This window comes from Strongylocentrotus purpuratus, unplaced genomic scaffold (genome assembly GCF_000002235.5).
Source record: "Strongylocentrotus purpuratus isolate Spur 01 unplaced genomic scaffold, Spur_5.0 spur5_scaffold_1, whole genome shotgun sequence".
Taxonomy (NCBI): Eukaryota; Metazoa; Echinodermata; class Echinoidea; order Camarodonta; family Strongylocentrotidae; genus Strongylocentrotus; species Strongylocentrotus purpuratus.
The window spans coordinates 30,368,975-30,475,100 of record NW_022145594.1 but is presented as its reverse complement, the minus strand read 5'-3'; the positions used below and the strand labels follow the sequence as shown (position 1 = coordinate 30,475,100).

Genomic DNA, 106,126 nt, shown 5'->3' with positions numbered 1-106,126 from the left:
GACAAAATTTATCAAAGCCACTGTCCAATATTGGTCGGGTGCGCGAAAGTGTGATTTTGGACCACTTTTGAGTTTTGTTTACATGCCTCTCCGTGCAGGGGTATGGGAGCCGTTTAAGGCTCTCTCGAATAATATCATTAAAAAAACATTTCGAGAGAGCCCTTAAGGCTATACATGTACATCATGTACTAGCTATGACGCTAGCTGCCCGCGCAACACACGTCGCTAGACTAGCTAGCTTGAAATGTTTTCAACATCAACCATACTTGGGAGTAAAACATGACAAAACAAATGAATAAAGTAAATTTTGCATAGTATCAGTAAGACTTTAATTTCTGATTTTATTGCTCTTAAGTCTTAAGAGATTTAGACTTAACTAAAAATTAGGTATGATGCACATGAATTTCAATTGTTTCAGGCTCTCGGCGTGGTAGCTGTGCCAGACTCGACGGCTTTAGCAAGCAAGCACGAGCTATGTGTATATTAATTATTAGACTTGGGGTGGATGCAACGATAAGGACTAGGCATACGTCAGAAAATAAAGGATGACCAACATGATTTATTGATTAATTTACTGAGGTCAGGGTACCATACAGTTGTCAAGAGTGACAATCATAACCATACGTTCAAACAGAACAGATGCTAGATGACAGCTAGGCATGCATGCATATTAAATACCGTTAACAAGATCCCAACGAGGCGTTGTGGCGCGATAACGTGCATCTGTGCAGTGTAATCAAGCTATTAAACAATGGACCCCAAAAACTGATTCAGCCGAGAATGCAGGTTCAAAACCCACGTCTTTTGGATGGTGACATTAAAGGTCGGTCCCCAGACGTAAATAATAATATCTGATTGATACATGTCTGTAATATCCGAATTACACATAGGCCTACACACACCGGCGCCAGCCAGACTGCTGCGCAATCGTGTCGCTCGCACGGCCCGGTACCGACTGCATTGCCACCCACCCAAACCTCAGTTGTGTAGATTGTCGATATGAGACACGTTACATAGACTTACGTGGCGTGGCAAAGTCAATCATCTTTTCACAATTTTACTCATTCAAAGTCACATAATTAATGCTGTCAATTTATTTCACTACATGTATCAACATATTACATAAATACTAGTTCTACGTTACGGTTATCGAATACATACCTAGTTACAAAATCAGGTTTGAACTTGAATTGTTGAAGTTGAATTATCCTCTCAGTTTCGCACTGCATGCATTCAGCGTTGGGTTCGCCTTGAAGAAACATGTACACATGTATGGCGCAATAACATGTTAAGTGCAGTACATATACAGTACATGCAAGTCACATGGAGACTGGACTAAAAGTTGGGGACATTATTATGTGTACGTCCAAATTGCTCTGCGCTGGAGAACGGAGTACAGTCTTACTGTGACATCACGTTAGCCTAGAAGATTCGGGGACTTTCCCCGATCGGCTGGTCATTGACGGGTGGGGTAAAAAAATTATGAAAATGCTGTAAACTCAGCAAGCAAACAGTTTGGCTGTAAGAAGTCATCTAATCGTTTATGGGGGGGGGGGGGTGTTGTGTTGATGCGCATGCATTAATACAATTCAGTATAAACACATTTTTGTAAGGGCATAATATTTATAAGGGCACTAGCGCATCGCCATGGTTTCGAACCCGGGTCGCCGGATTACGAGACCACTGCTTTACCAAGGCTGAGCTTTCCCTCTAAACTTATCCATACTGCAAATTATTTAGGCATGCTGTCTTACAATACGAGCCGGGCGGTGGCAAAACCTTTTTTCGGGGCTATATTTTTATATTTGTTGTTGAAATAAATCTTTATTCAGATAAAATCACGGATAACATCGTAGTACATAAATATTCATAACAAAGCACTTATTTAATCACATGTTTAAATGAGGTCAAATCAAATTATATATCTCTATTTATTTGATAGCAGATTGTAAATCAGTAATTGTCTTCTCAGTAATATTCAAATCAGTTGTCTTAGTTTTATTTTCCTCTACTTCTATTTTGTATTTCAACATAAACAAAAAATATTTGCTTATTATTCTCGTCACTACATTTGTATTAAATTGATTTCCAACACTCGTTTTATAGATTGTAATAAAGCATAATGAAGTATTAAATCAATCAACATTTTCTTTTGCGTCATGAAAACCATATACAACACAAATGGGTGAGAATTAAAAAAATTAACAGAAGGAGTTACATAATAATATTTCAATAACGTTCCAAATTCGGTAAATATCTTGATGTTCGCATTAAAAAAATACATGTATTATAGTACCAGGTTTTCTACAGTAATAACACAAATCGTTTTCTTTGATTTTCCATTTGAATAAATTAACAGGTGTTGGTAAAATATTATACATAAATTTAAAGTTGAATTGTATCAAATAATTATCACGAGCATATTTCAATTTAAATAACCATAAAGAATCCCACTTAATAGAAAAATTTGTCTGTAAGATTTTGTTCCAGAAGTCTACCGCCCTAGATGGTTTTTGGATTAATTTTATGAGTTCCGTTTATATTATTTTCACAGTAATAGAGTGTATTGATAATTCAAAACTATTCAAATTCAAATTAGAGTATATCACTGATTTACGTTTGTAATCGTTAAAATCATAATACTTGTTCTCCATATTTTATGATTCGCCTCCATCTTTGTTGTATTGCGGTTCTTATTTTGGCATATTCACTCAACCATCTACCATCATAATAGATAAGTTTATCTTTCAATTCTTTGACTGTCAAAAATCTATTTCCTATCACTATATCCCCTAAAAATAAGTTACCCGATTTTATCCAATTTGTATACAACAATGCTTTTCCTTTAAATTTGATATCACAATTTAACCAAATCATTTATTTTGTAACACTTCCATGGGTGTGGTGTATATCTTTTACATAATTAACTCGCTTTACAGTAAACCATGTACAAAGTAAGGTATTTTCCCTCTATAAGAAGTCACATATTTTGGTAAACATTTACAATTCATAATGATATCAATCCCTCCCAATTTTTCAATCCAATACTCAAAAAAATTATCCATCCCCTTTCTTTTCTTGGCGTTCTTTAAAACTTAGGAAGCTAAACAACCATTTTATTCGTAACGACATAAATTGTGTACACATGTCAACCATATTCATGCCTCCATTTTGAAGAGTATTTATCATGTTTTCCTTTTTCACTTTTGCTCTATTACCCCATACAAAATTATAAAACAACTTTGCATACGCTTTTATCCATTCCATATGGCACGATAAAACTTGAGCTGTATAAATCAATTTTGAAATAACAAGGCTTTTTAAGATAATTACTTTCCCTTAAAATGTCAAGTTCCTCCGTTTCCAAAAATGTAAAAGTTGTTGTATTTTAATGAATCTTTCTTGAGACCAATTCATATTCATACTCAAAGATTTATTCTTACTGAAGTATATACCCAGAGATTTAACAAAAGTATCACACCAACTTATATTCTTTATTGTCTCTGAAGGAGAAGTTTTGCCCAACCATATAGCTCTAGTTTTATTCGTATTTAAATGTATTCCCGATACCCTTTCAAAATTTTCATTCACTTTTATTACCTTCCTTCCAGATTTAACGTCTTGTACAAAAATTGTCATATCATCAGCCAGTTGAGCTACCTTAATTTCTGTTTTGTGTCTTCCGATAGTAATACCTTTAATATTTACATTCTGTCTTATTCTGTTGCTTAAAACTTCGATACTCAGGATAAAAAGTAGGGCAGACAGGGGACAACCTTGCCTTATGCCTCTAGATGGTTTAATATTGCCAGTAAACCATCCATTTACTGTAACTGATACGCTTGGATTTGAATATAACAATTCAATCCATTGCCGAAAGGATTGCCTGAAACCATATAACTGCAAACACTTGTATATCCATTCCAACGAGTCGAAAGCTTTTCTAAAATCTGTAAAAATAATTGCCCCATCTTTAGCCGTTAAATGATGGTAGTCAACCACGTCTTGAACTAGTCTAGCATTATAAATACCGCTTTTACCCTTTAAATAGCCTACTTGATCTTCATTAATAATATCTGCTAACACATTTCGTAATCTTTTGGTCAAAACCATCGCTAATATCTTGTAGTCTATATTTAAAAGAGTTATTGGTCTCCAATTTTCAAGTTCCTGTTTATCTCCATCACCTTTAAATAATAAAGTAATAACGCCTTTCCTTTTGAATAACTTAAATTTCCTTTCTGAAAAGCCTCGTTCAAACTATGAAGAACCATATCATTTACTTGTGACCAAAATTCTTTATAAAATTCTGTTATCGCTTCAGTAATCTCTTTCATTGTAACGAGCCCTTCGCATGCATCTGCTTCGTGTCTATTTAGACGTGGTATTTCTACTTCTGTCATGTATGAATCTATTAATTCGTCATTACACTCATTTGGCCTATAGAGTCTTGAGTAAAACTTCTCAATAAATTTTAAGATTTTGTCCTTGTCGTACTCCAACTTTCCCCCAATCCTTAAACAAGAGTTGGATCGTTTTGCACCGTTTCTTGTTTCTAAACCTAAAAAATATTTGGAATTACTTTCCCCTTCTTCAAACAGAGTTACCCTTGTTCTAACTCTAGCACCATCACATAAATATTTGTAATATGCATTTAACTCCATTTTTACACTAGTCAACTCTTCTTCTTGTTCTTTTCTTCCGTTGCATACTTGATCGTGCAATCATTCAACTAACTCAAATAAAACTTTCCTTTCATTTAATTTTTTTTTTTTTGCAAACATAATAGTATAATCACGAATCTTTGATTTACACATGTCCCACACAAACTGCGAACTAGTGTCAGACTCTGTCCCATGTTCAAAAGTCACATTCCGGATAACATTTCTAACACCCATTTTATATTCCTCATTCTTTAACAAGGAGTTGTTTTCGAGGGGGGGGGGGGGGGGGGTGGGGGGGGTTAAATTTGAAGATCACGCCGAAAATTTCGCAACCACTCAGCCAGCCGCTGAATAAGCGGCGGGGGGGGGGGGGGGGGGGGGTTAAGAGGACATTTTGTTTGTGTGTGTCTCAAAAATTAAAAATTTGGCCGATCGATATTTCGTTTCGTTGGGGGGGGGGGGGGGTAATGTCAATTTTTGGGGTCACTCATTACCACAATTTTTGTTATTTTTTGTTATTTGTTATTTTTAAAAATTCCAAAGGGGGGGGGAATAAGTCCAAAATACACACATTAAAAAAGTTAAAGGGGGGGGGGGTCACCCCCCCCCCGGTCGTACGCGCCTGTATCAAACAACGCATCGTTAACACAATTAAAGTCACCACCAATAATCAATGCATAGGAATCTAATTTGTCAACATTTCTTATACATCTAGATAGACGTTCATAGAACGCATCTTTGTTCTTTTTTTCAGTTGGTGCATAGACATTAATCAACAAAAAAATTCTCTCTCCTGCTTCTATTTCAACCACTATAACTCTACCGTCACTTGATAGGTGAATTAATCTGGTATGAAATGACACGTTCTTCTTTATGAGGATTACAGCACCCCTGCTATGCTTCGTCCCAAACGAGTGAAAAGTTTTGCCTCCCCATTCTTTATCAATTTTTTTTTGTATTTCTTTTGTCAAAAATGTTTCCTGTAATAAAATTACATTTGACTTTTGTCTAACAAGAAATTGAAACAACATATTTCTTTTTTTGCTTATTTCTTAGCCCTCTCACATTCAGAGAAAAGAGATTTAAACAATTGACACCTTGAGTTTGATCATTGATATAATATCCCAAAGTTGTTATAATTGATTGTAACCTTCGTTTCTTCGATTTTCTATCGTGTCTTTCTTTGTCTTTTCTTGTTGTAACTCTTGACTTTCGCTTTTCTTCTCATGAGTATTATAGTTACCTGAACTATTTTTTGTTTGAACCCTTTCTTCTCCTTTTTCTTTCTTGTCGATATTTTTGTTTCTTATCTTTGTCGCTCTCGGCATTTTCTGATCGGTGGTCCCCCTGGAAAAAAAAACGTGTAAAAACACATTAATTTTACCTATTTTCGGAGATGCCCCCCCCCCCCCTGGCGCTCAAGGGGGGGGGGGGGGGTGCGATTTTTCAAATTTCGAGGACCAAAAAAATAGTGCTTACTATGTGCTCACGAGTTTACAATTCGATTAGACTACTTTCTTGAGAAAGTACTTTTTGTGTAATGCGCATGATGTTCAACACCTTTTGGGTTAATAAAATAGTACTCCTTATGTTACTGTTGTTGATGTCGAGGGTTGTTTGATATACTATGTTTTTTTCTTCCTTTACTCCTTCTACTACAAGGACCCCAACGCGGACGATTTGGGCATGCGCTAGCTATACTCTCTATATATTATATACCTTACGCTCTACTGTATATCACAGAAATGGGAACATCCTAATTGTTTCCTGTCTCAATCGAGAATATTCTAGTATATCGGAAGTGACGTGTTTACAATGAAAACAGCACACGGTTGGAAATCCGCTCAAACGAACAATGATATATCGGGATGAATTCAATCATAGACCAATATACAGTCAGTCTACTTTACACAACAATATTACTACATGTAGTTTAGCCAAAAGGGGAAGTGATGATATAGGCATATTCAGCTCGTTATATCAATGCAATTGTACATGCTGTTAATTTTGTGAGTAATTTTCAGACGCAGAACACATTGGTTACACATGAGGACTATACTTTTCTACGATTGACAGTACGTCGATGTGTTAGTTCATAACGTCATACACAAGAAGGGCTACAGCCAAATAGATGACGCACGTTTTGCAAATTAGACAAATCGTCGCTTCCGACGCTTCGTCAAAGTTTACTTCAAGCTTCGACTATCAAACTGTTCAGAACAAACGATTCTGCAAATTATCACGAAGTAGAAATATATCGGGGTATTTAGCCCATACATCACTTCCAAATTGATTGCGGTAGGTAGCGCTTATTTTGGACATCCTCAAAGTTGATATTTTAGGAACCAGATAGCTCGAGATAAAATAAAATACAATGGCTTCAGGAAAATCACCAGTGATCGGGATTGATTTGGGGACAACATGTTCCTGTGTAGGAGTCTTCCAGAATGGGACGGTGGAGATCATTCCCAATGACTATGGAAACCGGACCACACCCAGTTGCGTTGCTTTCACAGACAGGGAGATACTGATTGGAGAGGAGGCCAAGAATCAGATGTCAAAGTAAGTGGTTTGAGATTTAGTGCACGTTTGATCCTTGATCCACCCATGAGGAGGGGGAGGGGGTAATATCCTCACTAACGAACTTACAGAAAATTCCATGAACATTTCGCTCATGCTTTGAAGTTAGGAATTCAGTTGATATAGGAAAAGGACCGAAGAGCAATTGTGACAGGAGCACGAGTCGTAAATCCGTCAGTCACTATCTATTTTGAGCACTTTCCATATTGATATTTCGCCCCTTCCCCTCAATCATCCTGGATCTGCCCCTGTAATACAGTAGTAAACCTAACCTCAAACAAACTGCTATCCAAGCCCTGCCTATAAATCTTGGGCAAAGCAGAGCCCAGATAATTGTTGCCAGAGCAAATGCCGTAGCACCCCTAAATTGCAAAAGAAGCACATTGTTTTCCAAACTACAAAAATTGTGATATGCCCAAAGTAATACCAGAACATGGTATGGTGGCCTAGCTGCCTATGTGATAGGTAATTCTATTTTCCTGTTTCTGTATCTGTTCAGGAATCCCAAGAATACAATCTTCGATGCCAAGCGTCTGATTGGGCGACAATTCAATGACGAGGTTGTACAGTCAGGCATGAAACACTGGCCCTTCACCGTCATCAACACTGACGGCAAGCCGATGCTGCAGGTAGAGCACATTGGTGTAACCAAGACACTGTCTCCAGAAGAGGTCAGCTCCATGGTTCTGACGAAGCTGAAGGAGACAGCAGAAGCCTACATTGGCGAGAAGGTCACCGATACCGTCATCACTGTTCCTACTTACTTCAACGATGCCCAGCGACAGGCGACCAAGGAGGCAGGGGTGATCGCTGGCCTTAACGTCCTCAGGATCATCAACGAGCCCACCGCTGCCGCCCTCGCCTACGGTCTCGATGAGAAGTCTGACGGCCGTGAACTGCATGTTCTTGTTTTCGATCTCGATAGAAGTGAATTCGACGTCTCACTCCTTGTCATTGAAGATGGGATATTCGAGGTACTGACGACGGCTGGAGACGCACATTTCGGCGGAGAGGACTTCGATAGCAGACTCGTCAACCATCTCGTTGAGGAATTCAAGAGCAGGAACAAGATAGACTTGATGACTAACTGCAAAGCACTACACCACCTTCGTAAAGCAGTGGAACGTGCATCAAGCAGCACTCATTGCTGTATCGAAGTTGACTCTCTTTTCGAAGGCCTTGACTTCTACACTAGCATTAGCAGAACAAAATTCGATGAGCTGTGTTCAGATCTCTTTGAAAAGTGTTTGCAGCCGGTCCAAAGAGTAATGCTGAATGCCAAGATCGATAAGAAGAGGATAGATACAGTAATCCTTGTTGGCGGATCGACACGGATCCCGAAGATCCAGAAGCTTCTTCAAGAATTCCTGGACGGAAAGGAATTCAACATGTCCATAAACCCTGAAGAAGTTGTAGCCCACGGAGCCGCATTGCACGCAGTTACTGTGTCCGAGATACAAGTTTTTGCCTGTTTCCATGTTGCTCCTCTGTCTCTTGGTATCGAGACAGCGGCTGGTTCGATGACAAGTATCATTGATAGGAACACCATGGTGCCAACCAGAGTATCCCAGAGATTCACTACCTACTCGGACAACCAACTAGGCGTCTCTATACAGGTGTTTGAAGGAGAGCGGGCTATGGTCAAGGACAACAATCGCCTCGGCCAGTTTGAGTTGTCCGGGATACCACCTGCTCCTCATGGCGTCCCCAAGATCGAAGTCACTTTCGACATTAACGCCAATGACATATTGACCGTCACTGCTAAGGATTTGATCACGGGCTGCAGCAATGGAATCACCATCTCCAATGATAAGAGACTGTCCAAAGACGACATCGAACGCATGATGAAGGATGCTGAACGATTCCAAGCCGAGGATGATGCCCAGCGCGAAGGCATCGCCGCCAAGAATTTTCTAGAGGTTGACACCCTCAACCTCAATACCGCCGTCAGTGACTCCTCTACAGAGAAATGGCTGGGCTCTGATACATTGTGTGAAAGCCCCTCTTAATACAGATTAGGATAAAGGAAAATCACGATTTATACTAAGTATTTAACTTGTAAATAGAAACTGACTCTTATCGTTTATTGTTCGTAAATATCCCTGTTACAGTGACTATAATTATCTTTGCTATAATTATTCATATTTAGTAACAAGGTAAAAAGAAATCAGTATCAATAATTGGTATAATAGGCATAAAGATGACAAGAACATCTTCATCGTGTATGTTACACTGATATTTAACAAAAACGACAAGAAACAAAGCAATTTACCTCCCAAAACTGTCTACTAGCGTGTATGTTTCCTTGATCCTCTATTTATAATCTTTTTGACTATTGTATAATGGAAATGAATATTCTCACTTAAGTCGTAAAAGACCACTCCAGTGGCGCCCCCCCCCCCCCTATTGGCGGCGCAAAAAAAGGGAGGAAAAGAGGAAGAAAAGAAGAGAAAAAAGGAAAGGAGAAGAGAAGAAAAAAAGGAGAAGAGAAAAGAAAGGAGAAGAGAAGAGAAAGGAGAAGAGAAAAGAAAAGAGAAGAGAAAAGAAAGAAGAGAAAAGAAACAGAAGAGAAAGAGAAAAAGGAGAAAAGAAAATGAAGAAAGCCTTTTTTTAAACGTTAAAAACAGCCCCTGTGTTACAAAGGTCATTACTCTAGTCTTTAGTGAGAAATTTGAAAAGGGCACAATATTTTGGATAATACTCAACAGTCAAATTTTAAATTAACGATAGGGCCGCTTCACAACTCTTATTTTGCCCTTCATTTGGATTCAGCTCATACCAACTCGCTTGGGCTTGTATTTGAACTCATGTTGGTAGTAATCATGGACTGGGGCAGCAATCCTTGGCCCGATAGGGAGACATGTCCCCATGGGTGTCGATCCTTACGTAATACCTATTGTTCAGGGGGGATGAATGAATAGATCACCCCCCCCCCTGAACAATAGGTATCAATGACAGATCGACACCCATGCATGTCCCCCAGGAAATTTAGAAATATAAATAAAGCGGAAAGAACGTACATATTGTCCTTATAGGGATTTTCTAGAATGCATAATTTCAACATTGCAAAATCTCGCTTGGTCGCTACGCCCCGGCCCTCGCCCGATAACACAAAACTATGATATGACGCTATCACAATGATTGTTTAATTTCCCCTTAAAGCAGGCGCGTAGACAGGGGCGGTAGGGGCAGTAAGAGGACAGGACGAAAAAGGAGCAGACAAAGAAACATTTTTTAAAATTCTGACAAGTCGAGAACGGTACAACGAATCGTCTTCTTTCTCTAATAATTTAATGAAATGTCAAGCGCGGGAGGTGGAGGATTGAATTCACACAAGGATTAAGAGTCGTGAATGGTACCGTACAACGAATCGTCTTCTTTCTCTAATAATTTAAGTAAACGTCAAAGCTTCCGCGCTTCGCGCGGGAGGGGGAGGGGGACTCAATTCAGACAAGGATAAAGATTCGAGAACGGTACAACGAATCGTCTTCTCTCTCGAATAATTTAATGAAACGTTAAGCTTTCACGCAAAGCGCTGGAGGGGGCAACTGAATTCAGACAAGGATTTAGAGTCGAGAATGGAACAACGAATCATCTTCTTTCTATAATAATTTGTATTAAACTATGAACTATTAAGAGTCGAGAATGAAACAACGAATCATCTTCTTTCTCTAGGAATTTCATTAAACTATGAATGGGTCAAAGCTTCCGCGCTTCGCGCGGGAGGGGGAAACTGAATTCAGACAAGAAATAAGAGTCGAGAATGGTACAACAAATCGTCTTCTTTCTCGAATAATTAATGAAAGATCAAAGGGAGGACGAACTGAATTCAGACAAGGATTAAGAGTCGAAAATGGTACAACGAATCGTCTTCTCTCTCGAATAATTTAATGAAACGTTAAGCTTCCACGCAAAGCGCGGGAGGGGGGCAACTGAATTCAGACAAGGATTTAGAGTCGAGAATGGAACAACGAATCATCTTCTTTCTATAATAATTGTATTAAACTATGAACGGTCAAAGCTTCCGTGCTTCGCGAATTCAGACAAGGATTAAGAGTCGAAAATGGTACATCGAATCCTCTTCTTTCTCTTATAATTTCATGAAACATCAAGGCTTCTGCGCTTCGCGCGTAATGGGGGGGGGGGCAGCAAGCTGTCCGAATATGAATTTTTGATATCTTTTCTCGTTTATTTTGGTGATAAATAACACTTTCACAAAATACATATTATGCTCAAATTTTTGCTCGCTCGCTTCGCTCACTAGCCGAATTGTGAAACCAGAAAATTACTTTTTTCGGGCAAGAGGCTATAGCCCCCCCCCCCCCCCCGACGAAAATGTCAAAAATTGTACCGGTATAATAATAATAATAATGGCTACTTGTATAGCGCTTCTAATATGTCCTTGTCAGTATTGGTATGTTGAGTTGAAAAAAATTGTCTGCGCAGTTTTCAAATTTCCGCCACCCCCCCCCCCCCCCCCCCCCCTATTGGAAAATCCTGGATCCGCGCCTGCCACTTTCGGTTCTTTAGTTGAGGGAATTCTACTTTTTCCCCAATTAAGTTTCAAGCTCTTTACTTATAGGCTCTGAAAATTGATGGTTAGAGCAATAATTATAGTGATGATAATGATAAAAATAGTACTAGTAATATTAACTTTCTGGATTGATGAAGTAACAGCCATAAGTCAAGTCAAGTTTGGATCTTGCAAATACAAGAGGCCTATAATTATGTGGGTATTAAGCAAACAGTTCTGCCGATATGGCTTTTTTTTTTTGGACTGTAAATATAATATAGTTGGGAAAGTAGGGTTGCGCTGCCTACCAGTGTATTCTTTTTTCATCCTCACTATTTATGAAAGGCATAAAAGATACTACAAGTAAGTATCACCAGAATGCATGTTAAAACATTCTTAAACATGCCTTTAAGGAAATATTTTGCTCGTCACATCAACCAGCAGAAAAAAGACGTACTGAATTGTATTCCTGCTAAAAGTATAGACTTAGGAACAATTTTATTAACCATTTTAAGATTCATTTTCATCTCTTCCATTTTCAAGATAACATAACAAGATATAATAACATGACAAAGTAGCACAACATTACATAACAATCACAATCATAAATAGGAGTTGATAGATTTTTAAGAAATAAAAAGAAAGGGGAAAACATCTTCTCTGCTACCCACGTCCCCCCCCCCCCTGCCATCTTCCCGCTATAAATGAACATGTACTGTGAGAACCAGTGACGTAGCGCGGGCTCAGTCTTGGGGGGGGGGGGGTAACAGTCTTTAGTCTACTAGATCAGTGTTTTTTAAACAATTTGTTTGTCACGGCACCCTTTTAAAAATTAAAAATAGCCATTCGCCACCCCAATCCCAATCCATCACAAAACGCTCCTTTTACATTTCTCTGGCACTCGTCATTTGCCATATGCACACAAACGGGCATATATGATTCTAAATTTTGGGTGCGAGCGAGCAGAAAGAAAAGATAATTTTAAAAATGGCAAATAATTAATTTGTAATCAACAAACTAGATAATAGACATATGATAATGTATGCGTGCACCTCGCCGAGGAATGTACACAAACTCATATATTCGGTCCCCTCGATACATGAATATTAGGATATTCGGCCATCTCATTGCCCATAATAATGCTGGTGCTAATGTCGGCAAGCGAGTAAAGCGAATGAGCGTGGGAAACATATTAAAAATATAAGATATATTTGGGTACCTTGCTGTCAAATAGAAGGACGTTCGAGCCCCTCGGTGCCCACATGTCGAGATGTTTAGGCACGTGGCTGCCTTAAATCATCCTGTTTCTAAACTTTGCGAGCGAGCGAAGGGAGTCAGGAAGAAAGACGCTTTACAATCTTCAAAATGCTACTTCCAAGTGAATTACAAACTGTAGATGTTTCTAATATTCGGGTTTCATGAAATCGACGTTATTCCATCAACATTTATCAAAAAATATATAACAACATTTATCTAGTGGCACCCCTAGCGGCACCCTGGTTAAAATACGCCGTACTTGATTGTTAACATTTTGAGGGGGCAGATTGACCAGTCCGGGAGGGAATATATTCCTTGCCCCTTTAGAGCGGGAAAATGTTGCATTTTGAGGTGAAACGGAAGTTCATACTTTCTTTGTCTCTTTTCCTGTGTGTCTTCTATCTTTCACACCAATCTCCATCAATGATACAGATCTGAATATTCAAAAGCATTTTCGATAATTTGACCAGAAATTGGTAATACCAGCGAGATGTAAGTTTTTACAGATAAACCTACCTTAAAAAAAAAAAATCCTTATATATATATATATATCATTCACCAATGCCAGCACTATAACACAAAAAATGAACTCGTGCAAAGAGTTCAATGAGAACCCCTATAGGGGTAGCCTACTCTAAATGAATAATAGAGATACCCTCCAAAAAAGGAGGGAAACATGTTGTCACTGACTGAAGAAGCAGGGAACGGGGACATTTCCACCACATAATTCCTATTTAATTAACAACGTAATTATACCATTCCAATTTACAACATGATGAAGAATATAATAACAAGAAAAGATTGCACATAAAAACTTGCAGTCCAGATGTGAAGAATAGGATTAAGATTGTGACCAACGACCATAACTCGCAGACACTCGATTACAACAAATATGTCTTTGATCTCAGCTACTCAACTCATTTTTAGCTATAACCGCATATTGGCATGGCGAATTCAGCCATATGTCACAAAAACAGAAAATATCCAAGGTTTTAATAGAAAGGAGGAAGTAATAATACATCAGTTGAAACTAGGGAAGTGCAAATTAAATTATCATCAGCACATTAGTAATCAACATGAAGATGGACTATGCATCCATTGTATGGTTCAGAAACTGTAGAGCATTTTTTACTACAATGCAAGAAATATAAAGTTTAACATATGTGTATTTTACTTTCTTTCTTCAATTACTTGATGGTCGTATATACAATTTCCACCCCACTGCGCCATGAGTGTCATTTTTGACAGACATGGCGCATTATAAATGTTCACTATTATTAGTTATTATTATAAAAGAGAAAGAAGGATAATGCAAAGACGATTGAAAATGTAATACGTAAGATTTAGTAAAATTATTAGGGAATTTATCGGATTTTAGAGTCCTCTTAGATTATATTAAAGCTACAAACAGATTTTAAATGTTTGTATAGATCTAGTGCGTTTTCCTCTGTGAGTATGATTATGATTGAAATGTTTGAATATCATCAGTATTAAAATCATAAGGATGACATCCTTATGATTAAAATACACGATTAATGGTGAAGGGAAATTAAATATAATTAATCTTTCACAGTAGCACTTCGCTGAGACTGGTGAGAAAGACAGAGCCCCATCAGTAAAAGTGAGCCATAAGATCCAGTTCGACAAGATGAACATGCACCAAAGAAGGAACGCCGTAGCGCAGATAATCTCTCAAGATTGAAGAGCGCCGTCTAAACGCCAACAACAACAACAACCATACGATTTTAGGGGATTCCCTATGAGGTCATTATAAGAGCGCGCGCGCCCGCCCGCACGATATAGGGCGTGGCCGTGGCCATCATAGACAAGAATCCGGGCTAACTCGGCCCACGGGACTACTCGGCCCAGCTGGAAAAACTGGGCCGAGATGTCCCGACCTGATTAATCGATCGAGAGATACCAATGTGTATATGTTTGTGCTCTTTGTGACTTAATAATGCCCTTTCCAACCTAAATCTTTAATGGAATTGTGTTAAATGATACTAATGAAGACAATCTATGACTTATCTTTAGGTAAAATGACAAAAAAATGACATTTCGGACAATTTACTCACAGCTCGCAATCCGCATTGCCGCACGTACATTAAATGTGCGTTGTATCTACTCGGACCACTGAAATTCGAGCAGTGTTTTTGTCGGTAAATCACTGCAAAAATATCATTTTTATCTCGTATGAAGGTCTATTTTTTATTCCTGACACAGAATTCATTATTGAGAAGTCGAATATAGTACATTTTAGACGAGATGGTTGATGTTTGTTCACATTCTTTCGTCCTGGCCGTAAATTAGCAGACTACTGCCTAGTGCTACCGCAGCAGCTCAGCTCAGTGTGCAGCTAGCCGTATAGCGCCGCCCGCCGCCGGGGTCGGCGGGGGAATTCACTGACTCGTGCCGGGCTGCTGCACTGCATTGCATGATTGTACTGCCCAATTTGATCGAGTGATGTGAGTATAACTAATCAAACTAGATCTATATCTACTGTATTATCATTATTCATTCCGAGTAGAATATCCAATTTGATTTAGTGAGTAAACTAGACCTAGATCTATATCTACTGTAGCTACATCATTATCATATTCTAGATTAGTCATTCAGAGTAGAATATCCGATTAATGAAGGAATGGAATTTTTCTTTTTTCATAATCAGATAATCATATTTTACTCCTAAAAGTTAGAGACTTGATAAATAGCTAGATCTAACGTAAGGGCCTGGCCTAGTACTCTAAGCAGATTCTTCAGTGAGCTGAAGAATCGCCTTCTTATTTTTTTGGAGGGGGCTGCTTCAAAAAAATTCAACGAAAGAAGGTATTGGCTTCAAGTTTTTTGTATAAATAATGCAGCCCGCACCACCCCCCCCCCAAACAAACCAAAAAAATCTCCTTTTTGTTCCCTCTTTCTGGGAATCAAAGAGATATACACAAAGCAAAGCAATTAAGACATGATATTGCAATGACGTGCCGGTGCATGGAGGGGCAGGGGCAGAGGCCGCCCTCCCGGGGGTGGGGGGGGGGGGGGGCACAGTGCCCCCCACTTTTTCAGATACCCCAAAAGTGCCCCTTTTTACATAGAAAAAGTGCCCCTTTTCCTTTGACAAGTGCCCCTATTACTTAGTAAAAGTGCCCCTTCCCCCTTTTCACCTCTGACGAGTGCCCTTTTTTATTTTTGACACGTGCCCCTTTTCCTTCGGCATGTTCCCATTTTCGTTTGCAATAAGTGTCCATTTTCCATTCTCATAAATCTTGAAATAATCTCGAATAAGTGCCATTTTTTCCTCATTTTTATTTAATTTTAACTTTTTTAATTTATTTAGGTTTTTTTTTGCCTTATGAAATAACACGTACCAATTCCACAACACAAGGAATGGTGTGGCGCGTCATCTGTACTGGTTTCTGCATGTTACAATTTTTTTTGGGGGGGCTGGGGGTTAACAGATTTATAACTGATATCTGTGTACCTGTATAAATATGTATACTATAAATAAATAATAAATAAAAAAACTAAATTGCATTACCACAACGTGGCATAAAATTAATACACGATTACACCTGCTTATCAATTGTTATTTTGAGTCAGCTTGACGTCATATTGTTGGAATTTGTATCTTGGAGTCATAAACAAATAATGTTTATTGCTATTATGTGTGTTTTTCAAACATGTCCTCATTTTTATTTAATTGTTTTAACTTTATTTATTTAGATTTTTTTTGCCTTGTAAATTGCATATGAAATAATACGTACCAATACCACAACACAAGGAATGGTGTGGCGTGTCATCTGCATGTTAGGTTGTTATGTTGTTTTTTTTTTTGGGGGGGGGGGGGGGCTGGGGGTTAACAAATTTATATCTCATCTTGTGTACCTGTAAATATATACATACTATAAATAAATAATGAATACAAAAATAAAATTGCATTTCCACAACGTGGCATAATACATAATGGAGACAATGTTGATGATGTAAGGGATGGAGATGATGAGAGGGATTGGTGAGGGATGGAGATGATGAGAGGAATGGAGACGATATTGATAATGAAAGGGATGGAGACAATGTGAGGGATGGAGGTGATGAGAGGGATGGAGACAATGTGAGGGATGGAGATGATGAGAGGGATGGAGACGATGTGAGGGATGGAGAATTGGAGATGATGAGAGGGATGGAGACAATTTTGATGATGTAAGGAATGAAGACGATATTGATGATTAGAGGGATGGAGACGTCTCCATCCCTCCCGTCTCCATCCCTCTCATCGTCTCCATCCCTCTCACCATCTATTCACCATCTCCATCCCTCCCATCATCTTCATCCCTCACACTGTCTCCATCCCTCACACCGTCTCCATCCCTCACACCGTCTCCATCCCTCTCACCATCTCCATCCCTCTCACCATCTCCATCTCTCTCACCATGTCCATCCCTCTCATTGTCTCCTTCCCTCTCATCATCTCTATCCCTCACACCGTCTCCATCCCTCTCATCATCTCCATCCCTGAGTCATCTTCATTCCTCACACCATCTCCATCCCTCACCAATCCCTGTCATCAACAGCGTCTTCATCCCTTACATCATCAACATTGTCTCCTTCCCTCTCATCGTCTCCATCCCTCTCATCATCTCCATCCCTCACATTGTCTCTTTCCCTCTCATCATCTCCATTCCTCTCATGTCCATCCCTCTCATCATGTCCATCCCTCTCACCATCTCCATCCCTCTCATCATCTTCATCCCTCTCATCATCTCCATCCCTCTCATCATCTCCATCCCTCTCATTATCTCCATCCCTCTCACCATCTCCATCCCTCTCATCATCTCCATCCCTCTCATCATCTTCATCCCTCTCATCATCTCCATCCCTCTCATTATCTCCATCCCTCTCACCATCTCCATCCCTCTCACCATCTCCATCCCTCTCATCATCTTCATCCCTCTCATCATCTTCATCCCTCTCATCATCTCCATCCCTCTCATCATCTCCATCCCTCTCATTATCTCCATCCCTCTCACCATCTCCATCCCTCTCATCATCTCCATCCCTCTCACCATCTCCATCCCTCTCACCATCTCCATCTCTCTCACCATGTCCATCCCTCTCATTGTCTCCTTCCCTCTCATCATCTCCATCCCTCTCATCATCTCCATCCCTCTCATCATCTTCATCCCTCTCATCATCTCCATCCCTCTCATCATCTCCATCCCTCTCATTATCTCCATCCCTCTCACCATCTCCATCCCTCTCATCATCTCCATCCCTCTCATCATCTTCATCCCTCTCATCATCTCCATCCCTCTCATTATCTCCATCCCTCTCACCATCTCCATCCCTCTCACCATCTCCATCCCTCTCATCATCTTCATCCCTCTCATCATCTTCATCCCTCTCATCATCTCCATCCCTCTCATCATCTCCATCCCTCTCATTATCTCCATCCCTCTCACCATCTCCATCCCTCTCATCATCTCCATCCCTCACACCGTCTCCATCCCTCTCATCATCTCCATCCCTCTCATCATCTCCACCCCATGTCATGTAAATTGAAATTTAATTATGAAATTTAATTCTTTGAATGGAATATCATTTTAATTTGATTCAATTTAGGTTTTATTATTTTTGTATGTTCTTTTTGGTTACTAAATAGTAATCAATTATACTGCTTTATTGCTGATTTTTTTTTTTTTTTTTTTTTTTTTTTTTTTGGGGGGGGGGAGTGGAAATTCGTTTTGACCACCGCCCCCCCCCCCACACACACACACACTTTTTCGTTGGGAGGAGGGCGAGTCCCCTGCCCCCACTTCTGATCGCAAGAATGGCTGGATTTCTGAAAAAGGGGCACCTACAAAGGGACACATCAACAATAATAAAAACCATTTTTAGATATTTGTATAAAGGCCTACGCCTTCGTCAAGATTGTGAATACCATACCACGAATGACATCAATATTTGTTCATTTCTTTACGTGGAACAACATTATTGTTTAAGCAACATACTTCGCGATTTGGTGTGATGGACTGAATATCGATTTTCGAGCAAGCGAGCTAAAAGTGTAAGGTCCCATTTGAAAAATTACATGATAAATATTAAAGACAATTTAATGAAGAAAGACTGAAAAGTTCTTTTATGTAATTATGAGTAACATTAAATTTAAAACATCTGAGAAAGAAAAGTAGGCACTTATCAGAAGGGAAAAGGACATGTACAAAATGATAAGGAGGCACTTTAGGGGAACCTGAAAAAGTGGAGGCACAGTGCCCCCCCCCCCCCCCCTCTAACCAAGAATGCCGCCTCTGACTGTGGGCAAAAGTGCGAAACTAACCCAGAAAATCTAGAAATAAACCAAATTTCAATTTTATTTCCCGGGTCAACTGCCCCCTTCCCCATCAGTACGCCAGTGCTTCCAGTAGGCCTATCCTTCCATGAATTCCTACTATTATAAATTATCAGAAGGGAAAAGGACATGTACAAAGGATAAGGGGGCACTTTAGGGGAACCTGGAAAAGTGGGGGCACAGTGTCCCCCCCCCCAACCAAGAATGCCGCCTCTGACAATACTAACCCAGAAAATCTAGAAATAAACCACATTCCAATTTTATTTCGCGGGTCAACTGCCCACCCCACCCCCCCCCCCCCCCCTATCAGTACGCCAGTGCTTCCAGTATCCTCTAGATCAAAAGTATATTTGTTACAAGGGAAATCAACTTTATTCTTTGTAATGACCGTGTTTATAAAAGCACGAAAATCATGAAAAATGACAATTTCATTTCAATATATATTATTGTTACAAGGGAAATCAACTTTATTCTTTGTAATGACTGTGTTTATAAAAGCACGAAAATCATGAAAAATTACAATTTCATTTCATTTTAGATCTAGAAATCCTGCATGATGGGAAAAAGTGTGGCGAGTTGTCCGAAAAGGCTGTGGCGAGTTGTTCAGGGTATTGTGGCGAGTTGTCTGGACCCCGATTCGTTGTACCGTTCTCGACTCTTTATCCTTATCTGAATTCAGTTCCGTCCCCCCTTCCCACGCGGAAGCTTTAATGTTTCATTAATTAATTAGAGAAAGAAGACGATTCGTTGTAGCGTTCTCGACTCTTAATCCTTTTTCTTCCTACGTCCTCTTCCTTTTTCTTTATTTTTTTTTTGGGGGGGGGCGACCGCCCCCACTGCCCCCCCCCCTCCCTGGCTACGCGCCTGCCCCTCCAAAATAAAAAAAAGAAGGCGATTCTTCAGCTCACTTCTCTTACAGTACTAGGCTAGGCCCTTACGAGAGATCTAGCTATTTATCAAGTCTTTAACTTTTAGGAGTAAAATATGATTATCTGATTATGAAAAAGAAAAATTCCATTCCTTCATTAATCGAATATTCTACTCTGAATGACTAATCTAGTATATGATAATGAAGTAGCTACAGTAGATATAGATCTAGGTCTAGTTTACTCACTAAATCAAATTGGATATTCTACTCGGAATGAATAATGATAATACAGTAGATATAGATCTAGTTTGATTAGTTATACTCACACATCACTCGATCAAATTGGGCAGTACAATCATGCAATGCAGTGCAGCAGCCCGGCACGAGTCAGTGAATTCCCCCGCCGACCCGGCCGGCGGCGCTGTACGGCTAGCTGCACACTGAGCTGAGCTGCTGCGGTAGCACTAGGCAGTAGTCTGCTAATTTACGGCCAGGACGAAAGAATGTGAACAAACATCAACCATCTCGTCTAAAATGTACTATATTCGACTTCTCAATAATGAAATCTGTGTCAGGAATAAAAAATAGACCTTCATACGAGATAAAAATGATATTTTTGCAGTGATTTACCGACAAAAACACTGCTCGAATTTCAGTGGTCCGAGTAGATACAACGCACATTTAATGTACGTGCGGCAATGCGGATTGCGAGCTGTGAGTAAATTGTCCGAAATGTCATTTTTTTTTGTCATTTTACCTAAAGATAAGTTATAGATTGTCTTCATTGGTATCATTTAACACAATTCCATTAAAGATTTAGGTTGGAAAGGGCATTATTAAGTCACAAAGAGCACAAACATATACACATTGGTATCTCTCGATCGATTAATCAGGTCGGGACATCTCGGCCCAGTTTTTCCAGCTGGGCCGAGTAGTCCCGTGGGCCGAGTTAGCCCGACTCCATAGAGAATACAGCAGTGGCATTACGGTGCGTAACGATCCCGATGTCGCAGTTATTGCGTCGTATTTTCAGCTAATTTCTAACTATTGACGTAGAATCTTGATTTTCATCATCCAAGCTGTTAATGCTGTAGTGTAGACAGAAATGACACTTTCGTGAAAAGGAAACCACCATTCGCTCCGATCCAATCCGCACAGTACAGTTTCCTTCTTCCCACTGCACGGCCACCATGCCACTCCACAGACGCTACCTAGTAGTAGACAGCAATAACCATCTGATTTGGGTCATTTCTTTAATAAAACTGACATTTGTTGTCATTCCCCAATACAGATGGCAACCCAGAGATCTCGTACCGTGGGGGTAGCTATAGCCAACAATGGCAGCTTTTTGTGTCAAAACATTTTCTCCCCGATTTTCTTTATTTAGATCTAATTTTCTGATTTCTAAATCAGATGTAAATTAGGTCGGTATGTCGTTTGTCCTAATTACAGTTATCAAAATTTGATAACTTAATATTAAATGTATAATTTACGGACTTACTTATATGAATTATCCAATTTGTATTTCCGAACTGTGAAACGGTACGTTCATGCATTCGAAATATTACCCGGCGGCCGATATATTTCCGGGTCCACCTACCAAAACATAGCCAAATGGCCAATCAGAGCACTCGTTTCGTGGGAGTTCGTTGGCCAAGCTGGGCCGACTCGTACGTAGCTACGGTAGCTATTGGACGTTCGAAAAGAAAAAATGAATATTCATCAACTAAAACCAAGACGGATAATGTTGATGACGAGACTTTCTCGGATTAATCATTAATTTAGGATCTAAATGAGCAAGCTATCGTAAGTCAAATAAGCTATATATATGTTATTTTTAATTAGACTCTAAATTATTGTCATATTGCAGCATGTATGAGGATGTAAAGAGTGAAAATCTCGTTGCATATCTCATTCATCGCGGTCCGGTCGAACCGAACCATTTGTTCCGTACAGTGCCTCACAGAAAGAGGTCCCCAGACTTCAGTCTCTATAATCGGAGGTCTAGTGGAGCCAGACGTAGTCTCAGTGGAACAACCGACGATTAGAGAGACTGAAGCTTTCGGTCTAGCCTAGTAGTAGCAGTATAGTAGCGCTTAACTAGCTTGTGTATGCGGATATCGGATGAACGAGTGTTTTCTAAACCACGACATAGTCACAGAAAATAACCATCTGGTAAGTTTGGGGATATCTTTCTACTTATAACTAACATTTGTCAATTCCTTCTATATATAAGGCAATTTGCTCTTTATTGTTGACCCATTCTCGTACAGTGCAGACGCGGATCCAGGATTTTCCAATAGGGGGGGCCGGAAATTTGAAAATTGCGCCGACCGTTTTTTCAAGGTCATATTAGAAGCACAATACCGGTACAATTTTTGACATTTTCATCGGGGGGGGGGGGGGGGGCTATAGCCTCTTATCCGAAAAAGTAATTTTCTGGTTTCACAATTCGGCTATAGTGAGCGAAGCGAGCGAGCAACAATTTGGGCATAATATGTATTTTGTGAAAGTGTTATTTATCACCAAAATAAACGAGAAAAGATATTAAAAAAACTCACATTCGGGTAGCTCGCTGTCTTCTCCCCCCCCCCCCCCCCCCCCCATTACGCGCGAAGCGCGGAAGCTTTGACCTTTCATTAATTATTAGAGAAAGAAGACGATTTGTTGTACCATTCTCGACTCGTATTCCTTGTCTGAATTCAGTTTTCCCCCTCCGGCGCAAAGCGCGGAAGCTTTGACCTTTTATATATAGTTTAATGAAATTATTAGAGAAAGAAGACGATTTGTTGTACCATTCTCGACTCTTGTAACTTGACTGAATTCACCTGCGCGAAGCACGGAAGCTTTGGCCTTTCATAGTTTAATGAAATTATTAGAGAAAGAAGATGATTCGTTGTACCGTCATCGACTCTTTATCCTTGTCTGAATTGAGTTCCCCCCCCCCCCACCCTCCCGCGCGAAGCGCGGAAGCTTTGACGTTTCATTAAATTATTAGAGAAAGAAGACGTTTCGTTGTACCGTTCTCGACTCTTAATCCTTGTTTAAATTCAGTTTTTTCTTCCCAGTCACGCGAAGCGCGGAAACGTTGACGTTTCATTAAATTATTAGAGAAAGAAGATGATTCGTTGTACCGTCATCGACTCTTTATCCTTGTCTGAATTGAGTCCCCCCCCCCCCCCCTCCTGCCGCGAAGCGCGGAAGCTTTGACGTTTCATTAAATTATTAGAGAAAGAAGATGATTCGTTGTACCGTTCTCGACTCTTAATCCTTGTCTGAATTGAGTTCCCCCCCCCCCCCCCCCCCCCCCTACCGCGCGAAGCGCGGAAGCTTTGACGTTTCATTAAATTATAAGGGAAAGGAGACCATTCTTTGTACCATTCTCGACTCTTAATCCTTGTCTGAATTAAGTTTTCACTTGCCCGCGCGTAGCGCGTAAGCTTTGACGGTCCATTAAATTATTAGAGGAAGAAGACGAATCGTTTTACCATTCTCGTCTCTTAATCCTTGTTTGAATTCAGTTTTACCCCTCCCACGCGAAGCGCGGAAACGTTGACGTTACATTAAATTAGGTTAGTAGAAATGAAACTGGGAAAAAAGATCTATTACACCAACCATTGATAAATCACGGCCGGGAGCGTCATAGTTTTGTGTTATCGGGCGAGAGCCGGGGCCTGGGCGTAGCGACCAAGCGAGATTTCGCAATGTTGAATGCTGAAATTATGCATTCTACAAAATCCCTAAGCCCAATATATACGTTCTTTACGCTATATTTCTTTCTAGCTATATTTCTAAATTTCCTGGGAGACGTTTCCCCATATCGGGCACAGGATTGCAGCCCCTGTCCATGATTACTACCAACATGAGTTCAAATACAAGCACAAGCGAGTCGATATGAGCTGAATCCAAATGAAGGGCAAAATAAGAGTTGTGAGGCGGCCCTACCGTTAATTTAAAATTTGACTGTTGAGTATATAACTTCTATTTAAAAGACATCCAAAATATTGTGCCCTTTTCAAATTTATCACTAAAGAGTGATGACCGCAGGGGCTGTTCTTAACGTTTAACTTTGAATCCGCGGCTCGAGATTTTATGAGGCCGGCCCGGCCTCCCTCTATTCAATAACGTTTGCCAAGCCTTCTGGAATGACCCCTAATCTCCCGATTACAGTTTCCCCATATTTGTCGTTACTGTCACTTAGCGCCATTTCCTTGTCTTTCCCCCTTTCTCACCGACTTTTCTTTCCCCCACCCCCCCCCCCCCCACCACTAAGTGTTATCTAGGGTACGCACACGTATGTTTCCTCTCTTTGAGGGCACCCCTCTATCTCCGGTGTGTAAAGTCAGTACGGGCCGGATTTTTGTGTATTGCGGGCCGGACTTTGTTTCGTGAAAAGTAACTCTTAATCGGAAATTTAGGGAACACAAATTGGGTCCCTCCGACCCCGGAGTTGGAGGGAGGGGGTGGGGGGGGGGGCTTTTTCTTTATCTTTTCTCTTCTCTTTTCTTTTCTCTTCTTTTTTCCTTTCTCTTCTCCTTTCTTTTCTCTTCTTTTCTTCCTCTTTTTTTTCCTCCTTTTTTTGAGCCGCCAATAGGGGGGCCGCGGCCGTTTCGCCCCCCCCCCTGGATCCGCCACTGAAGTGTTAGTTCCTCAGATGCTGCTTTACAATATAACATGAACAAATTATGCTAAGAAAATTAATAAAAAGAAAAAATATGAAGCTGAGAAATTATAGATTTTTTTTTTAATGGGGGGGGGGAGAGAGAGAAATAACAGAGAGGAAAAAAATGGAGGAAAATAGTAGAAAATAGTAGACGGACAAGGGAGTTTCAATCTTATATACACCTTGTTTGATTTGTTTATTGTAATTATTTTTTTTTGCATTGTTTTTCTTCTGTGCATTTCGTTATAGAAAAGTAATTGGATTTAATAATCAGCCGGGAAAAGAAAACGTTTTACTGAAACTAAAAGTGATTTGCAAATTCTAATTAGAAGAAGAAAAAAAGAAAGAAAAATGGCCTTTCCCAAGATTGAAACTCCCTCGTCCGTTTAATAGCCAACATGAGAGAAAAATATTGAGTAGAAATTCTGACTGAAATGCAGATATGACTAAGTATATTTGCTCACTTTTGTCAGAGACAATGAAACAAAAAGTTCATGCAGGTTTCTTTTTCTGTAGTTTTCTTCCCACGTTAACGCACAATGGATTGATGGCCTTTCAGCAACAAAGGGTTCACACCCAGATGTAAATATTATCGTGTATTTTTGTTTTTCCACCATTGAACGTGTGAAGGGACGCGGTTATTGTACATGGTGTTATGACGCAAACCCGCAGGCACTCGGACTCGGCTACATGCATGCATGCATATTAAGTCATTTTTTCAACCCCATATAATGCTGGCTACCCCCCCCCCCCCCTCCGACACACACTAAAATTCTAGTTACGTACTTGTGGGTTGCTTTTTTCTGTGTTTTTCTTCCCACGTTCACGCACAATGGATTGATGGCCTTCCAACAACAAAGGGTTCACACCCAGATGTCTATATTATCATGTAACTTGGTTTTTTCACCATTCAACGTGTGAAGAAAGGCGCGGTTATTGTACATGGTGTTATGACGCAAACCCTCAGTTAGTCTTTTACAAAATACACCCCCCCCCCCTCCGAAATGCTCTATTAGACTTCCAACTGTGTCTTTTAGGTCTTGTCCTATAGATCGTGTACTTTTTTAATTTATCAAGATACAAATCTGAAACATAACAAATCATAAACATAAGAAGTACTGCATAAGAAATACAAACAATAGAATACATAGGAATTAATAAAACAATAAAGTACACAAGAATTGAAATGAAATTTGAATTTTGTTCAATTCAATATTGTCGACTATGCTACTCAGAAACTTTGTCTTTGAAAAGATTGACCTTCATAGCTCATTTTAAAATTGAATACTAAATATACATGTAAAAATAGGCATTTAATTTGCATAAATCTTGAGTTGTAAATATGCGATTTTTGAAAGTAAATTTTGGCATATTAAACCCTGAAAAAAAACTGATTTTAAAAATCACCATGGATCATAATTTTTCTTTCCATTTCATTTATCTTCCTCTCTTTTGCATCCCTCCCCCTTATTAAGTCTTGCACCCCTTCGGGTGAAGCCCTGGGCGTAACCCTACCCTGGAGATACGTCACTGATTGTATATTTAGCAGGCAAGCATACAAACATTATAATCAAATAATTTGTATTTTGATGTGCCATATCAAGAACTTTTTGTTTTAATGCACGTTACCTGTGGCCATTCTTCATTCTGGTTGCAATCCAACCTTCATATAAAAGGTGATGTGCAGTTTATACTTTAAATAGTTTAAACAAACAATCTTTACAATCAAATAATTTGTATGTTCATGTTAAACTTATTAAAAACTGTTCGTTTTAATGGACAGTACCCGTGGTCATTCTAGTTGCGATCCACCATTCATTTCAGATTTTGGTCTAAACAAAATTTTGAACTTATTGACAAATGTAACTGTTCACGCTAAGTTACAGAAAAGTAGTTGCATTCATCAACTTGGAGGCGCCAACTAATTTTAGATTTCGATTTCGACAAAATTTGCTGAACTAAAAAAAAGTTCAAATTTCAAATATTATCTCAACTGCAATTCAAGACCACAATGCTTAATCAAAATTTAAAAGTCAAATATTTTCCAAACTAGAGAAAATAACTCACTGTACTCCAGAAATTTGGTAAAAGCCTCAAAAGAAAGCGTACAATGTAAAGCCACTTCGTTTAAGAAGAAGAATAAAGCAGACTATTTTCATGGGTAAGAAATATCTCTTTCTAAATCAGTATAATAACAATCAGATTCTTCCTTTTTCTCTTCTTTTCTCTTCTTTTCTTCCTCTTTTTTTTTTCTTCCTTTTTTTGAGCCGCCAATAGGGGGGGCCGCGGCCGTTTCGGCCCCCCCCCCCTGGATCCGCCACTGCAGTGTAACTCGTAATTTGTTTGGGTATTTTATTTTACCTTTACCCACAAATCTGGAAGAATGCTGCTGAGCTGAGTGTATAGTCTGGCTTAGACCGAAAGCTTCAGTCTCTATACCGTCGGTTGTTCCACTGAGACTACGTCTGGCTCCACTAGACCTCCGGTTATAGAGACTGAACGATCGCCTATGCCAGTCTATGTTGAAGATATCACGGCTAGATTTTAGCCGTTAGGCCCCTCCCACAAACATGAACAAACTTGCCACGGCCGTATTGTTAGGCCCCCAAAATCCCCCAAAATGTCATTTTACCTCGTGCATATCCAATTTTACATTAGGCCTAGGCTATAATACATCGGTTCCACTAACTAACTTGATTGAAATAATCCGTTTAATGGTCCCTTTTAAGGAAATTATGGGTCAAAATCGACATCCATGTTGAAAATCTTGCAAGCCGTGTTAAACTCTTGCTGCCGTCAATCTCATCCCTTCTAGTCTACGCCGAAGGCAAAATGATTATGAAGGAAAAACTGTGCGCCATCTACACGTTCGTAATGGCGTTATCACAGTTTTTCCTTCATAATCATTTTTGCCTTCGGCGTAGACTAGAAGGGATGAGATTGACGGCAGCGTTAGTTAGGCCATTGTCTATCATCTCACCAATTTTTAAGACTCAATTCTGACTAATTATGCTAATACTGCTGATTTAAAAAATGACACAAACACCAAAAGGCGGATGTTTGTTTTCACGATGTGACACGCTTAATTGTGTCACTGCGCGTAACTGCAGTTGCGCATGAATTTCTTTAGTAAAAAAGTCCACAAAGTGACACACACTATCGTTTGTCGTGTTGTCATTCTTTTGATGTCCTCCCAAAACATCCGTTTTTCAGTCATCATGATTAGGAAAGAAACGTGGAAGGGAACATATGTGAAAAATAAATGAGTAAGATCTGTTTGTAAGTTATATTGGGTAGTGGGGGAAATTTGGTGTTCATTTTTGTCCATTTTTAATCTATTTTGAATCGAGTCAGTCACAGAAAGCCCCACTCGTTGGTTTTTGTGTTATTTATGAAAATGCGGAATAAGAGTGGTATGAAACAAAAATTCACACTTTATTCTTCATATTGATATTGATTAATGACATTTCCCTTACACTTATGCTTCTCGTTCCTTTTCTTTCATTTATTTTCATAAAGTTATTTTCCTTCTCAAATGTAATTTTGTCTGGAATAGATCTAGATCTAGATGATTCTAAATCTAATATAATAAATTATAAACAGTGACTAGATTCTAGTACTTAGTGAGTGAGTGAGTTAATGTTACTACGTTAATGTTAAAAGTTAGATCTAATTAGACAAATCTAACTTTAAATCTATCTAGGGCTCAGGGTATATATAGGCCTACTACACTGTCTTCTTGCTAAACCATTTTTCCACCCTACCTCTCCACCCTACCTCTCCTGCATCCACCCTACCTCTCCTCCCTCCACCCACCCTACCTCTCCTCCATCAATTCTACCTCTACTGCATCCACCCTACCTCTCCTCCATCCACCCTACCTCTCCTCCATGAATTCTACCTCTCCTCCATCCACCCTACCTCTCCTACATCCACCCTACCTCTCCTCCACCCTACCTCTCCTCAATCCACCCTACCTCTCCTACATCCACCCTACCTCTCCTCCATCCACCCTACCCCTCCTCTATCCACCCTACCTCTCCTCCATCCACCCTACCCCTCCTCTATCCACCCTACCCCTCCTCTATCCACCCTACCTATCCTCCATCCACCCTACCTATCCTCCATCCACCCTACCCCTCCCCCATCCACCCTACCCCTCCTCCATCCACCCTACCTCTCCTACATCCACCCTACCTCTCCTCCATCCACCCCACCTCTCCTCCATCCACCCTACCTCTCCTACATCAAACCTACCTCTCCTCCATCTAACCTACCTCTCCTCCATCCACCCTACCTCTCCTCCATCTAACCTACCTCTCCTACATCCACCCTACCTCTCCTCCATCCACCCTACCTCTCCTCCATCAAACCTACCTCTCCTACATCCACCCTACCTCTCCTCCATCCACCCTACCTCTCCTACATCCACCCTACCTCTCCTACATCCACCCTACCTCTCCTCCATCAAACCTACCTCTCCTCCATCCACCCTACCTCTCCTCAATCCACCCTACCTCTCCTACATCCACCCTACCCCTCCTCTATCCACCCTACCTCTCCTACATCCACCCTACCTCTCCTCCATCCACCCTACCTCTCCTCCATCCACCCTACCTCTCCTCCATCCACCCTACCTCTCCTCAATCCACCCTACCTCTCCTACATCCACCCTACCCCTCCTCTATCCACCCTACCTCTCCTACATCCACCCTACCTCTCCTCCATCCACCCTACCTCTCCTCCATCCACCCTACCTCTCCTCCATCCACCCTACCCCTCCTCTATCCACCCTACCTCTCCTACATCCACCCTACCTCTCCTACATCCACCCTACCTCTCCTCCATCCACCCTACCTCTCCATCAAACCTACCCCTCCTCTATCCACCCTACCCCTCCTCTATCCACCCTACCCCTCTATCCACCCTACCTCTCCTCCATCCACCCTACCTCTTCTCCATCCACCCCACCTCACCTCCATCCACCCCACCTCTCCTCCATCCACCCCACCTCTCCTCCATCCACCCTACCTCTCCATCCACCTTACCTCTCCTCAATCCACCCTACCTCTCCTACATCCACCCTACCCCTCCTCTATCCACCCTACCTCTCCTACATCCACCCTACCTTTCCTCCGTTCACCCTACCTCTCCTCCATCCACCCTACCTCTCCTCCATCCACCCTACCCCTCCTCTATCCACCCTACCTCTCCTACATCCACCCTACCTCTCCTACATCCACCCTACCTCTCCTCCATCCACCCTACCTCTCCATCAAACCTACCCCTCCTCTATCCACCCTACCCCTCCTCTATCCACCCTACCCCTCTATCCATCCTACCTCTCCTCCATCCACCCTACCTCTTCTCCATCCACCCCACCTCTCCTCCATCCACCCCACCTCTCCTCCATCCACCCCACCTCTCCTCCATCCACCCTACCTCTCCATCCACCCTACCCCTCCTTCCACCCTACCCCTCCTCTATCCACCCTACCTCTCCTACATCCACCCTACCTCTCCTTCATCTACCCTACCTCTCCTCTATCCACCCTACCTCTCCTCCATCCAACCTACCTCTCCTCCATCCACCCTACCTCTCCTCCATCCACCCTACCTCTCCTCCATCCACCCTACCTCTCCTCCATCCACCCTACCTCTCCTCCATCAAACCTACCCCTCCTCCATCCACCCCACCTCTCCTCCATCCACCCTACCCCTCCTCCATCCACCCCACCTCTCCTCTATCCACCCTACCTCTCCTACATCCACCCTACCTCTCCTCCATCCACCCTACCCCTCCTCCATCCACCCTACCTCTCCTCCATCCACCCCACCTCTCCTCCATCCACCCCACCTCTCCTCTATCCACCCTACCTCTCCTACATCCACCCTACCCCTCCTCTATCCACCCTACCTCTCCTCCATCCACCCTACCTCTCCTACATCCAACCTACCTCTCCTCCATCTAACCTACCTCTCCTCCACCCTACCTCTCCTCAATCCACCCTACCTCTCCTCCATCCACCCTACCTCTCCTCTATCCACCCTACCTCTCCTACATCCACCCTACCCCTCCTCTATCCACCCTACCTCTCCTCCATCCACCCTACCTCTCCTACATCCAACCTACCTCTCCTCCATCTAACCTACCTCTCCTCCACCCTACCTCTCCTCAATCCACCCTACCCCTCCTCTATCCACCCTACCTCTCCTCCATCCACCCTACCCCTCCTCTATCCACCCTACCCCTCCTCTATCCACCCTACCTATCCTCCATCCACCCTACCTATCCTCCATCCACCCTACCCCTCCCCCATCCACCCTACCCCTCCTCCATCCACCCTACCTCTCCTACATCCACCCTACCTCTCCTCCATCCACCCCACCTCTCCTCCATCCACCCTACCTCTCCTACATCAAACCTACCTCTCCTCCATCTAACCTACCTCTCCTCCATCCACCCTACCTCTCCTCCATCTAACCTACCTCTCCTCCATCCACCCTACCTCTCCTCAATCCACCCTACCTCTCCTACATCCACCCTACCTCTCCTACATCCACCCTACCTCTCCTCCATCAAACCTACCTCTCCTCCATCCACCCTACCTCTCCTCAATCCACCCTACCTCTCCTACATCCACCCTACCCCTCCTCTATCCACCCTACCTCTCCTACATCCACCCTACCTCTCCTCCATCCACCCTACCTCTCCTCCATCCACCCTACCTCTCCTCCATCCACCCTACCTCTCCTCAATCCACCCTACCTCTCCTACATCCACCCTACCCCTCCTCTATCCACCCTACCTCTCCTACATCCACCCTACCTCTCCTCCATCCACCCTACCTCTCCTCCATCCACCCTACCTCTCCTCCATCCACCCTACCCCTCCTCTATCCACCCTACCTCTCCTACATCCACCCTACCTCTCCTACATCCACCCTACCTCTCCTCCATCCACCCTACCTCTCCATCAAACCTACCCCTCCTCTATCCACCCTACCCCTCCTCTATCCACCCTACCCCTCTATCCACCCTACCTCTCCTCCATCCACCCTACCTCTTCTCCATCCACCCCACCTCACCTCCATCCACCCCACCTCTCCTCCATCCACCCCACCTCTCCTCCATCCACCCTACCTCTCCATCCACCTTACCTCTCCTCAATCCACCCTACCTCTCCTACATCCACCCTACCCCTCCTCTATCCACCCTACCTCTCCTACATCCACCCTACCTTTCCTCCGTTCACCCTACCTCTCCTCCATCCACCCTACCTCTCCTCCATCCACCCTACCCCTCCTCTATCCACCCTACCTCTCCTACATCCACCCTACCTCTCCTACATCCACCCTACCTCTCCTCCATCCACCCTACCTCTCCATCAAACCTACCCCTCCTCTATCCACCCTACCCCTCCTCTATCCACCCTACCCCTCTATCCATCCTACCTCTCCTCCATCCACCCTACCTCTTCTCCATCCACCCCACCTCTCCTCCATCCACCCCACCTCTCCTCCATCCACCCCACCTCTCCTCCATCCACCCTACCTCTCCATCCACCCTACCCCTCCTTCCACCCTACCCCTCCTCTATCCACCCTACCTCTCCTACATCCACCCTACCTCTCCTTCATCTACCCTACCTCTCCTCTATCCACCCTACCTCTCCTCCATCCAACCTACCTCTCCTCCATCCACCCTACCTCTCCTCCATCCACCCTACCTCTCCTCCATCCACCCTACCTCTCCTCCATCCACCCTACCTCTCCTCCATCAAACCTACCCCTCCTCCATCCACCCCACCTCTCCTCCATCCACCCTACCCCTCCTCCATCCACCCCACCTCTCCTCTATCCACCCTACCTCTCCTACATCCACCCTACCTCTCCTCCATCCACCCTACCCCTCCTCCATCCACCCTACCTCTCCTCCATCCACCCCACCTCTCCTCCATCCACCCCACCTCTCCTCTATCCACCCTACCTCTCCTACATCCACCCTACCCCTCCTCTATCCACCCTACCTCTCCTCCATCCACCCTACCTCTCCTACATCCAACCTACCTCTCCTCCATCTAACCTACCTCTCCTCCACCCTACCTCTCCTCAATCCACCCTACCTCTCCTCCATCCACCCTACCTCTCCTCTATCCACCCTACCTCTCCTACATCCACCCTACCCCTCCTCTATCCACCCTACCTCTCCTCCATCCACCCTACCTCTCCTACATCCAACCTACCTCTCCTCCATCTAACCTACCTCTCCTCCACCCTACCTCTCCTCAATCCACCCTACCCCTCCTCTATCCACCCTACCTCTCCTCCATCCACCCTACCTCTCCTCCATCCACCCCACCTCTCCTACATCCACCCTACCTCTCCTCCACCCTACCTCTCCTCAATCCACCCTACCTCTCCTACATCCACCCTACCTCTCCTCCATCCACCCTACCTCTCCTCCATCAAACCTACCTCTCCTCCATCCACCCTACCTCTCCTCTATCCACCCTACCCCTCCTCTATCCACCCTACCTCTCCTCCATCCACCCTACCTCTCCTCCATCCACCCTACCTCTCCTACATCCACCCTACCTCTCCTCCATCCACCCTACCTCTCCTCCATCCACCCTACCTCTCCTCCATCCACCCTAACCCTCCTACATCCACCCTACCTCTCCTACATCCACCCTACCTCTCCTACATCCACCCTACCTCTCCTACATCCACCCTACCTCTCCTCCACCCTACCTCTCCTCAATCCACCCTACCTCTCCTACATCCAACCTACCTCTCCTCCATCCACCCTACCTCTCCTCTATCCACCCTACCTCTCCTCCATCCACCCTACCTCTCCTCTATCCACCCTACCTCTCCTCCATCCACCCTACCTCTCCTACATCCACCCTACCTCTCCTCCATCCACCCTACCTCTCCTCCATCCACCCTACCTCTCCTCCATCCACCCTACCTCTCCTCCATCCACCCTACCTCTCCTCCATCAAACCTACCTCTCCTCCATCCACCCTACCTCTCCTACATCCACCCTACCTCTCCTCCATCCACCCTACCTCTCCTACATCCACCCTACCTCTCCTCCATCAAACCTACCTCTCCTCCATCCACCCTACCTCTCCTCCATCCACCCTACCTCTCCTACATCCACCCTACCTCTCCTCCATCCACCCTACCTCTCCTACATCCACCCTACCTCTCCTACATCCACCCTACCTCTCCTACATCCACCCTACCTCTCCTACATCCACCCTACCTCTCCTACATCCACCCTACCTCTCCTCCATCCTACCTCTCCTCAATCCACCCTACCTCTCCTCCATCCACCCTACCTCTCCTCCATCCACCCTACCTCTCCTACATCCACCCTACCTCTCCTCCACCCTACCTCTCCTCAATCCACCCTACCTCTCCTACATCCACCCTACCTCTCCTCCATCCACCCTACCTCTCCTCCATCAAACCTACCTCTCCTCAATCCACCCTACCTCTCCTACATCCACCCTACCTCTCCTCCATCCACCCTACCCCTCCTCCATCCACCCTACCTCCCCTCCATCCACCCCACCTCTCCTCCATCCACCCTACCTCTCCTCTATCCACCCTACCTCTCCTACATCCACCCTACCCCTCCTCTATCCACCCTACCTCTCCTCCATCCACCCTACCTCTCCTACATCCAACCTACCTCTCCTCCATCTAACCTACCTCTCCTCCATCCACCCTACCTCTCCTCCATCAAACCTACCTCTCCTACATCCACCCTACCTCTCCTACATCCACCCTACCTCTCCTCCACCCTACCTCTCCTCAATCCACCCTACCTCTCCTACATCCACCCTACCTCTCCTCCATCCACCCTACCTCTCCTCCATCAAACCTACCTCTCCTCCATCCACCCTACCTCTCCTACATCCACCCTACCTCTCCTACATCCACCCTACCTCTCCTACATCCACCCTACCTCTCCTCCACCCTACCTCTCCTCAATCCACCCTACCTCTCCTACATCCAACCTACCTCTCCTCCATCCACCCTACCTCTCCTCCATCAAACCTACCTCTCCTACATCCACCCTACCTCTCCTACATCCACCCTACCTCTCCTCCACCCTACCTCTCCTCAATCCACCCTACCTCTCCTCCATCCACCCTACCTCTCCTCCATCAAACCTACCTCTCCTACATCCACCCTACCTCTCCTACATCCAACCTACCTCTCCTCCATCCACCCTACCTCTCCTCCATCAAACCTACCTCTCCTACATCCACCCTACCTCTCCTACATCCACCCTACCTCTCCTCCACCCTACCTCTCCTCAATCCACCCTACCTCTCCTCCATCCACCCTACCTCTCCTCAATCCACCCTACCTCTCCTACATCCACCCTACCTCTCCTCCATCCACCCTACCTCTCCTCCATCAAACCTACCTCTCCTCCATCCACCCTACCTCTCCTACATCCACCCTACCTCTCCTACATCCACCCTACCTCTCCTACATCCACCCTACCTCTCCTCCACCCTACCTCTCCTCAATCCACCCTACCTCTCCTACATCCAACCTACCTCTCCTCCATCCACCCTACCTCTCCTCCATCAAACCTACCTCTCCTACATCCACCCTACCTCTCCTACATCCACCCTACCTCTCCTCCACCCTACCTCTCCTCAATCCACCCTACCTCTCCTCCATCCACCCTACCTCTCCTCCATCAAACCTACCTCTCCTACATCCACCCTACCTCTCCTACATCCAACCTACCTCTCCTCCATCCACCCTACCTCTCCTCCATCAAACCTACCTCTCCTACATCCACCCTACCTCTCCTACATCCACCCTACCTCTCCTCCACCCTACCTCTCCTCAATCCACCCTACCTCTCCTCCATCCACCCTACCTCTCCTCCATCAAACCTACCTCTCCTACATCCACCCTACCCCTCCTCCATCAAACCTACCTCTCCTACATCCACCCTACCTCTCCTCCATCCACCCTACCTCTCCTCCATCCACCCTACCTCTCCTCCATCCACCCTACCCCTCCTCCATCAAACCTACCTCTCCTCCATCCACCCTACCTCTCCTACATCCACCCTACCTCTCCTCCATCCACCCTACCTATCCTCCATCAAACCTACCTCTCCTCCATCAAACCTACCTCTCCTCCATCCACCCTACCTCTCCTCCATCAAACCTACCCCTCCTCTATCCACCCTACCTCTCCTCCATCAAACCTACCCCTCCTCCATCCACCCTACCTCTCCTCCATCCACCCTACCTCTCCTCTATCCACCCTACCTATCCTCCATCCACCCTACCTCTCCTCCATCAAACCTACCTCTCCTCCATCCACCCTACCTATCCTCCATCCACCCTACCTCTCCTCCATCAAACCTACCTCTCCTCCATCCACCCTACCTCTCCTACATCCACCCTACCTCTCCTCCATCAAACCTACCCCTCCTCTATCCACCCTACCCCTCCTCTATCCACCCTACCTCTCCTCCATCCACCCTACCTCTCCTACATCCAACCTACCTCTCCTCCATCAAACCTACCTCTCCTACATCCACCCTACCTCTCCTCCATCCACCCTACCTCTCCTACATCCACCCTACCTCTCCTCCATCCACCCTACCTCTCCTACATCCACCCTACCTCTCCTCCATCAAACCTACCTCTCCTCCATCAAACCTACCTCTCCTACATCCACCCTACCCCTCCTCCATCAAACCTACCTCTCCTACATCCACCCTACCCCTCCTCTATCCACCCTACCTCTCCTCCATCCACCCTACCCCTCCTCTATCCACCCTACCCCTCCTCCATCCACCCTACCTCTCCTCCATCCACCCTACCCCTCCTTTCACCCTACCCCTCCTCTATCCACCCATACATGCATATAATATAATTACTTCCAAGATTCTGAGAATCTTTTTTTACTGCCGGGATGGTACACGTTCCTCCATGTAAATAAAGCTTAAATTTATAAATTATTGTTGAAGGTTGCTGTATGCTTATGAACACTCTGGTGAAAATAGGAGTGAACCAGATTTATTTGTTCAAATTTACTTGTTTCATTAATGTTGATACTTATATTCACAATTTACTTCTCTTATTCTTATTATTTGACACATCTTGAATATAACTAAAGAGGAAAGAGTAAGGAGTCACTTTTATGAGATGAGTATAGAACCAGCCCAAGTAAAATGAATACAGTGCAGGTTGTAATTGTGATTATCATTGATTATGGTGATGGTGATGATGATGATTATGATGATCTAGCGCAAAACGAAGATAAAGACGATTAGTATCATTATTAATATTTTAATACATGCCCAAGCATTAACAATTCCATTTGGGTCACTTTGTGAAAATATTGTTTCGCCAAGCCAGTGCTAGATAATACTACGCGCTGTACGTCACACTTGATGAGGTCACTTTGTGAAAACAATGCTTTCCTAATAAAATTAAAGTTTTGCTTGCGCGCGCTGTGCGTTTAGCGACGCAATCAATTGGGTCACTACGTGGAACTATTGTGTCCGCGTATTCTGAAAAGTGTTGTTTTCACGAAGCGACCCGAATGTTCACAACCCTATAGCTTAGTTATTTTTCATTGACTTCTGTTTAGAAATAGACGTTTAGAAAGTAGAGATTCTCCTCTCTCATCCAGTATGAAATTTGTAAACATTACAATAAACTAAAACCCCGATGTGAGTAATTTAAAAAGTGAAAATCTTTAAACGCATTTTTCTCAAAATAGACTTTCGCGGACGCGCGGGCGTTTGTGCCATTACGTGAAATCAGCGACGATATGATGCACGCACGGCCGTTGATGCGAACAATCCATGCACACACCTCCGATATACATCTAGCTGTAGTATCCAATCTTTTTAATGAATCTTCCCCTAGTTTTGAAAGCACTTTTACACAAAACTAACTTCGCCAACACGAAACTGGGCAGAGAGTGAGACTGGAGTTTGAAGTCTAGTAAAATGTTACTTTTTGCAAATCGTCCCAGACTTATCTCTGGAAAAAAAAACGAAGGCTCTTTTCACCGACCTCTGAAACAGAAAACTACCTAGGCCTAGGGGTCTATAACTTTTTAAATACCGACAGTTTTAAATGAAAATATATTTGAAGAATAATATCAATTTGTGTGTGCTGTGAAATTTTCATGAGCTTTGAAGCTAGAATAAGGGAGATCCATGAAGGTTAATTGTAGACAAATTTTGCTCCTCTCTTTGAATAACGATGACTCACCAGTTTGAAGTTTGAGTGTAATTTTATGAGGGAGTAGGGAAGAGATTAATTTTCTCCTCTCCCTCCCTTTTGATAGAGTTTAACTCTAGTTCACGTCCATTATGCAAGTTATTTGACCTTTCAGGATCAGTGAACACATTTTGTGGCTACAAAGAATGAGTGCACATGGGCGAGAAGCGGGCTCTCAATTAATCTCTTCCCTATATACTCCCTCATAAAATTACACTCAAACTTCAAACAGGTAAGTTATCATTTGAGCTTTCAATAAGTGCCCCCTTTCCATCAATAACTGCCACTTTGCCTTTGCAATAATTGCAATAAGTGCCCCTTTTCCGTTTTTGATGAGCCCCTTCCCCTTTTCCAAATACTGTACCCCTTTTTATAACTGATGAATTCCCCTATTAAAATCTGATAGGCGCCCTTTTCCTTCAACAGATTCCCCATTTCCATTCTCACAAGTGCCTTTTTCATCTCTGTTGAGGCCTTTTCAGGTGCAAGTAGCGGCCCATCTTCTGACAAGTGCCTACTTTTCCTTTCTCCATAACATGCCACCCTAATTTAAAGCTATTTAGAGCCCCTTTATCTTTAATTCTCATTATAGCTTGCTCGCTACACACGCTCGCATTTGTAGTTGTTATAATTATGTTGTTTTTTGTCCTCTTTTTAAGATTAAATTTTTCGCACAGGGATCTCACAAATCTTTATTTTTTTGCTTGCTCGCTCGAAAATTAATGCTCCGACCATCACACCCAACTGCAAAGTTTGTTGCTTAAACATTATATTGTACCACATAAAGAGAGAAAAAAATATTGATGTCATCCCTGGTAGTGTAATCACAATCATGACGATGTAGGGGTATAGTTCAATGTCTAAAAATGGTGTATGTTCACTTTGAGGTTTCCCTTTGTTGGTGCCCCCCCTCCCCACTTTGGAAGACGCTAAGACGCCCCTGCTATAATTTATCATATATGGCTAAATCTGTAATGTCGCTGTGACCTAGTGCCCTACAACTTTGCTATTTTTTTCAAAACTCAAAATTACCAAAATTTCAGCTTTTCAAAAACGACCTATGATGGTGTGCTATCCATAATATATTATGAGCAGTGCCCCAATGGAGAATTAGAAGGAAAAAACAATATTTTTTGTACGTAACAAACAGAAGAGTTGTCCATGATTACGACACAATCCACAGACCAAATTACAAATTTGAGATACACATAGATTTAGTATTCTCATATTTAAAACATTCATAATTTCTTATGATTGAGTTGACTCAATTTCATTTCAACTTTCACCAGTTTCGTTATTCAAAATTTCTGCTTTCTGTAAGAGCAGTTATTAGCTATTAGGATTGGATTTTCATTTAAAACCTGACTTTAATGTCCTGGGGGTCAGTTAAACACACCGACTCACAGCCTTGGCTGTCGAAGACCAAAAAAAAAATAATATTAAAGAGAGAAAGAATTTTGGGAGAGAAGCATCCCCCCCCCCCCCTCCCGAGATCTGGTGCAAGTGTGTTTTTAAACTGTTGAAATCTATCAATTCCACCATTTACAGCTGTATCTGACATCACCATGCTCTTGTGTCAATTCCCATAATATAATATCTTTGTATATACACCCTATACAATCAGCATATTCCCTATATGAAATTTTATTAGCTTCACTAGTAATCATTAACCCTTTGAATATATATATTTTGTCAGAGATTGGTGTATCGCCGCCCGCCCCAAAATCAATTGGTGAGATTGCTTTTGTGACAAAATCAAATGGTGGGATTGACATAAACATTAATCTTTTGAGAACGTGTGTAATACTTGGCGCCCCATACATTATAACCCCTTCTAAATATAGTTCAGTATTAAATCACACAAGTCAAGTCAAGAGGAAAATATTTGGATAAGGAAAAAAAGTTTTAAAAAGTAATCCATTTTATGTACACTGTAAATACATGTCACTTATAGTAAGTTAGAATCCTCTTTTTTTTGTCAATTACAGGATGTCTTGCTGGGGTTATCATTCATGTGCCTTTCCAGCGAACTGAGTTTCTGTGGAATGAGAAAAACATCTTGCACCATGGATGGATTCTGCCTTCTCTATCTGCTCATGATCCTCCTGATGAGATCTGGTGATGTTGAAACCAACCCTGGACCAGACAGGTCAGTATGTATTTGAACTTATTTCCGGTTCTTTATTGCAACAGTAATGAGCAGTAGGGATATTGGGGTAATTTTCTCATTATTAAAGCATAACACCATATACATGCATGCCTATTTTTCTTCCATATATTCAAGTGGAATGCTAAATGAGGTATAAGCCTTGTGTGTGCATGCTTCAGTATACCTTTAAATAAATCTTATCAGTTCTTGTAGCTTTATTAAATCAGGTAGGTATGCGCATGAAGCTAGTGCTCAGCTGTTGGAGCTAGTGTACATTTTTGCGAGCTTGAGTAGTTTATTCTTCCATGTGATGTAGTGAGTTGTACAGTCTGTTTCACCTGAATGCTCATCAGCAACTGAACTAAACTTGCAAAGTATGAAGATAGGTGCTTAAATGAATGTACAGTAAGGGTTACAATACAACACAAGACATACTGAAGATAAAAATCTTTTCTTCTAATTACAGGATTGTCAGTGAGGAGGAATTCATAAAGCTTACCACGTTAATTGCACCTTCCTACTACCATAAGTTGGGCGTTAACCTGGACATCTCCATCGCAGAGCTTGGTCAAATCGAGAAAGATAGCCAAAATACTAGTGATGCATTGATGACAGTGTTCACGAGATGGAGAGACAAACAGCCTCCAGGCACATACATCAGGGTTCTTCTTGCAGAGGAATTAGAAAGAAGTGGCTTAGGGTCCCTCTCTGGGGATCTACTCGCTGGAAGTCTAGTCCTGAAGCGGACAGGTGAGAAAAAGAAAGGAAATCATGTCGGCTGCCCGCATGAAGGCCTTTATTACTGCCATTGATAATGTATTGCTCTTGCAGGCAGCCAACAAACACTGTTGTGACACTTTTTCGTTTGGTACAAATAGGGTTACTTTATAGCAGGACATCCCAGTAGACGAACAGCCCACGAGACTGATACTGCCATGAGACTGACATGTCGGTCTCATGGGCTGTCAGTCTTTGGGTCGTTGTCTCATGGACCTTCTAACAACTTTTCAGATGGTTTGCTAGACAGATATTGTCGGTCTTGTGAGCTGTTGGTCTTATGGGCTGTGAACTTTGCAGGAATTATGAATATGTCATGTATGTCCTATCTGTGAAATTTAAACGTTAGCAGTGTCCTAATATTTAAATTATGCAAGGAAACCCGTTTACTTGCTAGACTTCACTGTCAGACACGATTGAGTGACTGACTGGCTTTTTTTCTTCTTTGGTAATAACATGCATAAAATGAGCTGTAAAGGCTACATGTGCATTTATCTACATCAATAACCCACGTTTTGTAATGGCCAAAAATAAACTGATTGAATCTTTGCACAGCATAAAACGTATGACCATTCGGTACAATGGTCTGGAAATCAGACTATTACTTACTGGCTCTATAGTTCCTAAGTCGATTCAACAACTAATAGTCGTTATTTTCCCACTTATAGACATTTTCAAGCCACCCCCCCTTTTTTTTAGGGAAGTTCTAAAATAGTATTATCTTTCAAGTGCCGTTGGATTTAACCTTTTCATTTTTGTTGGCCTGCAAATGGGACATAAAGGCCTGACAAAAAGCCGATTTAAATCGGTTTCCCGATTTATTTATTTTTCCCCCGATTTGTTTTCTTCTTCCTGATAAAAAAAAAAAAAAAAAAAAAAAAAAAAAAAAAAAAAAAAAAAAAAAAAAAAAAAAAAAAAAAAAAATCGTTTTTTTTTGTTTGCCAGATTTTTTTTCTTCTTCCCTCTTTCAACCAGATTTTACTGATTTCCCCGTTATTTTCTCTAATCTACCCTATTTTGCCCTATTTTTTTCCCAATTTTCTTACTCAAAAAGGGGAATGTTGTTTGATGCCATTTTTTCCCCGCGAATCCTCTTCTCTTTTTTTTTCCTCGAGGGGGACGTGGTTGAGGGGAAAACAGAAAACCTATTTTTTTTTAGTGCTCACTATCAACCCTGGACAAAGTACCTTTAATACATGGTTACAGGCCCACTCACTTGGTAGTTGTGTATTAAAGGGAGATGATGAAATTAGTTTTACATGAAGCTGTGCAAGGATTATCATTCCAATTCCTTGGCATTTCAAGCCCAGCCACTTTCTGACCATTTTTTCAAGTCATGCTCATCTTTTGACACCGAGCTTATGAAAATTGTAACATTACAGAGTCGTTTTTATCTTTTGTGACCTTTTATCAGCCCCAAAATAGATTATTTCTGATTTTTGTGTCCAAAACAAAAGGAAATCTACATTTCTCTCAGTTCTTTCTATTTTGAGTGGAATTATTCTTTGAGCTAAGAAATATAAGCTTTAAATGTTTCATCATTATTGTCCATACTGTTAAGCATTAGAAATTAATGATATTGACATGTTACTTAGCGATACATAAATAGACATATGTATATACCTTCATACCTAAAGACAAATTCTATTGAGATAAATAAAAAAGATAAATAAAAAGAAAACAAAAAGGCAATAAATTATTATCTGTTCTCATTGAATCTTGAAAAGTTGACAACAATAAATACATCAGAAATTTGTTTTTACATTCATGTGTATATGTTATGAATATCCTAAACAAAAACATTTTGATATTCCGAAGAAATAATCACACTTTTAAAGGTGCACCTGTTACAACGCCAGGATCACAGACCCAATCACTTTCTCCTGACCTGATCAAGAGATGTGCAGATGATTTCAAATTCAAGTACCGGACAGCTTTCTGTAAGATCAGAGATGATCCTCTCGACCCTGATTCCATTGTACCATTCACAGACATGTACACAAACCTTGTCCTGGAAGAGGAATATCGGAAAAAACGCAAACGACCACTTGAGTACAGTGATCTCTTTAAACTTGAAGTCAATGGAGAGTTCCCCAAGCGGATCATGGTTCAAGGAGAGGCTGGGGCTGGAAAGACAACATTCTGTGCTAAGATTGCCTGGGACTGGATAAATGACAATCCTGCTGTCCCAAAGTTTGTGTGGGTACTTGTTGTCCCTTTTCGTGAAGCCAAACAATACACGATTGGTGAGATTGCCAAGTCATATCTCTCCAAGGACAACCCAGCAACAGCCTGCCAGATCACTGAGTACATCCGTTTAAATCCAAAAGAAGTATTCATTGCGTTTGATGGATTAGATGAGTTTAAGGGCAAAGTTGTACAGGAAGGGGAAGCTGGTTCAAAGTCAGAATGTCACCAGCCACAGCCTGCTGATCAAACCAAGGCAAGATCAGAATCAAAGATGAACAAGAATAAGCGGCAGAAGTTAACGCATCCAGAGTCATCAAGTGCCACTTTGCAGCCAATAGTCACCAGTGCAGAGGCAAGTGGAAGTTCTTCAGAGAGAGGTGACATTGCACTTACAGACATTCTGCGTTCAGATGAACTTGCCACTTGCCCGGTGTTGGTGACAAGTCGCCCTTGGAAGGTCACAGAGATAAGAGATAATGATATTCTGAGGAACCTGTACACTTTCATTCATGTGGAAGGTTTTAGCAAGAAAAGTGTGGAGGGTTACATTCACAAGTACTTTCCAGAAGATGTGGCCAAAGCAGATCAGCTTATCCAATTAACCAAGGACAATGACATCATCTCTGAGAATATGGCCCCATATCCCATCTACATAGCTATGCTCTGTCTTATGTGGAGAAAAGTTAGTGACGTAAAACTGGAAAAATTTAAGTCATTTCAAACCTTTTCTCAAATATTTGATGAAATGTTTGAATTCTTGAAGGTGCATTATGCTCAGAAAGAGATCACAGATTTAGACAGCCAAGATTTCCAAGCCTTTCGCTGTCAAATTGAGAAGTTCATGGAACCAGTTGCCAAAGTTGCATTCATTGGGCTACAAGAAAAAACTTTTATTTTTAAAGAGGATGATTTTGAACAGTGCTCAGACTCCATTGAAACAGCTTGCAGAGTGGGGGTGTTGTCTAAGGAGAAAAAATTGTCATCTATACATGATAAAAGCAGTCCGTTCCTGCAGTCTACTTTCTTCTTTCCACACAAACTCTTTCAGGAGTACATGGCTGGGGTCCATCTTGCTTTCCTGTTTGAATTAGATCACAATGAATTCAACAGACTGATTGAGCAAGTAGTGCTGCCTAGAAAGAAAGAGTTTAGGTATCTCCTGTACTTCACTGTATCACGGGACAAAGCCATTGCACACCATGTCATGAAATGCATGGTACAGGGTGACAACCGAGGCAACTCGGATGTGGATTTGTTGGTTGATGTATCCTTTGAGAGTCAGGACCTAGATACCGCAGTCTTGGCGAGGGGTGGAATGTCATCTCTGACAATTAAACCACTCATGACAGCACACAACATAGCAGGTTATGTATTCACTGGACTAGGTGTACATAAAGATGTGGTAAGTTTGATATCTTACATACATTAATAAGTTTTATAATTTAAAGGGGATGTCCACCGTGATATTAAGTTGGTTTCAATAGAAGCAGAAAGTGAGAAAAACAGGTCAATGACAGTTTGAGCAAATTTTTTTTTAAATGATTTAAAATTCAAAATGTTCCTATTCTAATCGAATGTTGCTCAAACTTTCAATAATTTGTTTCTCTCCTTTTCCTACTTTTAGTAAAACCAACTTAATATCAGGGTGGACTTCCCCTTCAATTGCAAACCCAACAGGCATCTACAGACATACATTTTTTTCTAAGGAATGGTTATTTAATTTTTTTTTTTATTTATTCATTTATTCATGGTATCAAGCAAAATATGATTACGTAGCAGCTAATGGCTGAATTGTGCACACTTTACAAGCATGTTTTGAAATTACATAAAACACAATACTAAATATTGTAAGAATATCCAAAAGCCAGATTAAATATGTAGATTGAATAATTTAAGAAAACAAAAACAGAACAAATATAAGTCATGAAACAGAATTCATGGAGAGAAGAAAATTGCACTTTTGATCAATCGATCCCACCATTCTATCTATTCTCTTCTTCCCCCTCTCCCCCCATTCTCTCTCTCTCTCCCTCTCCCTCTTGCCTGTGGATTGTCGGCATATATATTGATAATTTGGTTACATATATTTGGTTTAATTCAAGGTTTAAAATATTTAAGATAAATTCAAAAGAATATATAAATTTAATCAACGGTATGAGTATTAAAAAGAGTAAAACATATTGCATAATTACAACCGTCAAATTGGTCAATATTGATGAATTGCATCAATTTTTTTTGCAGGGCTTGAATGGAAAAATTGTACATATGGTATAATAATCTAATTAACACTAAATAATTGACAATAATGACATGATAACGCATTAAACTGAGGATAATGGGATTTTGCTGGTAGTTTTACCTAAGGATATTGCACAACAGATTTATTTATGGCTCCCTCCCCCCTTTACTTTAAATTTAAATTCAAATTCAAGAGCCTATGATGAGGTAGAGGAGAGCACTTCAAGTTCTTTTTTTAGTGCTCCGTTTTACAAAAGACTTCGGACTATGTTTGGCCATTTCCAATAATTGAACATGTAAAGTTGATCGCAAGGGAGGAAGCCAGTGTTGAAAGTTTGATGATGGGCTGGTCAATCTTTTGAACAGACTAAATGCTAGTTTCTCTCGTCATTCATTGAGAGTGGGCAGTTCCAATTCTTTGAGAGCATGTTGGTTAGTACAGTATGCGGCGCTTAGAGACATATTTTGTGATAAGCGATATACAAATGTTGTTAATTATTATTATTATTATTATTATTATTTTGGGATTATTTCAATCTGATTACTTTGGTTTTCAGTTAGCCCAGAGTGCCAAACAGGGGCACAATATTCTACCATGGGCCGAACATGCATGTAAGAACAGGTAGACACATAACAGATCATTTGCTGGAAGTTTGAATCCGTTTAAAATTCTGAGCATGTGTAGTCTTGTGCTTGCTCGCTTCATTCACATGGCATAACCATTTCAGATCATTTTTAACAGTACTCCAAGTAATTTTAATATGCCTATTTTCCTCTCTCTATTATCTATGACCTTATACCTGATTTTTCTGTGATATAATCAAGTCTAATAATTTTATTTTATTTTTTAAACAACATATATAAAATCAATGACAGATTATATTTGTAAATAAAAGTGGCATGGACATAAAGATCGAGCACTGTACAAAATCAATTGAGAAAGTATCAAATAATTCATACCCAAAATAACATTTAGGAGAGAAAGAAAGAGAAGAGAAGGAAACATTAATAACAAATTTGTACATGTCTTCAAGGAGATGTCTTGTACAATTTTTGACACTAATAATGTTTTTAAGCGGATATATACTAATGATGATTATTGACTGGCTATTTTTTTGTTTGTTTTTTCTTTTTAGTGGGGAGGGGGGAGGGTTGATATGAAACATATTGCTCTCATCTCCAGCTCGGGCATTATAAAAATACTAGGGCAGTATCATTTTATATACCCATCACTGTTATAGACTTATAGGCATATGGTAAATATCAACAGTACTATTTGAATAAGTTTGATTAGACTACCAACCCTTTTCTGGTCAGAATATAAGCCATCTTCTTGAAATGGCATTCTACAAAAACAGTTTTGCTGCAACCAGTCCTCTTGATAATTTGATGCTCAGACTTCAGAGTAACCCTTAATTTTGATGGAGGGAATAATTTAGGGCCCTTTAAAAATGGCCTTTCTTTACCATGCTGCATTGCAGATAAAATGTTATACCAGGCCTTCCTTTGCAAATAAATTTGGGATCATATAGGTTTCGTAGCACTACTCTGATGATATCGACCACTGTATTAAGTTCACATTCTGTAATCATTCAATGAGACATTCTTAATGCAGGCTGAGTGACAGAAGCATCAACAAAATTTGAGATGGTCTTAAACTATATCAATGGACTCTGACTTTCTCATATTTTAATTTTTTGTTTGTTTTGTTTTTGTTTTTGCTTTTGATTTAGATCGATCTTGGAGTAAATGGAGAATTTGGACCAATTATATCACATGATATGGGGGAGATTATATGCTCTGTGCCCTCTCTAAAGGATGTTACACTACTTCAAGCTGCCTTGCACAGTGACTTCTATGCAGTTCTTGCTAAAGAAGGAAACAAGTCCAAGGTGAGTGAAAAAACACATTGTAATGCCGTAGTCTAGCCTAAGGGGGCGCTTTGTCAAGACGCAGAACATCAATCGCTTGAAAATTTGAAAAATCACTGTGATTACAGTTGTAGAAAAAAAGTTAAGTTGGGTCAGGAATTTAAAAGTTAAAAACTAAAATGTGTATTGTTTTTGTCATTATGTCACTTTGCATCCTCCCAGTAAGATTTACACGAGGATGTTGCAAAATTTTCTCACAACAAAATACAAAATTGTAGTGGGAGAGGGAGGGGGGGGTAAACCTTCCCCCTTCAGTTGCCAAACTTCCTTAAATATCCCACCCACCTCCTCCCCCCCCCCCCCATTCCTGCCATGACAAGATATTACTGCCCCTGAATGTTTGATTTAGGGATAAACCATAATAAACTTGAGTATTGAATGGGAAATGCACATTGGGAGTCAATACATGCAAAGTGTTCAAATAATTTAAAGCCTATCAGAAAAGGTTTTTATTGCCAAGTCTTGAATTATATTAAGTGTTCACTTAACTTCTTTCTGATTTTACGTTCATGACATGTTGCATTAACCTCAATTTAAAATTTCTGCATCATGTCAGGTTTTCTTTTTACAATTTAGTTTTGACTATACAACCGTCTGTAGTGTATATTGGATTCCGGACCAAAGTTTGTGAAATCAAAGAATCAATTTGGAGAATGTTCTAAAGTAATATGAATCAAATATGGCATTTATTTTTAAAATTGCCACTCACAGACCAACAGCTTTTTTGGCTAAAATCACAGTGCACATACCTGCTTAAATGTAAATAAAAATATGGCTGATGATGATGATATCTAATTGAAAAGGGAATTGAGATGAAAATAAGAGATGAACTTGCATTTTAAGAATGTTATTCAATTTGTCGACAAACTCGATTTCCTGGTACATCATAGTTATTTACATTTAAAGCGACTACCTATATTCTTTATTTATGATATAACTGTTTTTCTTTCCTAATCACTGTCTGAGTCGCTGCTACTGTCACTGATTTTCGCTGCTCTGATGTCGTATTCGATGTCCTGCATCCTGCTAAATTTGCTTGATGGTCCTTGGTAGCGGCACCCTATGTAGCACGGTATTTCCTTCTTAGCACATGAGCAGTTCTTCTTGCACCCTTCAGTACATCTGCATGATATAGCCTTTTTCATTGAAACGGGCCAGGCTTGATGGGTACTTCGAACAGGAAGCACGTGCTGATCATCCAGATTCCACCCAAATTTTGTCCAGGGTGGGGTTTTAGGCTTGACAATGTGTGCTCTCTTATTCATCATCGTTGCAAGGGCATGCAGCTCTCTTTACATGAAGAAAAAATGCGTCTCCTGTTTGGGGGGGGGGGGAGGAGCCTTAGGAGAGTATAGATCTGTTGTTCAAAAACTTATATGCTCTGAGATTGCCCAGATCAGACTCCTTGGAGTCATCACTTGCTGAGGTGTTAATATATGTTGTGATGGCCCTAATACCTCCTTGATTAGTTCTCTGGATACAACGTCAGTGATGGCCCTTGCCTTGGGGTTCTCACCAAGTCAACAATCTCTAGTTCTCCATCACTGACAATGTTCTGTGTCATACGCAGAAGAGCAGTTACTTCATCACTCTTCCCTGATTTAGCTCTTGTGGGCCCAGACTTCTTTTGTTTCTTGTTTTGTGTGTGGACCGTGTTCAGCTTCATAATACTTGTCTTCTTCTGAAGACTGGATAGTGATTGAGACAGTGCCTCCACGCCTATTTGGGGCCTGTCACCACGAAATGTATTATACATTAAACAAGCTTTAAATTAAGGGGTCACACATTAAAATTGATAAATTATATCCAGAAATATGAACAAAAACCTAATTGGACTTTATAAACAATGGGATTACCCAGTTTTTAGATAATTAGGTGTAAAGTTAATGATGCATAACATAGCCTATATTATTTGCCAAAAAATGTTAGAAGGAGATATTTTCGTGACCTAAGCTCTGGGGACATAAACTACAAGACATTAATAAGTCGATTTTTGGAAAAATCTTAAATGTGGTAGGTGGGTCAATTTTCAGTACATACACACTATACAGTGTGTCTCTAAAAAAAGTAAACCCAACTTCAACGGCAAATTTTCAGAAAACTATAAAATATTTACACATTATTTTTTATGGTTAGATAGTCCAATAAGTCCTCTGTCCAATGATACCACGTAGGTTATGTAACTCTCATGCATGACTGAGCATGATTCAACTTAGTGAATGGGTGTGAAATCATCACTGTGGCAAGTTATTTCTTGCTATTGTCATGCATTCAGGGCCTATTTGAAGTTAAATCTTTGTCACATGTTAGGCCTATGATTACATAACAACTTCAGCAAAGGTTGTTCCTAACACAGGCACACTTCACATGCTTTCCAAACATGGTACAGTTGACAATTGAGCAGAGAGTATTCCTGGTAACTCGATACCAGGAAACAAGAAGTTTCGTGGAAGTTCAAGATGCTTTTCGGGTGCAGTTCCCCGAGAGGCAGCCTCCAACAAAAAGAGCCATCTGGTACAATGTGAGAAAGTATGCTGATCACGGAACCAGTTTGAACAGGAATAAAGCACTGGAAGTTCATCAATCAAATGACATAGGAAATGTCTGATTTCTTACAAGCATAGCTTAGGGATGTGTACCCTCGACATGACCGCCATTCCTTTCCATGCAAAGCTCGCAACGCCTCCTCATGTCCCTGACAGCACGCCTGATCATTCCCTGATCTTGTCGTAATCGGTTCACTTCACCTGTTATCTGTTGCCTCAGCTCCTGAATTGTGGCCGGTGGGGTTTGGAACACTTTTCCTTTAAGATACCCCCAAAGAAAGAAATCGCATGGTGTCAGATCTGGTGAAGGTGCAGGCCACTCAACTGGGAAATGAAGAGCAATGATGCGATTGCCAAAGAGTTCAGTCAAACGATTCCTCACAGCAATAAGTCTGTGGGCTGGGGCCCCATCCTGAGCCCACCAGGCCCTGCGGAATGCTCCACGTCGTTGTCGGGGGAAGATCTGTTCCATCTCAGGCACAATAAAATTGTTCAGCATGTCAAGGTACGCCCTGCCATTGATGTTGCCTTCAAAAAAGTAAGGTCCCACCAATGAACCATTGCCACAAAGACCAATCCAGACACTCACTTTCTCCCTGCTCATGTTCTTATTAAAAGCATATCCCGGTGGATGATGGAGTTCAGCATACTCGTGCTCATTGTGGGTGTTTACCATTCCATCCATGGAAAACGTTGCTTCATCCCCGATGGTAAAAAACTGGAGGAACTGTCGATCTCGGCTGCACCGGTTCACAAACCATTGTGAAAATTGAAGTCGTCTGGGAAAATCAGCTGGTAGAAGTTGGTGCTGAACATGAACATGATATGGATGGAGATGCAAACCCAGTCTTGCTATTCTGTTAAAAGTTGCGCGTGGTATTCCAGTATCATTTCTCCTGGTGCTTATGCGTGGGTTGGCTTGGATGGCCTCTCTTACCACTTGGATGTTTTCAGCAGACCTCCCAGTTCGTCTGTGGCCAGAGTGTCCTTTATTCCTGTTCAAACTGGTTCCGTGATCAGCATACTTTCTCACATTGTACCAGATGGCTCTTTTTGTTGGAGGCTGCCTCTCGGGGAACTGCACCCGAAAAGCATCTTGAACTTCCACGAAACTTCTTGTTTCCTGGTATCGAGTTACCAGGAATACTCTCTGCTCAATTGTCAACTGTACCATGTTTGGAAAGCATGTGAAGTGTGCCTGTGTTAGGAACAACCTTTGCTGAAGTTGTTATGTAATCATAGGCCTAACATGTGACAAAGATTTAACTTCAAATAGGCCCTGAATGCATGACAATAGCAAGAAATAACTTGCCACAGTGATGATTTCACACCCATTCACTAAGTTGAATCATGCTCAGTCATGCATGAGAGTTACATAACCTACGTGGTATCATTGGACAGAGGACTTATTGGACTATCTAACCATAAAAAATAATGTGTAAATATTTTATAGTTTTCTGAAAATTTGCCGTTGAAGTTGGGTTTACTTTTTTTTAGAGGCACACTGTACATCGCTATTACTACGATTGAGCCTAATGCGACACTGGACTCATTTCGTGGTGACTGGCCCCATTTGTTCTGCTCAAGTTGTCCTAAACTGTGCAATCAGCACATTGCCCAGTTGACACATTTATCAGGGATGTTGTAATTGCACTGGATGGATTCGTCTCGACTGCTACCATTACCTTGATGACCATCTCTGTGTCCCTTGTTACTCGACATACACCAGATTCATTGTTAGGGCTGGGTGAAAGAAGATGCAGCATCAATATTTTATTTTATTTGGCATCTGCATTTGTCTGTTCAAGAAGCATGTCAGGAGAAACACAATTGTGCTTGCCATCTGCTCTCCTTGCAACAAATGCACCTGCCATAAGTGCTTCATGTACATCAGGGGCTGTTTTAGGAAGATTTTTCATCTCATCAAGATAGAGAGTCAGAGACTGCTGCCCATATTTGTAATGCCCTGCTGCTTTGAGGTAAGGTATCATTCAATATGATTCACAGACATGTCCTACCCTGTCAGCTTCTCGCTGGTAGTAGTTAAATCTATGCAGAACATCAGGAAGGTGGACCAGAAGATTGCTGTTGGTTGATCAACCATTGATTCTGGGAAAAGTTCCTGAAGGGCTGATAACTGTTCATGGGAATTCTGAAGCATTTGCAACTTTTCAGTGGCCGTGATGTCTTTTTCATAGAGCATTTTCAAGACAGATTCCACCTCAGGCTGCCAGTGATCTGTTTCTCTGTCTGCTGCCCATCATGTCTAGAATGCTTCCTAGTAGAGGCGCCACATAGTTTCGCTCAGGATTCTGAGGGCATGTATGGCCTGGTAGTAGTCGGCTTTATCACCAAACATCTTCTTGGCAGCCCCTTCCTGGCACAGACCAGCTGCACCAAGAAAATCTTCTGCACCTGCCGCCCTAAAGATCTGCAAACTGCTTTCATGTTGTTGTGAGCTTGATGAAAGCCACCCAGCAGTAAGACCACATTGCTGAACTCACTACGATGCTTGTCTCTGATGGCTACAGCGAGCTCATATGTAGCCTGATCTCCAGTTATAATTGTGTATTTGTTACGACGTGCATGTGATGTCCTGACACGTCAAATCATCATTTCCTTTAGTACAGTAGGGTTAGTTGGAGAAGATGGGATCAGAGGAAGATAGCTAATGATTCTAGCCTGTCTATGTGGATGGAGGTCAGCACGGAATGAGGAAAAGCCCGGAAGTCCTGCTTCTAAAACTCTAGGAGCATCCACCAGTTGCGAAGTTGTGATCATTCTACCGAGGCGCCACATAAGCAGAACGTCCTCAGTCTGCATGGCCATCTGAAGAGTGAGTGAGTCTGGAACCATATTGTATGCAGATGTGAATGAAATCTCAGTTGAATTTTTCTCACACATCTCTTTCTTACACTTCACAATCTGCTCTAAGAATCTTTGATGCTTGCAGGAGTGTATGGTGTTTTCCCTCGATATCATCTCCTTCTAGGCGCCTCAGTTTTTTCAGTGCGTCACCAAGTGGTAATGTGGAAGCACATATAAATCCTGAACCTTTGGTTTGATTGAGAACCAAAATATGTGACCCATAGTATTCATGTAATGTATGTTTCAAGATGGTCGCCCGGTATTTATCTCCTTTATCGACACCAAGCTCCTCAAGAATGTCTCGATACCTTACGCGGATGATTCTACGAGGAATGTGGACAGACCAGGAGCTGGAAAAGAGGAGCTTCCAGCTCATCTACAACATCATAAGGGTTTAACTTTGACCGACCAGAATGCGAAGAGCCTTAAATTTGTTCATATATGTTGTTACACACGTAACTGGATGAAGAATAGGCTTATCACAGATTCTTGTTGGCATATGATGCATTTTGTGTAGTCAGTGCTCATATCTTTGGAAGACTTCTTAGCAGGCACATGCCGGGACATGGCACTATCTGCCACACGTTTTCTTGGCTGGTTACTCATCTTGCTGTAGGAACCTATAATATAGAGGGGTGTATCATTTGAATAATAGTTGCACTGTATTTATATTTCATATAAACCTAACTTTGAAATGTTACTTTACATTAGCAGGCAAACTTTCACTCTTTCTTGTAATTCTTGTAAGATCTTAAAAGACAGACCCAGGAATTCTGAAGTTCATCTAGTATGAGGTTGCTTTGGTCAATGTCACCCTCTTATACCTATATCAATAATAAAACAACATTGAGATGGGGGTAACAGGTATATTAGTATTGGATTAACAGGAGCATTGGATGTAACAAACATGTAAAGTCATCACAAAAGGTTGCAAATCCGATTTAAGTGTTGTGATACAAAACACAAGATGGAACAAAATTTATGCTACATTATATTAAGGTTTATTCTAATCTACAAGTGTTAAAGTGGAACTATTATAAGAAACTATATATTTATTGGTTCACTTTCTCTTATATTTACATCAGGTAATGTTGTTATACAGAGTCCTTGAGAAGAATCTTCAGGATTGCTCCATAGTGATGCCAGATGATTACATACGGAAATTCTGTAACACGCTGCTAGATAATATTTTATCAATAATCCAAAAGTTTGCTAAGAGTAAAAATATTCTGATTTGAGTTAGCAAAACTTACTACATCCTCAAACCTGCAACTGAAATTCCTACCTCATACCAAAAGGTTCAAGCTGGTTAGGAAGTTTCTGATAGTTTCTTCATCATTCTATTAGTTGAAATGTACTTGTAATGTTTGATTTCCTGTCTCTCTGATGTTGCTAACAACTCTGTTTAGTCATTTATAGAAAAAGGGAAGAATGCAATTAATCATTCACGTTTCAGTTGCAAACTTGACACATACGGTATGCGGCAATGATGACTCATATTAAATGTATTATCAGGGAACTAAACTGCATATTGTCCAAAATGAACTTTGTTATGCTATAACTTTTTTTACATGAAAAGCAAAACATCTGTAATTTTCAGATCATATTCAACTAATATTACATACCTGCCAACCCTTACAAATAATCCGGAATATTCTGTTTTTCTGGATTAGTCATTTATAGAACTTCATTAAAATATTTGTAGATCCAGACAGGATTCTATGTTTTATTTGACGATGTCATAAAACCAAGATTCTACAATTACCTTACACAATTTGTTTTAATTACAAATCAGAATTACTAATTTTCGGGGGAATTTATGAATTGCCCCTGCCACTTGTGTCTCCCCCATCGCCCAGCCCAACCTTTCACTGTCCCTTCAATCATTAAGAAAAAGGATAGAATGCAATTAGATGATTCATGTTTCAGTTGCAAGGGCAAACATGACAGATATGCGGCAATAACGACGCACGTTAAACGTATCATCAAGGAACTGGTCTGTGCATATTGTCCAAAATGAACTTTACTACGCTATACATTTTTTTACATAAAAATCAATGAACCTGTAATTTTCAGATCGTATTCAACTAATATTAGGAAGGGTTTCTATATATTTTTAATTCTTCAGTTTCAAAAGTGATTGAAATATGGAGAAATAACTCCACCAGGTGTAAATGGGTACCTGGTATTATTCAGCACTAGTTACTTTGGCAGCTCGGCTACGACCAGGGTAATATGCGTAAAGCACCATGAGCGTCAGAGCTTGGCGGATACTGGTGCTATATAATTATCCTATTATTTATTATTATTATTGTAGATAATTGAATTTTCTTTCATTGATATCACATGCATGGTAAAATGATGTTCTGTTAAAAATTATCTTCTAATGACTATTTTTTTTCCAGAAAAATATTGTCAGGGTAGTCCACCTAGAAATTGTGCAGGAAGATCCTCTGATCATATTTATACCGACCGACCTACAACATCCCGACCAAACCCCCCAAATTAAGGTTTTGCCCCCTAGGTATTCAGCTATTTTGTTGTTGCCTTGATGGTATTATGTCTTCATTCAACAGAACTATAGTACATACAAATTATTAAAACATAGCAGGCCACATAATACGAACCACAAAGGAAAATTATAGTAAGGAATGTATATGTTCTATAGCTAGACCACTTTCATGTACAATATAACATCTGTTATTATAATCATCATAATCATTTTACGCTTGTAAATAAAATTATCATTCTTTAGCAATGCTGGTCTAAATATTTGAATTACAATGAAAAGGTGCTATACTGAATATTTTACTGAGAAGATTTGCATTTAATTCACATACCTCTAAAAAACAGTAGAATCACTGCAATTCGCTCCTACGCTCAGGAATTCCTGATCTTCCTCTTACCTGAATCTTCATTATGGTTATATCCTATTGGACTGTCTATCCCTGACTCTTGACAAAGGCCTTATATTTTCATGCACTTTTGATCTTACTATAATGTACATAAAAATCACCTGAAGGTACTAAGTATTTCAAAACATATAAATAATACACATTCTGACTTCTCACTGTCTGATTTAACTTATAAAAGTATACAAAGGACTAATATTGGGAAAACTACTCTGTGCAAATAAATACTAGCCCCAACAAGACCCTTTCATTGATGCGGTCTCTGACCACATGTTTACAAAATTCCTGCTCCCCCTCCATCTACCTGTGTTAACCCTATTTAGCCCGGGGGGGGGGGGGGGGCTTTAGAAGCCCCCCCCCCCTCGACATTTTACGCGATAATTTTTAAACGCAAGAAAATGTTGCACTGAAATTTTGTGACTTTTTTCTTTCGAGTCTTGCGCATCTTTTGAAAGAATTTTTTTGAAAATCAAACCTATCATTATGAAGTCACGTGTCATTTTGTCTTTGCATGTCAGCCCGAAAATCGCTCATTTTTGTGATTTGTGTACAAAACATATGGAAATTTCATTTTTCAAATAAAGAGATAAAACATTGGTTATTTGGTCTTGTTTATAGTTTAGGTGTTTATTTTTGGGTCCAAATAGTTGAATTATAGTTGGAAATAAAATAAAACAATAAAAACAATGAAATACATTAGTTAAAAAAACAAAGAAATACATAAAAAATTATCAAAACAATAGATAACATAAGGAATAACCCTGGTTTTTCTATTTTTATGTTGTATTATTATTCCAAATGGTCTAACAAATATATGTAGTGAGAAAGAATGCTTAAAATATGAATAATGTTTGATTTATGGGCAAAAATGTGAATTTGATGACCTTATTTGCATAAATTACCATAAATATGCTGAGTGAATTTTTCTAAAAATTGAAATTACCATAGTATTCTATACACTTCACTAGACATGTATGCAAATTTTCGCGACGATCGGGCATTTCACGGCCGAGATCATAGGGGGGGGGGCCTTAGAAGCCCCCCCCCCCCCCCCCCGGGCTATGCAGTTTCAAAATAGCCCGGGCTAAATAGGGTTAAACCTATTTCAGTCATTCAATTTGTGTACAGATCAAGACTCTCTGCCTTCATGATGTTGAGTGCCTCACATGATGACAGCTAGTAAACAAAAGTTATATAAAGAGAAACATACATGTTGATCTAGAAGTATATGTAAATTAATGAAATTGAGAATCTTTTTGGCAAATTAACGTAACCTTCATGTTGTAGTTATGTTCAAGATGAGCTGGGTATTACTCAGCGTCCTGTGTTTGTTTTTGTTCATAAATATTTTGGATGGATGCAATTACTCAGATGAATACGCAGTAGTTACATGTACTACGGCTATAATAGTAAAAGTTAGTCCTATAAATCTTTTTTGATGCATTTTTTGCGCCAACTACCCTGAACTAACCGATTTCTGATCGCATGCCCATCAACAATTTTTCTGTGCTTTCCATCCTGTACTAACCAAATTCTTAACTTGATCCCTGCACCAAAAAGTATTCCTATCACTAAACCTGAGCTCAAACCTATTTGCAGCCCTTATCCAAATCCTATATTTGACTATATAAAGCCCATTGCATTTGTCACCCAAGCATAGCCATACACATACATGTATATCAGAGCACCCAGTTATATTTGCAGTAATTCAATGAAAACGTGTACTCTGGTAATGTACTTGTATGAATCACTGTTTGTATACATGTAGGTCCAATATGTCGTGCTTGATGGTGTTAGGTGTCCAACATCAACCTCTTCACATTACCTAGTAGATGCTTTGTGTTCCATGCCAAACCTGACTGAACTGAGACTAGATGGACAGGATTTCCAGGAGGAGTTCTATTCTACACTGAATGCAAAAGCGTCAACCTTACAGGTATGTATGTGTGTTTGTACTCTATATCCATGCCATGATGAATTCAGGTACACATGCAGCAGTGGAGATGAATTTAAGGAGTTATGATATTTTAGCAACATGCTGTCAATATTTTGTCAACGTGTTAATTTTTTTATATGAAAATGTATAAAAGTCTTAGCAGACAAAGGAACAGTATTATAAAAAGAGGGGTTTTCATGTGCAGTGTAAGATACAGAATTCAGATGGCTCGAGTTAAAAATATGATGTTCTGCAAAAAACATCACTTTTAAAGGATTGCCTCAGAAAAGATATTTTGGTTTAATGAAGACTAACTTAAAGTTTTTAAGTAAGCTTTTTTTTTTGGGGGGGGGGGGACTTGATCCCTGCACCAAAAAGTATTCCTATCACTAAACCTGAGCTCAAACCTATTTGTAGCCCTTATCCAAATCCTATATTTGACTATATAAAGCCCATTGCATTTGTCACCCAAGCATAGCCATACACATACATGTATATCAGAGCACCCAGTTATATTTGCAGTAATTCAATGAAAATGTGTACTCTGGTAATGTACTTGTATGAATCACTGTTTGTATACATGTAGGTCGACACTGTCTGGCTTGAAGATGTTAGGTGTCCAACATCAGCCTCTTCACATTACCTAGCAGATGCTTTGTGTTCCATGCCAAACCTGACTTGCCTGGAACTAGTTGGAAAGGAGTTCCAGGAGGAGTTCTATTCTACACTGAATGCAAAGGCGTCAACCTTACAGGTATGTATGTGTGTTTGTACTCTATATCCATGTCATGATGAATTCATGTACACATGCAGCAGTGGAGATGAGTTTAAGGAGTTTTTATGCCTCAGTTACGAAGTAGCCGGAGGCATTATGTTTTCGGGTTGTCCGTCCGTCTGTCCGTAAGTCTGTACACACGTCTATATGTACGTACGTCCCGTTCTCGTGATCACGTTATCTGAAGAACCGATTGATGGATTCCTGCCAAACTTTGGTCATGTATGTATCTTGCAGAGCCGATGAACTGATTAGATTTTGGGGTCACGAGGTCAAAGGTCACAGGGCTCATTATGTATGCAAAAACAGCTCGTGATCGCGTTATCTGAAGAACCGATTGATGGATTCCTGCCAAACTTTGGTCATGTATGTATCTTGCAAAGCCAATGAAATGATTAGATTTTGGGGTCGCGAGGTCAAAGGTCAAAGGTCACAGGGCTCATTATGTATGCAAAAACAGCTCGTGATCACGTTATCTGAAGAACCGATTGATGGATTCCTGCCAAACTTTAGTCATGTATGTATCTTGCAGAGCCAATGAACTGATTAGATTTTGGGGTCACGAGGTCAAAGGTCAAAGGTCACAGGGCTCATTATGTATGCAAAAGCAGCTTGTGATCGCGTTATCTCAAGAGCCGATTGATGGATTCCTGCCAAAATTAGGTCATGTATGTTACTTGCAGAGCCAATGAACTGAGTAGATTCTTGGTTTATAAGGTCAAAGGTCATGGGCTCATTATGTATGCAAAAATAGCTTGTGAACGCATTCTCATTAGAACTGACAGATGGATTACTATTTAACTCAGGACATCTTGCAGAGCCAATGAACTGAGTAGATTTTAGGGTCATGAGGTCAAAGATCAAAGGGTCATATATGTATATGAGAAATTGCTTGTAATCACGATATTCTGAGAACCTGTTAATGAATTACAATTGAACTTGAATTCGAAAAATTTCTTCTGTTTTGGTTTGTAATATTGCTCTATGACGGAGGCATCATTTTCGACTGCGCGCAGTCGAATTCCATCTATTTTTTTTTTTTTGGGGGGGGAGAGTGTTGTGTTACTAGTTACGCAATAATACAATTTCAGTATAAACAGATCACTGAAGTACTCTAAAGACTAATAAATACAAATAGTTCAAATCAATTCATAAGGTTTGAATAATGTCATCATGGGTCTGAGAGTATACGTCAGATTGAATAGTCACTAAACAAGGATGCAGATCTTGATCACAGTGTACTTATTTTAAGCACAGTTTTTTGTTTTTGTTCTTGATGTTTTGGACAGGTGCATGATAAGGGAGGAGGGGGTGTCAGCATAAAGTTCTGTTGAAATATTGACCAGTTCAATCAACATAGCTTTTTTGTATGTGTGTGTATTTGGTGGGGAGGGGCGGTGTATAGGAGGTGTCAGTGTAACAAGGACACTAAGTCTATATGCCAGAGAGAGTACTGACCTGGTATGTACATGTATGGTATAGTATTTCAGCCAGACTTGAATGGAGGAAAACTACATGAATCACTATCACCAAGCATGCCCATACATTTCTTTTCAGGATTCTTTTCCTCAATTCAGTAATGGAAATTTCATGTTCAATGGAAAGTACCAAGCGGATTTTGATTCATTCCTGCAGTCACTCACTGACTCTCCACGGTAAGTGAACTATTAAACATAATGAATTACAAATTCATTTTATTGCTATACAACTTACTCCTAGATCCTAATCAAATGATTGGTTAAGCAGGGTCATGTGTGATTCCTTTACTGAGAATATTACATGTTTTTCCATGAAAAAGCATGCTATAGTTTCTAGTACTATTTAACGATCTTTCCACAGCAGGGCATGTAGAGTTTAATATGCTGTATATACTGTGTGTGGATTAATACATGTATATCACTGTGCATTGATGCTTGTAGAGGTAAGTGCCCTTATCCCTGTGTTCGCGCTAAATTAAGCCTATTAAATTTGGATTTATTTATCAGCGATAATTACTAAGAACAATCTTGAAAGTCTCTTTAAATCAAATAACAAGGATCTAGGATATTTTTCGTATAAAAAAATGGTGGATGTTTTATTCGTTCATTACAGGATCTGTCTGCTCTTGATGATGCCGGTTAGGCACCTATCCTATTCAGCCTGACGGCTGTGAACAATATATACAAGTGTCCCCAATAAACATATGTTTTAGTTTTCTTGGGTTGTATTCTGTGCACTATACCTTATGTTGTCTGCTACATTCAAAAAGTGAAAATTATGTTAATTATCATAAATTGAGATTGCATGGAATGGGACTAATTGTAGGTGTTGGTGCAGATTTATCTCTAAACTGTACAAATACATAGCCAGCTTTACATAGAAATTCTCGCTATCGCCAATATGCCCAAAATGCACAGATGTAGCCTCTCTGAAGTAATTTTGAGCCAATGTATATAGGTACGTCTCTGAAAGCTACATCTAGGTTCTTTATTTTTGGTGACGGCAGCAATGACAAACAAGAGAAAGATCCTCCAAATCTTATAGATGTCTAGATTAAAACAATGAAAGGATCTTCTTGAAATTTAGAGAAAATGACGGGCTTAACATTAGACTACCCCACCAAAAAGTAGTATGTCCATTAATCGTCTAAAAAGCAAACGAACCCTTTAATGTAGTCATGTCCTTTAATATTTCAGACAAGGTTTCACTCTTGCCAATGAACATAACCAAAGAAAGGTGACATTATTATTTCTACGCTTCTACTTGCTCTTTCCAATCACAACACCAAATATGTTAATTTTAGTATGTGTACAAATATTTTCATACGTTTTTACGTAATGATCCACTCTTAAAATCGTTGAGAATCGTGATAAATCACTGTGGGTACTGTCTGAACATAAAGTACACACACATAATCATAATCAAAATAATGTGTGAAATAGACACGAAGCGACTTGGACACCTAACTATCCCAGAGTGCATTTGAAATGGGGCCTGAATGTAACATACTGGTATTTTGTATCTGGTATTTTTATCTTTGCTTTAACAGGAAACATTTTTTCACTAGCATAAAAGATAATTTGAATTTTAGAATACCACCTCACGCCTCTGGTGCCTAGACCCTGTAACATTGAAATTCACCATTAAAAGTATCACAAATTGTTTGTACATCTCCTTCAATAAATTGGAACATAATAAATAATAGCAACTTACCACTACTTTTCTATTACAGGTAAATACAATGCTTAATAAGAAACAATTAATTGTAGAAAAACTGGAGATACAACAGATTTTTACAATTGATTGGATTGTTAGTCACTTCAAATGTTACAGGGCAAAGATCCTATCCCCCAAACCTATATTTTATCTTCTTTCCTGAACATCAATTCAGGAGGAATTACGTCTCAGACGAGGAGGATAACTTCTCAGACGAGGAGGATGGCGTCTCGGACGAGGAGGATGGCGTCTCGGACGAGGAGGATGGCGTCTCGGACGAGGAGGATGGCGTCTCGGACGAGGAGGATGGCGTCTCGGAAGAGGAGGATGGCGTCTCGGACCAGGAGGATGGCGTCTCGGACCAGGAGGATGGCGTCTCGGACGAGGAGGAAAACGTCTTGGACGAGGACGATAACACCTCAGATGAGGAGGATAACGTCTCAGACGAGAAGGTATGTTCTGTATTTGAAAGATAGAGGTGTAGATGAATAAAGTAAGGATCTCTTTTTATGTATTGCCATTTCTACCCCCCCCCCCCCACCCCCGTTATAGAGACACTTACAGACACAATTACAGAAACACACAAATGCACACACAAACCAGCAACACACAAACACACACATTTTTTTTTTTTTTTTTTAAATATATATTTTATTCAATATTACGTGCAAACACGCCTCACGCCTTCAGTCTGTTTTGTTTTTATGCCTCCACAACGAAGTAGCCGGTTTGTCCGACCGTACGTCCCGTTTTCATGATCGCGTTATTTCAAGAACCGATTGATGGATTCCCACCAAACTTGGGTTATGTATCTTGCAGAGCCAATGAACTGATAAGATTTTGGGGTCACAAGGTCACAGGGCTCATTATGTATGCAAAAAATGCTTGTGATCGCATTATCTCAAGAATCGATTGATGAATTGTGGCTAAACTTGGTTCATGTACGGTATGTATCTTGCAGAGCCAATGAACTGATTCGACTTAGGGGTTATGAGGTCAAAGGTCATGGGGCTCATTATGTATGCAAAAATAGCTTGTGATCGCATTGTCATTAGAACCAACATATGGATTACTATGAAACTCAGGACAAGTATGTATCTTGCAGAGCCATGTATATGAAAAATAGCTTTTATATTTTGAGAACCTGTTAATGGATTACTCATCATCGATATTGATCTGTCAGTTTATGACAGGTTCAGTGACCAATTCAAAATTCTATATCAAGTGTCTCTCCATCAAACTCCATCACTATCAAACTTGAATGTTAAAAAATTGCATGATTATAAATTATTCTTTTTATTAAAGGGATATTCAGACCTGCCAACCAGTACGATTTAGTCGTATTTCGTACGATTTTAAGAAGCAAATACGACAGTACGATTTCCCTCAATAAAATATGATTTTCAAAAAACAAAAACAAATTGTGTGTGTGCAATTTTCAAAGGCAAAATGCCCATTCTGTCCTGTCAAGTATCCTACAAGCATCTCACATCGGCAATTTGGGGATGTTCATTGGTTCATCGAACACAACAGTCGTGACGAAATCATGCATATTCAACCAATGATCCATTAAAAAAATTCTTTCTGTATGTAGGAACTGTAAGAGGCATTGATTCATGTGACAGTCCGTGTTTATTTTTAAGAAAACAACTTTTGTCAGTAAAATACAACTTTTAGGATTAAAGAATACAGTTTTTGGCAGGTCTGGATATTTAGAGCACATTAAGCTAGTAGAATGCAGTCTGTGCACAGTTGCACTGGATCAAAACTCAACTCTAATATATTTTGTTGTGTGCAGTGTATTTAGAGTATCTACCGGTACTCATTACATAGCTGCTTAATTTCATTCTTTTGATGCAAACAATTATTAAGTGAATTCTTATCATCTGGAATTCCAATCATATTTTCATAAAAACTCAATACACAAAATGTTTAAATCAAGAGAACCAAGAAAAGTTGATTCAAGAGAGACCAGCAGACAGGGCATTTCCATGCTTTTTAATACCTGTTTTTCCAGGTACCGACCAATTTACAATATATGTATAATTTACAATATATGTTATCCATAACTCACCAATGAAAATGTAAAATGTAATTTATCATTTTTTACCACAAGTATTCTCTCTGTCGAAATTGTACTTTTTACCTTATTTTCGATATGTCTAAAATATACTCTCATCCTCAGCATTATCTTATATATATATATCTTTCTATCTCTCGCTTTGTCTCTCTTTCTCTCTCCCTCTTTCCCTTTCTCTCTTTCTCCCCCTCTCTGTCTTTCTCTATCTCACACTTTTCCTGGATCTCCCGTGCTGTCTGCACTATTATCCTCCCTACCTCTCTTCTATATTTCCCTCCAGCCCTATGGTGATGTGGAATAGAATGTTAAGCGAATTTTATTAATTGTATTAATTTGTTTATATATGTGTACACTGATTTATTTAGAAAATTCAATCACTGCGTGATATGTCTTAATACGTTTTATGTGTGTATAAATATTTATGTTTTTACAATGTACAAAGTTCTGCAATTCAACCATCTGGCTGCAAATGAATTTTTTTAATAAAACCATTACCATTACCATGATTATGTGATTTATATGCAATTTGAAAATGATCATTTTATTTAAGGGCGTGATGAACTTTTAGCCACATGTTATACATTATCAGTTGTTTTTTTAATGGAAATGAATTCGAAAAATGAAATAATTTCCTTGAATTCCTTCTTCTTTTAAAATAGAGACTAGGTACAGGGGATATCAACCTCGTTGACAGGAAACAATCCTCCTTTGAAGTGCAGCCACTCGAGTCGGAGGAAATCCAAAAGTTTCACAAATTCACCTTGGATCAAAAACCTATTTTGAATGAATTTACCTTGCCATACGATGGTACGTATTTGCTCTGTGTAATTCTTTGTGGATCTTAATTATCATCATTATTATCATCTTAAGCTGTTATTATTATCATCGTTGTTGTTATCGTTATTATTATCATCATCTTTAATATTATTATTATTACTCATGCCTGGAATTATCTGTATAACTAATTGGGATGTGCAGGTGTCAACCTGTACCTGGGTTTTCCATACCCTATTTAATACAGAAAAATAGAATATGGAACCCATATAGTATCTTAAAAAGAATGTGGGCATCTTTTAAAGACTATTGACCGGTAGGGAGGGCATGGCTAAAACCATAACTACAATTTCGACCAATCAGATGGATAGATTTCTAAAGAGAGGTAAATAACAGCAGATATATTTCTTTTCCTATGCTTTGTACTACAATTAATAACATTCAGAAGAATATTCTGGGTTTATATACTACTTAATACATCTATGATGTCTCTAAGTGCATTACAGAAATATTGTTAGCCTTGTCATCGAATCTGAACTTTAAGACCAGCCTAAATCTGATTACCGTAAACATTTGTATATTGTGCTTTCCTGACATAAACCATATTGGACTTGGCTTTTTATGAATTTATAATCATTCATCTTTTCATCTTTTCTCTTTCTTTGAAATAAAGACATGGAAACAACAAGAACAACAGCAGAAGCACAAGCAGCATGGGTGTCAACGCTATCACAGTATGTTACTAATCTATAATTATTTTAAAGAGAAGGCTGTGTTTTAGTAAAAAAGAAAAAAGAAAATTATGAGCTTTTTCAGGAAGAATATCCTAGCAGATATCAAGTCTGAATGGACTTGCTCTTCAAATTCCATATTTTTTGTAATATTACAACAACAGAAAGTTTAGACTAAATATTTATGTCTAGTGCATGTGTTGCTCAGCAAGAATTAGACCATCTCTTGATTTTAATCAATCCAAAACCTCACAATAATCATTGATTTGTATGTATACAAATAATACATGTTTGCAAGTGCATTAGTGAATATGCACTGCACGCAGGTTAAGTCACAGTAGGATAATAAATGAGACTTGTCGAGTTCATTGCCAGTATCATTGTGACTTAACCAAGTGCAGTGCATATCACTAATGCACGAGCTAAAAACATGTATTATTTGTTTTATACTAAGATGGATCTACATTATGAATATAAATGCGAGAAATTGACGGTTTTTATCACCAAAATGCACTCCCCGTGCATATGATAACAATTAATGAACGCACACGTGATCCATAATTTTGACGCTTCTCATTGGCTACCTTCTTGAACCCATTTCATAATGTCAAATAAGCAGCTTTTCCCAAGTGCTTCTTGGGTTTTTATGCCTTCGCAACAAAGTAGTCGGAGGCATTATGTTTTCAGATTGTTCCTCCGTCCGTATACATGTACATACGTCCCGTTCTCGTGATCAGGTTATCTGAAGAACCGATTGATGGATTCCCGCCAAACATGGGTCATGTATGTTTCTTGCAGAGCCAATGAACTGATTGTATTTTGGGGTCACGAGGTCAATTTCAAAGGTCATGGGGCTCATTATGTATCCAAAATTAGCTTTTGATCCCATGATCATTAGAATGATAGAACCGATAGATGGATTACCATCAAACTCAAAACCTGTTAATGGATTAATACAATCAAACTAATTTTAAAAATTGCTTCTGTTTTGGTTTGTAAAAGCGCTCTATAGCAATTAGGGCATCACGTTTCACAATGTAATCTTAAGATCAGTGCTAAACTTTATATCTCTATAATGGTATACATAATTTGTTAATAACAAAGGAAATAGTGTTTGTTCTCTCTTTTTACAAGTTTTTTTAGTATGTTATTTATAGGTAGGGATTTCTCTAGTTATGGCAGAGTTATTTAAGTTATCAACATTTACAAAAGTGATCCCCAAAATTTCTAATGAGAGTTAGAAAAAGGGGGAATAACGGTATGGATTTTTGCAAAAATGCAAGAAATTTTACCAAAAATGTCACCCCCCCCCCCCTCCCACCCATGATGTTAGCAAACATGTGAATGAGTATGTACCTGTATTCATGAAAGTAGGCTACTTTGTGTAAATGTGTACGCAATAAGCAAAATAAATAATATTTTATTTAGAAGCCATTTTTTACAGGTAACCTTTTTTTTTTTTTAAAGGGGCATATTTTGTCAGTAGACAATTTTTGTGTAATTATTATGTAAAATAGGGGATTATTTTTTACTCCTTGTTACTTGTTGCAGTAATCCCAAACAGCAGTTCCTTAAAAGCTATACCAGGATGTCAATCATGTCACGTGCCAATAACTATAACAATCATGGATTAATAGTAATAATGAATATATATATATAATAATAATAATAATAATAATAACTGATTATATTGATAATAACAAATTATTATAATGATATTAATAGTAATAATAATGATAATAATAATAATAATAATAATAATAAAGATGATAATAATAATGATAACAGTGGATTTAAGTGTGGCACTCGCGTCTGTCAAACTTGACACTCGTGGTGCTCCACACTTACACCCAAAAATTCACGGTCACGGTGGTACCATCAAGTTGCAAAGATTGTAATAATCATGCTTTCATTCCTCAGGATCAATCTGAAATCTGGAAGGACGTTACCACCATCAGACTACCCTCAACAGTATGTTGGTAATACATCAGATACTGTATGTCAATTGTCTCAGACATATGCAGAAGGTAGCAGCGGTCTGAGCAGGCCTCTCAAGAGGAAAGCTCCTTCTACTCAGTCAAGAGTTCCACAGGATGATCCTGAAATTCCAGAGAAGCAATCAAAGTATGAAGTCTAGTTGCTCTGGTATCAGTAGAGTAAGACAATAGGGACTTTTAGATTCGCACAAAGACAATGGGGATTGCTAAGATCGACGTCCTTTTAATGCACTGCCTTGAATAGACGTCACACGTTTCAGTCCACGCAAATCTAAAAGTCCCTAATGTCCCACTGGTAACACTACATCTTGACTTTGTGTATGCATGATACAGGGCTCCACACTGACTTTTTTTTTGAATGGTCCAGATTTAACTTTTTACAGTCAGTATGCATGAGCCCTGAGTTACAACTTCCAAATTTCGAGACTTAGATTTTGGGTGTCTATGTGTCCTGGCTAGCCTGTTGGCTTCAAGCCCTGTACTGATTTTGGTGTAAAAGGGGGTAATTTTCGGCGATGTTTGTCAATGTTTAAATATTTGTAAAAAGGCTGTCTTCTTGTTTTTCACCTTAACGAGTACCATCCACTATCTGTTAGTTTATAAATTTCATGAGAAAGTGATCATAATATTGTCACAATATTTGGAAACTTGTGAAAGGTCTATGTAGAAAGTGGTGGAAAAATAGGATAGGTTTTGTGAATATGTATTCAATAAGCCCAAAACAGAGTACGGTAGTATCAAGAGCCCATTGCTTACCGGTTTTAGGCAGAAAGGGGTCACACAATTTGTTATGAACAATTAAGGAAATTGTGTTTTTTCTCTCTTTTAAAAAGAGTTGTTATGGCAGAGTTATCAACATGGCCAAAAGTGATCCCCAAATTTCTAATTAGAGTTAGAAAAGGGGTAATAGGGGTATGTTTTTTTGCGAAAGAGCAAGAAAGTTCACAAACAATGTGCCCCCCCCCCCATAATGTTAGCAAACATGTGAATGATTATGTACCTGTGTTCATACGTAGGCTAATTTTTGTGGGTTCTAGGACAATCACTGGAGATGCGCCTAAGCTCTTTGCGTATCTGTTCGAGCCCCAGCCGAAAGCGAAGAAGGAAGGGGAGGACCCAGGGCAGGGGAGCACCTTTACAGCGGCCAACTTGATCGATGCCATCCTCACAAGATCGATCAATCAACCAACGGGTGAGGATATAGAGGCCGTCTATGAGGCGTCTCCTCGTGGTGGGAGTGGGTCGTCAGATAAGTCAGCTAGCAATCATGGCTCAGAGAGCATGAGCATGAGAGGTGAAGGCTCACCTGTGCCATCATCTTCAACCAATGAGGAACAAAGGAAGGTTCCTGAACCTCCAACTCTCATAGCAGACTCCGCTGTAAGGTCAGTACAGAACGTCGAACCCTCACACCCCCCCCCCCCCTCCTGAGGACGATTACCATCGAAAATTACCCCCTTGGATTATCACCTCTCTGAAAAATATTCTGCTTTTATTTGAAACCAACTTATTATCATCAGGGTACACTTCCCCCTTTAATGAACAGGGGGTGGGGTGTAATTTTCTTCTGGTGGTTGTCCTAGGGGTATTTCTGGGCTGGGGGGGGGGGTAATTTAGCGAAGGTTTATTGTCCTTGGGGGGGATAGTTTCCGGGGGTAATTGTCCTAATCCCCCCCCCCCATGATGTTTCATTTCATTTCATTTATTTTCCATTAAAATTCAAAATAAAATACATAACAAATTAACAGCAAAATCGGAAGGACCCCAAGAAAAGCAAAGCTTGTGAGAATGGGGCCCTGTACAAAGGTAATCATACAAGCAAATTATTATAACAAATATTGTAAAACTTATCAAAACAAACATACACCCACCCTCATTCATTCACATGCATACAGACACACCAACACACACCGCAGGCAGAACCTTGTACAGAAAAATCTACCCAGTGCACTTCATTTGTTTAAACAAGAACTGTTTACATAAATATTTAAACTTTGATAGGGTTGAACTACTTTTTAAATTATAAGGTAAGGAATTCCAATCATGTATACCCTGGAATCTTAAAGTATGTTGGGTCAAGGAAGTACGTACAAAGGGGTAATGATAGTTCGATTTATTTTTGGTTTCGTAAAAATGGTAAAAAGAATTTGTTTTAAACATGTTATTAAATATTGATGGGAGCTCTTGTTTATGAAAATTAAACATGAAGACAAAATTGTTTAATTTTATGAGGTCAAAGACTAGCAAACATTTCAAATCATAAAACAAAGGAGCACTTGAAGTCATATAGTTAGAATTAGAAATTATACGAACAGCATGTTTCTGAAGAATATGAATTTTATATAAATGAGTCTTGTAAGTATTACCCCAAATAATATTACAGTAGTTGACATGTGGTAAAACAATACTGTTGTAAATAGTTAATAATATATGTTTCGGCAACGTCTTTTTAATGTTAGCAAACATGTGAATTAGAATGTACCTGTGTTCGTGAAAGTAGGCTACATTGTGTGACTGTGTGCTCGATAAGCACAAAATAGAGGCCTTGTACCCATTTCTATTTTTAAAAGTGGGCATAATTTGTAGAAATGTTTTGGTGTAACTTTATGGTAAAATTATGTGTTATTTTTACTCCACTATAACAATCATGGATTAATAATAATATTAATGATAATAATAATGATAATAATAATAGCAATAATATTATTGATAATAACTGATGATAATGATAATAATAATAATAATATCTGATGATAAATTATGATCCAGATATTAATAATAATAATGCTGTTAATGACAATAATGATAACAGTTGATTTTAGAGTAGCACTCATGTCTGTCAAAATTTGAAACTCAAGGCGCTCCACACTTACACTCATAAATATAAAGGGACATCATCGGTTGCAAAGATTGTATTAATCCTTCTTTCATTCCTCAGGATTAATCTGGAATCAGATGGAATACTTAACAAACTATCGAAACACATGCCTCCCAGGTCTTACGCAACGCTATGCACACATCTTGGCATCGGCTACGACCAAGCTGACGCCATTCTAGCCAAGTTTAACATGGACTACCAGAGAGCTACGAGGGATTGCTTGGCACAGTGGAAGACAAGGACAGGTGGTAATATGGCCCAGCTTAAGACTATCCTACAGGATGCAGAGGTTGGAGATTTAGTGAAGTATATATAGTAATCACTTCCAACTGGGGCAATATGAACTCTTAAACGTGACACTGTGTTTAGGCTTTTGTTCAAAATCGCAGGTTTAACAAAGAAACCGTGAAATGACACCTGGCTGAATTTCTCCCCAGAGAGTGGAGAATGTGGATACTTTGTGTGCAGGCAAGCCTAAAATTATGACCAGAGTAATGACATTTCTTTAGGGCACTTAGAGACATCATAGATGTTTCAATCGCTATATAAATGTAGAATATTAGTATTAGTATTATTATTAACTAATTTGAGGTCTAAATTTCCAATTTTTGTCTCGCCTGCGTAGCAAAAAGCGAGACATAGGCGCCGTTTCTCCGGTGACGGCGGCGTCGGCGACGGCGTCAACATCAAAAACTTAACTTAAGGTTAAGTTTTTGAATTGTTGATAATTTTTAAAGTATAAGTTCTTAGTCAATGAAACTTAGAATATACGGTTATCAAGTATCCCCAATCATTTGAGTAGAATTTCAGGTCACAAGGTCAAAGTCAAAGGTCATGTCAGGTCAACAGACTTGGACTATGTTGTGGCATCATCATCGAAAACTTAACCTAAGGTTAAGTTTTTGAATTTTTGATATAATTGTTAAAGTATAAGTTCTTAGTCAATGAAACTTGGAATATAGGGTTATCAAGTATCGCCAATCATTTGAGTAGAATTTCAGGTCACTAAGTAAAGGTCAAAGGTCATTTAAGGTCAACAAACTTAGACTTTGTTGTGGCATCAACATCAAGATTTTGAATTTTTAGCATATTTTCAAATTGTTTGTTCAAATTCCATGAAACTTGTACCCAAGGGTATCAAGTATCACAAGTCATATGACACAAATTCCAGGTCACAAGGTCAAAGGTCATTTTAGGTCAGTAGACTTAGATTATGTTTTCACAACTTAATATGAGAATTAATACAAAATAAAAATTATTACTTTGTTCATATTTCATTCAAGTAAGTTATCGATCGTGGTACAATTAACAGTAAATAATTCTTCTGGTGATTCTTAGTCAATATTCACTTCAAAATGCTGATTATATTCAGAGGATTTCATTTTTTGGAGCCTGCTAATGGGCCACCCTGCCTATAATGTTCCAACCTCATTTTTCATCATATCGAATTGCGTAATGCAGGCGAGACCGCCAAGAGCGTTTATCTTGTTTTTTTAGACCCTGGGTCAGTTTTAACTGTCTTAGTGGAATACAGAATTTTGGTATTAGTAAATTGTGTGTCCTTCACAAGAAGCCTGGAACACATATCATTATAAATAGTTGACTTTAATTGAAGGATATTTCCTTGTGAGGCTGACAGATAGATATATTACGATTATTCCGTTTTACTAAATCCGGACATGCCTTAACCCTATTTAGCCCGGTCTATTTTGAAACTGCATAGCCCGGGGGGGGGGGGGGGGGGGGGGGGGCTTCTCAGGCCCCCCCCCCCCTATGATCTCGGCCGTGAAACGCCCGATCGCCGCGAAAATTTGCATACATTTCAAGTGAAGTGTATAGAATACTATGGTAATTTCAATTTTTTTGAAAAATTCACTCATTTGCATATTTATGGTAATTTATGCAAATAAGGTCATTAAATTCACATTTTTGCCCATAAATCAGACATTATTCATATTTAAGCACAAACATTTAAACACAAAAATTTGAAAAACCAGGGTTATTCCTTATGTTATCTAATGTTTTGATAATTTCTTATGTATTTCTTTGTTTTTTTAACTTATGTATTTTATTGTTTTTGTTGTTTTATTTCATTTCGAACTATAATTCAACTATTTTGACCCCAAAATAAACACCTAAAATCTAAACAAGACCAAATAACCAATGTTTTACCTCTTTATTTGAAAAATGAGATTTCCATATGTTTTGTACACAAATCACAAAAATGAGCAATTTTCGGGCTGACATGCGAAGAAAAAAGGACACGTGACTTTGTAATGGTAGGTCCGATTTTCGAAAAATTTCTTTCAAAAGTTGCGCAAGACTCGAAAGAAAAAAGTCACAAAATTTCAGTGCAAGATTTTCTTGCGTTAAAAAATTATCGCAAAAAATGTCGAGGGGGGGGCTTCTCAAGCCCCCCCCCCCCCCCGGGCTAAATAGGGTTAAAGATGCTATGTCCCTTTTGCAGCCAACCTCAAAATCTGTAGAAATTTTGCAGGAATAATGAATATGTCAGGTATGTCCTATCTGTGAAATTTAAACGTTAGCAGTGTCCTAATATTCAAATTATTCAAGGAATCCCGTTTACTTGCTAGACTTCACTGTCAGACACTATTGAGTGACTGACTGGCTTGTTCTTCTTCTTTGGTAATAACATACATAAAATGAGCTGTAAAGGATTTGTCTACATCAATAACCCACTTCTTGTAATGGCCTAAATTAAACTGATTGAATCTTTGCGCAGCATAAAACGTACGACCATGCGGTACATGGTCTGAAAATCAAGACTATTACTTATTGGCTCTATAGCTCCTAAGTCGATTTGACAACTAATAGTCTTTATTTTCCCACTTAAAGACATTTTAAAGCCCCCTTTTTTAAGGAGAGTTCTAAATTAGTATTATTTTTCAAATGCCATTGGAATTTAACCTTTTCATTTTTTGGCCTGCAAATGGGACATAGTACCTTTAAGCATATTATTGTTAGCAATAAAATACCATAATTTCAAACATACATGTATGTGCTAAATATTTAAATATGCTATCCTATTTGGTTGAAAATGAAAGAAGCCCCAGTATGCAATAATGACTATGAGGTTGTTTTTGTATTGTAACTGTTATTTTATGAAGTATTTACATTACCATGTTGTACCTAATTATATGCATTCTTTCCAGGGTCTCTCAAGTTGAGGATACACAGTTGGCTCCCTAAAGAAATTCATTTTACCCAGATTTTCTTAACTGTACCCATTCCCATCAGGAGTCACTCGTCTCAGAGTGATTAGTGATGTATATACTCAATATATTAACAGAGACCATATTTGTCTATCTTTCTGAAGTGAAAAGTTGACAGGAATGAGTGAAGTTGTGATCATGTAGATCATGCCCAACTGGACATGTATGTACTTGATAATGTTTGTTTTTTCTTTGTTTTCTCCCATGTTTAAGTATCAGTAGATGTGTACCAAGTTTCGTGTGCATTATGCTTTGTATATGCTATAACAGAGACAAAAATTTGTCTATCTTCCTGAAGTGAAAAGTTGGCAGGAATGAGTGAAGTTGTGATAATGTATACCAGGCCCAACTGGACATGTATGTACAATTCAGGGATTATTCCAGTACTTGATAACGTTTGTTTTTTCTTTGTCTTCTTCTATTTCAACTATCAGTAGATGTGTACCAAGTTTGTTGTGCCATATGCTTTGTATATACTACAAACAGAGACGAAATTTGTCTAATTTCCTGAAGTGAAAAGTTGGCAGGAATGAGTGAAGTAGTTTATATCTGGCCCAACTCTACATGTATGTACATCTACAATTCAGGGATTTTGTCAGTACTTCATGTTTTTGTTTTTTATTCATCTTCTTTCATTTTGAATTATCAGTAGATGTGTACCAAATTGTGTGTGCCTTATGCTTTGTATATACTATAAACAGAAATAGAATTTGTCTATCTTCCTGAAGATAAAAGTTGACGGGAATGAGTGATATTTATATTTAATTCAGGGATTATTCCAGTACTTAATAGGATTGTTGTTTTTCTTCTTCCATTCGTTTTAACTATCGGGCCTCTGATTAGATGTGTACCAAGTTTTGTGTACCTTATGCTCAAGGCCTTATTGTTTGATCTTATAGTTTTCAAGTTTACAACCTTGTACTTATGATATGCAAAGAATACCAAATTAACTGAAATTAAAATTTCATTACATTTGAAATATGTTCATAACAATCATGTTTGTGCTTACCATGTTTATGTGTACCGAGTATGTGCCAAAGATTAAAGTATTTCTTGTATTTTTTATTCTGAATCTGAATTTAGTATTTATTAATAAGGTTTGAATCCTGAGGGAGAGTGGGTGGGAGGAAGGGGAGGACGGGAGAGGGAGAGATGAGAGTGGAAGATAGAGTGAGGGGAGGATCAAGGGAGGAAGGGAGAGAGAGAGAGATGAGGTGCATGAGAGTGGGAGATAGAGGGAGCTAGGGAAGAGGATGTATAGATGTATAGGGAAAGAGATGGAGGGGGTATCAATTTACAGTGAATGAGAGAAGAAAGGCGAGGTTTAGAGCATAATGATACGAGAGGTGGAGATGTAGAGATTAGAGATGGATAGCCAGTGTAAATATCATATCCTTAATACAGGAGTTACATACTAGTTATACTTAGGAGGCTTAAAATGACAATAGTTACAACCAGGTTATGTGCTCTAAGAGAGCGCTATAAAAGCTCTTCATTTTATACTACATGTATTTTCACTGTTAGAAGTCTACCACAAGGTGGCGCTATTTCACTGTTGACTTCAGGATACATTGACTCATCTCATTACAGCCAGTATGTACCAGTAAGAGGGAAGAAGGAGAGAAAGAGGGGAGGCTGTAGAGATGTTGAAGTAGATAGCTAAATAGACAATGGGACAAGCTTGAAAGATAGATTTAGAGCATAAGAGAGGTAGAGATATAGCTCAAGATGGATAGCGAAACAGGGAAAGAAAAATGAGAAAAGGAGGAGTATGTTAGAGGGTTTTTTCTGGGGGTGGGGGTTTGTACATTCAATGGTAGTGAAGGGGAAGATCTAGATATGGCACAGGAAAGAGCGAGCAGTTTCTTTAAAATGACGTTGAGTGTAATACAACAGAGATCAGTGCGTGTTTAGCGGGGCATTGCGTGTTGGGGTCAGCAGGCGCGGATCCAGGATTTTCCAATAGGGGGGGGGGGGGGCCGGAAATTTGAAAATTGCGCAGACCGTTTTTTCAACTCAACATACCAATACTGACAAGGTCATATTAGAAGCACCATACCGGTACAATTTTTGACATTTTCATCGGGGGGGGGGGGGGGGCTATAGCCTCTTGCCTCGAAATAGTGAGTGAAGGGAGCGAGCAACAATTTGAGCATAATATGTATTTTGTGACAGTGTTATTTATCACCAAAATAAACGAGAAAAGATATCAAAAACTCATGTTCGGGCAGCTCGCTGTCCCCTCCCCCTCCCCCCCCCCCCCCCCATTACGCGCGAAGCGCAGAAGCTTTGACCTTTCTTTAATTTTTAGAGAAAGAAGACGATTTGTTGTACCATTCTCAACTCTTAATCCCTGTCTGAATTCAGTGTCCTCCCGCCCGCGCGAAGCGCGGAAGCTTTGGCTTTTCATTAATTATTAGAGAAAGAAGATTTGTTGTACCATTCTCGACTCTTATTACTTGACTGAATTTAGCCCCCCCCCCCCCCTCCCGCGCGAAGCACGGAAACTTTGGCCTTTCATAGTTTAATGAAATTATTAGAGAAAGATGATTCGTTTATTGTTCCATTTTCGACTCTTAATTCTCCTCTGAATTGAGTCCCCCCCCCCCCCCCCACCTCCCGCGCGAAGCGCGAAAGCTTTGACGTTTCATTAAATTATAAGGGAAAGGAGACGATTCTTTGTACTATTCTCGACTCTTAATCCTTGTCTGAAATCAGTTTTCCCCTAAGCTTTGACGGTTCATTAATTATTAGAGGAAGAAGAGGAATCGTTGTACTATTCTCGACTCTTAATCCTTGTCTGAATTCAGTTTTTTCCCCGCCCGCGCGTAGCGCCTAAGTTTTGACGGTTCAATAAATTATTAGAGGAAGAAGACGAATCTTGAACCATTCTCGTCTCTTAATCCTTGTTTGAATTCAGTTTACCCCTCCAGCGCGAAGCGCGGAAGCTTTGACGTTTAATTAATTATTATAGAAAAAAGAAGATATTTGTACCATTCTCGACTCTTATTACTTGACTAAATTCAGCCCCCCTCAGCTCACTCCCGCGCGAAGCACCGAAGCTTTGGCCTTTCATAGTTTAATGAAATTATTAGAGAATGAAGACGATTCTTTGTACCGTTCTCGACTCTTTATCCTTGTCTGAATTGAGTGCCCCCCCCCCTTCCCACGCGAAGCGCCAAAGCTTTGACGTTTCATTAAATTATTAGAGAAAGAAGACTAATCGTTGTACCGTTCACGACTCTTAATCCTTGTCTGAATTGAGTTCCCCCCCCCCCCTCCCGCGCGAAGCGCGGAAGCTTCGTCGTTTCATTAAATCATTAGAGTAAGAAGATGATTCGTTGTTCCATTCTCGACTCTAAATCCTTGGCTGAATTCAGTTTTTCCCCGCCCGCGCGTAGCGCGTAAACTTTTGACGTTTCATTAAATTATTAGACAAAGAAGACGATTCGTTTTACCATCCCTTGTCTGATTTCAGTTCCCCCCCCCCCCCTTCCCGCGCGAAGCGCCGAAGCTTTGACCTTTCATTAAATTATTAGAGAAAGAAGACTTATCGTTGTACCGTTCACGACTCTTAATCCTTGTCTGAATTGAGTCCCCCCCCCCCCCCCCCCTCCCGCGCGAAGCGCGGAAGCTTCGTCGTTCCATTAAATTATAAGGGAAAGGAGACGATTCTTTGAACCAGCATTCTCGACTCTTAATCCTTGTCTGAATTCAGTTTTTCCCCGCCCGCGCGTAGCGCGTAAGCTTTGACGGTTCATAACATTATTAGAGGAAAAAGACTAATCGTTGTACCATTCTCGTCTCTTAATCCTTGTTTGAATTCAGTTTTCCCCCTCTCGCGCGAAGCGCGGAAGTTTTGACGTTTCATTAAATCATTAGAGTAAGAAGATGATTCGTTGTTCCATTCTGGACTCTAAATCCTTGGCTGAATTCAGTTTTTCCCCGCCCGCGCGTAGCGCGTATACTTTTGACGTTTTATTAAATTATTAGACAAAGAAGACGATTCGTTTTACCATTCCTTGTCTGATTTCAGTTGCCCCCCCCCCCCCTCCCGAGCGAAGCGCGGAAGCTTTGACATTTCATTAAATTATTAGAGAAAGAATACGATTCGTTGTACCGTTCTCGACTTGTCAGAATTTTCAATTTTTTTCTTTGTCTGCTCCTTTTTCGTCATTGTCCTCTTACTGTCCCTACCGCCCCTCGCTACGCGCCTGCTTTAAAGGGAAAATGAAACAATCATGATTGTGATAGCACACAATTAGGTTAGAAATAATGAAAGGGAAAAAAGATCTATTACACCAACCATGGATAAATCACGGCCGGGAGCGTCATATCATAGTTTTGTGTTATCGGGCGAGGGCCGGGGCGTAGCGACCAAGCGAGATTTTGCAATGTTGAAATTATGCATTCTAGAAAATTCCGCTTTATTTCTTTCTAGCTATATATCTAAATTTCCTGGGGGACGTGTCTCCCTATCGGGCCCAGGATTGCCGCCCCTGTCCATGATTACTACCAACATGAGTTCAAATACAAGCACAAGCGAGTTGGTATGAGCTGAATCAAAATGAAGGGCAAAATAAGAGTCATGAAGCGGCCCTACCGTTGATTTAAAATTCGACTGTTGAGTATGTAGCTTCTATTTAAAAGACATCCAAAATATTGTGCCCTTTTCAAATTTCTCACTAAAGAGTGATGACCTTTGTAGCGCAGGGGCTTTTTTTCACGTTTAACTTTGAATCCGCGGCTCGAGATTGTATGCGGCCGGCCCCCTCTATTCAATAACGTTTGCCAAGCCTTCTGGAATGACCCCAAATCTGCCGATTACAGTTTTCCCTTATTCGTCGTTACTGTCACTTAGCGCCATTTCCTTGTCTTTCCCCCTTTCTCACCGAGTTTTCTCCCCCACCCACTCAGTATAGGGTACACACATGTATGTTCCCTCTCTTTGAAAGCACCCCTCTATCTCCGGTGTTAGTCAGTACGGGCCGGATTTTTGTGTATTACGGGCCGGACTTTGTTGCGTGAAAAGTAACTCTTTATCGGAAATTTTGGGAACACAAATTCGGTCCCTCCGACCCCGGAGTGGGAGGGAGGGGGGGGGGGGGGAGTTGGGCTTTGTTCTTTATCTTTTATTTTCTCTTTTCTCTTTTCTCTTTTCTCTTTTCTCTTTTCTCTTTTTCTCTTTTCTCTTTTCTCTTTTCTCTTTTCTCTTCCTTTTTCTTTTCCCTTCTCCTTTCTTTTCTCTTCTCCTTTTTTTCTTCTCCTCTTCTCCTTTCCTTTTTTCTCTTCTTTTCTTCCTCTTTTTTTTCTTCCTTTTTTTTGCGCCGCCAATAGGGGGGGCCGCGGCCGCTTCGGCCCCCCCCCCTGGATCCGCCACTGGGTCAGGGCATTGGATTACGTCGGGCTGGTCTGTGTATATAGAATGTAGATTGAAGTATTTTGTCTCAAACACTCGAAATTCTCTTCAAATCTTCAAATGCACATCTAGATTTAATGAAATTGTGGTTCAGAGGCATCAGAGCGAATGTTTTCTAACAGTGTCACGAAGTTTGTTTTTATAAACGTATGATACATGTATAAATATATACATTTTATTTTTGGTTCAAGTTCACGGTTGGCAATTGGCAAACATTATATGCCAGGAAAAGTTTCTGGTTGTACAATACACGAAAGAGAAGAAAAAAATATCATAGCTCTAAATGTTATGTACGTGTAACCATATTCCCTTTTCTTTGTTTACATTGTGCAACTGGAAACAAAAGCCACTTCAAGATAATATCAACAGTCTCTGCAATGGGATTCCCAAAATATGCCAATCAAATATGTTCGCTGCTACTAGCTCAGATGAGGTTATATTGTATCACTAACTTAGTCGAAACCAAGAGTAACGAACTATTCCGAAACATGCAACAAAAGACAGTTAAGGACCTTCAATGTATTCAAGGAAAATCAATAGTAAGTTGCTCAAAGGAAAGGTAGAATTTGTTTTAATGCAATTGATAAAACAATATGAAAAGTTATGATTTGTTGCTGATCGAGGCTGGATTTCTCTTCATTATGTCTTATCACCCTCATAATACATATCAATTTTCTCCAGGGTTCCCACAGAAATTCGAGAACAAAATTTCATGACTTTCCAGTACCCATTTTCGCCTTTTTCCATGACCAGATAAGTACCATTTTTGTGGTGGATAACTTTATTGCGGCATCCAAGTGGCATACAAATTTGTCAGTTCAAACTGGAAGGCTGCCATAACCATAGACGGCCCACACCCATGATCAATTTCCATGACAGTCCATGACTTTGGGAGATATTTTCTTCTTCATTTTCCATGAATTTTCATGACTTTTCCAGAATTTGTGTATGTTATGACTTTCCACGTTTCTCCATTTTTTTTGTTTTATTTCCGAAAATCATCATAAAAAAACAATAACACAATATAACAAAATCAAAGACTTATATAACAATAATAGAATGATAAAACGGTTGTAAAATCCATTTAGATTAGAGCCATTAACCTTATGGTGTCCAATATATACATAATGATACTATAATAATAATGATATAACAAAATAGTAAGTTCATCAACGTCCCAATTAATTTACACACTTGTTCAAGCACATTTCGGTAGGATGTTGCTGAACTTGTACTGGAGATAGTTTTGTGAAATGATGCCCTATGTTTTTTTGTTTTTTTTTAATGATTTACCATTCGTAAAGTTCTCATTGCAGCAAAGCAGCTTGAATTCAGTGAAAATATAACTCAGATGTGTCATTACTCATCCTGCTTTCTGATTGGTCAGTTCCAAAGGAAGGCCATGAATACCTGAATGTAACATGCTTGGAAATAAACTTGAAATAGATATTTGAAAGCAATAGCTTTATTGAATAGCCTAGTTTATTTTACTTTCTAAAGTAAAATCCAATTCTTTTGAAGATTCGATGTAGTGAATGGAACCGAGTAGATCTATGAACAAATATAAAATAAAATGATAGGGGGAATAAAACATATACACTTTTAGAACTGAACTTTTTATTTGTTCTCTCATCCTCATCTTTGCCTGGAGAAGGTTTCGCACGACACATAATAACGCCACAGATATGACGCCGTATAGACCGCCCTTTTTTAATGTGTAAATAAATGGTAACTGCATACAAAAAATGATCAGGCCTTCACTGAGCTCTGTGTTATAAGAAACAGAAATGCGAAGCATATTACACTCGACATCAGCATAAACAACGCCACGGTGTTGCCGCATCATGATATATCTGAAGGAGATTTAGGATGGCAATTAACTATTTCATGCCCATCACACGTGGCTAATCAAGAAAGGTTTGTGTTGGAATATTTTGCACTGAGAGCCAGAAAGGCATTACCTGACCGATACAAATTTGACATCGAATCAAATCAGATATGAGTGAAATGACAAATTCTCTCCCCCCCCCCTTCCCCCCCCCCCCCAGCCTTTTCTCGTGAACACTATTTGTGATACATTCTCCTGCTGCGATAATGAACTGTCTAAAATTAAAAGTTGTGCTTGGAGATACTATACAGTTTCATACGCATATTTATAACGCTTGTCTTTTTTAATACAGTGTGTTTGATTTATACAGAAACGGAAAGCAATTAGCGATCGAGATAGAGGGGGTGGGGGCTATGAAATGAGGGTGGAGGAAGAGGAGTTTAATATTTGGAAAGAGAGAGTATGAGAAAGATTATGATGATGATGATGGTGATGATGATGGTGGTGATGATGATGATGATGATGCTACTTCGGAATATAATACTTGATGATGATAATTATGATGATGATGATAATGATGATGATGGTGATGATAATGATAATTATCATGATAATGGTGATGATGAGGATGTTAATTATGACATCACAATAGGGGACGCATAAGGTAATATATTGAAAGTGCCTTAGGTTGATTTCCGAAAGTAGTTGGCATGCGATCGTGTTTTTGTCCACCTCCTGAGGTTTAAAAAAATACGTTGGTGGTAATCGTAAATTATTAGAAATACTCATCAACTAAATTGTTGATTGCGGGTGGTCTAAACTCGGATGTTGGAAGTTGTTTTAAAAATGTGATCAGGGGTAGATTTGAAGGACAATTTTACAAAGTATTTTGTCATATAACTAGTTGATAGTCTCCTCCTTACGCTTTTTCCCATCCTGGATGCGGCTTTGTCATGTAGTTGATATTTGTTCATCATGTTGCCACGCTTGACATGAGCTTGAAACTCTTCAAACTCCCCCAATTTAAACAGGGTCGCTGTCACATGAATTGAAAAACCGTTTCTGATAAGTTTGCCCAAAGACATTTGAACAGCCCCACTGCAGTTTGACGTTTGTTATAAGAAGTTGGACGATTGAAAATGTGGTTTTTCTTTACTTTCTTGATTGGTGAGACGCCGTTTAAAGACTACTTAAATAGAATTATGTAAAATGTAAATAAAAGCATGGTAACCATTCCTGTGCCTAGATACCCTTCGAATACTAACCTAATCTTCGTACATAATGGGCAATGTACACATAGATAGTGACTTCAGTTGATCAAGTTTTAAGGCTTCAAGGTTTCTTTCATTTTCCACATAATATAACAAGTTCAAATAAATATGCAATACATACAAATTCGATAACATAATATTAGACAAAAGATACGACAAAATTATACAATTTGTTAAATAAATCATCTAAGATTGGCACAGTGGTAAAAAAAACATAGTTGAGGAGTCTATTAAAAAAGCATGTCTTGTAATTAAAGCAAGTATTTGCGTTCCAATCAGCTCTGTTGACTTTAAACGGAGCCGAATCAGCCGATACCCGGATCCAAAGAAATTGTACGCAGAACAATAGATAAAGGAGTGAACGTTTTACTTTAGGGGTGTGTTATTTTATCTCACTGGGAATGTGTTCACTTTGACAGTATAGCCGCGCTTTTATTGGTTTGTGAAATTAGGCATGAGACCAACCCCCTCCCCCCTCATGTTAAACATGTTATAACTGTTATTAAGCTACTGAAATCGTGGCATTTGATTGGCTGAGAGCAAATTTGTCATAGATATTTAGCATTTTGTTTTGTATAACACTTAAGTTGTATGCAACAGGGCCGCTTAACCAATCTTTACCAATTCATTAAGAGACGTAGTTTCCTTTGGATGAGAGTGATAATTATATCCATGGGGTTAAGGAGTCCGACCCCCATGATAAACTGAATTGTGAGGGGATTGGATACCCCCTTTGTTGATCGATGACAATTTGTATATTTTGATTCCTTGTCTGACATCAGACTTTGGGTTTTTAGGAAATTGAACATGGCATGGCTGAATAAAAAAGAAAGGAGTTTACATAACTTATTGGGGGAAAAAGATCCTCTGTACGCTCCGATGGCTTTTATCGTAACTTTGCCATGATGATGTAAAGAGCAAATTGTATTTATTTTTTTCGTTTTTGTTTTTGTTAATTATATATATATAGGCCTAACAACCAAAGTTTTATTTTGTATTTATATTATTTTATGTTCACCTTCTCTCTCTCTCGGAGAGATAGGAAAGGAAAAATATAGTTTAGCACTGGACAGTTAACCTTTATTATTTGATACCTGCACCCTGTTCATGGTCGACATCTAAATTATTGTTCACACCATCGATTGAACGGAAGCTGTGAAACTCACTGAATCAATATTTGAACCAGAAAAAAAGAAAACAGCGCCATCTAATGATCATTACTGAATAACTCGAAAAACAGTATTGCCAGGCGGAAATAATCTTTTCAGATTGGACAGCCTTGAAACCCAACAACAATACCAATAACAATAACAACAACAACAAAACTAGATTTGTAATACTTGTTTGGAACAAGTATAGGTGGGCTGATCTAACAAAAAATTGAGACAAAATAAAGGGTACATTTGAAATAGCTTTTTGTTCAGCGTTCAGCGTAAATGAAGCTAAAACGACGTAGATATTGCTCGCGAAAGACGGGAATGTAGAATCAAGTTTTGAGAAAAAGTGATGTCCCATAGAGAATACACGCAAAATGTGAAAAAATTAGCTTGCCTCCTTTAATCGCAAAAATACGCCATGATGCCTTTGTCAAAATGAAAAATTGTGACAACTGGATTTGTAGAGAATTGTCTCAGCTAGAACATATCAAAATTTTAAAGAAAATTAATCAATTTTTAGAAAGATACAATCAATTTTCCAAAAAAATGCTGACGTCATAATAGGCCAATTGAAATTTTGAGTTCGGAGGCCATTATGATGACGTCATGAGTTAATTGAGGGTCAAATGAGACATGAAATCATATCTCTGATTCATACTCGCTCAAAATATGAAAAAAAAATTGGGGTCACCTTGCATCCTAAAGAGCTATAATGGATTTTGCAAAGGCATGTTTTTGCCCATATATGCTATGTATTACAAGAGCTCGCGCGCATTGAAATTTATGTTAAACGGTCGATTATTCAATTATTTATAGTCATAAAGAGACAAACATGGTATCAATTTGTTTGTAAGAATATGTGGAATATTATGAAAGAAAAAAAATGGCGATTCTATGGTGTCTAATAGTTTTACGCGCGAAAACGCGCGCGCATGCGCGTGTGCGCGATTTTTAAAAAAATGCTTAGAATGGCCTGAAACGTATGCAAAATGATTTTGAGACGATTTTGAGCATTTCAAAATTTTGCGCGCGCATTGACGCGCGGACGTACGCGCACGCGCGCGTTATTTGACCTGAAATTGACCGGACGGATATTGACCCTGATCATGATAAATATGAATCAGAAATACCTTTTGGTTATGAAGATATGATCAGGAGTTGATTTTCGTAAAATTTTACAAAATGGCGCCTAGATGACGTCATCAGTGAAGGTCAATGTTGAAAACGTTATTGTGCTTTGTACATATGCCTATACATATGTGTGCCAAATTTCAAATTATTTGATTGAGCCATTTCCAAGTTATCTTGCCAACAAAAAAGTGGTTAGAAATAAGAAAAATATATAATAAATAATAAATAATAAATAAAGGCAATTCTAACGAAATTATAAGGTGGTCTGTACGTTATACAGCCCACCTGATAAATAATAAATAACTAGATTTGTAATACTTGTTTGGAACAAGTATAGGTGGGCTGGTCCAACTAAAATTTAAGACAAAATGAGGAGCACATTTGAGATAGCTAATCGTCTCAGCTACAACACACTCAAAGTTCAGCTCAAACGAAGCTAAAACAACGGAGATTTTGCTCGCGAAAGACGGAAATGTAGAATCGAGTTTTGAGAAAAAGTCATGTCCCGTAGAGAATACACGCAAAAAGGGAAAAATGACATTCTTCCTTTAATCGCAAAAAAAGCCATGATTCCTTTGTCAAAATGAAAAATCTTGTATACTGCATTTGTATTGAATTGTCTTAGCTAGAACATATCGAAAGTTGAAAGAAAATCGATCAATATTTACAGAGATACAGTCAATTTTCCAGAAATATGCTGACGTCATAATATGCAAATTAAAATTTTGAGTTGGGAGGCCATTATGATGACGTCATGAGTTAATAGAGGGTCGAATGAGACATGAACTCATATTTTTAATCCATACCATAATATTGAAAAAAAATTGGGTTCACCTTGCATCCTAAAGCGCGACAATGGATTTTGTAAAGGCATGTTTTTGCCCATGTATGCTATGTATTACAAGAGCTCGCACGCACGGAAATTATCTTAAACGGACGCTCATTCCGTTATTAATGGTCAGAAAAAGATGAACAAGGTATCAAAATGCTTAAAAAAATGTGCCAAATATGATTACAGAGAAAGTTTGCCGATTTTATGTTGGAAAATACCAGTACGCGCGAAAACGCGCGCGCATAAGTGCTCTCGCGCAATTTTTGAAAATGCTTAAAATGGCCTGAAACGTATGCAAAATTAATTTGAGACGATTTTGAGCATTTAAAAATTTTGCGCGCGCATTGACGCGCGGACGTACGCGCACGCGCGCGTTATTTGACCTGAAATTGACCGGACGGATATTGACCTCGATCATGATAAATATGAATGAGAAATAGCTTTTGGTTATGAAGATATGATCAAGAGTTGATTTTCGTAAAATTTTACAAAATGGCGCCTAGATGACGTCATCAGTAAAGGACAATGTTGAAAACGTTATTGTGCTTTGTACATATGCCTTTACATATGTGTGCCAAATTTCAAGGCATTTGATTGAGCCATTTTCAAGTTATCTTGCTAACAAAAAAGTGGTTAGAAATAAGAAAAATATTTAATAACTAGACATATAATACTTGTTTGGAACAAGTATAGGTGGGCTGGTCAACTAACATTTGAGACAAAATAGAGCAAAGATAAGCGACATAATGCTTACAAATTCTTAAAAGACAATATCATGTAGATTCATAACGTGAACTAAATTCACCTTCTATAGGCATAACACGCAAATTATGAAGTTTTTGACATGAGGCCTTTAATCAAAATTTTCACTATGATGACGTCATCAAAATGAAAAATGGTTATTACTGCGCTTGTAGAGAATTGTCTTAGCTACAACATATCGAAATTTGGAAGAAAATTGATCAATATTTACAGAGATACAATCAATTTTACATAAATATGCTGACGTCATAATATGCAAATTCGTATTTTGAGTTCCAAGGCCATTGTGATGATGTCACGATACACTTAATGGCCAAATGAGACATGGAATCATATTTCCGACTCATACTCTATCTTAATATGAAAACAAATTGAGGATCCCGGTGCATTCCAAAGAGCTATAACGGATTTTGTATAGGCATGTTTTTGCCCATATATGCTATGTATTAAAAGACCTCGCGCGCACTGACATTTATCTTGAATTTACGCTCATCTTGTTAATAATGGTCATAAAGAGATAAACATGGAATCAAATTCCTTGAAAAAATATGAGAAATATCATGAAAGAAAAAAAAATGGCGATTCTATGTTTTTTAATGGTGTTACGCGCGAAAACGCGCGCGCATGCTCGTACGCGCGATTTTTTATAAAATGCTTAAAATGACCTAAAACGTATGCAAAATAAATTTGAGACGATTTTGAGCATTTAAAAATTTTGCGCGCGCATTGACGCGCGGACGTACGCGCACGCGCCTGTTTTTTGACCTGAAATTGACCGGACTGATATTGACCTTGATCATGATAAATATGAATGAGAAATACCTTTTGGTTATGAAGATATGATCATGAGTTGATTTTCAGAAAATTTCACAAAATGGCGCCTAGATGACGTCATCAGTCAAGGTCAAGGTTAAAATCCTTACTGTGTTTTGTCCATATGCCTATACATATGTGTGCCAAATTTCAAAGCATTTGATTGAATAATTTCAAAGATATCTTGCTAACAAAAAGTGGGTCGAAATAAGAAAAATAAATAATAAAGGCGATTTTAACAAAAATATAAGGTGGTCTGTATTAGATACAGCCCACCTGACTAGACATAATACTTGTTTAGAACAAGTATAGGTGGGCTGGTCAACTAAAATTTGAGACAAAAATAGAGCAAAAATAAGCGAGATACTGCTAAAAAACAATGTCATGTAGATTAATGATGTGAACGAAATTCACGTTCCATAGGCATAACACGCAACTTAAGAAATTTCTGATATGTGCCTTTCATCGTAAATTTCACTATGATGTCGTGATCAAAATGAAAAATGATGATGACTGAGCTTGTAGAGAATTGTCTTTGCTACAACATATCGAAACTTGGAAGAAAATCGATCAATATTACAGAGATGCAATCAATTTTCCATAAATATGCTGACGTCATTATATGCAAATTCGTATTTTGAGTTCCAAGGCCATTATGATGATGTCACGATACACTTAATGGTCAAATGAGACATGGAATCATTTCTCCGACTCATACTCTATCTAAATATGAAAACAAATTGAAGGTCACGGCTCATTCCAAAGAGCTATAATGGATTTTGTATAGGCATGTTTTTGCCCATATATGCTATGTATTAAAAGGGCTCGCGCGCACAGACGTTTATCTTGAATTGACGCTCATCTTGTTATTAATGGTCATAAAGAGATAAACATGGTATCAAATTCCTCGAAAAAATATGAGAAATATCATGAAAGAAAAAAAATGGCGATTCTATGTTTTGTAATGTTGTTACGCGCGAAAACGCGCGCGCATGCTCGTACGCGCGATTTTTTATAAAATGCTTAAAATGACCTGAAACGTATGCAAAAAAAATTTGAGACGATTTTGAGCATTTTAAATTTTTGCGCGCGGACTGACGCGCGGACGTACGCGCACGCGCGCGCTTTTTGACCTGAAATTGACCGGACTGATATTGACCTTGATCATGATAAATATGAATGAAAAATAAATTACCGTTATGAAAATATGATCATGAGTAAATTTTCAGAAAATTTCACAAAATGGCGCCTAGATGACGTCATCAGTCAAGGTCAAGGTTTAAAACCTTACCGTGTTTTCTCCATATGCCTATACATATGTGTGCCAATTTTCAAGTTATTTGATTTAGCCATTTTCAAGTTATTTTGCTAACAAAAAGTGGGTCGAAATAAGAAAAATAAATAATAAACTAGTATCAAGAAGAAAGAAAAACGTTTACAAAATAGAATAGCTCGCAAATCAAGGAAAGCAAATGCAATGAGGGCTAGATATGCTAATGATATAGCTTACAAAACACAACAAAATCTGAGAGCCAAAATCGCACAAAACAAAAAGTATCACGGGACATTTCTTTGAAATAAACAAAAACACCAATGGAAAACGAAGACAAAATAAAACTCATAGATGTGGTGAAACTTTTAGGAACAAGCATCTTAATGCTATGAAAGGAAAATACCACTCTGACTTAGTGTATAAAGCCAAACAAAACAAAATCGCTAAAGATAAATATTTGTCAAATGAAAGGTTCAGGGAAAAGGTTAAATCAACATCAAAAATACGGTACAAGAATCCCCAATTTAAAGATGAACATAAAGCAAACATGAGAAATAATATGAAAACAAAATATTCCAAACCCCGTTTCAGACAACAGCACAAGGCATTAATGAAGAATGTGTCGAAAAACCACTATGGCAATACAGAATTTAAAAAGAAAAGGTCAATGTCCTTAAAAATGAAATACCGAAGAATCGATAGGTACAGGCAAAATGTACTCAAAAGTAATTTGAAAAGAGCTGAACTTAATAAACTGAAAATGACCGCTTTCCATAATGTAATAGAGCACTTTCGACAAATTACTTGTGGTGGACCAGAATATGTGTGCTCTGTGTGTTTCAAACTACTTTTCAAAAGCCAGGTAATGAAATGTATTAAGAGCAAATATACGGACACTTCATGTATCAGTGACAAATATTTGCATGTCTGTAATCCGCAATGCACCCTAATATGTGAGATAGCAAAATCTGGTAGATCATTTTTATGGATTTGTTTCACCTGCCACAGCAAATTACGAGCTGGAAAACTACCTGCAGAAGCAAATATAAACAATCTACAACTACATGATATTCCGGAAGAAATTGCACAGTTAAACAATTTAGAACAGCATTTAATTGGATTGCATATCCCTTTCATGAAATTAATGGCTTTGCCCAAAGGTGCTCAAAACGGAGTGCATGGTCCAGTTGTGTGTGTACCTTCAAACACAAATGAAACAGTAGACATGTTGCCTAGACCAGAGACAGAAGACCAAACGATTCGTGTTAAATTGAAAAGGAAATTGTCATACAAAAGCTATTACAAATACAAGTATGTGAATAAATCTAAAGTGTTGAATGCACTACAGTACTTGAAAGAAAACAATAAGTGGTATGTTGATGTCACCATTGATAACGATTGGAAAAATTCCTTTTCACAGAATAATGACATTCACGAAGACGATGATGACTTTAAAGACTTAGCAATTGATAAAGGAAGTTGCCCTAATCACTCGCAAAAAACATCGGAAGTATTGGATCACATCATGCCAAATGACCCAAACCCTGAAGAAAACAATCCTATCGACAGTTTACATGGTCAACCATTGCACAAAAACGATATTGAAGATGATTCAGATGAGCGGCTATGTGGGATTCAGTTAGACACATGTTTACAACCAGCAAATATTGGACAGGAAATTCTAGATCAATGTTTTGATGAAATACTCTGTTGTGCTCCTTGTGAAGGAAACAGTCCTGTATCAATACTGAAAGATGAAAGCAATGAAGCAAAATGTTTTCCGTCATTATTTCCAAAGGGTCAGCCAACATTCCATGATGGTAGAAGTGAAAACATAACCTTGGGCCGTTATTTGCACAATAGACTGATGCATGTAGATAGCAGATTTGCTCAAAACACTGATTACATCTTTTATGCACAGTATATCTATGAAATGCAGCAGGTTTTGTCACAGGTTTCTATTGCATTAAGACAGAGTTCAAACAAGAAGGATGATCACTCTTTTATCACTGCATCCGATTTCAAAAGTGCAGATAAAGTTTGTGAAATATTAAAAGCGGACAAAGGGTACAGATTCTTGAAACAAATTCGTGGCACACCACCATACTGGCAAAATGCACAGAAAAATGTTCTAGCAATGGTTCGACAACTTGGTAAACCAACCTGGTTCGGTTCATTTTCTTCAGCTGATATGAGATGGCCTGAAATAATGAATACACTACTCAGACAAACGGGCGATGCAAGAAAGATAGACGATTTAGATTGGGCAGACAAATGCAATCTTCTAAAATCAAATCCAGTTACTGTTGCTAGAATGTTTGATCACCGATTTCACACTTTTTTGAAAAAAGTTATTTTATCACCATTTAAACCCATTGGTAACGTCATAGATTACTTTTATCGTATTGAATTTCAACAAAGGGGATCACCTCATGTTCATATTTTGATATGGATTGAAAATGCACCGATATTAGGAGTTGATAAAGATGAAAATGTTGTACAATTCATTGATAAGTACATTTCCTGCGAGAAGCCTACAGAAAAGGAAGATCCAGAACTACATGAAATTGTTACACACGTTCAGAGCCACAGTAAGAAACATTCTAAATCATGCAAAAAGAAGGGAACGACGTGCAGATTTAATTTTCCAAGACCAATATCCAAAAGAACGTTTATCACGAAACCAGTCGTGGGTGGTGAAGATAAAGATATCGAAACCGATCTAAAGAATGCCAAAGAATTGTTGGAATCTGTAAAAAAATGAATTAGCAAACGAAACCAACTATGAAAGTACAACTGACCTTTTTGAAAAACTTGGTATTACCCAAGAACAATTTGAGAATACACTATCGGAAATAAAAGAAGGAAATAATGATGCAAAGCAAAGCATGAAAAAACTTGGTCAAGCGTATATGCATAACCGTGAAGTATCAGCACAGGAAAGTGTCTATCGTGTTTGCTCTCTGAGACTAAAGGAATGTTCAAGGAAAGTTGAATATATACCTGTTGGACCTGACCCTATCCGAATTTCTTTACCTCTTAAAATAATACAAAACCGAACAAATGATGACGAGGAGAATATTTGGATGACAAGCAAGGTTGACAGATACAAAGCTCGGCCAGATGGTTCCAATTTTGAGGATATGTGCCTTGCTTCCTTTTGTTCTGAATACAGAATTTTAACAACTTCTCAGATGGACGCTTCACGTTGTAAAAGAAACAAAAATGTATTTGAATTAAAACAAAATCTAGGATACATTCAGAAAAGAACACGTTCAGATGATGCAGTTATACGTTATCCCCGGTTCAATCCTAAAATATCGCCTGAAAATTATAATTTAAGCCTATTACAACTGTTCCTGCCGTATCGCACACAAGAGCAATTAAAACCTCCAGGATTCGAGACCTATGAACATTTTATTCAGAGAGGTTATGTTAACATATCTGGGAAAAAACTGAAAAAAGTGAGCTCGATTGTAGGTAAAAACCGTGACAAATTTGAAAAGAATGCCGATGCCATTGACGAAGCAAAAGAGTTTTTAAGCAAAATTGGACCACAAGAAAATGCTTGGGCTCTTTTATGTCCTGAAACTGAAGCGGAAAGACTTGAATATCCCAAAGAAGATGTAGACATTGAAGATTTTGAGGCCGATCGTGATATTCCTGATTTAAAATCTACCAAAACAAAAGATGACCAAAGTATTGAACTTCGATCTTCGAAAATTTCAAGACATACAGGTCATTCTTTGATCAGAACCTTGAATGAAAAGCAAAAAATAGTTTTCTACAACATAAGACAATGGTGTCTGAACAAAGTAAATGGTGGAAAGAGTGAACCATTTCATATTTTAGTTACTGGTGGTGCTGGGACTGGAAAGAGTCATTTAGTAAAATGCATCTATTATGAAGGAACACGAATTATAGGCCGAATATTGCATAATCCAGATGATATACCGATACTTAAGATTGCTCCAACTGGTGTAGCTGCTTTTAACATTAACGGTTCTACCATACACAGTGCACTCTCTATTCCAATTCAAATACAATTACCTTACCAGCCGTTAAGTGAAGAGAAAATAAATACCCTTCGAAATAAACTGGCGCATTTACAAGTTATAATCATAGACGAAATATCAATGGTACATCAAAAGTTAATGTGTTATATCCATGGTCGCCTAAGACAAATCAAACAATCACGAAACCAAATTGCATTTGGTGGTATCTCTGTTATAGCTGTTGGCGACTTTTATCAACTACCTCCTGTTTTTGGTACGCCCTTATATAAAGACACTCTTGAAGGTGCAATATGGATAGATCATTTTAAAAAAGTGGAGCTCGACGATATAATGAGGCAAAAAGATGATTCAAAATTTGCACTCCTTCTAAATAAATTACGTGTAAAATCCAAAGAGGATAAACTGTGTGATGAAGATATAGAAACACTTCAGTCCCGTGAAACAGGCGAAGATTGTGAAGATGTTCTCCATATTTATTCCACTAACAAACAAGTACAAGACTGGAACAAACAGGTATTACATAAGAAATGCACAGGTATCGTTTGTATTCAGGCTGAAGACACCCAAAATACGACAAAGGATAAGACTAAAGTACGTGACAAGCCATTAGCAAAATTGAAAAGTTCATTAGCACCTTACTTATGGATTGCAGTTAAAGCAAGGGTTATGTTGACGAGGAACATTGACGTTGAAAAAGGCTTAACTAACGGATGTTTTGGAAATGTGGTCGAGATAGTGATGGACAGCACGAACTCTAAACCAGTGTGTATCAAAGTAGAATTTGACAAATCTGATATTGGTATTTACGCTATTGAAAAGCATCAAGAATCGGTTAAAAAATATGTTAGGCAACAATTCCCACTGAAACTTGCATATGCATGCACAATTCACAAAGTACAAGGTATGTCATTAGACAAAGCTGTTGTCTCGTTGAAAAACATGTTTGAATATGGCCAAGCTTATGTCGGTCTAAGTCGTGTTACATCATTATCTGGACTCGTTGTTCAAGACTTTCATGAAGATCGTATATATTGTAACCTTGAAATAAAAGAAACCCTTGAAAATATGCATTCATTCATACAACCACCTATAGCTACTGATGTTAGTGATCACAATATTACCATAATTCTCCACAATGTACAAGGATTAAAACAACATTATAGGGATTTGAAATGCAATACTGACTTCTCCAATGCAGATTTGATATGTCTGACAGAGACATGGCTTAATGACGAAGATGACATAATTGATACGCTTTTAGATGATTTTAAATTCTACCATCAGCCGAGATATCTTTCATATTGTGCGACCAATCAACTTAGAGAGCAGTCACATGGGGGTGTTGCAATATACACTAAAATCAAATTTTCAAGTAGATTGAACATAGCTGTCGACAACCTAGAATCTATTGCAATTATCATAACAAATCCCGTCTCTTTCGTTATTTCAGTTATATATCGACCTCCATCATACAGCATAAAACAGTTTTGTGAATGTTTACTCAATTATCTCAATGAATTGCACAAAATAAGTACCAGATGCATAGTGATGGGTGATTTCAACGAAGATTTAATGAAACACAATTCGCAGGTAAACAAAATAATGTGTAGTAATGGTTACAAACAGTATGTTTCAAAACCCACGACAGAGAATGGTACATTGATCGATCATGTTTACAGCAAAGGACTAAATATATTAGACGCAGACGTGATTCCTATTTATAACAGTTACCACGAAGCTATTAGGATTACATTGTAAATGTAATGTGCAGATATAAGAACTTTATCTATTTTTTTCATTTACTAAGTTTTTTTGATATTATTTTAAAAAAAGCCAATGCAAAAAAAAAAAGGCACAAGCCCCCTAAAATTTAACAACCATTTTCCACTCCAATTACTAAATTCATTCAAATCTTTCTTATGTATACTACAATCTCCTATGGACTTCATTTGAATTATATATATAAAATACAATCATCTGCATATAAACCAATAATTGTGATAATATTGTCAGACAAATCATTTATATAAAGAACTTAATAATTGGACAAAGAGCTGCACAAAATCATATAAAAATGTGACGTCATAATGATATTTATTGCGACGATATATGCCTGTATATATAGTTCCGGTCATTCAAAAGTTTATTTTCCGGGGAAAAAAAAGAAAAGAAATTAGCGTGTGCAAACGCAGTATTAGAACAAAAGATGCTGTCAATTACCACTACTAACTGTTGTATTTTCTTTACAACTGAAATGTGTAAATTATCGCGGATAATTTATATCGTAAATAAAACTATTTTGAAATAAAGTTTTTTTTTTGTAAAAAAAAAATCCGTACAGCCAGGGCCAGACATGTTTTGTGTGTCTGGTTTAGAAACGGATTTTTTTTTTAAAATTAGATGGTGACAGCTTTACATGGGTATTAAGCCCGATATAAATTGGCTAAATAAGTAAAATGGTATAGTTTTATGTATTTCGCTTAATTATTGCACCCTGGCTGCTGATGACGAGTGCAATATTATTAATCCCCTTTACATATCATGAGATACATAAATGTATCGCTTTGACTATATACGAAGCACAGGTCTGAAGAAGACATTTCTGAGGAGAAAAATTAAAATCATATTTCCGACTCATACTCTATCAAAAGATGAAGACAAAAAAAATCGAGGTCCAGGAGCATCCCAAAGAGCTACAATGGATTTTGGATAGGCATGTTTTTGCCCATAATTTATATGCTATGTATTACATGAGCTCGCGCGCACGGACATTTATATTAAACAGACGCTTATTCTGTTATTATTGTCATAAAGAGATAAACATGGTATCAAATTGTTTGTAAACAAATGTGGAATATCATGAAAGAAAACAAAATGGCAATTCTATATTGCGTACGGCTATGACAAACGAGCGATTTTTTATAAAATGCTCAAAATAGCCTGAAACGTATGCAAAATGACTTTAAGACGATTTGGAGTATTTTTAAATTTGGCTCACGGACATACGCGTACGTGCACGTCTATTGACCTGAAGTTGACCGGATAGATATTGACCTTGAACCTGATAAATATGAATGAGAAATGACTTTTGGTTATGAAGAAATGATCATCAGTTGGTTTTCAGAAAGTTTCACAAAATGTCGCCTAGATGACGTCATCAGACATTGTCAAGGTTGAAAACTTTACTGTGCTTTTTCCATATACCTATATATATGTGAACAAAATTTCAAGGCATTTGATTAAGCCGTTTTATAGTTATCTTGCTAACAAAAAAGTGGTTAGAAATAAAATAAATCAATTTAGAAATTTTTGACATGACTTGTGCTCTTTAATCGAAATTTTCACTATGATGACGTCATCAAAATTAAAATTGGTGATAAGTGAGCTTGTAGAGAATTGTCTTAGCTACAACATATCAAAATTGAAAGAAAATCGATCGATATTTGCAGAGATACAATCAATTTTACATAAATATGCTGACGTCATAATATGCAAATTCGTATTGTGAGTTTCAAGGCCATTATGATGATGTCACGATACACTTAATGGCCAAATGAGACATGAAATCCTTTCTCCGACACATGTTCTATCTAAATATGAAAATAAGATTGAGGGTCCCGGTGCATTCCAAAGAGCTATAATGGATTTTGTATAGGCCTGTTTTTGCCCATATATGCTATGTATTAAAAGAGCTCGCGCGCACGGACATTTATCTTGAATGGACGCTCATCTTGTTATTAATGGTCCTAAAGAGATAAACATGGTATCAAAATGTTCGAAAGAATATGAGAAATATTATGAAATAAAAAAAAATGGCGATTCTATGTTGTGTAATGGTTATACGCGCGAAAAACGCGCGCGCATGCTCGTACGCGCGATTTTTTATAAAATGCTTAAAATGACCTAAAACGTATGCAAAAAAAATTTGAGACGATTTTGAGCATTTAAAAATTTTGCGCGTCCACTGCCGCGCGGACGAACGCATGTGCGCGCGTTTTTTGACATGAAATTGACTGGACTGATATTGACCTTGATCATGATAAATATGAATGAGAAATGACATACCGTTATGAAAATATGATCATGAGTAAATTTTCAGAAAATTTCAAAAAATGGCGCCTAGATGACGTCATCAGTCAAGGTCAAGGTTGAAAACCTTACCGTGTTTTCTCCATATGCCTATACATATGTGTGCCAAATTTCAAGTTATTTGATTGAGCCATTTTCAACTTATCTTGTTAACAAAAAAGTGGTTAGAAATAAAATAAAGAAACTAGATTTGTAATACTTGTTTCGAACAAGTATAGGTGGGCTGATCCAACAAAAAATTGAGACAAAATAAAGGGTACATTTGAGATAGCTTTTTGTCTCAGCTACAACATACTCAAAGTTCAGCGTAAATGAAGCTAAAACGACGAAGATATTGCTCGCGGAAGACAGGAATGTAGAATCGAGTTTTGAGAAAAAGTCATGTCCCATAGAGAATACACGGTAAATGTGAAAAATTGACATGCCTCCTTCAATCTCAAAAAAGCCATGATGCCTTTGTCAAAATGAAGAATAATAGCAACTGCATTTGTAGAAAATTGTCTCAGCTAAAACATATCAAAATTTTCCATAAATATGCTGACGTCATAATATGCAAATTGGAATTTTGAGTTCGGAGGCCATTTTGATGACGTCAGAAGTTAATTGAGGGTCAAATGAGACATGAAAAAATATCTCCGAATCATACTCTATTAAAATATGAAACAAAATTGGGGTCACCTTGCATCCTAAAGAGCTACGATGGATTTTGTATAGGCATGTTTTTGCCAATATATGCTATGTATTACAAGAGCTCGCGCGCACGGAAATTTTTGTTAAACGGTCGATCATTCTGTTATTAATTGTCATAAAGAGACAAACATGGTATCAATTTGTTTGTAAATATATGTGGAATATTATGAAAGAAATAAAATGGCGATTCTATGTTGTGCAATAGTTTTACGCGCGAAAACGCGCACGTATGCGCGTGTGCGCGATTTTTTATAAAATGCTTAGAATGGCCTAAAACGTATGCAAAATGATTTTGAGACGATTTTGAGCTTTTCAAAATTTTGCGCGCGCATTGACGCGCGGACGTACGCGCATGCGCGCATTATTTGACCTGAAATTGACCGGACGGATATTGACCTTGATCATGATAAATATGAATGAAAAATACCTTTTGGTTAAGAAGATATGATCATGTGTTGATTTTCGTAAAATTTTACAAAATGGCGCCTAGATGACGTCATCAGTAAAGGTCAATGTTGAAAACGTTATTGTGCTTTGTACATATGCCTATACATATGTGTGCCAAATTTCAAGTTATTTGATTGAGCCATTTTCAAGTTATCTTGCCAACAAAAAAGTGGTTAGAAATAAGAAAAATATATAATAAATAATAAATAATAAACTAGATTTGTAATACTTGTTTGGAACAAGTATAGGTGGGCTGATCCAACAAAAAATTGAGACAAAATAAAGAGTACATTTGAGATAGCTTTTTGTCTCATCTACAACATACTCGAAGTTCAGGGTAAACGAAGCTAAAACGACGTAGATAATGCTCGCGAAAGACGGGAATGTAGAATCGAGTTTTGAGAAAAAGTCATGTCCCATAGAGAATACACGCAAAATGTAAAAAATTGACATGCCTCCTTTAACCGCAAAAATACGCCATGATGCGTTTGTCAAAATGAAGAATAATAGAACTGCATTTGTAGAAAATTGTCTCAGCTAGAACATATCAAAATTTGGAAGAAAATTGATCAATATTTACAGAGATACAATCAATTTTCCATAAATATGCTGACGTCATAATATGCAAATTGGAATTTTGAGTTCGGAGGCCATTATGATGACGTCATGAGTTAATTGAGGGTCAAATGAGACATGAAACAATATCTCCGAATCATACTCTATTAAAATATGAAAAGAAATTGAGGTCACCTTGCATCCTAAAGAGCTACAATGGATTTTGTATAGGCATGTTTTTGCCCATATATGCTATGTATTACAAGAGCTCGCGCGCACGGAAATTTTTGTTAAACGGTCGATCAATCCGTTATTAATAGTCATAAAGAGACAAACGTGGTATCAATTTGTTTGTAAATATATGTAGAATATTATGAAAGAAAAAAAAGGCAATTCTATGTTGTGCAATTGTTTTACGTGCGAAAACGAGCGCGCATGCACGTGTGCGCGATTTTTTATAAAATGCTTAGAATGGCCTAAAACGTATGCAAAATGATTTTGAGACGATTTTGAACATTTACAAATTTTGCGCGCGCATTGACGCGCGGACGTACGCGCACGCGCGCGTTTTTTGACCTGAAATTGACCGGAGGGATATTGACCTTGATCATGGTAAATATGAATGAGAAATACTTTGTGGTTATGAAGATATGATCATGAGTTGATTTTCGTAAAATTTTACAAAATGGCGCCTAGATGACGTAATCAGTGAAGGTCAATGTTGAAAACGTTATTGTGCTTTGTACATATGCCTATACATATGTGTGCCAAATTTAAAGGCATTTGATTGAGCCATTTTTAAGTTATCTTGCCAACAAAAAAGTGGTTAGAAATAAGAAAAATATATAATAACTAGACATATAATACTTGTTTGGAACAAGTATAGGTGGGCTGGTCAACTAAAATTTGAGACAAAATAGAGCAAAAATAAGCGACATACTGCTTACAAATTCTTAAAAAACAATATCATGTAGATTCATAACGTGAACTAAATTCACCTTCTATAGGCATAACACGCAAATTATGAAGTTTTTGACATGAGGCCTTTAATCAAAATTTTCACTATGATGACGTCATCAAAATGAAAAATGGTTATTACTGCGCTTGTAGAGAATTGTCTTAGCTACAACATATCGAAATTTTGAAGAAAGTTAATCAATATTTACAGAGATACAATCGATTTTACATAAATATGCTGACGTCATAATATGCAAATTCGTATTTTGAGTTCCAAGGCCATTGTGATGATGTCAAGATACACTTAATGGCCAAATGAGACATGGAATCATATTTCCGACTCATACTCTATCTAAATATGAAAAAAAATTGAGGATCCCGGTGCATTCCAAAGAGCTATAACGGATTTTGTATAGGCATGTTTTTGCCTATATATGCTATGTATTAAAAGAGCTCGCGCGCACTGACATTTATCTTGAATTTATGCTCATCTTGTTAATAATGGTCATAAAGAGATAAACATGGTATCAAATTCCTTGAAAAAATATGAGAAATATCATGAAAGAAAAAAAAATGGCGATTCTATGTTTTTTAATGGTGTTACGCGCGAAAACGCGCGCGCATGCTCGTACGCGCGATTTTTTATAAAATGCTTAAAATGACCTAGAACGTATGCAAAATAAATTTGAGACGATTTTGAGCATTTACAAATTTTGCGCGCGCAAGGACGCGCGGACGTACGCGCGTGCGCGCGTTTTTTGACATGAAATTGACCGGACTGATATTGACCTTGATCATGATAAATATGAATGAGAAATGATTTACCGTTATGAAAATATGATCATGAGTAAATTTTCAGAAAATTTCACAAAATGGCGCCTAGATGACGTCATCAGTCAAGGTCAAGGTTTTAAACCTTACCGTGTTTTCTCCATATGCCTATACATATGTGTGCCAAATTTCAAGTTATTTGATTTAGCCATTTTCAAGTTATCTTGTTAACAAAAAAGTGGTTAGAAATAAAATAAATAAATAATAATAAAGGCAATTTTAACAAAATTATAAGGTGGTCTGTATAGATACAGCCCACCTGACTAGACATATAATACTTGTTTGGAACAAGTATAGGTGGGCTGGTCAACTAAAATTTGAGACAAAATAGAGGAAAATAAGCGACATACTGCTTACAAATTCTTAAAAAACAATATCATGTAGATTCATAACGTGAACTAAATTCACCTTCTATAGGCATAACACGCAAATTATGAAGTTTTTGACATGAGGCCTTTAATCAAAATTTTCACTATGATGACGTCATCAAAATGAAAAATAATTATTACTGCGCTTGTAGAGAATTGTCTCAGCTACAACATATCGAAATTTTGAAGAAAATTGATCAATATTTACAGAGATACAATCAATTTTACATAAATATGCTGACGTCATAATATGCAAATTCGTATTTTGAGTTCCAAGGCCATTGTAATGATGTCACGATACACTTAATGGCCAAATGAGACATGGAATCATATTTCCGACTCATACTCTATCTAAATATGAAAAAAAATTGAGGATCCCGGTGCATTCCAAAGAGCTATAACGGATTTTGTATAGGCATGTTTTTGCCCATATATGCTATGTATTAAAAGAGCTCGCGCGCACTGACATTTATCTTGAATTTACGCTCATCTTGTTAATAATGGTCATAAAGAGATAAACATGGTATCAAATTCCTTGAAAAAATATGAGAAATATCATGAAAGAAAAAAAAATGGCGATTCTATGTTTTGTAATGGTGTTACGCGCGAAAACGCGCGCGCATGCTCGTACGCGCGATTTTTTATAAAATGCTTAAAATGACCTGAAACGTATGCAAAATAAATTTGAGACGATTTTGAGCATTTAAAAATTTTGCGCGCGCACTGACGCGCGGACGTACGCGCACGCGCGCGTTTTTTGACCTGAAATTGACCGGACTGATATTGACCTTGATCATGATAAATATGAATGAGAAATACCTTTTGGTTATGAAGATATGATCATGAGTTGATTTTCAGAAAATTTCACAAAATGGCGCCTAGATAACGTCATCAGTCAAGGTCAAGGTTAAAAACCTTACCGTGATTTGTCCATATGCCTATTCATATGTGTGTCAAATTTCAACGCATTTGATTGAGCCATTTTAAAGTTATCTTGTTAACAAAAAAGTGGTTAGAAATAAAACTAGATTTGTAATACTTGTTTGGAACAAGTATAGGTGGGCTGATCCAACACAAAATTGAGACAAAATGAAGGATACATTTGAGATGGCTTTTTGTCTCAGCTACAACATACTCGAAGTTCAGCGTAAATGAAGCTAAAACGACGTAGATATTGCTCGCGAAAGACGGGAATGTAGAATCAAGTTTTGAGAAAAAGTCATGTCCCATAGAGAATACACGCAAAATTAGAAAAATTGACATGCCTCCTTTAATTGCAAAAATACGTCATGATGCTTTTGTCAAAATGAAAAATCGTGAAAACAGCATTTGTTACAAATTGTTTCAGCTAAAACATATCAAAATTTGGAAGAAAATCGATCAATATTTACAGAGATACAATCAATTTTCCATAAATATGCTGACGTCATAATATGCAAATTGGAATTTTGTGTTCGGAGGCCATTATGATGACGTCATGAGTTAATTGAGGGTCAAATGAGACATGAAACAATATCTCCGAATCATACTCTATTAAAATATGAAAAAAAATTGGGGTCTCCTTGCATCCTAAAGAGCTACAATGGATTTTGTATAGGCATGTTTTTGCCCATATATGCTATGTATTACAAGAGCTCGCGCGCACGGAAATTTTTGTTAAACGGTCGATCAATCCGTTATTAATAGTCATAAAGAGACAAACGTGGTATCAATTTGTTTGTAAATATATGTGGAATATTATGAAAGAAAAAAAAAGGCAATTCTATGTTGTGCAATAGTTTTACGCGCGAAAACGCGCGCGCATGCGCGTGTGCGCGATTTTTTTATAAAATGCTTAGAATGGCCTAAAACGTATGCAAAATGATTTTGAGACGATTTTGAGCATTTCAAAATTTTGCGCGCGCATTGACGCGCGGACGTACGCGCATACGCGCGTTATTTGACCTGAAATTGACCGGACGGATATTGTCCTTGATCATTGAAAATATGAATGAGAAATACTTCTTGGTTATGAAGATATGATCATGAGTTGATTTTCGTAAAATTTTACAAAATGGCGCCTAGATGACGTCATCAGTGAAGGTCAATGTTGAAAACGTTATTGTGCTTTGTACATATGCCTATACATATGTGTGCCAAATTTTAAGGCATTTGATTGAGCCATTTCCAAGTTATCTTGCCAACAAAAAAGTGGTTAGAAATAAGAAAAATATATAATAAACTAGACATATAATACTTGTTTGGAACAAGTATAGCTGGGCTGGTCAACTAACATTTGAGACAAAATAGAGCAAAAATAAGCGACATACTGCTTACAAATTCTTAAAAGACAATATCATGTAGATTCATAACGTGAACTAAATTCACCTTCTATAGGCATAACACGCAAATTATGAAGTTTTTGACATGAGGCCTTTAATCAAAATTTTCACTATGATGACGTCATCAAAATGAAAAATGGTTATTACTGCGCTTGTAGAGAATTGTCTTAGCTACAACATATCGAAATTTTGAAGAAAATTGATCAATATTTACAGAGATACAATCAATTTTACATAAATATGCTGACGTCATAATATGCAAATTCGTATTTTGAGTTCCAAGGCCATTGTGATGATGTCACGATACACTTAATGGCCAAATGAGACATGGAATCATATTTCCGACTCATACTCTATCTTAATATGAAAAAAAATTGAGGATCCCGGTGCATTCCAAAGAGCTATAACGGATTTTGTATAGGCATGTTTTTGCCCATATATGCTATGTATTAAAAGACCTCGCGCGCACTGACATTTATCTTGAATTTACGCTCATCTTGTTAATAATGGTCATAAAGAGATAAACATGGAATCAAATTCCTTGAAAAAATATGAGAAATTTCATGAAAGAAAAAAAAATGGCGATTCTATGTTTTTTAATGGTGTTACGCGCGAAAACGCGCGCGCATGCTCGTAAGCGCGATTTTTTATAAAATGCTTAAAATGACCTGAAACGTATGCAAAATAAATTTGAGACGATTTTGAGCATTTAAAAATTTTGCGCGCGCATTGACGCGCGGACGTACGCGCACGCGCGCGTTTTTTGACCTGAAATTGACTGGACTGATATTGACCTTGATCATAATAAATATGAATGAAAAATACCTTTTGGTTATGAAGATATGATCATGAGTTTTTTTTCAGAAAATTTCACAAAATGGCGCCTAGATGACGTCATCAGTCAAGGTCAAGGTTGAAAACCTTACAGTGTTTTGTCCATATGCCTATACATATGTGTGCCAAATTTCAAGTTATTTGATTTAGCCATTTTCAAGTTATCTTGTTAACAAAAAAGTGGTTAGAAATAAAATAAATAAATAACTAGAAATTTAATTCGTCATGGGGACGAATTAGGTGGTCTGTCTTCAAGTCTTATGAGAGATTATAATATTTACTATATTGAGAAAGGGAGAAGTTATATAGACATGTAAATAATGATGATGATCATGATGATCATGATGATGATGATCTTGATAGTAATGGTGATGACGATGATGATGATGATGATGATCATGATAATGTTGATGATTATCATCAACAGACCACGATGACATCAGACTGAACAAAATTAGAGATTATTTAGATAGCGTATAATCTCAGCTACAACATACTCAAAAATCAACAAAAATCAAGCTGAAATGACGGCGATATTGCTCGCAAAAGACATGAATGTAGAATCCAGATTTGAGAAAAAGTCATCTCCCATAAGGATTACACACAAAAAGTAATGGATCAAGTGATAATAGGGTAATAATAAAGTAAATAATGGTTGTATATTACATTATTTGCGATTGTACGTGTTTTAATATTCAAAGGAGATGGTAGTGTGAAAGGTCAAAAAGAAAAAAAAGTGAAGAAAAAAAATTGTTGGAGACGCCCAGACTCGAACCAGGGACCTCGAGGTCGGAAGTCAAGTGCGTTACCGATATACCAAAACATTTCCCATAGCGATTACACGTAAACGGAAAATGGAATTCGCAATCCAACTTTGCAAGCGAAATATGAGCATGATCCCGGCATCTGATAAAAAAAATAAATATACATTTGTGATAGCTCATTGTCTCAGCTACATCATACTCAAAGCTCAGCAAAAACGAAACGAAAACAACGGAGATATTGCTCGCGAAAGACGGGAATGTAGAATCCAGTTTTGAGAAAAAATCATGTCCCATAGAGAATACACGCAAAATGTTAAAAATTGACATGCCCCCTTTAATCGCAAATTACGCCATGATCCATTTGTCAAAATGAAAAATCGTAGTTACTGCATTTGTAGAAAATTGTCTCAGCTAGAACATATCAAAATTTGGAAGAAAATCGGTCAACATTTACAGAGATACAATCAATTTTCCAAAAATATGCTGACGTCAAAATATGCAAATTGAAATTTTGAGTTCGGAGGCCATTATGATGACGTCATGAGTTAATTGAGGGTCAAATGAGACATGAAATCATATCTCCAATTCATACTCTATCAAAATATGAAAACAAAATTGGGATCACCTTGCATCCTTAAGCGCTACAATGGATTTTGTATAGGCATGTTTTTGCCCATGTATGCTATGTATTACAAGAGCTCGCACGCACGGAAATTATCTTAAACGGACGCTCATTCCGTTATTAATGGGCAGAAAAAGGTCAAAAAGGTATCAAAATGCTTGGGAAAATGTGCCAAATACGATGACAGAGAAAATTTGGCGATTCTATGTTGAAAAATACCAGTACGCGCGAAAACGCGCGCGCATGTGCGTGCGCGCGTTTTTTTGCAAAATGCTTAGAATGGCCTGAAACGTATGCAAAATGAATTTGGGACGATTTTGAGCATTTTTTTTTTTTGCGCGCGCGCTGACGCGCGGACGTACGCATACGCGTGCGTTTTCTGACTTGAAATTGACCGGACGGATATTGACCTTAATCATGATAAATATGAATGAGAAATGCCTTTTCGTTATGAAGATATGATCATGAGTAAAAAGTACCAAAAAACACACAAAATGGCGCCTGGATGACGTCATGAAGACTTGATGACCTTGAAAATGTTACACTGACGTCTCATGACAATGACCTATGACTGTGCCAAAATTGAACGAAATTGATTAAACCTATCTTGAGTTATCCTGTTCACAAAAAAGTGGGAACAATAAATAAAAATAAAGAATAATAAATAATAATAATAAATAAAAATAATAAAGAAAGAAAATTCTGACGAAAACAATAGGTGGTCTGTTGATAACAGACCACCTAATAATAAAGGCAATTTTAACAAAATTATAAGGTGGTCTGTATAGATACAGCCAACCTGATAATAAATAATAAATAAAGGCAATTCTAACGAAATTATAAGGTGGTCTGTACGTTATACAGCCCACCTGATAAAGAAATAAAGGCAATTTTAACGAAAACATAAGGTGGTCTGTATTATATACAGCCCACCTGATAAATAAATAAATAAATAAAGGCAATTCTAACGAAATTATAAGGTGGTCTGTACGTTATACAGCCCACCTGATAAATAAAGGCAATTCTAACGAAATTATAAGGTGGTCTGTACGTCATACAGCCCACCTGATAAAACTAGATTTGTAATACTTGTTTGGAACAAGTATAGGTGGGCTGATCCAACAAAAAATTGAGACAAAATAAAGGGTACATTTGAAATAGCTTTTTGTCTCAGCTACAACATATTCGGAGTTCAGCGTAAATGAAGCTAAAACGACGTAGATATTGCTCGCGAAAGACGGGAATGTAGAATCAAGCTTTGAGAAAAAGTCATGTCCCATAGAGAATACACGCAAAATGTGAAAAAATTAGCTTGCCTCCTTTAATCGCAAAAATACGCCATGATGCCTTTGTCAAAATGAAAAATTGTGACAACTGGATTTGTAGAGAATTGTCTCAGCTAGAACATATCAAAATTTTAAAGAAAATTAATCAATTTTTAGAAAGATACAATCAATTTTCCAAAAAAATGCTGACGTCATAATAGGCAAATTGAAATTTTGAGTTCGGAGGCCATTATGATGACGTCATGAGTTAATTGAGGGTCAAATGAGACATGAAATCATATCTCTGATTCATACTCGCTCAAAATATGAAAAAAAAATTGGGTCACCTTGCATCCTAAAGAGCTATAATGGATTTTGCATAGGCATGCTTTTGCCCATATATGCTATGTATTACAAGAGCTCGCGCGCATTGAAATTTATGTTAAACGGTCGATTATTCAATTATTTATAGTCATAAAGAGACAAACATGGTATCA

At 38.8% G+C, this 106,126-nt stretch overlaps 3 protein-coding genes across 4 annotated transcripts; all 3 read left to right on the top strand.

The window, feature by feature from the left end:
* The first annotated feature begins 6,201 nt into the window (after positions 1-6,201).
* On the top strand, positions 6,202-9,525 carry LOC115921031 (heat shock 70 kDa protein IV-like). The gene is made up of 2 exons (XM_030978019.1): positions 6,202-7,226; positions 7,744-9,525. The coding sequence occupies exons 1-2, from the start codon at positions 7,039-7,041 to the stop codon at positions 9,251-9,253; spliced, it is 1,698 nt and encodes a 565-aa protein (XP_030833879.1). The 5' UTR covers positions 6,202-7,038; the 3' UTR covers positions 9,254-9,525.
* Positions 9,526-21,192: 11,667 nt separating this feature from the next.
* Positions 21,193-58,715, top strand: LOC105443456. The gene is made up of 8 exons (XM_030978018.1): positions 21,193-21,432; positions 22,293-22,397; positions 40,163-40,323; positions 40,790-41,073; positions 42,939-44,692; positions 47,262-47,420; positions 57,554-57,721; positions 58,308-58,715. Exons 2-8 carry the CDS (start codon positions 22,347-22,349, stop codon positions 58,623-58,625), a joined length of 2,895 nt encoding a protein of 964 aa, XP_030833878.1. The 5' UTR covers positions 21,193-21,432; positions 22,293-22,346; the 3' UTR covers positions 58,626-58,715.
* An 831-nt stretch (positions 58,716-59,546) lies between these two features.
* Positions 59,547-70,756, top strand: LOC105443178. 2 transcript variants are annotated; one of them, XM_030978017.1, is made up of 7 exons: positions 59,547-60,151; positions 61,867-62,143; positions 64,431-64,578; positions 65,219-65,279; positions 67,218-67,400; positions 68,311-68,658; positions 70,212-70,756. In XM_030978017.1, exons 1-7 carry the CDS (start codon positions 59,997-59,999, stop codon positions 70,465-70,467), a joined length of 1,428 nt encoding a protein of 475 aa, XP_030833877.1. In that variant the 5' UTR covers positions 59,547-59,996; the 3' UTR covers positions 70,468-70,756. The 2 variants fall into 2 exon arrangements, with proteins under 2 accessions (XP_030833877.1, XP_030833876.1); XM_030978016.1 differs by having other exon boundaries at positions 67,197-67,400.
* The last annotated feature ends 35,370 nt before the right edge of the window (positions 70,757-106,126 follow it).

Coding starts and splice junctions, on each gene's coding strand:
- LOC115921031 (XM_030978019.1), top strand. CDS start 7,039: ATGGCTTCAGGAAAATCACCAGTGATCGGGATTGATTTGGGGACAACA. Junction 7,227..7,743: donor GCCAAGAATCAGATGTCAAA/GTAAGTGGTTTG, acceptor GTATCTGTTCAG/GAATCCCAAGAATACAATCT.
- LOC105443456 (XM_030978018.1), top strand. CDS start 22,347: ATGAACGAGTGTTTTCTAAACCACGACATAGTCACAGAAAATAACCAT. Junction 22,398..40,162: donor TCACAGAAAATAACCATCTG/GTAAGTTTGGGG, acceptor TGTCAATTACAG/GATGTCTTGCTGGGGTTATC. Junction 57,722..58,307: donor CAAAAGCGTCAACCTTACAG/GTATGTATGTGT, acceptor GTATACATGTAG/GTCGACACTGTCTGGCTTGA.
- LOC105443178 (XM_030978016.1), top strand. CDS start 59,997: ATGGAGGAAAACTACATGAATCACTATCACCAAGCATGCCCATACATT. Junction 60,152..61,866: donor TCACTCACTGACTCTCCACG/GTAAGTGAACTA, acceptor ACATCAATTCAG/GAGGAATTACGTCTCAGACG. Junction 65,280..67,196: donor TGGGTGTCAACGCTATCACA/GTATGTTACTAA, acceptor TTCATTCCTCAG/GATCAATCTGAAATCTGGAA.